General features: G+C 40.5%; 6 protein-coding genes across 7 annotated transcripts; 2 read left to right on the forward strand and 4 right to left on the reverse strand.

Annotated features, from left to right (window-relative positions):
* Nucleotides 1–29,623: 29,623 nt before the first annotated feature.
* On the reverse strand, nt 29,624–34,292 carry caly (calcyon neuron-specific vesicular protein; the record flags this gene model as incomplete). Its single annotated transcript, XM_079159876.1, has 4 exons — nt 29,624–29,863; nt 32,475–32,588; nt 33,379–33,495; nt 34,164–34,292. 4 exons carry the CDS (start codon nt 34,290–34,292, stop codon nt 29,624–29,626), a joined length of 600 nt encoding a protein of 199 aa, XP_079016002.1.
* Nucleotides 34,293–47,407: 13,115 nt separating this feature from the next.
* LOC306696537 (trace amine-associated receptor 13c-like) lies at nt 47,408–48,397 on the forward strand (the record flags this gene model as incomplete). The annotated part of the gene is made up of 1 exon (XM_079160190.1): nt 47,408–48,397. The coding sequence occupies one exon, from the start codon at nt 47,408–47,410 to the stop codon at nt 48,395–48,397; it is 990 nt and encodes a 329-aa protein (XP_079016316.1).
* An 855-nt stretch (nt 48,398–49,252) lies between these two features.
* On the reverse strand, nt 49,253–53,836 carry nsmce1 (NSE1 homolog, SMC5-SMC6 complex component). Its single transcript, XM_079158821.1, has 8 exons — nt 53,700–53,836; nt 53,064–53,190; nt 52,416–52,537; nt 51,466–51,543; nt 51,016–51,162; nt 50,394–50,510; nt 49,663–49,789; nt 49,253–49,360 (listed from the first exon to the last, which is right to left on the reverse strand). The coding sequence occupies exons 2-8, from the start codon at nt 53,179–53,181 to the stop codon at nt 49,326–49,328; spliced, it is 744 nt and encodes a 247-aa protein (XP_079014947.1). The 5' UTR covers nt 53,182–53,190; nt 53,700–53,836; the 3' UTR covers nt 49,253–49,325.
* A 777-nt stretch (nt 53,837–54,613) lies between these two features.
* Nucleotides 54,614–62,182, reverse strand: vps37a (VPS37A subunit of ESCRT-I). 2 transcript variants are annotated; one of them, XM_079159960.1, is made up of 12 exons: nt 61,723–62,182; nt 60,184–60,258; nt 59,404–59,521; nt 58,471–58,574; nt 57,812–58,031; nt 57,621–57,691; nt 57,347–57,477; nt 57,190–57,248; nt 57,009–57,077; nt 56,501–56,644; nt 56,284–56,372; nt 54,614–56,123 (listed from the first exon to the last, which is right to left on the reverse strand). In XM_079159960.1, the coding sequence occupies exons 1-11, from the start codon at nt 61,830–61,832 to the stop codon at nt 56,292–56,294; spliced, it is 1,182 nt and encodes a 393-aa protein (XP_079016086.1). In that variant the 5' UTR covers nt 61,833–62,182; the 3' UTR covers nt 54,614–56,123; nt 56,284–56,291. The 2 variants fall into 2 exon arrangements, with proteins under 2 accessions (XP_079016086.1, XP_079016085.1); XM_079159959.1 differs by having other exon boundaries at nt 57,812–58,034.
* A 13,947-nt stretch (nt 62,183–76,129) lies between these two features.
* On the reverse strand, nt 76,130–103,116 carry micu3a (mitochondrial calcium uptake family, member 3a; the record flags this gene model as incomplete). Its single annotated transcript, XM_079158796.1, has 14 exons — nt 102,838–103,116; nt 98,243–98,390; nt 96,922–96,953; nt 95,785–95,863; nt 92,750–92,797; nt 91,519–91,601; nt 90,596–90,667; nt 89,261–89,302; nt 85,715–85,810; nt 79,817–79,911; nt 79,533–79,704; nt 78,043–78,151; nt 77,735–77,892; nt 76,130–76,198 (listed from the first exon to the last, which is right to left on the reverse strand). Exons 1-14 carry the CDS (start codon nt 103,099–103,101, stop codon nt 76,130–76,132), a joined length of 1,467 nt encoding a protein of 488 aa, XP_079014922.1. The 5' UTR covers nt 103,102–103,116.
* A 4,229-nt stretch (nt 103,117–107,345) lies between these two features.
* On the forward strand, nt 107,346–109,064 carry LOC306695940 (fibroblast growth factor 20-like; the record flags this gene model as incomplete). Its single annotated transcript, XM_079159380.1, has 3 exons — nt 107,346–107,679; nt 108,564–108,667; nt 108,819–109,064. The coding sequence occupies 3 exons, from the start codon at nt 107,346–107,348 to the stop codon at nt 109,062–109,064; spliced, it is 684 nt and encodes a 227-aa protein (XP_079015506.1).
* Nucleotides 109,065–133,417: the final 24,353 nt, after the last annotated feature.

Genomic DNA, 133,417 nt, shown 5'->3' on the forward strand with positions numbered 1-133,417 from the left:
CCTTTTATATCAGTGCTTCATAAGATTTAATCGTTAAAAAAATCACTAAATAGTTTGGTTACATTGACATCTTAGCCAGCACTGCAGTCTCTGATCATTTCTGGGGTTAAATAGATGTTTCTCCATATTTGTTGCTTTTGACTCTGAGAACACAGGTACATTTAAATTTGCTCAGACCATAACTTCCTTTCATTTAGTTTTAAATGACAAAAAAAAGTGTGCGACTTGTTTCAGCCCTTACTTCATAATCTAACTCTCCATAAAAATATTCTAGCACAAAAGCTTTTGATTCAAAGTGGTTGAATGCAGTGTAGATCCAAATTGGCAATGCCTGTCTGATAGTAATAATGTTATTGCAGTCACCAAAGGTCAGAACAAATGTGTGTGTTTGAATATCCTGAGATTACAATTTCAAAGTCCTCCCCATGAGAAGTTGAACAATGGAGAGGGTGGGAAGTTTAAAAAGCGGGGTCTCTTTCAAATAAACAAGCATGGGTTGATCCTGAATAGGGCTGCTACCGAGCAGCCGGATTGGTTCTCAGAAGATCGAGAGGAGCGACTGCAGGCTCTCTTCCTCCTCCTCCTCCTCTTCCTCCTCCTCCGCATCCCCGGCTCCCAAACCAACAGATGTAGTAAACACAAACAACCTGATAGAGCTTCACAACTATAATTTAGCACTTTGCTCCATTTCTTTATCCCACCTTTTATCTGCTCTTCGCTCCCCCTTCTCTCTCCCGCTGAACAGAGCGTGGACGGGAAAGTAGATGGGGGGTAAGAGCTCCCCTTTTTTGTGCTATTGCTTAATGAGCCTGAAAATACAATTGCACTGTTCCGGTTGTGAAGGTAGCCTGCAGGCTAGTGTAAATTAGCAGCGCGAGGAAGCCCAGAGGGCTGAGTCTTGCTGAGCGGCCATAATAGAGGGATGTGGTGAGAGGGGGAAATCCTGTTAGGGCAGTGCATGTGGAAGAACCACGGTGCGTTTCAGACCCGAGTGGAGACGACCGGGCCACTTGTTGCAGCGATGAACCCACCTCCAGGTCCATGGCGATCTCTGTGAGATACACGGAGGCCCCACCACAGCCATGTGTAATGGCATCCATTATGTGAGATGTCAGTTGTTTGTCACATTTAAAACCCATAATTCCAGTTAGTTCCACACAATGGCTCTTTTGAGCCGCTGCTAAAATCATCATTCAATTCAATTTTCTATTCTTCTGTAGATTCCACGGCGAGAGTCGAGAGCCGGGAGTCTCCCACACTGCATATGTCCTCTCATGAGCTCGGGGTGCTCTTTTGACCGCTCCGCTAGGCATCTGCTGCCCGTTGCCTGCCCATATCTGCATTCTAATGCACATATCCTGCTGGGATGTTAACTTTAGGCCTTCAGTAATTGATGGCTTCCACACTTCAGCCGCGTCCCCCCTTTTTTCCCCTCTCCCTGCCGATTGTTGGTATATCTCTGTGGTTTGGGGGTCTTTCAGTCAACCATTGTTCTTTTATGGAGGAATTATAATAGACTAAAGGAGAGGGAGAAAAGAGAAAGAGAGAAGGGGGGGGGGGGGTCGAGGGGGGGAGGAGGGGAGGGGACAAAAAGAGAGTCGCTGCTGATATTTAGTGAACTCCGAAGGGGGAGTTTTCATTCTCATTCTGCAAGTTTGGCACATGCCTTCTGTTACTAAGTGGCAGTGCATTGAAAGAGTGCCTTGCATTTCCCATTCTGCGGCTCTGCTAGGTGCCTAGACTTACAACCCTGGCAGCTGTTGGGCCTTCTATGCGGCTATAGACTCCTCTCCACAGGTGAGCTCCCCTACCAAACTCCCAGTCTCCACTTCACTCAATAGGGCCTTTCTCAAGTCTTTTATCAGTGGGGAGAAGCTGACTTTATGTGTGCCACTCACAGGAGCAAAAATTCATGGTTCTCAAGATGGCAATTCATGTTATTTATTGTGTCACACATGCAGCTTATTAAATCAGCACGGGGATGATTTGTATCCGGTTTCAGCATCATCTTCTCAAGCTCAATGGGATGCAGGACGCACACATGCCTTTTTGAAGTTTGTGTACACAGTTTCCATCATCCACAAACAAACCTTTTCCGGGGCGTGTCTCAAGTAATCAACTATAAACAAAGTGGTGAAAATATAATCCCGCTGCACATTTGAAGATTAATAAAATTTCTGTCGTTCATTAATTCTCTCAAATTTGCTGTGATACAATGTGTGTCTATGTGATATCATCGCCAAAGTGGCCAGTGGTTGGGTCTGTGTTTCAATACGGCCACAATGACTTTAAAAGCTATCGGCTGGATTGGTAGACCGCTCTAAATGATGTTGTTGTTTTGGTTTGGCCAGGTTTCAGCACCTTTTTTCTTCTGAATCCAGTGGCAGAATATTCTGTTGTTTATTTTCTCCTTCTCTCTTTTTTTTTCCTCTCTCTGTGATGCGAGCTGTTACATATTACTCCTGAGGTGTGGTGCCTCTTCCCTCAAAGGCCTCCACTGTTTCCCCCAAACTGCTGCCAAGCTGGGCTATCTTTTCATTTGGTTACTTAAGTGTAATTGCTCCCCTTTGAAGCCTCAGAGAGGCAAATCATTTGCTTTGGCCCCGGGGCAGTAATGGTCACCGAGCCAGCGACCCCCTCCCGGTCCGAGAGCGTCGGAGAGACCGCGAGAGGCCAGCTCCCATACGGAGAAGAAATAATACGGCCAGGGCCGCTCAATTTCACCTCCCTTTTCATCCCATTCTTTGAAAACTTTTTATTAACAACAGCTTTCTCTCTCATACCGGGGCGCCAGGAGAGGGGAGGAGAGGAGGCCGAGAGGTGGGGAGGGAGGGAGGGAGGGGGGGGGGGGTAGGTGGTGGCATGAGAGGATATCGGCAGCGGGGGAGGAGGGTGAGCGGGGTGGCTGTCCCCCTGTAGATGTCTGCCCGGATTCTCACACACTCACATGCACACGCACACACACACACAGATCCGCGCACATACACACATCATCAATAGTGACAGGTCAAGGAGGCATTGAGAAAACAGCCTCCCCCTTCCCTCTCCCCCACGGTTCACACTGCTAAACAGGGACTCATGTTTCATATGCCACAGGCCTCAGCGCACGCGCACGCGCACACACACATGCGCGCGCACGCACACGCACGCACGCACGCACGCACGCACGCACGCACGCACGCACGCACACACACACACAGGGATTCCTGCTCCATGGCAGCTTGTCAGTGTGTTTGCTATTACAAATAGTAACTCATTCTGCATTCATATGGGAATAATGCTCCTACATATAACACACGTGCATCTCTATACCTGCTTGTTGAATATCTGAGAATGTATTGGTCTTGACGCCAGAATGCCCTCTCTCAACCTATGACAGGCCGCGGATATATACAGCAACATAGCCCACAAAGACCCCATTTAATGCCGAAAATTACTCCACCACTTACTGTAATTGTCACAATTCTGAGCACATTGACATTGTAATCTCATAATAAGGTAATGGGGGCTGAAACTGTGTACAGGAGGGCGATTAGAAGGGAGTAGCTCAGATAAAAAGGGGTTAAAATGTCAAGGGATAACATTTTCTTTTCTGTCCAGACAGAGAGAATGCGTATTGTACGCTTGTGTTTTTGGTAGGTTGCATCGATGAAACCAGGCAAACTTAAAACTGATATCTTTTCGTTTTCTTCCTTATCTCTATGATATGCCTTTTAGGACAAAAGTATCACATTGCACAACGAGCAACTCCTTTACGGCAGAAATCACCAGGCTTCAGACACAATACTGTATTCAGATGCCGTACATAGCGTCAGAGAGAAATGGTGAAACCCACTTCAAGAAGGAAAAAAAACGATTACTTCTAAATACCATGAGTTATCTTCAAGACACCGTGGAGCCAAATCAATGTGGACAGGCATCCATAAAAAGCCAACCTGGTTATGAACGCTGCGTTTTACTTGTATCATTTTGACTTTGAGGTTTTTTAAGAGAGAAGCATTCCCTGCAGTCAGGCCAGATGGTAACAATTCTTAGACATATTACGAGCTGCTCTCTGCCAAATAGCATACCTTTGGGCTATGTTTTCAGTGGGCTATAAAACCAATAATGTAATTTTGATCTATTTTATCAGATATCACCCCAGCCTCGGCTACATTTATATAAGACAACGTTTAAGACAGGACACGAATTCTTTCTGTTTTTCTTTTCACTTTATAAGTGCACACTTTTCAATATCTGACCCGCTGCGTGGCTTTGCTTGTTTGACTTCTGCGTTGGACTGAGAGGTGGCGTGAGCCAAAACGTCGAGGTTAGCCTCCATGTTGTCAGGCATATGGCCCTGGGTATATGTAAAAATACACTTTACTATAGGTGCGCGGTTGTCCACAAAATGATTTGTGCAGGCCAGTGCAGAGGGAAGAGGGGATCCTTTGTGGAAACACTTAAAAAGCCCGACCTTGACATCCCTTAATGTAACGATGACACAGTAGCAAACTATCCCAGCGCTGCACCACACTCCCTAGCGGTCTGCCATCAGCTCCATGACTCACCGCTGACCTTGCAATCACTTTCCAGCACTCCTCCAGACCCATTTAGGGAAATCTTATGGGACGGTCACACATTTCAGCAATGCATATGAGATGGTGTAACTTTAAACACGCCTGAAACACAGGGTGAGCTTGCACAAACACACACGCAGAGCAACAGAGCCGAGGGATTATGCCCCCATAACGGCTACAAAATGTAATGGCATCGGAGAGCAACCACAACAAGGTGGGACGATCGAAGACATTAGCTCAGGTTTTCCACTGTGAAGCCTGTTGTTTTCTTCTCGTCCGATCACATGCACAACTGGAGGCCTGCTGTGTGGAATTACTCGCGCTAATGGCGCTACACACTTTTGTTGCAGGAAATCGGACAGCCGCGCTGTAACTGCTAAAGCGGTGATTAAAAAACCCAAATTGCATCATGATGTTGGGCAATTTAGAAGATAGGGGAGAGGGAAAGGGCTCCAAATGAAGCGAATGGGATTATTGACCCATTCTGGGATGTGTAAACTTGTCTCGTGGAGCTTTGGCCTCGTCTGTTGAATTTCTACGGAAAAATAAGACTTTTAAATAACTTTTCCAAATCTGGAGCGGCTAGTAAAGTCTAATTAAAGATTGCAATATAAACTCTGTAATTTGCTCGTCTGTGGGGTCATTAAGTGTCCCCCTGGCTTGGTTTAATTGGATACAAACTGCAGTTAATGAGACAAATAGTTAGCTGTAGTTATGCCTGGCTGACTGCTGGCTGTGGACGCTGTGAAGACTTAGCAAGTCAATTTGAGATTTCTTTGTACTCTGTAGGGGAGAATCACTGGCTGGATGATGTGTATTAAGTGTGTTTTAGATTAGTTTCTTTAGCGAAGATTAAAAGGTGGAATACCTAAGTCGTGAGAAAGAAAGGATGATTTGCTTGATAAAACAAATGAGAAAAGAGCCAATATTGCAGTGCCACTGAACACAGGGGAAAACAGTTTGTGATCAAATAGCTGCACGCAGCAGCGTTTAATCATATCTGACCTTTTTAAAAAACGTGGTCTTAATTTAACATCAGAGGGAGAAAAGTACAGTGTACGTTTTTCTGAGGTTTTATCTCCTTAAAGTCATATCCCCTCCTTGCTTGTGGTGCTTGTTAAAAGCCATTGTCGATAACAAACACAATTTTCCCGTGATAAACTGAGTACGACAGGGCAGCCTTATTGAGCAGTCTGCACAAAACTGTCTTTGTCTCTCATCTCCAGCGGCCAGTTACAAAGCCGAGCTTCCCCGACGACTGAAGTCTAAGTTAACTAAACATTTTTTTTTCTCTTTATCCCCTTTTCTCTCTGTGAATTTGTGGTTGTGTGCAATCCTTTAACGAGCTCCATCTTTGACCTGGGTTGTATGTTTCCACAGATGTCATGTCTTGTAAGTCAAGGAAAGACTTTAATGTCCACATGATTTAACATTAAAGGGAGGGATTCCAAAAGCAGGGCTCGGTGCCAGAGAAGTAATAATATCCCCGTAAATGAGAAATTGTAAATGCTAAATACATCCTACGGATCCTGGGAATAGACTGGCAGCAATGCTGTGAAAACTGAGAATAGGGCAGCCTTCTTTTTCTTGTTTTCTTTCTTTACAATTACTCGAAAAGGCAAACTTTTATATGTGCATCCAAACACAGAAGATGATGTAATTGCCAAACAGGGATTTGACTTAGTCTTCCTAAAATGAAAACCACTATATGCAGCTTTTTTTGTTTACATTGCACACAATCAAGATTTATCTTTTTCCTCCAGCAGCTCAGCATTTTTTTTTTACTGTAAATTTGTTCTGCGTGTTTCCTGTTAAAACACATGACATGTCTTTATTCCTAACTTCAGATCATAAGGATGAAAAGAAAGAGAAGAGAAGGGGGAAAAACAGAGAAGGACTTTGGCTTGTGACTGTAAGTGACATGCTTGCCACGGCATTGTTTGAGGTTTTTGCAGACCTGTAATCAAATTTGGGAAGGTTTGGAAACCTATCGTCATGGTGCGCTCTCCAGAATGATGTCCAGTAAAAAAGAAAAGAAACACATTCACCATGCTTCGCTGGGCTGACTTTTTCAAAAAGAAATATGCCCCACGAAAGGCAATTTCCATGCACCATGAAAAATGTTCCTATTACAAATACAGTTGTTATGTGCTTAAATCTGTTTGTTTTGTCATATTGCTCCAGGGTTGTTTCTTTTTCAGGAAACCCTGCTTAAATTAAGTATGATAGAACACATGTGTCCCTTATCGGGGGCCAACATCTTCTATTATTGGCCTTTTTGAAACGACACCGGCTCCACGGGATAATTGGGCTTTAAAGGGGGATTCTCCCGGGGTGCCGCTTCTTGTGCCTGTTGGCGTGGATCAGCTGACGCCCGCCGTGTCTATAGACTTGTCATAAGTGATCATAAGTGGTTGTGCATGTAGTCGTAGCCGCGAGTGTGATAGCGATCCCGGGAACCAACTCTGTTTTATTTGAAGCCCCTGGCACACAGACAGACGCACTGCTCTAAAGTGTGTGACTGAATCTGATCAAATGATGTGGTTCACCTTTGAAGTTTGACACTTTCTGCAAAATGGATGATTGTGATGTTTGCACTTTGAACAAAAAGGCAACAACCAAATAAAAAGTTTGTCTTTAGCTGGAGGGTTCCATCAGGATGATGATGATGATGATCGCCAGAGCTCAGTGGTCATTTTTGTACTCTATCACACACACACACACACACACACACACACACACACACACACACACACACACACGTCAGCTTGTGACTTCGCTGACATCCCACAATGGATCAGTGTTTACGGTTGCGCTCCGTTTGCGTCACGTCATGAAAACAACAATTTGCAGCGAACAGAAGACTTCATAATAAAAACCTGTGACAGCGACCCGTGATTTCTTTGCTCAGAAGTAAAAGGAAAAAGATAAAAGTTCATCCTCCTCGTTGCAGAGGGCAGGTTTTCTCTTTGTGACGAAGACGGGCCGAGCAGAATGGAAAATTGATTCCCCGCAATCATCTACTGTCGTCCTTTGTCTACACTGCACCACTTTGGCCGACACTCCAATCATCCCTGAGCACTGACTGCTCCTTTGAACAGATGAACTCATTTTACCCTTTTTGATTTTGTTTACTTCCACATATGATGTGTTTATCTTTTTGCATACACTTTCCAGTGACTTAAAAGCAGAGAATAAGGAGCTCAATCACTGCGTTGCACCGAATAACCCTGCAAACACACATGGTTTGGCTTTTTTTTCAAAGTAATTTCGGTTAACTATGGAGATCTCCTAAAGCGCTCTCTTAATAGCAATGGACTTAGAAAAAGGTTTTACACCGGCGAGAGTGAGGAGCTGCCGGAGGCTCAGAATAACTGCGTGAGCCGTCAACAGGAAGAGTGTGCTTCGTGACTACAGGCCAAGAGCTTTAATTGGCTGTCTGCAGGAATTTCTCCTGTGGCAAACTAATTGACCCACAACTCCCTGGTGCTTTATCAACACGGGGAAATGCCACTGGGCTGATAACCAGCCAGCCTTGTAAACCAATCTATAACCAATGGCCAATTTGAAACACGTGTTATTGCCTATTTTACGACTGGTCCCCTCTTCTACTTGACTGAGAAGTTTTGGTGTGTAACAAGGACTTTCTCAGGTTGAGACAGCAACTTCTCCTGATTGACGGTTTGTCAAATGAGGAAACAGTGGTCACCGTACGGGTGGTTTGTTTTGTTTTTTTCAGTGTATTTTAACCGACATGAGTGTGGGAGAAAGATACCTGGAAAAAGAATAAACAGTTTTATCTTAAAGTTAAAGGACTGGTACAGCCGAATTATACCTCTAAAATATAGCTGTGCAGATAATTACACTCATAATTGGAGTGGAACTTTTCTTGTGGTGCTCACAGCTTTGAAATGTACTCTTAAAAGAACAGCAACATCTGTTTCCAGTGTCCCTGTTGCTTAATAACAATAAGCCATTTGCTTTCAACAAATACCATTTTGTCCGTAGAAAACAGTTCCAGTTGTAACTTGAAGTACAATGAAGTCTGTGTCGATTAGATGAGTCAGAAACTTGTAATTTGGGCTGAACCAACCTTTGAAATTTAAAGGTGCTAAATACGAGATTGGGAGCATTTCAATTGCCTCTCAAATGCTCTCAACATGGTGATGACTGGGCCGGCGGCTCGCAGCTAACGGTGCTAACTGCGCTAACAGTGCCAACTACGGCGAAAGTGCTGACGGAGCTAACAGTTTTTACCGGAGGGGGAACAGGAGGGTGGGTGCTACGCCCATGTTGTTGGCGACTGTTCAGCTGTGGATTACTACACATTTGGGTCTTTAGTGAATTTTTCCAACAGCAGGACGGCATATGTGGACCCAAAATAAACTACAGGTTGCCATCATAACGAGGAAAGATGTCTCCCAGTGTAACAGAGTGGCTCATTGACCTGTTTTTCATAGTTTTGGACAACAACACAGCACGGAGGAGTAAGATATATCAGGCTTTGTCAACAGGTGCCACTGGTAAGTAAGATCAACTCATGCGTTGTTAACTAATATGTACTAGAATTGCAAAACTAACACATTAAGTTAACAAAAACAGTAAATCGGCTACACCTGGCCCACTGATCCATGTAGCCTTTGCGTCAGTAGCGACACATTGGCACAACACGTGCTGTTAACATGACGTGATGAAAAGACACAACTGAAAGGTCCGGCGCTCACGCACAGACCTGGTATTCACTTTCCCAATTGACTACAAAAATTATGCCATAAAATCTCTGAGTGACTGTGACAGGTCCTGATCAAAACCAGCTGCCAATTAACTTAATGACTGAATCTATCACATTCAATTAGAGCGTGGCTATGAGCTGTCAATCCAGCCCTCGGCCCGCTCGTTAAACAAAAACACAGACGCAGAATGATCACTTTAGGAGGCACGTCTCTGTCTCTGTGATCCTTATCTGACGGGCCCTGCGTCCTATTTGAAGCAGTCGGCCCTGACAGGTCCCACGGATAAACTGCCGTATGAAAGGGGTCACCCCCAACCTCTGGAATCCATCGTCAGCTTTCTGTCTCTCGCAACTGACAAATGGTTTCAAACAGCGTTCAGGAAGCTTTACAGAGGTATTCCCTGATGTGCGTCTGCAGGGAGAACAAGAGAAAAGTGGAACGAAACAGAGAGAAAGTGGAAAAAAAGCCATAGAAGAAAGAGATCTAAGTGAGATAAATGAACCAAAACAAAACAAAGAATGAGCACCACTTTCCCTCAATTGCCTCCTTACTTTGGCAAAGGGCCTACTGTAATCCCCCAGAGGAGCGGCTATCTGGCAGGAGTTTGCTCCATGGTCAGTGTCTTTAACCCCAGATGATAACACTTAGCCCGGCCATAAAGTATAGGCCCCTTTAACTGATCCATTAGCGTCCGATCCCTTAGAGTGGACCCACTGGTGTCTCCTGAAACTTACCAGGAAGCCTTGAAGGAAAACAGCATGGCAGACATGCACTGAGATCAAAGACAACCCCCCCCCCCCCCCCACACACACACACACACACACACACCAACTCCTCCTCTCCTCCTCTCTGTCTCTCTATCTCTTTCTCTCCCTCTGTCTATATCTTAGACGACGCCTATACACTTTGATTTAGTTTTTGCCCACCATCCACACTAAAAAAAGAGCAATGTCTTTTTTTCTAAATGTGTGTTTATTAGCGAGTCGACAGAGATGGGGAATGACACACAACTAAGGTGTCTGAGTGGACTCTGATCGAGGACATTGTGGTTCATGGTCAGCACCTTAAATCCTGAGGAAACTAGACGACCCCAAAAGTGGATCAGTATTGATATTAACAAACAATATAGTCTGGTCGATACAGGCATCAGATCAGAAAACGCTCAGGTGTTTCATATTGGATGGCAATGATAAACAACAGGATTGTGTCCCCCCCCCCCCCCCCCCCCCCCCCCCCCCCCAAGAAAAACAACAGTTTCCCAAAAACGAACATTTTAACATTCTTGTGCCAGTAAAGCCTTCAAGCTGATCAGACCAGAAAACGCTTGTCCTGAAACGGTATTACAAACATTTGCTTTAGGTTAAAGGACTCTTTGTAAAGAGACAACAAGTTACTGCTTGTAATCTCCTTCTCCCTCTCTTTTACTCTGTTTCTCCTTGAACTTCCTCCACAGCAGCATTTCCTCCCTTTCTCTTATCATCATCCTATTAACCCCCTCTTCTCTCTCTCCTCCTCTTTCTCTATCATCAAAACCTCTTCCTCTCCCTCCCTCTGTCTGTCTCCTTCCGACATCCCCCTGCTCTCCGTCTCTCTCCTCCCCGTCTTTACTACCAACATCCCCCTGTCTTCCTCCCCTGGTGTTTTCAATTCAGCGCCACTATGAACCAGCGCAGATTGTAACGCTATCAATTAGTCAGCGACTCCAGCACATTTATTCAATGGGGCCGGCAGTGAGCTTTGGTGATTTACAGGCTGCGATGGAGATGTGAGGGAGGGATGTGCAGACGTGGGCTGATATGGGTTTTTGAGGTCTGTGGGAATGGAGCCTGTGTACCGTGTACCTTGAGGATTTGGTCCTGCGGTTTATGGTCCCTGTAGTAATGCGGTGAAAACCACCACAAGATGAAAAGGTTTGAAGCGGAAGAGAAGAAATGCTAAGGAAAGAGAAAATGTGAGAGATTTTCTGGAAAGCAAAATGCCTCTTTTCGCAGGTATTGGATTTCAAACACAGCTTTTTTTGGTGATATGCTATGGAGATGCTTTAAGATAAATAACAAAAACAAAACAGAAGGTATAAATACTGGATATTTATCTTGGATTTCGCTTTCAAAGTAAAATTGCAACTTAAATCACGAAATCTAAGACTGATATACTCTGTCTGGGGTATTTTTCCTAAACGGAGCAGATTTATGTCGATGATGCGATGACACACATGATGGTTCCGAGGCTGTTTGGCTATAGATCAGAGTTAACTTTTACTCTGTGTCCTCCTTTGTCCGCCAACTATTTATCGTCATCCAAAGAAAACCTTTTTTCTGTTGTTTCTAATTGTTTGACATGGTTTCCTGATATTTCCTTTCTTCGTGCTCATGTCTGACGACAGCATGACACTTTTATGTGTTCAGTGTGTTCGCACATCAGCATGCATTAATACGTACACACACACAGGATTCCTCCACATCCGCAGGTGTTACTTGTTGCCTTCTAACAGACGGTAATTGTTCCGACAACAACGAGTGAGCTTCTACACATGTCGCTGTCTTGCCTGGAGATAGGAGGTCTGGTAAAAAGATGGAGTGTATTTCATGTTAGTCTAACAGCACAGGGAGCACGTGACATCCTGTCATTTGATGTAGCCCATCAGTGCCTCCTCTGTCCTGCATACAGGCCCCTACAAAGAGAGACAGAGACAAAGAGAGACAGATTGTTCATTTGGGGAATTAGTCTTATTGTCTTACTCTTTAGAGAAAAATGCTTGTTAGTCTTCTTCACATTTTAGTCATTTTTATATGATGAAAAGTCATTTTAGTCAACTTTAAGTTTATATTACTTTAAGTTTAAAATGGTTTTCACTCTCAATTTTGTCAGCATTTTTTTGTCATTAGAAAAAGACACTATGACCCAGTTCAACATGATATACTACTACAGTTATGTACTCATATTCACAGTCCCCTGCAATGGGAGTTTTGGGGAGACAGAGCTACTCTCAAATGGGATGGACAACATAATAGAAACACCTCAGAGTTTAACACACAACACCGCAAACTAAATCCTCCAAAATGATTATGATGACCTAAAACAGTTTCAACCAAAACTCACCATTGTAACATTCACAAAGGTTAGATTAATTGCATTTTTGGACCACATTAATCCTGTGTACCTAATAAACTGACCGCTGAGGGTATTTTTCAAGATGCGAGTAGCTCCTTATTGAGCATTATATGTGATAATGTTTGTCAACACCACACAAAAAGTGGCATTTCGAAGTATACTCCCAGTTTATTGCAACTTGAGTCTTATTTCATTTCACTAATAAATAAATTGCACTCAAAGAGTTCACTGCTGAGATCTATGAAAGTGGCCACGCTAAAAGTTTTAAAGAAAGTACTAGGTACTACTTAAAAGAGAAAACAATGGAAAACTGGATTTTTGTTGTTTTTCCAAATAAAGCAATGTCACAGTGATGTGGTGTGTATACTCTTATAACTGATGGCCAAAGCTTTGTAAATAAGACCATCAATTGTGTTAAGCTGGAATTATCCATAAAACACATTGACCTTTTTCATTTTTCCTGAGTGAAAACACTGCCTACTCAAAACACAGTATCAGTATATGGTATGTAGTTGGGACAGCAGGGCAAGTGTGTGTGTGTGTGTGTGTGTGTGTGTGTGTGTGTGTGTGTGTGTGTGTGTGTGTGTGTGTGTGTGTGTGTGTGTGTGTGCGTGTGTGTGTGAGTGAAACAGAGCTGGGCAGCAGTCTGTTATGGGAGAACCAGAGAAGGGTTTGTTGGATGTCGGTACACACAGCCAATGGCCTGTCGCCTGTCACCGAGCCCCCGCCGTGTCTCTCAGTGTCTTCCTCTTAATTACCCATCATTCCTCTCGCGGCAAGGCCCCTCACAAATTACAGCGCATTGTCCCCCACCGATCGGCCTGTCATCACGCGGCTCCATGTTTCAGAGCACGGCTCATTGTGGACGGAGGGCAGAGCTGGGGGGCCGAGGAGGGACTCTCTCTCACACACACACACACATATATGCGTGCGCACACACACACACACAAGTGTATCAATGTGTATCTGCATGCACACACACACCGATTAATTTGAATAGACATGCATGCAACAAAACCATTAGTGCGTCTCCACACACACACACACACACAGGCCAGGCCCATTAGCTCTGGTGCCAGCTGACTCTGTGACCCAGACGGTTTTCTGCCATGTCAGCAGGGCCAAATGACAGTGCTATGGTAGTAATACCCCCACACACTCACACAAATACACAATAGTGCCGAGCAGAGTGTCGCTTTGGAGAATTAGACTTCTTCTCTGTCAATCAGCTGAATGACTGCGTCGCCCCCGGATTTGGGCAGAGAAAAAGTGCCCCCCCCCCCCCCGTTTGTACCGGTGACCAGGTTGCGACAGCAGCGGAAAAAGGTTCAGTGTTCACATCAGGACACTTCTCAACAGGATAAAATGTTCATACAATACATACAGGCTTAGTAATGATAAGCTGTAGATTTGGTTGACAATCAGCAGGATCCATCAAGTCCTATCTTTTGTGGATATTTTTCTGTCCAACTCTCAATACTTCCCAACTTCTCAAGCCCGTCTGTGACTCTCATCCCCAATCGAAGATGTAAATTGTTGAAAAGAAAAGTTAGAAATATATGTCTTTAGTTATTTTTTCTAAGGCTAAACAATTTCCTAAAACAGCTGGTCATTGTGGTTTGTAGCAAACATTACGTAAAAATGACAAATTAGTATATTTGTTGGAGTCATTTCAGTTGCGTATTTATACACATTTTATACATATTTGGTGGAACAGTGAGTGTTTATGACAATATGCTCTATGACAATAGAGCAGTAAAGCTATAGTTACACAGATAATATGTTAATGGCCTTTGTCTATCCAATGAGCCAATATTAACAATTTTAAAATATGAGTGTCAATATATAAATAATTTCCCGTTGAATGTTGAAAGGTTATTGCTTCAAACATGATCCAAATAATATCCACCCTTTGAAGTGCAACATTTCTTTATTATTTGAGATTCTGTTATCTCCAAACAAAACAGGTAGCAGGAACTTGAGCTCATAGTGCAACAGGACTTCATTCAACACATCATACATAAAACCATCCAATAACTAAAACATATACACAAAATACCACAAATACAGTATAAAATGCTGTTGTGGGGCACAGCTTTAACTTTTTAAAATCCCATACAAGTTTTTTTTTCTTTTTTGAGTACTGAAGTGGAAGTGTTTTTCGTTAAGTTAAGGAGATACTTTCATCAATAAACTGTCATTTCTGTCACTATTGTTCTCTCCTCTTGCTCACCTTGATGGTTGAGGAGGTCTTTCGCAGGGACTTCGTCCTTCAACCTTAATCTCCCTCATTCAGACTCGTTGCAGTTCTGTTTATCTCGCAGGAGGAACTCTAGCTGCTCTGAGCCTCCGTCTGCCAAGTTGTTGCATCAGCTGAACGTTAAAAGCCTATTGAAAAACAAACACATTGTAAACTTTAATTGTAAGCATTTGCCTTGGGTATGAGAACAATTTTACTGGTTCTTTCTCTTATTACCTAAAAATGCAGGCAAAACACTAATTAATAATCACTAGCATATGCTTGGTGAAGTGTGGAAATCTTTTACTGTGGCATTAGGTGCAAATGAGATTAAAAGTGCAGTAATAGCCTTCGATTTAACATGTTTACTTGAAATAGCACCTCTGACAACGTGTTTTTCCTGAAATGGGCAAAAATGTTGATAACAATTTGAGTTTTATTCTTAAATCACATTTAGATTTCATGATCACATTTGTACCTCCGAAGAAGACTATCTTTGGTCAACCCTTGAGCTTTATGTCTTCGTACTGCATTTGCTCTGCAGATTTTGTCCTACAGTGTTGCTAAGATGACAAAAAAAGTGGCATGTGTAAGAAGAACTTAGCACCCTGCAGCTCCCAAACAAATACCTCTTAATTATAAGCAATTGGCCCTCCTTCCCCACCGACCGCTGACTGGGACACATGAAAGCGTTGGTAATTGTAAGAGTTGCTGCGTTTATGTGTGTGGAGGGGGGCTCAATGTGACGCGTCTGTAAAAAATAAAAATGGAAGGCTCTCATTGAATACAATGACTTCCTTCCTCTCTCTCTCTTGCTGTATCGCCCAAGCTGGGGAAAAGAAGAAAAAAAAAACCTCTCCATTTGGCACTGATTAGGGAAGACGCAAATTTGAAGGAGGGGGCTTAGAGACCACAGGGGTTACACACATGTATCTGAAGCCACGACACTTCGGGCCCCCTCTAATTTAGATGTCTAAGAATTTGCTGTATGTGCTGCCTCATGCCAGTAAGTCTCAGGCTCACTGTAAATAAATGGCACAGGGCAGTGTGCAGTCACCCCCATTTGTAAGTCATTAAAATATTTTCTCTGTGACATATTAATTAGAGTGTTGTGTTCATGTCTTCTCGCCTGTGCATGAAGAGTGCTGAAGTTCTGCATGCTTCCTTGCAAATGTGTGAGTTTATGTGTGTGGTTTCATTCATGCTACATGATGTGCTGAACAGGGACAAGATAGCTGTACACGTGTTCTAACCATCTGCAACCGATCGTATTGAGAGACACAGTTTTAAGATGACTCACACTGGATGTTTTACTGTACTTTCTGTAGCAAACAAGACAGTAGCACATGCACATGATGCATTCCCAACATCCTCAGACAATGCTATCCAGAAACAAAAAAAGGAGGTTTGATGATTTAGAATTTCAAATAATTTGTCTATTTTTGACCACTTGGAGGCAGGGGAATTAGCTCTAAATCTGATGAATGTAAGTCCTATATTCACACTCCTTTTAGCTACACTATGTTCACTAGCTGGTCGCTAACTTTGTCTGTCTTCCGCTTTGTGAGGATTTTTCTGTTCTGTCTACAATAACATGTTTGGTATCGCGGGAAATTAGAAACTCCTAGCTTTGTAAAGCATCATGATTTGAAACATATTAACAAAGATGACAAAGCAGTCAAACTTCACATTTTATTGCCACATTGACATAAATCTATGTTCTTGCAAAACGATTTCACCAAAGCATATGTTATTTTTGCTAAAAACGGCTCTGCTATGAAGCTTGGGCCGAACATGGGGCCATAGTAGTCAAGTTTGAGTGACTTTCACTAGCGGAAGCTCTGGTTTCTTGGCCATCTGGTGGCTGTATCGAAGAACCTACACCAAGAAGCCTAACTTCATTCTCTTTCTGTTGCTGACACGAATTTATGGATATCTCATATAACAGTGATTTTCAAACTTCTTTTCAATAATGTAGCACCCTTTAAAATATTTTAAAAGTGCAAAACACAAGACTGAACAAAACGTGAATGTAATGCTGTTTGTTGAAAAGGTTGACCGTTTACAGGAGTTAACAATTGCATTGGCATTGGAATATTGAATTTGAAATGTGGTTTATCAAACTTTAATTTACATTGTAATGGAATTTATAATAGTACAATTATTTTAGGAATCAAGCATGACTTACATTTTGTCAAGTACCCCCTTCAATACTCCAAAGTATCCCTAGGGGTACTAGTAGCCTACCCCCATTAGAGAAACACATGCGTCATAGAGCACTGTGGGGCCCTGCATTACTCATTTATCCATCTTATAGCATGGAGCTCTTCAGTCGTGTATGAATATTTATCAATATTATATATTAATATATACACTGCCTGGCCAAAAAAAAAGTCGCCACCTGGATTTAACTAAGCAAATAGGTACGAGCCACCTATTGGATAATTACTGCATGGGCGAATATCTTTCAGTTGGCAACAAGTTATTTAACCCCAACTGGTGCAATGAGTTGCTTCTCATTTCTTAAACAACCATGTCGAAAGACACATATTCCAAGATGACAATGCCAGGATTCATCGGGCTCAAATTGTGAAAGAGTGTTTCAGGGAGCATGAGACATCATTTTCACACATGGATTGGCCACCACAGAGTCCAGACCTTAACCCCATTGAGAATCTTTGGGATGTCCTGGAGAAGGCTTTGCGCGGTCAGACTCTACCATCATCAATACAAGATCTTGGTGAGAAATTAATGCAACACTGGATGGAAATACATCTTGTGACATTGCAGAAGCTTATCGAAACAATGCCACAGCGAATGCGTGCCGTAATCAAAGCTAAAGGCGGTCCAACGAAATATTAGAGTGTGTGACCTTTTTTTTTGGCCAGTCACTGTATATATATTAATATATAATACATTCAGTTGCATCATTATCCGAGCTCTTGGTTCAAATGGAGATATTGCCTTTCAAATTTAGATTAAACACTATATCAGGATACCTTTATTAAATTTCAATTTATTTTGGAATGACAATATTAATAGGTGTATTACAATGGATTCATATTCCTTAAAGTTTCTTACCTTTCAAAGCTGACCAGAAACACCTGATTTATTTCAGGTATGTTATCTTAGGCATTACTTCCTAGGGCTAGGGCTGAAACAGAGTCTAAAAAAAGCCTACAGTAAAACAATCGTCTGATATCTTCACGTGTTTTAAATTGTTGATAAACGCAGACAAAAAGACAAATGTGCAAAAAAACACGGGAGATTAAATACCGCACACTAATTAGAAGAGCAAAGGCAAATCTATTTCAGCTTGAACCTAATTAAAATTGAATTAGTAAAACTCAGAATCTCTTTCTGTCACTGATACAAACATAGCATTGATTTCCCTCTAGTGTATCTTCTCGCTCTTCATGAGCATTATCTTGGTACCTCTTGGCCCGCTGGGAGAATTATGGCTGTAATAACTTTCATTCGAGGCCCCTCTAGCATCAGTAAAATGTTTACTACAAGAGCGCAAAGAGGACCTTTGGTGAAGCCATGCGTTCGTTACAGAGCCTTTGACTCAATTCAGTGTGTATAAATACATCCATTTCATTATGGAGGCGAGTCAAATATTTGTTTCAGCGGTTTTCCCCCCATATAATGTAAATTGCTGCAAGCTGTTGCTCTTGGAAAATGTTTTCTCATAATGCTTTTCTGCCTTCACATAAATCACAGCTAAATGTTGCATTCAAATGACTACAGACAGGCAATTTATTCTTGGCTTCCCTCGTCCTTCTCGAGAAAGGCTTGTGGCAAGAGGGTCGCTTTGGTTTTTATTAGCGACTGTCATTATTTGTTGACAGTTGTTCATCATCATTTTCAAATTCGTTGTGTTTTCCTGAACATATTTCTTTGTTTTCTCTGCAGTTATGACCACTGTCAAAAGAAGTAAGGGGTGACAAGAATTAGGTCACTGTGAGGCAATGACCACATGTTTTTCCTTTTTATCGTGAAGTTAAGTGCGAATTGTTATATTAACCATCCTAGTGTGTTACTAAGAACGTTGCTCAAGATATACTCTCATAAATATCATCAACCTATTCACAAGAGTTTCTTGACTTGGCTTCCATGCTACACCATGTAACCAGACCCGCAGACCTGGAATACCACCTCAAATTGATACTGACATTTTTATTCCCTTAATAAAAAAGAATAACTTTAATAATGTACCATGTGCAAGAAGATCCGGTGGTGAAATTACAGTTCCCTAATAACAGAAAACCGAAGTTGTTCTATGCAGAGTGAGGGATTGCGGCTGCTGAGCCGCTCTGTGTCAGTTTTAAATGAATCTCAGTGGGGTTTGCCGACAGTTGGCTCTGTGTTCGAGTGAGTCACCCCACTGAGGGATTCTGGTGAATATGTCAGCAGTGACAATCAGTGTTAATCCTGAAAAAGTCTGTGTCTTTGCTGCCTGTTAACTGAGGTCTTACATAATAACCTCACTGTAAAGCAGACTTGCAGCTGATGGTGTGTTGAAGAATGCCTCTGACACGTTATTATGTATCTCTTCTTGACAAGACCCGCCCTGAGCAGCATTCAAGCTGCTGGGATTGGCCGGGAGTCCATGCTTTCCAAGGTACTGGTAGCCTGATTTGTTCAGGTCATATGCCCTGACCGATGGGCTGTCCTGACCCTAACTATTTGAGGTCTATGCCTAACCTTAACCAATTGTCTCCGCTTAATACGCAGGGCGGGTCTTGCCGAGAAGATTAATGAGATTCATAATGGAGTCAAAACCCTAGTCCTGCCCTACTGTGATAGGCTAGTGCTACTGTGCTGGGATTGCCGTATTATCTGGAGATAGCAATGTACTTTCCTACCTGCGACAACAGTGTACACTATTAAAATGAACAATAGTCCTTGGTGTGGATGAAGTTGTTAAATTTTGCTCAATTAGCGGCTGGTTAGTTAGCTATCTTGCAAATTCCACTGTGCCTATCAAAGCACAGTAAAGGACTAGGTGGGAAAAAAAAAAACATGTTAGTAACACATTAGCTCCAGACAGCTAATGCAATGGCCAACCTGGGAAGGGTTAAGCTGATCATAAAAACAACTAAATTAAATGAAATCCACACTCACAAAACAGCTTGAATAAAAGGCATATCTAGTATTTGCTTGGACACAGATCTGACAAAAGGTAAGAATGTCAGTTAAACTTCTTAATAACTGTGTAAGAAGTGGTTACTACCAGCAACAAAACACCCAACTAAATACCCTGAAATCTACGCAGCTTGAAACTGTAACAGTCTCTTGGCACAGAACAGGTGAGAACATGACTCAAAACACACACAAGTAAAGTCCAATATTGAAAAGGTCCAAAAGGGTTATTCTAAGTTAGCAGGGATCAATGACCAGGGAAGTAAGATGAACAAGGCAAACTAACCAGGCAGGGAGTGGACAGGAATCAGAATCCGGGAGGTCAAACAGGATTCGGTAAACAGTATCAGGATCAGGATCAGAAACAGGATCAGGATCAGGATCAGGATCAGGATCGAGTTTAGATAACTAACAAACACTTTTGCTTTAGCAACTGACCGCTAAAGGTGGACCGGTATAAATACTACTGAGGCTATCAGTGAAAGGGGAAGCAGCTGTTAATTATGGGGGAGGAGCAGATCAGGTGGGAGGGGTGACCTGAGGACAGGTGAGTGTGGCTGGGTGTGAGATGACAACTAGGAAGGATAATGAGTGAATAATCCTGAGCGATCAGGGAGGCGTTGTAACGGAAACAATATTTTTCTCCCCTTGACGTCTCCTGATTTATTTTGTTTTACTGCAATGTAGAGATGCTGCTTATAGCAGTTACAACATTATCGGTGACTTACAAAAATGTCAGAGAAAATGAAATGGACATTTGGTTTTGGAGCATGTCGTCGTGGTTCTCTGGCTGTGACGCCCAGATGCTGGACGGGGTCCCTGGAAAATGTCAAAGATTAGAAACTGGTTGGGGGTTGTGAGCTGTTGTCAGGAGTCCCAGAACTTTCTAGCCACACCCCTGTTTACTGGTCTGGACTTGGCAGACTTGTCAGATGGCCACGAAGAAAAAGCAAGGGCAATTGGATTTGATTAATTTGGAAGATTATGAGAATGAGTCCTATAATTCAGCTTTCCTCCCTCATGGTTGGCTAACACTGACAGTTTGGGAGGTGCAATTAGACAAATAGCTCAATGGCACAATGCTTGAATTAATATTGGTGGGGGGGGGGGGGGACACAAATGTATTACTGCTATTGCAGTTCTGGAAATGGAAACTGAAATCGCTCCCTTATTCACTCACTCGTTTTTCCCATAACAATAAACAGTCAATGGATTACTCTATGGGCAGTAAATTGAGATTTCAGACACTCATGAAACATCATTTTGCGCCAGCACTAACAGGCTGCAAATTTTGACATTCAGTCAAAGAATTGCAGTATGCGACTTTAGGGACATGTGGTGTAGCTGTGAAGACTGCTTTTTCATTCCATTGTGGCTTTAATTTAGGGATGTGTATGGTGCATATATTTCACACAATGTGGACACTCAAATGGCATTACATAGCAAACAGGAAGTGAATTCAAACACAGCTTCTACTTTACGGAAGAGAGAGAGAGAAAAGAGAAAAGGAGGAGAATAACCAATCAGTGTTCTGTTTACAGTGAAGTCAAATTTGTAATCCAATATGATCTTTGTGTTCCTTTAGTTAACTGATGGAATTCCAAATATGCTTTGGGTGTCTACAATGACACTATCAGAGAGAGAGAGAGAGAGAGAGAGAGAGAGAGAGAGAGAGAGAGAGAGAGAGAGAGAGAGAGACGAAGACACTAAGAGGGAGAGAAAGACTGGTTGGTGAGGACATTCTGAAATGAAGACAGCCACATAGAGATACCCCAAACAGAGAGATCGACGCGCTCCATCACTGATGTTTTTAATGTTGATGTTTTAACACAGATTATACATCACAAATGGCAAGCAAGCTCTTAAATATATATACAGTATATAATGATAAGTTATGGAACTGAAGCGATTAGTTGATTAGTAGATCATCAGAAAAATATCAGGCAACTATTTTGATAATTCATCGTTGAAGTCATTTTTCAAGGAAAATTGCAGCTTCTCAATTGTGAGGATTTACTGACATACTATCTTATGTGATCGTAAAGAGCATATCTTGGTGAAATAAAACCAGACATCACCTTGGGAACAGGCAACTTACTATGATGTATTTGTCACTATGATCTGAAATGTTCTAAACCGAAATGAATCACCAATGATAATAATTATTGGTTCCAGCTCTCATGACTTATATCCACAATAATACAGTTACAAAAACAGGTGTGTCTTCAGTGGTTGATTTAAAGAGACAGTCCAGTTGTTTAGTATGGCACTTCCATTAAATGGAGGGACTCACAAGAGACATGTTTTTAAAAGTTTGGTCAAAATCAAAGCAGGAGAGGCTGCTCTCTGTCTGTAGAACGTCTCTCCAAAGTATCTTCCATCAGACGCCACCCCTTCAAACCCCACACTTCCACTGTGGGACTGTGGGGAGTGCCACACTTGGGATTTCTGATAAAAGAAATTCTGGGATTTCTGATAAAAAAAAAGACTTAAAGACAAAAAGTCTTAAGACCAAACTGAGACTCCCTTGACAACATAATCAATTACTTTTTTTATTCAGATTTTGGAGAGCTTGAAAAGAGAAGAGGAAAGATTTCACAGGCTCCTCGTGATGAGTAAACTGTAAAATCAGTGCCCCTTTTAAGGGAAATTTGGAAAACAAAATTCAAAACGTAACCTTTCCAACAAGTTCAGCACATGAACAGTTCAAAGTTGTAGAAATAAGATGTCACTCTGTTTTTCTTAAGTGCTCCTCTATGAACGGGGGGTAATTACCAGTTATTTTAATGAACAGTAGGCTCACAGACAGTATCTTCATCTTCATAAAACTACTGATACCACAGCGCTGGTATTACATGACACAGAAACCAGACCTCTTGTCTGGATACATTTAGGAACCATGTTGATTGATAAACAAATGTACTCATGGTAAACCCACTTGGGTTTTAGTAACAGTGTTTTATACTCAGATTTAAACTGCTTTTCTGCTGCGTCATGCTCTGCATTTTTCCTGAAGATTTTCTGATAACTCATCTCGTGTTACATCTTAGCTGACCGAGTCGTGGATTCAACAGATAACCATTAATCACACCGTGACCTTCCTCTCAACCAAGCCCATCTAAAGCTCATTCATCCCTATTTGCCATGCGGCTCTGCGGGTCGATAATTGGCAAAGCAAAACACAGATTAAACCCAATTTGGAGGGTTTCAACTTGAAGCTTAGCAGAGACAGCCGGGCTCAGGCTGAACCGGAGTTCACTGCGCTCTGGTCCTCTCTGCCTGTCTGAGGCTGCACCGGGAGGGGACCGCAAACCTAAATCAAACCAGTCTGTTCTCTGTGTTTGTGTGTGTGTGTGCATGTGTAGAGAGAGAGAGAGAGAGAAAGGGGGAAAGAAAACAGTGTGTGTGTGTGTGTGTGTGTGTGTGTGTGTGTGTGTGTGTGTGTGTGTGTGCGTGTGTAGAGCATGCAACAGTTCAATTCTCCCTGCATTACCATCCCTAATAGAAACCAACTTCCAGCGTTCAAACTCCATTTGTCTCATTAATCTATTAGCTTTAAGTTTAATTGCAGGATGTCGTAAAATGATTTGGTCTATGAGTAATGACAATATTTCAGCTCCGTAATGGCCAGAACAAAGCAAACCAAAGCTAAGCTAAGCAAAGCCGTTTGTTTTTCTTCCTCACGGCATGTCTGGGCTGCAGATTTGGGCCTTTACCTCGCCGTGTCGGTCGGATAATTGTTTACTGGCGAGGTTTTTGTAGCATGAGGGCAACATCACGGCAGGATAACAAACTAATGACTAATTTCATGGCCATTGAGTCATTTTAAAAAGACCATCACGAGGATCAACTTTAAAGAGCAACTGTGACTAATCCGACAGCAGGTACTCAAGGTATAGTCACCAGGGTATAATTACCTTGTAAAGTGAAACAAGACGGGTATTAAGATGTATCCACATCAGCTTTTTACTGACTTTAATGGCCTCTTAGAAAACATAATCCACTTAAATTCTGCTCATCGAACTGAGGTTGAAAATAAGCAGAGAAAGACCACATTCCTCTCGGCAACCGTGGGAGATGACCTCTAGGTGGCAGCGTACCTCATGAAACCTCCACCACTGTAACAACAACATCACTCCAATTACAAAACCTCCTCAATTGTCCTCCCTTTTATTTGCTCCGCAGGGCAACGAAACTGGATGACAGTGCGTCCGAACACACGATAAGTTATGATCAGCTGCCCCGGCTCTCGCTCCTGCCCTTTAAACAGCAGCTTGATAGGATCTGTGAGGCGCGCTGGGCATGTATAGTGTTACTCTCATCAAAGGGGACTGAATGGGGGTGAATGGAGGATGATGTGTGTACTGCCTCTGCTTAGTGGAGGCATTTCCAGCTGGCGCCAGGGCAGAGGAAACCCACTGAGACACACAACAACACACACAGACACAGGGGTCAGCCTGGATTCACCCTCCTCCTCCTCCACCACCTCCAGGCCTCTTGGCCTCCACCGCCTCCTCTTCTTCTACCCAAACCCTCACCCCCCGCCTTCTCTTCCCAGGCCTGGCCGCCTCTCATCTGCTCTTTCTCTCTTGTTCATCTTTTCTTCTGCTTTTCCTTCCATCTCTCTGCTGTCTCCTTTTCTCTTCTTTGCTTTCTCTCTTCCTATTTATCAAACTTAATTACATTTTAGTACACTTAAAAATGCAGTGTAAAGAACAAAAGTAAGTGTATGGAGTAACATTTATGAGCAACTCTTAAGTGATCACATGATTTACCACATGCAGGGCACACATCATTTTGAACCCCACTGCATTTCATGGCAACATGCGCCCTGTATAGCCGGTTGAGGCAGAGACTATTAATTTAAATTAGGCGTTAACTTTGTGTGTTTAGGGATAGCCCATTGGTCAGGGCATAGGACCTGAGCAAATCGGGTTACAGGTACCTTTGTGAGCATGGACGCCTGGCCAATTCTAGCGATTGAACGCTATGGAGAACGAGTTTTGCCAAGAAAAGCAGTGGGATTCCTAATAAGGTGTAAGGCATGGACAGACATGCGCGAATGCAGATGAATGAGGCAATACTTGTGCTGAATGGGGGCAGTGCGAAGTGGGGTCAACCACACACACTGCTTTTGGTTAAGGCTGCGACTTTGCCGGTCAAAGTTCACTGAAGTGAAACTCCACTCGATGCAGAAATACACATTTTGCAAACCAAATGAATATATTATTATTCTTTATAAAGAAAAGAAAAGAAGAAAAGGACTGTGTATCCTGTCAAATCGAATGCAAATGATAAAACGACCACAATTTATATATTGCTTCAGCTCACATATAGTTTATAACGTTTTTTTCACTCCAACATGTCTGACAACATGTCCTCTCACCTCAGTTTAAATACTGCATCCATCTATGAAGTATCTTGACAAACTTAAAACTTTTGGCAATACAATAAAATAAAGTAATTTCATAAATAGCTTAAACATTTTTTAACAACATTTCTACACTATGGGAAATATGCGTATTCACTTTCTTGCAGAGAGTTAGACAAGAAGACTGATGCCACTCTCCTATATGTGCAGTCAATATATCAAAAGTTTCAATTTTATGCTAAGCTAAGCTAACTAGCTGCCGGCTACAGGTTCATAATTAACATACAGACAAGAGAGTGGCAAGATTCTTCTCATCTAACTCTCCAACATTTGAGTGACATCGGGGCTCAGAGGGCTTTGATTCTAGTGGGATGTTATTAGCGGCTAAATGACTCTTGGCTCAGCCCTCCCTCGCAGTCTTCTAGGCGGAAAGGGGGACTCCGAACGGTCAGGACAAATTAAAAAGCCAACCTGCTATTTTACTGTTCAGATCTGTTGATGCTATAAAGCAGGAAAATGGGCCTTGGCGGCCTTTACGCGACTACTCGGCTGATTTTACGTGATTGTCCCCCGGCCCTGAATCTAAGCCTATTTTTTGGCACAACATGCTTTACTTTGACCAGGCATGGGATCTGTAAATGCCCTAATAAATATTTTTTAACAATTTATTCAGTTCCATGCCCTGGGCCAACAGCATCTAAAGTATGTCACCCAGTAAGAGTGGGGAGAAGAAAGAGCCTACAGGCTAAGCAGGGCGTAATGTAGATTTAATTAACAAGCTAAGCATGGGCTCACACACACACATACACACAGAAGCACGTGTGCAACACAAAGACACTTGAACAAAGACTTTAGCAAATACATACATGATTACATTTTCACTCATGCACACACACGCACACAAAAATGCAAGCCACACATCCCTGAGTTTGAGCGATGTTGTGAAAATATGTGAGTGTAAATGAGATACAGACAGGCTCACTGCAGTGAACCCAGCGGAGAGGGAGAGGGAGAGAGAGAGAGAGAGAGAGAGAGAGAGAGAGAGAGAGAGAGAGAGAGAGAGAGAGAGAGAGAGAGAAAGAGAGAGAGAGAGAGAGAGAGGATGTGGCTTGGCTTTGAATTGCTAAACCAAAGTTTGGGAAGGAGTCATATATTGAATTCTATGCATACTGATCATCTTTAAGCAACAGAGGGTACAAGAAGCTGTATATTTTGATTCTGCTGGTTATTTAGGAGCAAATGTTGTTAAAAAAAGTGTTGGAGAGTTGGAGAGTTGGAATGTTACACAGAGGTGAGACCTGCATTAATAATGTCATCAAAATTAAGTAGGCAAGGTTTATATTTAATAAAAATGTGCTTTACTGCAAGTCTCAAAAGTAAAATGTATCCCAGAACCACTCCTGTAATCGTCATGCAGGTAACAGTCAACAAAACGGTACACAAACGTTAGTAGAGAGCGACTGAGGGACAAATCATGAACTGACTAATGAATTTCAATTTGAATTAGCAGAAACAATGCAGAAGCCACTTGTTCATTTTTTACGATTATGGTTTATTTTTCTCGAGGCGGCGCAAAAAGTGTAAATGATGGAAAGATATTCATGAAGTAATAAAGGGTTACTTCTCAGTATGACGTGTCACTTTACTTGATGGGGCAGAAAACAGTCATTATTCATGTTAGTGAGTAGTTTTGTCAGCTTTAATTAATTGGTTTTGAGCAGCTCAGCAGTTGATTTGGGTCTAATGGGGAATGAATCCTTCAGGAAAGTTTTTAGGAGCTAATTTCAGTCACCCAATTTACAGATAACTCATTATTACATTATTTTTCATTAGGATAGTACCTTCTGGTCTGTTTTACAATAATTAATTTCTTCTATATTATAATCTGTATCTGTAAAGTACTGTAACTAGTAACTACAGGTGTCAAATAAATGTTGTGATGGTCAATAACTAAGTACAATTAACAGGTACTTGCACTTAAGTATTTCTAATTTAGCTACTTTATATTTCACCGCTACATTTTGGAGGGAAAGATGGCGCATTTTACTCCATTAAATATATTTGACAACTATTGGTTACTAGTTCATTCACTCAGTACTATTTACAGTACAGTAAACTCATCATCATATAATATAATGTTGAGATAGTTAATTTGATCTGTAGTTTGTGGTCCGACTGCAACATTAAAATACTAGTTAAAAGGAAAAAGCTTTAATGATAATAATCCAATAATAATAATAATATAATATGAACTCAGGTCAATTAATTGTAATGGACTACTTTCAAAGTGTGGCATTGGTTATACTTTAAAAAGTACAGCATTAAGTTACTTCTGAAACTAGAAAGTGGCATAAAATAGAATAACTCAATTAAAGTAGCTCAAAACTGCACTGGAGGACATACTTAAGTAATTGTATATTTTTGACCACTATATATATATCTAAAGTAATTTCACATATTGTGATTATATATACAAGCTTGCAGTGTGTCCTTAACGTCCTTCCATCACTGACTCCGCTCTAGGTAAAAAGCTCAGTTAGTTGCCGTTGGCTGAAAAACACATAATGAATGGTTTCTGTTAAATACAACCGCTAATATTTCATCAGTCTTATTAATTAAGGTCATTAGAGGCAATACATGTAAATCAACAGGGCCGGTTGTTGTGAATGAGAGAACTCAACACTTCAGTCATTTATTTCTGTTCAGTCAGTGACATCAGAGCAGATGGGTCTGATGTAAATGTTTGGCACTTAAACTCCAAAGGACAAGCTGTGCTGTGATCTCACATACTCACATGAAGAGTTTGGATCCAAAATAATAAAGTCGCCATTTTAAGAAGTGACAAAGGGGAAAAGGTAGGTCAAAATAATTGATGGCAGGTAATTAAGAATTGTGAGTTTTTTTTCTGATGACAGATGAAGAAAAACAATATTTGCGTCGTATAATTTTTCCCCTTTAAAAGTGGATTAGAAAAGAACTCTTCATCCTTAAAGATTTACAAACACAACTTTACCGTTGAAAAGACACCAAATAATACACACGTACATTTGTTAATGCAATAAATAGAAACATGTGAAGACAATAGAAGCTTTTAGGTAGTACATCATGAGCACTGATTACATCTACTGCATGATTAGAGCAGCTACTTCATACATTCATATATGAGTCAACCCTGCGGTTAAACTAACTGTACACGTTCATTTACAGTGGCATTACAGAATACTCAGCAACGTACATCAAAAACAAAATCTAGTAACAAAACTAATAATTTGCTAGTTTTTACAATCATCTTCCACACATGGAAATACAGCATTATTGAAATTTAGATATTGTTTTGTAGTAATACATTAACAGCTCTCCAGTTTTATTCATAATTACAGTACGTCGCTCACATCATCATGTAACATAATGAAGAGATGTATAGTGGCTTCAGAACATTTTCAGGTCCATTTACATGTTGCAAACTTTATTGCGTTATAGATTTAAGTTAAAATAGTGAAAATTGGCAATTTTTTGGCAATTCATTCTACGTACAATAACCCATAATGACAAAGAGGTTGTTGTTTTTTAGTAGATTTGTAATAGTCTGATGCTTTCCAAAGCCACTGTGCGAGTCTCTTTAAAACACTCTTTAACTAACAGAACTGCAATTTACCGTCTCCAGATAATTCCAATGCGAAATCTAATTTTCGACAAAAAATTAAAGTGGTCAATTATAGTTCCTTGTCTTAATGTTTAAAGTGTGCGCACATTTGCTGATGATTTCATACATTCCCTTCTGAAACTAAATGAATAGACAGCGAGATAACGAGGCGGAGTGATGAGGAGAAACTCGCAGTGATCTCATTAAAAACTTGTTATCTTCACTTCTAAGTCTGAGCTCTCGCTTCAGTTCTCTTCTCACACCTCCAACTCTCACAGACAAGTACACGAATCACACACACACACACACACACACAAACACACACACACACACACACACACACACACACACACAAACTGCAAACATGCATGCAATACATATGCGCTCATGTGCATGTGAGAATTTACAATGTACATACACACACTGACTGCAGATGGTGGCGATTACTCACGCCTCAGTAACACTGTAAAAGTCAGGCACATTCTCCAACACTTTAATAACATTCCTGCCTCTAACCACAACATCTCACCACACACACACACACACACACACACACACACGCACACAAAGTTGGGTAGAAAAATTAACGGAATATAAGTGGATTGAAGTTGAGTAAACATGAGGTTTACGGAGCTGATTTTAATTTTCAGTAGTTATACAGACACCTTTATGGTTTCGGAGCACCAGTATAAACCAGTGATTCGATGGACTGTACGAGGGGAAAGGAAAATAAATTCCTGAACAAATACAATCAAAAATGTATCTACTCTGCCTCCCCGTCATCACTTCCTCCCTTTCACACCTGCATTTCTGTCAGGCCCGTCACTCCTCTCCCTCAAGCACTCCTTTCATCTGCTCACTACCTTGTTTGGCCACTTCGGCTTCCTTCAGAGCGCTGATGACTGGTAACCATGGCGATGGCAGCTCAGGCCCAGTCCTCTTGACCTGGTTGAGGTGGCTGAGGGCGGCGTACAGCCCGGAGTTGGCCCCGCCGCGGACGCCCGCCTCCTGCTGCTGCTCTGTGTAGTACATCTCCAGAGCTGCCGGGGTGCAATGCTTCTGCTGTTACAGCAGAAAGACAAACACGTCTTGAACAACATAAGTCCGTTACAGCAGGTCAACAGTATGTTTGTTCCTGAAATTCATCACTTATTGGTTATTTTTACTACAGTAATAATGGTTAACACACTAGTCTAGGACATCTTTTATAAGTACATGAAGACATTTCAGGAGACTGAAAGCGTGCATTCATTTTTTGAGTCCTGGAAATCATCAATATGTTAATGATGACATGAATAAGTGTTAACATTTTACAAAAGGGAACACAACATTTTTGAGTAATTACCAGGGAATAAATGAGGAACTAACTGCTAGTAAACAATTAGTTAACCGACAGTTTTTAGGAGCTCCTAATCAAATTATAGAGAGTGGCTAATGATTAATTAGCCACTCCGTATTATTTGGGAAACAAATGTTAATGAACTAATATGTAAACATTGTTTGTTTATCTGTGAACACTTACAATGGTCCTTTGCTTAAAACATAGTTTGTGATTATTTCTCAATAATGCCCTAACAGCACTTAACCAACAACAGATCATTACTTCATTATTACCCATGGAGGTCTGGAGGATGACATATTTTTGTCGGCCAACAGAAGGTTAGCATTACACTGGTTCCCTCGACAAAAAACAAATGGGATATTTTCCATTAACTTTCAGTCAGTTCCCATTGGATTTTTCCCAAACGTGTAAGGTGATACTTACAGGTTTTGTTCAGCAAGATAATCTTCACAAATTAACTCCTCTTTTATAATTAATGATGTGTAAATGCAATCGTCAGAAGCGAAAAGCTAACTTAAGGCTATAAACAAACTACAACATGGTCACAAGAGCGCGAGAATACACAACAAGGCTGTGAAGGTGAACTACAGGCCTGTGGACGTTTTGTATTGTCATTTAGCTACTTGTTATCAACCGCCTTCTTTAAGACACTGAAAGCTTCAAAATTCACGAAAGAGGTATTTACTGATGTAAGAAAACGTTAAAATCCCCGAAGCTTGTGTTAACCACAGACCTTATTTCAGACAAAAAACCATCCATTGACTCTGAGACGAAGGAACCAGAAGTACAAAATGTATTTCCAGCTTTTAGCACTCATATCTGCAGCACTCTATTAGTTTCTATTTTTGTGTCTCCTCAAGTAAAGTGGTGCACCATACTTGAGTTGTTCGCACGGAATCATTACCTTGTTCCTTGTAGTAAAGTGTTACCGAATAAGTTCTCAGGAATTGTTTATTCATAGAGGTCTCTGTCTAACATCATGTTAGACTGTATTCAGGTCAAAGTAATTGGAAATGATCCCATGTTGTACGATACAGATTGTCTCAGGTTATGTTTTGTCTTTGCGTCCTTTGGGGAAAAGTTCCTAAAATTACATCTCAGCTGAAGAAGCTTTACGGAGGTGAAACTAAATCCAAGTTCTTTCAGATGGTGCTAGCAGTGTTGACAATCCCGATGTAGTTAAAGTTTACAGTAATAATGCACCACGGTCACCAAGGTCAATTTAGGACGAGCCTTCACTAAAGGAAAAACCACGATGTGCAACATCTTTAAACTCAAATTAACTTGTTTTTGAAGAGGGTGAGTGTGTTCGAGACAATGTGGGTGAATTAAATCAAACAAACTGGGCGTCCATCCTGTTAATGTTATGTTATGGAAAGAGCCCACTGAGTTGTGTTGACCTCACAAGCGTTTCTCTTCCGAGGATTCACTACCTGACCTTCCCTCTCAGTGAGGAGTCGAACCTCTGCAAAGCGCAGCAGTGATTTCGCCTCCCTCCATCCTCACTCCTCTTTTTATGTCTCCAACAACGCATTAGCAGGAAAAAATGCTGAAAGCAACTGTAACCGGCAAAAACTTCAAAAGCCTTGCCGGAAGGTCCCCCCCTCCCCCCTTCCCTTCCCTTCCATGCTTTCCCCCTCACTGTTAAGCCTTTAATCACAGTTTAGTCACGCTCAGCCCTAATTAAAGACCCCTCCGATTCACAGGCGGGCGTCCCAATCTCTGCCTGACCAGAAAGCGGGCTCTGTAGCTCCCTGCTTCTCTCTCTCGCTCTCCCATTTCTTATGTGAGACAGGCTCTTTAACTAACATGCGTGGCAGCGGTGGCTCGCTACACGATGCCTCCAAGGTGTCATTGGGAGATAATGAGTTTGAGTTTCCAGCTCCAGTTTTCAGAGAATCCTCCCAAAGTGACTGATGTGAGGGTGTGCCGAGAAACAAAGCACCAGCTGCGTAGTAGACTGTGTAAGTGCCCTTTGAGTGGGTGACGCACAGACTACTGCGGCCTGGATAATGAAATAAGAAGTCTGTGATATCGAAGGACGAGACTATTACATGAGTTGGTTCTGCTGTTCTCTGCTGTACTGCAGGAAGATTTTCTTTCTCTCCTTAAATCATGTGAATCCACGTTCATACATCTGTGTGTGGTGTGTGTCTGCAGACACACAGTTTATGCACATTCAATTTTCTGAAAGAATAGTGAAAATGAAAAATGCCATATGCAAAGCAGCGTTTTAGTGTATGTGAGTTCATCTATGTGTGTGTGTGTGTGTGTGTGGGTGTGTGTGTGTGTGTGTGTGTTTGCGTGTGTGTGTGTGTTCATGCTGCCTACCTTAAGGATGAAACCCTCTGGGCAGGTAAGCTGGTCGTACCACATGGCTTTGTACATGAGCAGGAGGAGCAAGCTGGTCAGGAAGGCCAAAGTGATGAGGATCAGGCCTGTGATCTGAGCAACAACACACACCCATGAACACACACACAGACTCATGAACACACACACACGTGTACACCACTTTAGCAACAAGTGCCTTCAATACTTAAGAAGAATAAGGCTGGCAATGTATTTTTGTTTTTGCAAACAAATTCTGTGAAAAGACCAAAACCAGCAATCCCTTAGTCGTCTCTTGATACTTTCTGGCTTCCCAACTCTGTCCGTGGCACACAGTGTTTATCAATGGGATTGATTACTACTGAAGACAGGTAAAACAATATCCAATTAGATATTTAAAAAATGGCTCAATATTTTTGTAAAACGGCTGGGCATCGTAGAATGTAGCAAACGCTACTCAAACAGACACATTAAGTGCATTTGTTGGGGACTATTTTAATTAGCAGATTAATACACATTCGAAGATCAAGTGAGCATTAATGGAAGCGCGGCACCGCATGTGGGATTGACAGAAAATAAACTACAGTGTGTGTGATCATGGTAATATGGCAAACATTAGCCAGTGTAATTGTTTGGCTTAATTTATTGTCTAGCTAAAATTAAATTGTACTGATAAAGCATATGCACTGTAATATAATTTCTCCTGTGTTCTGCTTTGAGAAAAAAATCTGAATCCTAAAGGGAGAAATTTGTACTGAATATTTTTTCGGCTCCTATTGGCGCCCGTAGTTTAGTACATCAGGCTTTGGATACACAGTTAATACTTGTAAGTGGGATCCATCCATTGTTGGTTTTGGTCTTTTGATTTGGAACATGAGCCCATTCAGACTTCGGGTTGTTGTTGTACCTTGGCTTTGTCTGAAACATCACTGTAGAAGTTGATATTCAGCTTCTTGATATTGGGCACGTACAGCTTGTTCTTCTTCTGCTGCAGCTGATATTGTGTCGACGTCTTCACAATGACCTGAAGCAGAAACAATGCACTGTTATTGTGACTCTTGTGGAGGAAAACTGAGACCTGCTAATTATCTGTGATTTGTTTTACGTTATGGTTGATGGATGATTTTATCCCCAGTGTTCGGCACAGGTTGTGACCCATTGAAAATACAATTTCCCACATCTAAAAATACACGAGCATCATTTGCAAGAGCGGACAGTTTTAATCGATGCCTTAAAAACACAGCTACAAAGGGTTTTTGTTATGTTAATGATTCAGCAACATCTAATCAGCCTGTAGAACATCCTGTGCTACTGAGTGCTTCATCCAACAAAAATAGGATTTGATATGATGAGAGCTTTCCTCTTGCATTATGCATTCAAAAGGTGCCCGCATTGCGTGGGCTGATGCTAAGGTTTTAACCTGGGACGATAGGTAACGGAAGGAGAATACAGCACTCTCACTGTTGGGGCTTTTGCTTGGAAGGTAAGTATGCCCAGGTGAATTTTAATGGTGTTTGTCCAGACGTGTTCTGCAGCGACTCGTAATCTGTTAGCTATTTCCGTAATGCATTAAAGCATGGTTTGTTGTGGTCTGCGAGCAACTAAGAATCACCGTATTTTAGAGAAAAACAAACATAAGTAGGGAGGCACATCAGCAGACTCACAAACACTGACCTAATAGGCCGCACTTACCTTGTCTGCGAACGGCTGCTGGAGCTGGTTGACCTCCAGGGGTGTGATGAGGGGGATATTGTCAAAACCGTCGTCCGCAGACGGCTGCTTCTCCAGTTTGTCAGACAGATTGCTGCCTAGCTTCACCATGGCTGCTTAGGTGCCCGAAAATGCCTGGACAGATCTGGAGAGCGGGACAGACAGCTCAGGTCAGGTCAGACTGACTCAAACTGTGTGCCTTGTAACCAAATATGACAGCGCTGCTTGTAGCTCAAAATCGAGGACACTGCCAGGGCACGAAAGAAGATGGAGAAGATGATAGTGTGATGAGGAAAAACAGGACCATAGACTGTATATAAGTAGGACAAGAGTAATACAAACCACAGAAACAGTAGAAGAGAATAAAAAAAGTATGTCTGATACCGCAAGAAATAAGACTGATATGCAATGACGGTTGGTTCATCTATTGGATGTATTAACGTGAAATCTTGTACAAAGATTCATGTCAACCTCAGGATGAATAGCATGACTTTGGTGAGACAATATTTTCATTTGTTCAATATCTATGTTCATGGCATTCCCCATCAGCCTCAATTGTACTTTGAGTTTAGCTTTAATTAGCAAATATTAGCATAGGCTACTAGCACACTAAACTAACACGATGAACGTGGTAAACTTTATACCTGCTAAACACCAGCATGTTTGCACTGTTGCAAGTATGTTGGCATGCTGATGTCAGCATTTGCTGTCGACTCTTTGACTTGGTTAAATCAAAGACTAGCAATACATAATGGTAAAAAAGTAACAATTCTGTGTTACGGTAGCTTATGATGGATTATTTTCTGTCCGACAGCAGTGACGTCCTGGAGTCTTTGCTGGTTGCAATTGCTCAGAGCCAATGATAACCTAACGTTAAACAAACTTGTGGTTCAATTTTGTATCAGAGGTGCTGGTAGGTGGATTTCGTTACATTTGGACAGAGCAAAGCTAGCGTGTTCCCCAGTTTCCAGTCTTAACGCTTAAATAAATGACTTGCAGTAGCTGCAAATAAGAGAAGGATATGAATCTTCTCGCAAGAAAGCAAGTATTTCCCAAAATGTCTGAGTATCCCGTTAATAATTGATTTATTAATAAGTAAGTGGAATTATATTTATATATCATAAAGTGGTGGCATATTTAAGTGACTTCAGACTTGCATCCTCATAGGGATGCTTTCCTCTTGTTTGTGCAATACAACAATCTAAAGTAAACATGTTTCATAACCACTGGGTATAGATAATATTGTATATATCAGCCCCATCTCTTCCTCCAAACTCTTATCTTTAATGTTTAGAATCAATGTGTAAATCCAACGCGCCACCAACACGGCGCCGGACGCCTCTCTGCTCTGATAATGATTCTATTTCCTCGCCTCGATCAAATGATCATCTAAATGTGGAGGAAAGAGGTGAGGATCCACTTATCTCATTCACACAGTGCAACACAACACCTTCCCTCAGCCAAGGACCCCACAGGCCCCAATGACGCCAGTGACTCACAAAGATGATACACTCACCAGGAGGCAAAGAGCTACAGTTGTTGTGCTGCAGGAGACATCCCTGATGCACAGGGAAAGTGTTTTTGATAAAGGAGATACAGATTGTTTACTAAGGCTGCTGCACACATCCATGATCTGATAAAGAAGGACGTATACTGTATATTGTTATTAAGTGGAAACCTTGAACCAAATAAAATTCTAGACATTTGAAATTTTGGACTCAGATTACAGGAGACCAAGCCTACAAACAGATAATACTGGTGCAAAAAAGATCACCTCTAAATTGGCATTTCCAAGCAGTTAAAGAGCAGTATTTGTCATCGGAGAAAAAAATAGATCTTAAGTGAGTATAATACTCAAGACCTACATAGACTACTTGTAGTCCTTGGTGAGTGGGTGGCTAAAGTGGTCATCTGTGCTGACGACCAATGTTTTTCCTCCCAACAGTTGGAGGGAAGTGTGGGTACGATGAATCATCCTGAATCTGCGATTAACAAATGAGCCGGGTGTTGCTGTCAAACACTCAGTGTTCCCACACTCTGACAGGAAATGAGTCCAGCAAAAGAAAGCCGCAAATGACATCTTTTAAATGCACATTTTACCTACAGTTAAAAAAAACGATGGCATGATTATAGTTTAATTCATCGCCCACAATCTGGCATATACTAATCAATTTAACAGGACAGGGAGGACACAGCTTTCTGAAGGTGAAGACGTGCTGTGTTATGAATAAGAGTGGGGCTGTTTATGCCTGTGCCTCTCAAGTTCTTCAGGGTTCACTGGTCATGCATATCTGAACTTGCTGCATTGGAGACTGCTGAGACAAGATATACAGGCTATGTAACCAGGAATCAGAGAGCAGGGATGCCACAGCAGCACATGACATAGAGAGAAGCCTGATTAAACTAATTTTTTGTCAAATTAGGCTGCAGATCAGAATATGTTATTCCATCCGGTGAAGCATGTTTTTGTGTACTTTTATTATCTTAAATGTACATGAGCTGCGGACCTAATGTATCCATAAGCCCTGAGGACAATCAATAGGCTCAATGCGTATTTAATTGCAGCCGTTTATGTAACGTGGCGGTAGCGCAAATTACAACGCAATCCAGCGTGCCACAGAGACAGCCCCATATTACAAGATGCGATGCTTGTCCATTTATTCACTGAAGCAGATGAAAAACCATGAATCACTGGCACTAAATCACTTCATCACGTCACGAGACGAAACACTCTCCTATGGGTAGAATTACGCAGCGGTACAGTCTCTCTCTACCCGCAAACACGTGTGTCTAATGCACAAAAATACCGGCTGCGCACTCGGAAACATAACAGTAGAAAAGAGAATATAAACTCACTGTGGTTTCTCTGTGCTCGCTGGTCGTCTGTGGACGGGATCGGACCTCACTGATGCTGCTGACGGGGACTCGGTGTGAACGCCGGTTGCCGTGGTGATGTGTGATTCACGGTAGCACTGCGCATGTAATTCAGCCCTGGAGCGGCTCGGTCCTCCGGAGGAAACTGGCTGCTCGGTGTGAATGCGCATCCCACCGCGGCTCGCGGGGGTTGTGGCTGATCAGGAAATTGCGTTTTGTCTGTGGGAAATAATCATATCTCGGTTTATCTGAATGTTTGTCCTCAATGCGGCAAGACAGGGCCTTGAGGTCGTGTTTGTCTCTGAGTGAATTAAAAGCCACATATAGCCTGTAATTTAATACCTGCACAGAATTGGAGTGCGCTTTATATTTATAATTCGACGTGTGCACAATGGTAACATGACATCAATAAAGTAGGACAATGACGCAATTGTTTAACGTAGCTACAAAACCAGATAAAATAGCCAGAATACCATATCCTAGTGTGCAAATGACTCAACCCAAAATAAAAATAATGATGCAACAGTAGTTCCCTTAAATGTCCTCTTAATTTGCCTGTACGTTAGACAATTTTAGGACAGCAGCATGTGTTTATGTGCCTGCTGACCTCATGGTGGAAAGTAAAGTCAGCTACATTTACAGAGTTACTTAAGTTCAGTTTGGAGGGACTTGTACTCGACTTGAGTATTTCCATTTACTTTTACATAAACTACACTCCGTTTGAGAGCGAAATGTTGTGCTTTTTAATACTCTACATGTTTTTAATAGCTTTAGTTGCTGGGGACATGTAAGACCCCCTATTTTAGCATGTATAATTAGCATTAAAACATGTAATACATGGTCTATATCACACTATAAAAAATTAGCGGATATAGGGATGTTTTATCAGTGTGTTTATTAACACACACACACTATATTTGTCACCAATTGAACTTTTCCTATGAAGACATATAATATTATAACAACAGTGTTTACTGTCTTTCATTATCTGTTTATTTGTTTATACAACAGAATCCACACCAGCCTAACATTCATATATATATGCTTACAACTACAATATAGTGTTGTTTAAACCAAATATTGCATGCTCATATACTACTTATGAATGCTAACTAGGGGGACTTGAAGTAAAGTGTTGCTACTTTACAAATTCAGATTTTACATACAAAAGTGATTAACTTGTAAAAAAAAGACATTTTAACTTTCCAATAGTGTAAATAAAATAGTTTTATGTAAACTAACATTAATATTCTGCTTACATATTCATGCGTCAGTAAAAATATTCCAATAATATGATATAACTCTCTCCATGCATAATAAGCACGTTTACTGTTGATTCTTTCGGAACATTTTGCTATTGAAACCTCTCTACTTTCTAGCATTATGAATTTACTTTCACTTGAGTGTTTGAGGTATTGCTTCTTTAACTTAAGTGACAGATTAAATAGTTCTTCTAATTTAAAATAAAGCTACAGAACATGAGTTTATACATCAAAGGCCAGCAGACAAGGCACAGCTCAGTTGCCTTTGACCTACCAACAGATATCTCGTGACCCAGGTGACCTGAGGAATCTTCAAAGACATATTCAAGCATTTGTGTATTTCTGGGTTATTGACTCTTGAAACAAAGGTTTCTTGCTGTGAGGAAGAGTTAGGAGGAGCATCTCAAGGGGAGGTTTTTGTTCTGTGGTGATGCGGTTCCCCTCTCTCAAGTGAAGGTGAGAAGGAAGTGATGCATATGCAGAGGTGTGTTTCAAAGAGAAGAGTATTTTTGAGTATATATTAATACGTGTGTGTGTGTATGTGAGTGTGAGACAAGCCTATGCTGAGAGAGAGCGAGAGAGAGGGGGAGAGAGAGAGAGAGAGAGAGAGAGAGAGGAGAGTGATGTGTGTGGAGAATGAGTGGGAAGAAGGAGCCAGGCTCGTCTGCAGATTTAGATCAACCTTTTCATGGAAAGAGGACCCATGCTGTTTTCCTCTTTGGCCGTGGCTGACTGTATGAATTCATTATGCCTTTAGGGGAGCACTCGTCCAAAAATCAGCACTGAAACCCCCGCGCCCCCCTGCCAACCCATCAATTGGGCCTACATTTATTATTTTGACCTTTCCTTTGCGGGGGTGTGACATCAAAGTGGATCCTCGGCTAGTTCCTCTGTAAGGAGACGGAGGTGTCATCCTCACAGTGTGAGAGGCAGACTGCCGGCCTGCGCTGGTTTTGTTGTCAGTGAAGAAGAGAGACGGAGTCTGGGTCAACATAATTAAAATGAGAATCACTTTGGTTGCGGTGCGTGGAAGGAAAACTGGGTGAAACCAGGCGTGTTAATGTTTGGGCTTGTTTGTTTGTGAACCTTTGAAACATTCAGATGATTCGATGATTTCGCAAATTCAAATTTGGTATTTGAAATAAATATTAGTCTTACAACCTTACATAATCATAATCAATTAATCAAACCTATGGTTATATGTGTTTGTATATGTTTGATTTATATCAAAATATTCCTTATAACAATAATAATATTAGCATTTGTCACATTTGTTCCATATAAAGCATTAAAAACAAATTCACCTATAATCGAAAAACAAATCATTGATGTTGAGTCAGACAATGTCATTAACAATAATTTAAAGACCGTTTAGTAACTTAGAGGTCTAAAAGTTTTCCTAGGACGTCCGATAAGAGAAAAAGCTCTCCTGCTGTAGATACCCAAGAGCACCAGAACTATTTTGCAGTAAATTGGTTCAAATTGGCAAAGTACGTTTTGACATTTGAAGTTGAAAATATCAAATGAAAAGAACAATTTAAACTGGTGAAATCATTTAAATGAATTCCTTTAATCAGATGTTATACCATCACCAACATAAACAGACAGTTGTTTCTAAAAGTTGTTTAATTTAACAAACCCCAAGTACCAACATTTTAACTCACTGTAGATTTGAGGGTTTTGTGTTGTTTTATTTGAGGCAGAGCGGTGATGATCTGGTTAAAGGAAGAAGAAGAACAGACATGTTAGTGTTCACCATAAACAATGAAAGCACAGTGCTTCCTTGTGTCTCCAGTGTTTTCTTATAACCATTATCTTTCGTTGATATAAAGTGTATGAAGACCACAATATTTAATTTAATCCAAAAAAGACAACTATTTTTTTAACTTAAACTAACAATTTAGATTTGAACTCTAAATAACACAAATACACATTTTGTAATGTTTTAGTTCAGTTAGATGATGTTCAAATACGGTATTTTGTTTAAAGGTTTGGGGGGAAGTTTTGTTTTTCCTACTTACTTTATTTAACTGCACGTAAAAAAAAAAAAAAAAGCTTTGAGACTGTAAAGAATATGTATGTAGTTCTAGAGCACATCTAAAGACCATTATACAGTAAATGAAGAAACCTACGGTACAAAGTCTCCAACCTTGACATAGGGAGACACACGACTGTAGCTCAAAGAGATCTGCAGCAGGACTGGCTCTGTACTGGCTGCTTGGCTTTCCAGAAAACTCATGCATTAAACAACATGTTTCCCTCCTCACACTGCATAATGTAGCATGCTCTCTAAATATATCTTAAGTTTAATTCTGTTTCTTTCTCACTCCTTGTTCAGACAGTATGGTCACACCACTATTAAAAGAAAACCAAGGTGGCTATTGCCGTCATTATTTTCGGTACGTCGCTTATTTTGTAGCACTCAAAACTCCAAATGCCAGAAAGAACATCAGTGAAATGCCTGAAGACGCGTGATCATAAAAATAGTACAACACATATGTAAAGTGTGAAGTGGCTTCTATAGACTATTACGACAGAGTTCCTAAACCCCCCTCACAATATGATTTATTACTGTCTTTTATTTTCTTATCAAGAACAAAACAAAAAGAGTATTTATACTTTATCAATGAATCCTAATTGGTTTGCATTCATTTTATGTTTTTTGAGTACGACATTTACATTTTCACACTTTGAAAGGAGACTATATTTCCATTTAATAAAACTAATAGTTCCGATTGATTTGCTCTCCACTTTCTGTCTGCTGTATATTTTGTAATTCACCTCATCATGTGAGCAGCAGTCACTGACTTTATTCTATTAATTGTAACCTGGACAGTCAGATGTCAAAATGTACTGTACCGAGTACAATGTTTCGGTTAGTCTGTGACATAAAACCTGGATAGGGAGGTTAAAATCAAAATGTTAAATAAAGGATCCAAACATAAAAGTGATACGTTAAATATGAGATGACTGCAAATCTTCACATATTGTGCTCATACAACATAAATACTGTTTCGTACTTTGCTACTGCAGTTTGTTTTTAATCAATGTCAAATGCTTTACCAACAGGGCCATCTAGTGTCTGACTAGCCACATAACCACTGCAGTAGAGGCTGAGCCCAACAACAGAGATTGAGTTTCTGTCTCCTGACTTGTAAGAACTGTCGCTGCAGGTTTTACTATCAGATGGATGAGCTGCAACAGATCTCACTAAAAGATTATAGTTCAACTACTGAACATGTTCAGTGTGACGCAATTCTGGATCAGTTGGTAAATCTATTCCTCACCAACAGATGGCAACACCACATCAGTGACAAGAATGATGTAACGTGGGACTGTGTTTTCTTCATTAGATAATTGGACATTTGACAATGAAGAAATTATAGTTTGTTGATGTGAAAATTCAACTATACATTAATAAATGTTTAGTGAATGTTGAATGATGTAAAAGATTTGTAATGACAACAAATAAATTAGAATTAAGATGTCAATAATCTTGATTATTGACATCTTGATGGGCACTGATCCAGACCCGCATGCGACATTGAAGAGGCGTGTCAGCCAAGACAGCCCAACAGTGTCCAGCGCCTTCAGCATCTCAGGTCGGATCTCATCCACCCCCGGCGCCTTGCCACCAAGGAGCTTTTTGACTACCTTAGCGGCCTCCGCCAGGGATATGGGTGCGCCCCCCAGGTCTTCAGGCGCTGCCTCCTCTCCAGAGAACATGTTGGTCGGGTTTAGGAGTTCCTCAAAATGCTCTTTCCACCGCCCGACGATGTACCCCGTCCGGGTCAGCAGGTCCCCCCCCCGCTGAGAACATCCTGGGGTAGGCCCTGCTTTCCAACCAAAAGTCCTTCTCCATGGCCTCCCCAAACCCCTCCCATGCCCGAGTTTTAGCATCCGCGACCACCGCAGCTGCAGCCCTTCTGGCCTGCCGGTACCTCTCAGCTGCTTCAGGAGAGCCCTGGGCCAGACAGGCCCTAAAGGCCTCCTTCTTCAGCTTGACGGCTTCCCACCCCTCTGGTGTCCACCACCGGGTTCTCGGGTTGCCGCCACGACAGGCACCGATGACCTTCCGGCCACAGCTCCTAGAGGCCGCGTCCACAATAGAGGCTTTGAACATGGTCCATTCGGATTCCATGTCCCCAACCTCCCTCGGGATGTGTGAGAAGTTCTTCCGGAGGTGGGTCCTTCGCCAGACGTTTCCAGTTCACCCTCACTATACGTTTGGGCTTGCCGGGTCTTTACAGCCGGTTCCCCCGCCATCTGATCCAACTCACCACCAGGTGGTGATCAGTTAACAGCTCTGCTCCTCTCTTCACCCGAGTGTCCAAGACATACGGCCGGAGATCAGATGATACGATTACAAAGTCGATCATAGATCTCCGGCCTAAGGTGTTCTGGTACCAGGTAGTGCTGGGCTGTATGACCATAAATGTGTATCACGGTATTTTTTAAGATTCTGCCGGTTTTACGGTATATCACGGTGTTTTTTTTTTTCCTTGACTATGTTTTTAAATAGGTTTATAGTGGCTTACTCTACTGTCAGAAGTACATAGAATATAAAAACATTTTAATGTCATGTATAAAGGCTTTGATTACTATGGGGTGTGCTCGTTTGTTCGTATAATGTTGGGATAGCAGTTTGGCTGAAGTATTTTCAACCCGGTCAGACATACCTTGAATCCAGTGTTTTAATTCATTGCTCTAAACCCGTCTTTCTCGACTGTCTGTAGCAGGACCATGTCTTTGCATAGCTGGATCGTTATTGCGTTCGTAATGTCGCTCCACCGCTTGCTTTTCTTGTCGAGCAAATGCTTCTTCAAGGCATGGCTGGAGGACTGCGATCTACCCAGTGGAGGTTGGATGCCATGGATTCATGGGGCTGTCAACCACACTGCTGCTGAGGAATGCAGGAGTGACAGGAGGAAAGCTGAAGAAGGCAACGACAAAACTGGCAGAGGAGGCGGAAAAGGGCAGCATTTGGCTGGACAAGTGTTGGGGAAAGAACACCTTACCCAGACGCCAGCTGCAGGGGGTGCAGGTGCTCTGCTACCGAGAGACGTCCACATTTAAAGGAGTGAAACATTCAGGAATGGTGGCTCACGGCCCAGCAGCTGGCCCTGGGGGCACTGGAGAAGGGGCGACATTTACTAACAAACTTACAATGGTTTTAGTTTTGAGAATCCTCCTGATGCCACTTCTCACTGGACTTTGAAACAGTCAAATGCGGCAGATTTGTGATCTTTAAAGACAAATTGTGTAGGATTTTCCTGAAAATGGGCGTTTAGACTCGTACAAAAATAAATATCACTCATGACCCGCTAGAAGTGTAAGGGGTTGTCTGTATCTGCAGACTCCCTGCCCTCTACCTGCGCTTGCTTATTTTGTTGGCTTCGGGAAGTTTCTGGGACTCAACCTCTATAAAAACTTAGCGACAAGGTGGCAGAACGTAGGCACGCTTACAAGAGGAAGACAGAAATGGAGAACACAGCGCCAAAAAACGCAAATATAGCGAGAAGAAAGTGAATCTGAGGTTGTTTCACCCACTGATGAGCCCCCTAACTCTGGACAACGCTTAGCTCTCAACTTAATGAGCTGAGTACTAAGACAAAACGCTAGACAAAAGGTGCATTGAACTGAATTTGCTGCATTTTGTGGCAAAAACTAAAGATAAAATATTCATGAATTGATTAATAAAATGTGTATTCAATCATAAAAACAAACTCTGTTAACTAATTAAATACAGTAATGGAAACACAATCCATCACAAATTAAGGTTCTGCTTAAGCATGTAGCAGTAAATATACTTCTGTCTGAAGAACATTCACAGTTTTAAAGAGCGATGAGTTTGCGGTAATGTCCCATTTACATTTGGTTGGTTTAATGTAATTTAACCATTTAGAATATTTAATATTTTACAACCATCAGCGAAATGTAGAGTGGTGACAAATATACAAAATTGCCTTCTGTTATATATGTGAGTAAAAGTAGTTGTAAATCTGACTTTTCACATCTGGAAAAACACAAGACAAAAAATGATTGGTAAAACCAAATTATTCCATATAGTTCAGAATGATTTAGGTTTTGTGTAGATATTACACAAACAAATGAACAGTGAACATCAGTACCTCAGAGGATAAATTAGTCTCAACATACAAAAACAAATGTCACGGTTGAGAGCTGTGTTTTATACCAGAGGGACATGTTCACACTTTGTAATAATGTCTGATAACACGTTAGACCACAGGTGAATTCCAGTCAAAGGTGTTAATAAACACATTTTAACATCAACACATGATGCAACCATGTGAGCAATAACCTCAGCTGGGGCAGAAAGACAAATGTACTTGTTTGTGAAAATTGTCAATGAATGACAATGCACATTACCAAGGCCCTGAAACTGAAGAAACCAAATGGAATTCAGCCTTTATTCATTTTATTTACACTGTTGCTTTTCCTACTGTGACATGTTAAAATGCATTCTGTTAAAAGGGCCTATATTATAATCATTAAAAACCAGCGTTACAATCACAAAGTATAGGGCTGAAACGAATCCTCACAAAACCTTTTTAGATTTTAAGAAATGGTTAAACCCCCCCCACCTGGACGCAGGTGTGCAGGGCTGCTAATTAATGGTGAACAGATCGAATTGAACAACAAATACGTGTGGAAACCGGCATGAGGAGAGCTAGCTAAACTGATGGCAGCAGGTGGGCAGCACAGTCCTACCTGGCTAATTAACAGAGCTAACAGCTAACGTTAACGGAGCTTCCATTTAGTTACATCATGACGCGTTCAAGTTCTTTTCAGTGAAAATAAGTATTGGGCAAAGGTAAAACATAACGTTACCATAATGTGTTCAAATGTAATCTTGTCAAATTTAGTTTTTGGCAAGAAACTTAAATAAACAAAGTTGTTTGAAGGAGATGTTTCAACAGCAGCATAACATAGATATTAGAGAGGGAATTATAACCTGTTAAAGTTCATAACAGGAGCTCTAAGCATCGTATAATAAACAATTACAACTACTAATGCCAACATTTTTTTTTAATCAAAGCAAATACTTAATGATAGACAGATATCTGACATTGCCTCCACTCTATCTGATCTCCATGGGGGCGGGAGTTCGATTTTCTCGATCCAATCACTAGAGACCAACATATCGGCCAGAAGCTAAAGTAATTTGAAGTCGACAGGTGATGTGTTTTAAGATTGGAGTGGAGCAAGTTAAAAGAGAAATGAAAAGAACAGAATTAGCCTACAATGTTGGGTGTTATTGAGAAGACATGCCGCATATCCAATTCAAAACTATTATTCAGCAGAAAGAGAGGCCACTGAGTGAAGTAATTCTCCCGTATAGACCCGGCGTCTATTCTGGGAGGATTTGTGTAAATGTTTTAGATTACTACGGTCTCCATTTTTGTTATTGTCACTCCACTTTCAGCACACAACAGCAGCTTGCCCACAGCGTTAATCTCGCCTCAGAGCTGATTGGCTAATTGTTAGTCCCTCTTTTGCACCTTTTTGTCAATGATTCTTTTTAAATCGAGAAACCGCTGTTTCACTTCACGATACCAGACGCATCAGTCGAACTCAGTGGAGCAAATACTGTATTAAAATAATAGTTTAAAAAATGTATTATCTCATTTGAACTGTGTGATTTCATACAAATATCCGCTGTAGATGACAATAACAAAGTAAAAGGATAACATTTTGAATTCTTTACGGTTGGTGATGAAAAAAGATTTGTCTGAAGCCTTGAAACCTAGAAAGTAATGACACTTAAATGCACTAAATGGGTTTAGTCATATGATATTACGTATGCAATTTAGGTTGACTTTTCTCCAAATTAAACCAATTAGTAGTTCCATCTTATTTTCTCTTTTGAATATTTACTATTGCTTCTTACTAAAGCAAAAATATGTTTTTATCCAATTACTCTATGGAATATTTGGTAGAATACTCGATTACTAAAATACTCGATAGCTGCAGCCTTACAACAACCACAACAATAAAATACACAATGTTTGTAATAACACGGCTAGCATAAGGAACAGACTTAAAAACAATAGATTACTTGACTCAATTTGTTTCAGTGTGCATTTATTGTCTGTATATAGTGGGCACACTTTTTACACTTGATATTTACCATGTTTAGGGTGTATGCATTTATTTATTGTTAACTTTTAAATGCTGCTATTTTAATTTATCTTATTCCTCTAAAACTGACTCAGTGAGCATTGCTCAAATAATTTCAATGTACTTTTTGAGGTGCAAATGGAAAATACATCTCTTGAATCTTGAATCACACTGTGCTTCTGCAACTATAAAATACTGAACTGAACTCCACATCCTAATCAAACTGTGCTATTGCTGCGTAGTCACAATGAGACCAAACCATCTGCTTTCCGATAAACAGAAATCTGTCCTGATCACTAATTAATTGCAGCGGAGACTGGTCAAAGTAATCGTTTACCAGGCAGCAGAGGTAACTGTTGCTGCAGAGCTGATGATACAATCACAAAGTCGGTCATCAATCTTTGTCCTAAGGTGTTCTTGTACCAAATAAAAATATATATCACTATATAACACCACTCGGGTTCAGATCGGGCAGGACTTTCCTCCCAATCAACCCCTTCCAGGTTGCTCCAACGTTTCTCATGTGAGAGTTGAAGTCTCCAGTAGAACTAGAGGCCAGAGGCAGTATCTTCCCAGGACCCCAACCAGAGACTCTAAGATGGCCGGATTCAGCCGGGGGGGGCTTGAGTCCCCTTTTTAATTTGACTTTTGGAAACCAAGCTACTGCTATTGAAAGGGCTTGATGTGACTTTAACAAAACTTAGACAAAGCCTTGCAGTTTCGAGAAAAGCGTTCCATCAGTAACTAATGTGCTGCTTCATGTCACGTGGGATAAAAAGAGAGATGGGAGGAATAGACTGACAAAAGCAGAGGAGGATGAGGAGGATAACTGGGGAGTTGAGGAAGGGTGGAGTGGCATCAGAGATAAGTGAGCTGCACTGTGTCTCGTAGGTTCAGAGAGCTGCTTGAGCTCAGCAGGTTCAGGTCATCCCCTCCTCTGAGCACTGCATGATGGACGGCCTGGAGGGAGCAGAGCTCTGCTACCCTCAGCTCCTCAACTCGTCCTGCAGGGGTTTAATGCGTCCTCGCACTGAGAGCGTCCTCCTGTACACACTGCTCTTCTTCATCACTGTGCTCACTGTCGCTCTCAACCTGCTGGTTGTCATCTCGATCTCCCACTTCAGACAGCTTCACACCCCCACCAACCTGCTCCTGCTCTCCTTGGCCATCTCAGACCTCCTCGTCGGGCTGCTGGTGATGCCGGTGGAAACGGTGCGATTCATAGAAACCTGCTGGTTGCTGGGCGACCTCATGTGCGCCCTGTCTTACATTGTCGGCTTCAGTCTCACCTCTGCCTCTGTGGGGAACATGGTGCTCATATCGATCGATCGCTTTGTAGCCATTTGTTATCCTCTGCAGTACCCCATCCAAATCACTCGCAGCAGAATTGAGCTGTCTGTGTGTCTGTGCTGGGCCGGCTCGTTCCTCTACAACGGGCTGATTTTAAAGGACCATCTCAGGCAGCCAGACAGACAAAACTCCTGCTATGGGGAGTGTATGGTGGTGATTAGCTATGTCTCTGGCACCATCGACCTTGTGTTCACGTTTATCGGCCCCTGCTCAGTCATCCTGATTTTGTACATGAGAGTGTTTTTGGTGGCTGTGTCTCAGGCGCGTGCCATGCAGTCTCATATTACAGCAGTCGGTGCAGTTACAGTCACTGCAAAGAAATCAGAGAGAAAAGCAGCCAGGACTCTGGGTATTGTCATACTGGTGTTTTTGATGAGTTTCTGTCCGTACTACTACCCCTCTCTAGCAGGACAGGACATCTCAAACAATGCTTCATCTTGGGCCATTGTGTCCTGGCTGTTGTTTTTTAACTCTTGTTTGAACCCACTCATATATGCTTTTTTCTATCCATGGTTTAGAAAAGCTATAAAGTCAATTGTTACTCTGAAGATACTTAAGCAGAACTCCTCTCAGGAAAATATAATTTAAAGTCACTCCACACTTTTTTTTTTTTATGACCTACATCCCCTTATAAGTGAAATTGTGAAAAAAACATGCATTCTAATGTATGTCAGCAGGTTGTATAGCCTGTAAGGATCTTAAAACACTGAACCTGATGGGCTCCCAAAAGGTGAACTTTTCCAGCGTGGTTTGGGCTCGGTTCATGCACAAGGACTTTGTATAAAATACTGCCATTAGAAGATAATAGAAGGCACAATTTGGAATTTAGCAACAGAGAGTTTGAAACTTGTTATTTTTCCCGAGATAGTTGAGTATTGAGGATATATATATATACTGTATATTAAAAAAAAAAAAAGATTCTAGCTCTGACTGTTGAGTGAAAATGTATATTATTGTCTCAGACACAGAATTATTGAGGTACTGTGTGAATCATGAATGTCAGGATTCAGCAGCAATGCAAAACTAATGTCCAAACCATAACCACTTTATGAGAGAAATGTTTAACAGCAGACTGATATTTATCTCCCCTGGTTTAGTAAAACTGTTAATGCTCTTGTGATAGTAAAGCCTGTTTTCTATCAGATTAAGAATCTAGACTTAAATTGGATGACACAAGCTGCATGTTCTGTAGAGATCAAGAACAATAAATGTGTTAACATTACATCTTGAGAAGCTTCAGTATGTTCTTTAAGTCTCTTATAGAAGGGAGGAAAATTACTCTACAGGGAAAGAACAAAAACAAACATATATTGTGTATATAAATAGCACAATAAGAAATTGCTTTATATTTAGTTTTTGATGATGGTGTTTAAACATAATGAAGACATTTCAGTGAAAATATATTCATTTATTTGTGTAAATATAACTATAAAGAAATGTATATTTACAGTTTGGTTTAGAACAAAGTTAAATTGAAGACAAAACAAGTTTAAAAAAAAGAAGACATTTGAAGTCCTCATCTTCTGGACTGAGACTGGGGTCGTCTGACTTCTGTAATGTACAGAACAATCAATATATGAAACATACAAGCAGACAGCATTTCTGGTTTTAGTCACTTGCCATTCATACATCTATTCATTTTCATTCTACGTATTAATACGCGTCACTCTAATATAATTTACTTACACTTATAAAAATATAAATATATAAAATGTGATCTTTGAAAAGCAAAACATCCTGGGAACACATCTGGAAGATGGCAGTTTTTAGGAAGCATGTAGTAATTGCATGTAGGACATTTAAACGTGCATCTATGTAATGATGGTAGGTCTAATATGTGTGTAAATAAGTACCGGGGATTTCATGTGGCCAGAAGTCCTCACAAGCTGGACACCGCGGCTCTGCTCTTCCTTTGAAGTATCTGGCCACACATGGGTTGTGTATTTTTATTCCACAAGTAGGATTCTCACAAATTTGGCACTGAAAAAAAAAAATTATTCAGATAAATACGGTGTACTCATTTTGTTAAGATCAGGCTTGTCACACATTAGCTGAACCAATGCAAAAGGGACTGTTTACAAAAAGCAACCAACGTCAATGCAAGGAAAAAAAAACTCTAACGCAACAGGAAATACAAACTTGATAGAACTTAAACTGACAGGAAAAACCACAAAGACAGATAGCCATTACATATGAATGTGTTTGCACTGCAAAAACACATAAAAATCACATCATTAAATTATAAAATGTATTATTGATCATTCATATTTATGTTACTCAAGAGCAAGTCTGTGTGACTTCCCTATTAAACTATAATCATATCTTTTATTCCTCAGATTCTTATTTCCAGACAGCTTAAAATAGTACAATTATCTAATTGTATTTATTAATTTAATTAAAACATTTGATTTCATACTTTTATCAACACATTGAGGAAAAAGCAGATATCTGTAAAGCCACTGCCTTTAAAGTTTAAATTATAAAATTGAGAGTTTCTAAATGACAGAACTTAACCCGATTCATTTCATTCAGGTATTTATCACAGGGCACAAAGTATATAATAAATAACAGAGGGAACATTTACCTTGAAGGCGATGTAGTGACAGATGTGGCACACTTTGATTTGCTCCTGATACATTGAACGAATGTATGGCTCCATCTCTATAATACATCTGGTGGACAAAGTGTATTCACCCCGTTTCTACATAAATGAACAGAAATCAATTACACACCGAATAAAATAAACAAACAAAGAGCAAGAAGTGTTTCAATACGACGATTTGAAAAATAAATCCACATTACAAATGATGAAAACAAACATATATGAACAAGTGTGTCAAAGCTACAATCATGATAGCCTAGCTTAAGACGGTATTGTTTATTTCTATTAATACTTTTTAGGCAGCAATCGTATTTAATATTTGACAACTTTCAACCCACTGAATCGCAAAACCCTCCCTCAGTAACCTTATTTCCCAACAGGGATCAGAAACACAGCCGGTTCACTTACAGCGGGTCGATAATAGACATCCCCAATATCAATCTTATTGAAAATGGCTGACTGAAATAAAGCCAGATTAAGTTGAAGTCCTTTATGAAAGTGTCCCCAACTGGCGTGAAATGTGAGTAAAATGCTAAATCGATGTTAAATACATCCTAAGTCCTAAATTGTATTTTGACATCCTGTTGGAAAAACCGTGTTTTACCTCACTGAGCCATTTGTCGTGCACGAGTCGGTTCAAGAGGTGCTCTGTCTCGCTCTTCTTCAGCTTTTTGGTGGTCAGGGTGTCGGCGCTGTTCAGAATGTCAGTGGAAGAGGCTGAGCCATTGTCAGAGACCACGATCAGGTCCATCTGAATCAGAGCAGCTCAAGTTAGCCACGACACACTTCACACACTGAAGAAGGCAGAGCCCAAACATCTGTGCTAAAATCAGAGACGTATACTACTACAAATGTAGTATTTTATTACAAGGCTGTTTCACAGGTTTGCATTGCATCCATCTATAGTCATCTGATTTTTCAATTATTTTACTATTTTTTCATTATAGCCCAATGTTTTAAAATATATGTCAGAACTGTGCTGAAAAAGAAGCTTTGGACGTAAGTGATTGCAAAACGTTGATAAGCAGGATTTCCTTCTGTAAATGTAACTCACCGTTTTCCTGAAGAGCTCCAGCTCATTGTCGGCATAATCTGACGACATTCTGGTGACAGCAGTCTCGGTCATGTTCACCTGGACAGGAATTAAGGAAAACAGGGATTAACAATGCCTCCTAGTGGTGGGCAGCAGAGCACCATCAGGTGGGCTGCGGAGGTACTGCCAAATGCATAGATTAAATAAAGAATCTATATTTATTTGGAAATTTACAAAGATAGTTATTTCAATGACCAGTTACATCTGAATATCACCTCAACAATCACATCATCAGGTAGAGACGAACGCATTTTTACTGTTTGCTAGCTAACAGTCCCTTGGATGCAGCGACACAAAATGGATCGGTATCAAAATGAAAAAGTTATGTGGGAGACGACCCTGCGCCAGCAAAAGCGCCAAAGTGTCTGGTGAGGAAATATGACCCTGATCCATAATGACCGGCAGTGATAGTTGAGAGTACGCAGAATATTTATTGTGGTCATTACAGCCGACAGTGGCACAACACATATTTACAACCACGTTTTTGGAAAAGTGGTCCTCATCTTTTTTTTGTAACAATCAGAAGATGGCCTTAAATTACAAGCGATTGACAACAGACATTACAGGTTTACAAATCAATTCAATGTACAACTATTTTCAAATTGATTATATATATATATATATACATATATATATATATATATATATATATGTCATCCCCCAATGAGCAACTACTCAAACTAATAGATACAAAAAATGTGTCGATGTATTTTGTGGCCATTAAAGCTGAATTAAGTGACCATTCATGATAAATTATCACAACATAATGTGGTTCTCAAACAGTCCCAATCAATCCCACCGCCTTTGCAGAACATGCAGGCAAAGCAACGTTTCAGTTGTGCTTCACATCCCTAGTTCTGTGTATTCAGGAAACAGAGCAGTCCCAGTAGAAGACTTAAACACAAACTTACCAAGGCGTAGAACTGGTGACCGTTGTCTTCAGACATCCCTTTTCTAATCTGCATGAACATAGGCTGCAGATTTGAGTTGATGGCATCAATGAAATCATCCAGCTTGTCGGGGGCGTGCTGTGCTGCAAAAAAAGAAAGAAACTTTGTGAGAATCAACTCCTCTAATTATTTCTTGTGCTTTTCAACCCATATTGTATTGTCCACCTTAGTGGAAATTTGTCTTTGGCTTCTACCAAGCACAGCAAAGGTACACACAATATAAATAACAAGACACACCATTAAAAACATAAACATAAAGTATACAATGGTGCAAATGAGCAGCAAAGAAGTTCTTCATTATGGAAATTAATTTCTGTCTAAATTAACATTTTCCTAATCAATTGTATGGTTAAGTATTTGCCCAAAAGCTAACATATTCCCAGAAAGTTGTGTTCATGAAGTTTATAAACAGTGTCAGTATAAAAGGCAGTGGAAACATTGAGTTCAACTTCAAAAAGGTGAAACAGTTAAGCAAATGTGAAGCAGACAAAAGTGCGTATACTTAGGCGCATACTTCTATTGTTGCTGTAAATCCTATGTCCTGATACAGAGGTGAACTCGACTTATTCTGGATCGATCACATTACAAACTGCATATAAAATGACTCACCGTTGTGGGTTTCACAACAATACTGATAGAGCGTCCTCGCGCCTTGATCATCAACGATGCCGTTGGCCATCATGGTCTGTAGGAACCGTCGATGGCTGTCTCCCATCTGTCTCGACATGTCTCTGGACTGATGTAGACAAAACAGAGCGCAGATGCTTGCAGTGTTATACTAACAATATAGTGATAACTGGATATTAAGGTAAAGTAGTGTTAAACACAAGCAACCACACTATCCAATGCACATAAAGACAACAGACGCCCAAGGACTCACCATTTTTAGTGACGGGTATTTAGCAAAAAACAATCCAACGGGTCACATTTCAGTATAGATAAAAACTGCAACTATGCTTCAATGTTAGCCGTCCCTATGTATATTATCGGACAGCTAACGTTAACAACCAAACAGAAACGTAACTTTACATGGTCATGATACATGTTTTCACAATGAAGACCATGGCCCAATAACTTACATCGGTGGCTAACTAAAGTACACAGTATGACGTTTGTGACTTCGTCTCGAGCTTTAACAGTTATATGTAATTTAGCAAGCTGACGTTAACGTTACATCAATTGCTTCAACAACCGCGCAGTAACGTTAGCTAAATTAAGCTAACCTAACCGTTAACAGTTGCTTACCTGTGCCAAGATTGTATCGATTAATGGTTGATCAAGGATATTTGCGGTTTATCTTTCCAGCGAATTAAAGTTTGAATAATTAGCAGAAACGAGCTTCTAAAGTCAAAATAACTCGCGGGCAGGTTTACGAACTACCCTCCTGTAATCCACGCTTCCTGTTATTTTTCTTTCTTCTTCTTCTCCTCCGTGACGACTTCCGGTAGTTGGCGTGGTGGATTACCGCCACCTGTGCACCATTGTGCCGCAAAAAAACAAAACAAACTTGCCAAACACTGAACATAATGTTGTTATATTCTCACCCATGCTTGTATTCATAGCAATGTAAACTCAACATCTTCACAATTCTCTCACTTGATGCTTTAGTGCTAAGGGGGAAATTAACAGAAAAATACAGAAAACAATATTTTAATTTATTAATTTTTAAATATATATATATATATATATATATATATATTTCCCATTCGTAAATTAATGCAAAAAAGAAGAAGATGGATGTCAATGAGTAATGGTGACAATGTTATGTTAATGTCTCCGGCAGAAGACTGGCTTGCAGACATATTGTGACTTGTGACACACACCAGCAAGTCAGTTTGGAAAGATATATATACTTACAGTAGATAATAAATTGCTGATGAAGTCAACTGTATATTTCTTAGTATTGCAATCTACATGAACTTAATTTTTCAAAGTGACTATTGTGCTTTAGTGCTGCTGAGAAACTGTGATTGTCATATGGTAGAGTCACGAGCTTAAGCTGTGAAATGTCCATATCCTGAACTTAATGAATTACTATTATAATAAGACAATGCATCAAGTGTTACAGTATTAGTGCTATGATCTAAATAAATCGTTCAACGTTGCCCAACATGGTTAGAGTGCTAATAGTGATTGTCAAACAGCAAACAAGATTTATTCTAAATGCTTTATTACACTAACAAATTAAATAAGAACATATAATACAAGGTGTCTGAGTCTTTGATTACAATATAGCCTATTATTAACATTATTTAAATACAGTATCCAATGTCATCATGTTTTACTGCAACATTATCCCAAATCTTCTCAGGCTCTTCAGTTAAGAGTCAGTCAACTATTTCAAGTTCACAAGGTGTCAGAAAATAGACGGGTTATTATAATGGTATTCATCATTATCAGCATGTTTACATGTGCCCCAATACCTTGATTCATGTGAAAGGCAAACCGTTTATATGGATATCCCAATAACCTCAGTTTACATAACCTGTTTGTTAAACTGGTCAATGTCTGAAAAGGTTTATGATAAACCTCCAGGAAACATTGTATTATCCCCCCACGAACCTAAACCAAAAAATGTATAAAAAAAACAAAACTGACCAGTAACCAGGCTTGTTATTTGGATTATGTTGACTCTTCTTTCTGAGGTACAGTGGATAAAAACGATTATGATGTTAAAAACACTATGAGAATTAGAGTACTGCCTGATTGAATCAAATGACTAATGTTTGTGCAAACACACTGATGTCGAGGTTGTGTTCAAGTCATTACTGAAGGGGCAAACACACCAACTTGATAAACTCGACCACTGTCATTTGCAGAGTTTAAATTTCAAACTCCCCTGACAACACTGCCCCGTCCTTGCTTCTATTTTTTTTTGGAGAAATTTGAATTTGAGTTGTTTAATTACAAATCAGGAATGCCTTGGAGAGATTACGTTGACTTGTTGATGTGATTATGCTGAGTTTCATCTCAACATCTAGAACAATCAAATCAAGTTAACAGCAGATTTGCAAGGCAAAGGTTGTTCTTCTATCCGTCCTTCAGGACCTTTCTGGAATAAGAAAGCAAGGTCTTGACAATGATCTCAGAGATGGAAGTATAGACACCGACATTAGCATTTAAACAATTATTCTATAGGGACATTTACTTGCTCACCGCAAAAAAAAAAAAAAAGTAAAATTGGGAGTCCTGTCGTAAAACAATTTGTATTTTTTTCCAGATGAGTTCACCTCAGCAACCTCTCTGATCCGGTGCAGGGGTTGCTCTTATTTAGCATTGTGGTATAAACTCAGGAAAGAAACAAAACTCATCATTACTGTTAAGTCAAAACTGAACAAACAGCATGTGCAATAGAAATTATCCACGGTGTGATCAATCCTTAATAATGTGGTTGGAAAAGCTAGGCATGTGTCACTTATTCTCCCAGTGTTGGCCTCTTGTGGTGACTCAATGGATTCTCCGTCTTGCTTTCGCACAATCCAACTTCAACAGTATTTGTAGTCCAGATCCGAGGACAGTGGGCTTCGTTTTTTTTTTTTTTGCCCACAATTGCTATCACTGTCTTCCTATTTCTCCAAAGTGCCCATTGTTGACTCAGTGTGCTTTTTTTGTCCCATCAAATGTCTTTATTCTTTAAGTTGGCAGCAGTTGGCTGAGAAAACACCACACCTGAGGACCAAATGTAAGAAGTAAGAAGGAGAATGAAGAGATGACAACAACAAAGCGGTTTTGGAGGCAACCACAAGGGCTGCCTGTTGTGAAACAGTCAGCTAAGAACCACCAGTGTCCCTCCACAAAGAGAACAATGACAGTCATGTGTGGTTTCTACCTTGTGTTTTAGTGGCTGGGAGGAAACTGTCCATGTGTGTTGATGGACTGTTGCAATTTTTCCTCTTTGGCCCTTCTGCTGTGGCAAAGCTGTGGATTAACACACAAACAGTCATAGCATCTTTCATCCTAAAATGTAACTATAAGTTCGGATCACATTCAGACTCAAAACAGAAAATGTATCACGGTTATTTTTACACAAATACAGCACTTCTCACCGTTCTCTTCTCCATGAAGCTGGTCAGGAATTCGTCAATGTCTGCGCGTCCCTCCAGGAAGTTTTCAGCCGTCTCCTCCGACTCCTCCTCAGCCTGGTGGGCTGCAACTTTTAACCGAGCCTGTAGAGTACTAAGGCTGCAACTCTAGTGGGGATTAAAAACACAAAAGTAAGAAACAGAAAGACACACATTTTTTTAGTGGCGCGTGTCAAGACAAGTTTAGCTGCTTGACACGGTAAAACAATGTGGTCATTTGGTTGACTGAGAGGGAGAGCATAATGTGGAGTAGGAGACCGATGCTGGACTGAAGTTTATATTCAGCGGTTGCTTGATGTGTCAGGCACCATTTTTTTTTTATGAACAAGCTCTATTCGTCTATTTTGTACATTTTGAATGCACTCTGGCACCTTTTTTACATTAAAACTACAACACATATCCCATTATGAATCAAATAATTTTCATTGTGAATTAAAAAAAACGGTTGAGTATCACTGGTGTAGCCTCTCACCTCACTGAGATCATGCTGTCTCTGCAGCCTTGTTTCAAAGGCCAACTTCATCTGAGTCAGCTGTTCATACTGTCAACGGACAAAAACAGGCATCACAAGCTGCTAGACAATAGCGTGCATGAGTTCATAGTGTGTGTGTGTGTTTGAAAGAGAGCACAAGCGACTGGATGTAATATCTGACCTTGTAGAGCATTTCTTGTCGTTTTCCTTCCAGCTGTGGCTCCATCTGAAGATTTTTCTCTGTAAGTGACAAACAGGGACGCACAAATCTTTATAAAGCTCAACTAAATGTACACGTCCCTTTCATGATTGACTATCAAGACCTTGGAGGAACTTACTAGCCATGTCCACTATATTGGTGACCAGCTCTTCTTTATCACTGGTGATCTGTTTCAGTTGTGGCAAACTCACAAAGAACTCCAGCAACACATCCTCGTTATCAGTTGTCATTTCCGACAACTGGGTCAGACTATGAGGGGGTAGACAAAGACATAGAGAACAAAGACATTAACGGGTACAACAGAATGTTCCACCTGACATTATAACATGCTTACACAATGTCTCATGAAATATAAAAGATGTTTAAGTTGGCAATATTTGGGAACACATTACTTCAAGTCACAGAGTTCAGGAAAAGTCTCAGGAATCTCCGGCATCTTGTACATGTGTCCGTTCAGTCCAGCCTGAAATGGACAGCAGTAGTATCAGCACGTCATATTCTTCAAGGAATTTATGCCAACACTAGATTTGTCTGAGCCCGAGCAATCAGCTGCAGTTGTGTACAATGTCCATTATCATTTTACCTGGGAGTCTCCAGTAGGAACCGGCAGCGGCAGGTCAGAAATCAGGCCGTATGGGGCTGGAGCTCGAGGGGGCCCATGGGAACCATCGATCCCTGGGTGAGGCATGAGAGCTGGAGCTGGGCCTGGACCAGGAGGTGGCGTGTGACTGGGGCCCACATGACGAGGACCGTAGTGATAAGCCTGAGTGGGGTAAGGCGCCATGCCTGACTGCTTGTACATACTGCTGGGTAAACGCCGGAGGAAATAGGATTATTTGATGCAAGCATTACAAATGTATTTCTAGAGGAAATTGTAGCAGGAAAAAAATATTTTTACAAGCTGGGGTCTTACTTTATTAGTTTTATTTACCATGATTAGTTCATTTACCAGCTTCATTGTGAGGAACTTGGGACACGAGGTAATCAATGGACAGAACTTTTCAATTGTGACACAGGCCAAACAAAGTCACCTGGTATTGTCCCAAATTTACATTCTAATGATCAACTGCTTTGTAGGGCTACTTTCTTAATGCATAGACCCAATAAAAAATAAAAAATCATGGCAAAATTATTTAAACGAGACCCAGTTTGCAGAACACCTGGACTTCCTGTTGTAATGAAGCATGATGAGAAAGTACTGAGAGACAACTGAAGTGTCCTTGAATGTAAGGGGAAGCTCACTATGGGAAGCCAGCCGAGCCAGTGGACATCAAGGCAGGAGGACTCTTCCAGAACTCGTCCAGCAGACTCTGAATGACCTTACCCAGATCCGAGTGCATCCCAAACTGCAACATACACAACAAGGAAAACGTTTCAAGGAAAGTGAGAATAACACTATGCAACTTAAGCATGAGCTAGCTAAAAAATGAAGGTCAGGTTGCTACAGGCTATCAGGGACATTTAGGAGAAGGCTGGAAAACCCACACAGTGAGAGAACAGGCTCTATGTTGCGAGCACACTGACTTTCTTTATTTCCACATGTGTCTGAATCTTGCAAAGACCTACTGGTCGGCTGTGGAAACTACCTTACTTTGAATCACTCATCTCAGTTTTAGTCAGATTTCAACATTTTAGTTTCAGCTATGAGTAACAACCTTCCTTTTCATCCTAACACACTGCTGCCACAGTAATACTGTCCGTGAGCTGTGTTTTATTACTGGGTTTCTATTAACATAGCTCTCTATGAAATAGGGGTGACCCCCTAATAGTCGACTATTTGATCCAACGAGTCTGATTTGGCTGCTGTTTTAAAGTAAAGGATCATTCCATTTGGGATTGATGGGGGTGCTGAAAGTCTGATTTTACATATTATTATTTACATATTATATAAATGTACTGAATTGTTATTAATTAAAATATGCTATCCGATAGCCAATCCAGCTATTTGAGTCAGTATCAGACCGATATCCTTCGTTAATATCGGTGCATCTCTGTAAAGCAGACATCTGTTTTAGTGTGCATACACCACTGCCATCTACTCAGCGTACTAATGTGCCAATGGTGGCTTTCATGAGTCAATTACATTGCAGATCTGGAATAACCCAACCACTTGATCCAACTGAACTCCTTGAACATTCCTGGAAGCTCCTCAAGAAACCCTAGAAAACGACTTACATTAGTGATGAGGGGGCTAGTGATCATGGTGCCATTATTGCCGTCGACTAGATGATGACCAACAGGGGGGTAGACACTAACCACCGGCTTCTCCTGGGGGAACTGAGGAGGCAGCAGTCTAGAGGAAAGAGAAGAGATTCAGCTTTCAGGAATCACAGTAACGATACAATAGTAATGATACATAAGTTACAACATATGTGAGCAATATTGTAATACAGTATTGTGGTAGTGTCATGTCCATATGTCCCTGTAAAGTACAGCCCCAATGTTCTTACAATTGGCAGCCTTAGAGCCACTGGATGGAAGATGGTGAAGTCTTTCACGAACAGCTCTAAGGAGCATACAGAATATGACTAGTTCCTGCTGTGGGGACTGAAGCCGGTGAGACATGTTGTTTTGATTGCTAAGTGGCCTTTCCTGCGTTTCTTCTCTAACTATCTTGTGAATATATGGAATGATGCTGTTGCCTCCTCTTCTTCAACTCCACACTGGCATAGAAATGTGTTGTTACTACAACATATTGAAATCATTGTGTTGTTATACGCAGTAGTTGGGATTAATGCATTTCTATATGTTTGGTTGGAAATGGAGATAAAAAATTATTAAAAGGGAATACAACTTTTAACCCTCAAAATAATAATAGTGGTTCAACCTTATGTGAAATGTTTTTTAGTTTTTTAACTGTTATGTTTTTGTAATTTCAACTATACAAGTTTATTGATTAAAAAACGTTTGATGAGAAGTCAGTCACTCCGACTGTACGGGCAAAGTTGTACTCACATGTTAACACTAATGGTGGAGTTGTTGACTGTGAATGGTATTCTGTACTCCACATCCTTCTGGATCTCTGCGAGACTGTGTGGGAAACAGAAACACATAATCAGAACTCTTGCATCTGTAGTCATGATCAGCACATTAAGAAAACATATTGCACGTCTACCATCCATGTTTATGAACATTCTGCTGGTTTGGAAAGAGACATAAGAGTAATAAAGAGAGGCCTTAAAATGCGTATCATCACACAATACCTCTAATTCCCCACAAAACAACATAACAAAGATATTTAAAGTGAGGCCTTTAATGCCTATCCACAACCATTACCTCTACTTCTTAGCAAAATAACATTACAAAGTGTATCAGCAAATATATTGTAATGCTGATAATTGTCTCATTTTATTACCTCTGCATGGCAATGACCCACCAGTGACATAACTGTTTGCTTGACTGCATTCATCAATTCAAAGAGTTTTCGTCAACCGCAAAGAAATTCAATGAGTAGTAATGCTGGTATTGGTACCAATATTAACATCAGTTTTTAAAACAATCTATACCTTACACAACATACCCAGCAAAAAAACATTTACCCCTACAAAAGAGAGTTGCATGTCAAGAAGCCCTCGCTTTACACGCACAGTACAGTGTTATATTTAAAACTAGTAATAATCTTCTCTCATCTGTGTATTCCTTTAGCACTGCCATGTCACGAGCAGCAGTCACCACAACACATTAGCCTTTTCACTCCCATCAACTTCACATCCGTATCAAACGCAGTGTGTAATCCCATTACTTTGTCACACACATACTTCACATCAGGAGGGAGATCACTGAGTTTAATGCATCTGGTTGACAAGACATGTACTCATAGAACAGCCTGTCGTGTCGGCAGTACACGACAGTAAGACAAACCAAAGTGTCACCGAGATGACAGCGCTCCTTAGTAGACAAAGGCTAATACTTTAATCGCCACGTCGAATTAGCAAGCTCCTCTTAAACCCAAATGCGTGACACGTTGTCGTGGTAAACACTAGCATGGCCACAGGACAGCAGCAGCCAGCTCCAACTCGTGTCATCGTCCCTATACGAACAGACATTGCACACAGTGACGGGCTGACTTGATTAGCTAGCCAGCTAACACAGCGCCCCGACGTGTGTTAGCAAGGAGAGACTAGCAACAATTAGGCTTTCGGCGATCACACGAGGACATGTCAAAGCAGTGGTCGTCGGTTAATGTAAAATATCACGTGTATTGTTTTGACACAGCATTGCAGGGAACAATGTTCACGAAACACTAGGTTATAACCTGTATAAGCCTGACGTTGTTCCCCTGACTCAGCTGAGAGCCTGGCGGCTAGCTATGCTAGGTAAACATTAGCTGTGTGTGTAAACCCAGTCAACATCTTTGCTTGATTTACGTGAGTTAAGTGGTCAGGAGATATTGTAGTGACCATAGTCTGAGTTTCAACAAAAATAGCGCTGTGTTAAGCTAACCAGCAGCCCCAGGGGGTAGTTTGATGTGACCCGGGTAGCCGTTCACTTTACCTTGGGTGAGCGGCTTTCAGTGACTCGATCTGCCGCTGTCTTTGTTGCTGTAGGCTGTTCAGAGGAGGGAGAGGTCCGGAGCCTTTGGACAGGGGGAAAAGCCAGTTCATCCTCTCCTGGCGAAACCACGGACTGAACTTGGTGACAGAATGTAAAGGCCGACAACAGAGGAAAACGAAATGGACGATAAAGTGAGAATGAACAGCACACGGTGTGGAGATGTGTGGTGCTAACTTCCCCCTGTTAGCTGGTTGACGAACGACTCGGCTTGTTGTCCACACGGGGCTTACTTTGTAGTTACGTTACAAAGTCAGATGGCATGTCCTAATGTTTCCACTAAAATGTCACTTCCGTTTTATCCCCAAGAGTTTGTATGTCGTTTTAGCATTGTCATTAATATTACCGAGGCGAGAGATAATTATAGCTCAAGGAAGACAACAAGAAAACAACCTTCCGAGCAGGCAGCAGAAGCTTGAGCAACTTATTTACGTATTACGTCACGCAGCAGTCTACGCAAAAATCAACTTCCTGTTTTTATACTGTTTCATAATAAAAAATCCTTAAAGCTAAACTAAAATGGTTTATTTTTTTAATTTATAAGTTATTGCATGTGATCGATCAAATCAAAAAGAACACCATTACAAAAATGTTTTGATGATTCATTTCCATTTAACCCTACCTTTCTAAACCCCCAAGAGACAATGGACAGTACATTATATTATGTTTAGTACATTTATATTATGATTGTAGTAGACCCTTTTGCGGCTTAATTAATTTATATTATTTTCCATATTGCCTGTATTTTTATCGTATACATATTGTTTAATTTATATATTTTTCTTACCATGGATGTATTAAAATAACTCTCATACTACATTCATGTTTGTTTGTTTTTCAAACAAAAGTTTAAATAATTAATAATAATAATAATAATAATAATAATAATAATAACAATTATAATAATAATAATAATAATACATTTTATTTTTAGAGCGCTTTTCAGAATTCTCAAAGACACTTTACATTAAAATCATCATATAAAAAAAATGCTATACACTAAAGACATGACATAAAGATAATATTTTGGGAAAGTCAGACAAATTATAACGTTGGATAGATTCCATATTTAGTTTGTAAAGTCACTGAGCATAATGGCTAAAACAAAAGGATATTAATTTAAATTTTGGATTATTCAGTCGACAAAGACAGGGATCCTTCTGTGGGTACAGTGTTGGGTTGAATGGGAGACTTGAAACCCCACAAAGAGGTCTGATTACAGTAATCTTCTGCACTAATATCTCAAATATATTGTCATTGTTGTTGTTCTTTATGTTCATATACTTTTGGATATATATTTATATTGAACATAGTAGTTAAATGTTTAAATGTTTATGCTTACCTCTGTTCTTCTTTGTTGTCTTTGTTGTCTTCTTTGTTGTCTTTATTATCTGTGTTTTTATTTTGTATATTTTTTTTGTTTATTTGTATATTCTATGTATGTAAGTTGAGAGCAACTCGAAAACCGTAGTCAAATTCCTTGTATGCGTCAGGTACAAAGCTGATTCTGATTCTGAAACAGCTGTGTGAGTGTAACATGGACGTGTAGGTGGGGGGCTTTCATTTTGACATGGCACCGTAAGAAAAGTACTGGTGTAAATAATTATGGCTGAATTCTCTTTGGATGCATCCATTTCAAGGTCCTGATATTACTCTTGCTGGCTCACTGTCACAGCGTCATGGCTTAATGGGACAATTGAACAGAACAGAGCAATCAGTAATATTATCAGTAACACCTGTGATTCTCCTACTATGGCATGTCAGAATTTGCTATTGCCATCTCTCTAGGTTTAAGATTAGCAATGTTAGAAGACACAGTACATTTAGAATATATTGGATTTCTGTTTGTGTGACATGCAGTAAGAAGACAAAACACCAGGCAAAGTTTGAGAAACCCTAATTGGACAGTCAAAGTTACTTCAAATGGACACGTCAATGAAGTAGTGAAAGTGACGCCCTGTTTTCTTTCATGACTGTATTCAGATTTCCATTCTCATAAAACATTTGCAAAGCCGATATTTTAAGACTTGCATATTTGGTATAAACTGAATTATTATTTATGTCTGCTTTGGATGGAAACATAATAACTCATCATTGTGGTAAACAGACTATACATCAGACACCTTCAACCTTGGACACACCTCCAACAAGTATTTTTTATTTCTTAATTAATTATTGTTAGAAAGTTATTCATTTACATTAGACAGTGTACAACGTCAACTTTGAATGACAGTAACATGGCATCATATTACACCATAAAAGAAACTCAATGCTTATATTGATAAAAGTCAACACTGTTATCTCCACTCTGATCATATTCTCTTCAGCAGAGCGCCACATGGAGCAATGAACAGTCATCAATTGCAGAGAACATATGAAGTAAATCATTAATCTCTGTCAGCCTCATGCACAGAGATGAGATAACATCTCATCATCATGGTCAGAGACCAAACACTTTAGAATCACATTTCTCAATTGAAAAAATATAGACATGATCCCTGATAGTATTGTTTTGGTGCGGGTAAAAACTGAATCTCATTCACTGGAAACGTAATATCACTGAGGGTTGATCCCTTTTTGCCACTAACAAACGTGTCCAGTTGCTGTACTGAGAGTACAGCTGTGATACAGAGAGCTCACAAAGAGCCGACTAACAGCTGATCAGTGGCCGCTATCATCAGAAACAGACGTCGCTTCACGAGACACTTCAGAGGAAAGGATGTCTCATTTCTTTAAAAAAATGTTTGCTCAAATCCTCTCTCCTCACAAAGACGCATATGAGGGAAACAAGGACGCAATTAAAAGATTTGAGATGCACCCTATGAGACTAATACCACAGAAATCAGTGTTGTAGTTTTTCATGTCCAATCAAGGGCTGCCATTCGTTTTAAAAATCACAAGATGTCACTGTGGTTGACCTATATGAAGACCCAAAGCTTCAAATCCATTTTCAGCACCAATAGAAAATAAGCCCCAATGCTTCAATCGTTTGTCATCACTTTGTCTTAAAGTGTGATAACTAATTTTAAGTTTCAATTGTATTTCAAAGTTTCAAGGTTTACATATTATATGATTTTTACATAATCTTATTACCACTCTGTCCATATTCCTCAAGCAGGTAGGCTACTTCCTGTTAGATCCGATCTGTGGGCTACTTGTAGTTTACAGACCTCGTTTGGATTTTGGATTTAGGTGAAAACTTGCATTAATTCTGTCTGTCAAACACTTTGATGCTTGTTTTGATATGTTTTACAAAAATAAGCTTCATTATTATCAACCGCACAAGATACGTTTTTAGATGAAACCTTTGTTGCACAACATGGGACTAATAGCCAACAATCTAGCGTTAAATATTACAATTACACAGAAAATAGGATTTTCTATAAAACGTGGTGGGTTTTGTCAAATATAAGAGCTAATCAGCTCTTTGATCTCTGGACAGCCAGGCATTTCCCATCATGCCCTGGGTCATGCAGTCGGGAGCAACTGCGGCGCCTGGCTCTAAAATCTGCAGCCATTATTGATCTCGTGAGGTTATCGTTGACCACTTGTTTGTGACGTCAGAGCAAGTCGGGATCAAGTCGGACACAAATCTAACCGGTATGCATTGTGCGCCAATCGCCGGTGATCAATTCTGCACAGGACTCTCCATCTCCAACCAGCCTAATGAACAGTATTGCACATCCAATCACTACATAACTCTGACAGCAACAAATAAAGGAAGGAAATAAAAGTTACAATAGACTACATTTAATACAGGTTCCAAAAAATGGAAACAAAGCCAAATTCACCCATTAACAGGTACAAGTCTCACAGGCTATATAAAAGCTCCAACTACACTCTAAGAATGTTAGTCTTCTCCTCATGCTGATTCACTCTCAAAATACATTTACATGTACTGGCATAATTACATAATAAGGATTTAAATTATTATGCAACATTTACTTATTCTGATAACCACTCTGTCGATATTCCTCAACTCTTTTGTTCAGTGTTCTGCTGTATGTTTACATGTATTGGCAGAACAACTGGGTACGATTCGTATTTGTTTTATATTTACTCATTCTGATTACCACTCTGTCCATATTCCCCACCTCTTAACTCCACAAGGAAGTAAAGAACGGTCATCAATGGCAGAAAGTGTGTGAACTGAATCACTTCTCTGTGCCCGCTTCACGCTCAGTGGGAAATATTGCATCTCATCATCGTGGTTAGCGAGACCAAACAATTTAGAAACACATTTCCCAAGTCAAACACTATAGAAATGATCCCTGAAAGTATAGTCTTAACAATCTTATGGCTGAAAACAGTAAGTCATTCACAGGACAATAATTCCCTCTGAGGGTTCCTCTCTGCCATCAACAAGCTCCTCCTCATCCTGCATCTCATCCAGTCATGTGTGTTTATGTAAATTACACAATATTTCACAGCTAATCTCTGCATGACTCTGACAGCACAGCGGTGATACAAAGAGATATCAGATACAATAAAAAAAAGACATAAAGGTCTATGGTAACAAAGTGAGAAAATAAAAGTTACAACTGACTGCATTTGATAAAGGTTCCAAAAAATAGAAACACACAAGGCTAATTTCACCCTTTAACAGGAAGCAGTCTCACAGGCCATATGAATGTTGATCCCATTCGAAGCATGCTAACTCCACTTTTGTTTAGAGCTCTGCTGTATGTTAACATGTATTGGCGAAACAATCGTGTTTTTTTGAAATTTACAAATTCTGAAAACCACTCTGTCCATGTTCCCCACCTCTTAACTCCACAAGGAAGTAAAGAACGGTCATCAATGGCAGAAAGTGTGTGAACTGAATCACTTCTCTGTGCCCACTTCACGCTCAGTGGGAAATATTGCATCTCATCATCGTGGTTAGCGAGACCAAACAATTTAGAAACACATTTCTCAAGTCAAACACTATAGAAATGATCCCTGAAAGTATAGTCTTAACAATCTTATGGTTGAAAACAGTAAGTCATTCACAGGACAATAATTCCCTCTGAGGGTTCCTCTCTGCCATCAACAAGCTCCTCCTCGTCTTGCATCTCATCCAGTCATGTGTGCGTATGTAAATTACACAATATTTCACATCTAATCTCTGACAGCTAATCTCTGACTCTGACTCGAACATGTATTGCCGAAATAATTGTTTTTTTTTTTTAAATTTACAAATTTTGAAAACCACTCTGTCGATATTCCCCACCTCTTAACTCCACAAGGAAGTAAAGAACGGTCATCAATGGCAGAAAGTGTGTGAACTGAATCACTTCTCTGTGCCCGCTTCACGCTCAGTGGGAAATATTGCATCTCATCATCGTGGTTAGCGAGACCAAACAATTTAGAAACACATTTCTCAAGTCAAACACTATAGAAATGATCCCTGAAAGTATAGTCTTAACAATCTTATGGCTGAAAACAGTAAGTCATTCACAGGACAATAATTCCCTCTGAGGGTTCATCTCTGCCATCAACAAGCTCCTCCTCGTCCTGCATCTCATCCAGTCATGTGTGTTTATGTAAATTACACAATATTTCACAGCTAATCTCTGCATGACTCTGACAGCACAGCGGTGATACAAAGAGATATCAGATACAATAAAAAAAAGACATAAAGGTCTATGGTAACAAAGTGAGAAAATAAAAGTTACAACTGACTGCATTTGATAAATGTTCCAAAAATAGAAACACACAAGGCTAATTTCACCCTTTAACAGGAAGCAGTCTCACAGGCCATATGAATGTTGATCCCATTCGAAGCATGCTAACTCCACTTTTGTTTAGAGCTCTGCTGTATGTTAACATGTATTGGCGAAACAATCGTGTTTTTTTGAAATTTACAAATTCTGAAAACCACTCTGTCCATATTCCCCACCTCTTAACTCCACAAGGAAGTAAAGAACAGTCATCAATGGCAGAAAGTGTGTGAACTGAATCACTTCTCTGTGCCCGCTTCACGCTCAGTGGGAAATATTGCATCTCATCATCGTGGTTAGCGAGACCAAACAATTTAGAAACACATTTCTCAAGTCAAACACAATAGAAATGATCCCTGAAAGTATAGTCTTAACAATCTTATGGCTGAAAACAGTAAGTCATTCACAGGACAATAATTCCCTCTGAGGGTTCCTCTCTGCCATCAACAAGCTCCTCCTCATCTTGCATCTCATCCAGTCATGTGTGCGTATGTAAATTACACAATATTTCACATCTAATCTCTGACTCTGACTCAAACATGTATTGGCGAAACAATCGCGTTTTTTTTTAATTTACAATTTCTGAAAACCACTCTGTCCATATTCCCCACCTCTTAACTCCACAAGGAAGTAAAGAACGGTCATCAATGACAGAAAGTGTGTGAACTGAATCACTTCTCTGTGCCCGCTTCACGCTCAGTGGGAAATATTGCATCTCATCATCGTGGTTAGCGAGACCAAACAATTTAGAAACACATTTCTCAAGTCAAACACTATAGAAATGATCCCTGAAAGTATAGTCTTAACAATCTTATGGCTGAAAACAGTAAGTCATTCACAGGACAATAATTCCCTCTGAGGGTTCCTCTCTGCCATCAACAAGCTCCTCCTCGTCCTGCATCTCATCCAGTCATGTGTGTTTATGTAAATTACACAATATTTCACAGCTAATCTCTGCATGACTCTGACAGCACAGCGGTGATACAAAGAGATATCAGATACAATAAAAAAAAGACATAAATGTCTATGGTAACAAAGTGAGAAAATAAAAGTTACAACTGACTGCATTTGATAAAGGTTCCAAAAAATAGAAACACACAAGGCTAATTTCACCCTTTAACAGGAAGCAGTCTCACAGGCCATATGAATGTTGATCCCATTCGTAGCATGCCAACTTCGCTTTTGTTTCAGAAAGCACAGCGGTGATACGAAGAGATCACAGTACTGTTGTTCTCATACTGCACGCTCACTAAGATAGCAAGCCTGCAGTTTAAGTACTTCAGAGATCCTACAGCATCGTCCTTCTTTACTGGGACCCCCAAAAGAGGAATTTTAGAAAGCTTTCAATTAAAAATGAATATTTATACTAAGATGAGATTCCACAATACCTTTTACATTTTTAATATTAAGCAGAACATCCTTTGTCGCAAAATAATATGGACCACGTCAAATAAAAGCCACATTTCAGTATGTCTAAAAAGTTGAAGTATTGTATATTGAAAAAAGTCATATAAAGCATGTCCAACAAGTTTTTGCCAAATCCATGCAGCATAGCTAAATTACAGCTAGCTGGCTAACCTTAGCTTGCTTGCTCGATAACATTGTAGCTAGCAAAATATGAATTACTTCACAAGCTAAAAAAGTCATAGTTTAGCTTTAGCATGTCGAATAAAGTAATAAATAAGTCACAGTATAGCATATTAAATAAAGTCATAGTAGGCCTATATTATGTCAAAAAAAGTCATAGTAGTAAAATGTAAATTGGGTAATCTTTTCTTCCAATCAGAGCGGTGAAACGTGCCACGCAAACAAACAATAATTAATAGAAAGACTTATTATTATTATTTGTCTTAATAACTATTAACCACCAAATACTTCAGTTCAAAACAGTTTTAAGGACTTAAATCCATCAACTGACTAATTCCCAAACTCAGGAGCAGGTGAGATTGGATGTTGCTATAGTTACCATCAAGTATACGGGATGCAATATATTAGCATTTGAATATGAATTTGCAAACATAGACAGCTTAACAATGTTAAAAGGAGAATTTATTGAGTTACTTGCAACAGCTTAAACTTTTGTTCTGACTTGTGACTCTGCAAAGCAATACACAAATTTTATTTGTAATATACAGTGTTATTTCATTACTGCTAACTGGTCATAATGTGTGGAGTTTTGTGAAAACTGTGCCATGGAAAACATAGTGAACGCTGGACTAGCAAATAGTGAATCCCTAAAAGAAGACATTATCTGCCCTTGAGAATAGAATAGAATGCTGGATGGAACACGCACTGTTCTCTGACTCGAATAAATTAGAATGTTGACGTGTCATCTTATGTATGAAGCCAGGTGCTTATGCAAATTAAACTCAGTATCTTCCAAAACTTTACAGAGGACAGCCGGACAGCTCTGAGGCTCTGAGGTAGGCCGTGGGAAAACAACTGCTCATAATTTATAGTAGTTTTATTTTATTTGACTGTGGTCAGGCTTCCTGGGGGGCTCCCTGTTGACGTGAAGGTCTATCATCCGGCTCGTTGGCTGAGGCTTTTCAACCTATTACAGTCGGGTGTTGCCCTTTCATGTAAGCAGATTCATGCTCACTGTGTTGAGCTGTTTGGAGAGTGTCCTGCAGTATATGTTAACAACTACATTCTGGTTAGTAGCCCATGGCTTCTCGGAACCAAAGGTGACGGTGAGCGTTCGAACTGTGGGGAAGACTCAGTAGCGCTCTGCCAACTGCAGTTGTAGAAATGTTGTATAGTATGGAAAAAAAACAACACCACAGAGGACAGCTGGACAGCTCTGAGGTAGGCCGCAGCATATTTTCAGAACTGCCCCCAGGTAGTAGCTGGCTTCTCGGAGCCATGCTGACGGTGAGTGTTTGAACTGGGGGGAAGACTCAGTCGCGCTCTTGAGTCCTGCCAGTGATAGGTCACTGTGTGGCTTAGTTCGCTGTGTGGGGCAAGCCGCAGGCTGCCGTCAGCAGAGTGTAAAGATGGTCGGCCAGTTTTCAGTGCTACCTGGGGACAGGAAGTCTTTGTGCCAGTCTGCCTCAGAGCTCACTTCAAGCTTCCCGTGGGTCTGATGTAGGATGCTGTGGTAAGATACTTGCACCAAACTCCTGTCGTGTAAACCAGTAGCATATCTGACCTGTAACTTTGGATTCAGAATAGACTTTGACTGCTACCACTTTTTGTTATTTGGCTAAGGATGTTTGGTGCCACCATACTGATTTTAGGATTACCAAATCCCTCCTTGAATATCAAATTGTTCACATTGATTATTTACTTAGTAGAATAAAAAACAGCTTAGCTTACAGGACAGAAAGGGAAATGTAGACATCTTTATTTAAAAAATATAATGAAATTAAATGAATTATAGTCGTCATTATATACATATGAAATTCAAGCTCTGCATTGAACCAATCCCTAGCATATTGGGAGCAGTGGGCTGGGTTTAGTGTCTTGCTCAGGTATACTTCAGCACAGGACATGTAGCAGCCAAGGATGAAACCGCCGGCCTTGCGGTTACCGGACGACCCTCTCTACCCAATGAGCCACGGTATTTATAATCACACAGTTGTAGAAATGTTGTATAGTATGGAAAAAAAACAACTCCACAGAGGACAGCTGGACAGCTCTGAGGTAGGCCGCAGCATATTTTCAGAACTGCCCCCAGGTAGTAGCTGGCTTCTCGGAGCCATGCTGACGGTGAGTGTTTGAACTGGGGGGAAGACTCAGTCGCGCTCTTGAGTCCTGCCAGTGATAGGTCACTGTGTGGCTTAGTTCGCTGTGTGGGGCAAGCCGCAGGCTGCCGTCAGCAGAGTGTAAAGATGGTCGGCCAGTTTTCAGTGCTACCTGGGGGCAGGAAGTCTTTGTGCCAGTCTGCCTCAGAGCTCACTTCAAGCTTCCCGTGGGTCTGATGTAGGATGCTGTGGTAAGATACTTGCACCAAACTCCTGTCGTGCTACCACTTTTTGTTATTTGGCTCAGGATGCCTTGATTTTTGTACAATTACACTTGTTTTAACTTATATTCAGGAGGTTTTCATGTCACATAAACATGAGCAGCCTCCCCTCTCCAACCCAAACACATTAACCAACGTACCTGTAGTGTTATCTCAACAATTATGGATATAAGATAATAAAAATAAATACAATGAAATAAATGAAAGGAAATAAAGGAAAAAAGAGAGTTCTGTCATCGCCTGTATTAATAGAGAGCTGGCCAACCAGACTTTAACTTGAGTTTTGTTCAAAAGGCAAATTATTATTTCACTTTTGTTATGACTGCGAGTCATAATATAGGATTTTATATGCTGTGTGCCTCCCTGCCTGAGGGTGGGGCTGTGTAGTGTGACAGCTTTCTGTGTATCCTGTAGGTGACCGGTGATTGGACGGGGGACTCATGAGGCGGGACTTCTTCTTCTCTCCGACTCCCAACCGGACCGTGCTGCATCGGATACAGATCGGGGCGACCGCCCTAGTACATTCTATAAACAGTCCCTGTAGTGGTAGGGGTGAGCCGCTCTTTTGTTTACTCTGTTTTCTCCTGTTTTGGGTAGGGAGTTAGGGAAGCTGCCTGTCTTTTCTTTTGTTCAGTTTGGGTAGGTTAGATAGTTGATTAACGAAGCTTGTTTTGTTTATTATTTTGGGCCAGGCTCACCCTGACGTATATCGCTACCAATGGCGTCACTAATAAATATCATGGACTGAACATTTGGATAACTGGTCGTTCTTGGGAGTGGGAGAGAGAGAGGAAGACCTTATACTGTGTTGCGTCCAGGTTCCCCTAGACCGGGCGTAACACTTTTTAAAAGTCAGTGTAGTATGTAGGAAAAAAATCGTAGTAGAGTATTTTGAATAAAGTCATGGTATAGCATGTCGAAAAAAGACACGGAATAGTATGTCGAAAAATGTCGGTATAATATGATGAAAGAAGTCACAAAAAAGTCACAATATAGTATGTATAAAAAGTCATAGTATAGTATGTTCAACAAAGTCATAGTATAGTATGTCAAATTAAAAGTCATAAAAGACAAGAGTATTAGTATAGTGTGTTAAAAAGTCATAACAATGTCAAAGTAATATATTATATCATGTCAAAAATTACTTTAAAATGTCATAGTTTAGTACGTTGATAAAAGTCATTTAAAAGCGGTAGTATATTATGTCAAAAAGGTCATAAAAAATGTACAGTAGTTTGGTTAAAAAAAAAGTCTGTAGGATACAAAAAACTAATGAAGACGTCACAGTGTGTGTATATATATATATATATATATATATATATATATATATATATATATATATATATATATAGTATACCATAAAGAAATCGCCCCAAAAATATCAGATACAATAAAAAAAAGACATAAAGGTCTATGGTACCAAAGTGAGAAAATAAAAGTTACAACTGACTGCATTTAATACAGGTTCCATAAAATAGAAACACACAAGGCTAATTTCACCCTTTAACAGGAAGCAGTCTCACAGGCAATATAAACGACGATCCCATTTGACTCCACTTTTGTTTAGAGCTCAGCTGTATGTTAACGTGTATTAGGGTATCGCGTCTGTTTGACATTTACAAGTTCCAAAAACCACTCTGTCCATATTCTCCACCTCTTAACTCCACAAGGGAGTAAAGAACGGTCATCAATGGCAGAGAGCGTGTGAACTGAATCACTTCTCTCTGCCCGCTTCACGCTCAGTGGGGAATATCTTATCTCATCATCGTGGTTAGCGAGACCAAACAATTTAGAAACACATTTCTCAAGTCAAAAACTATAGAAATGATCCCTGAAAGTATAGTCTTAACAATTTAACGGGTGAGAAAAGTAAGTCATTCACAGGACAACCATTCTCAGTCATGGTCCTTGCCCTTACAAATGCCCAAAACAACCGGTTCAAGAGTATTAAACAAAGCATAACCGTAACAAAACTATGACAACACAACTTTAATCCAAACTGTCATTTAAGATATCTGTTTACTGATAAAGTCCGCTATATGACCCACAATGCTTTGCGAATTGAGTCGTATACGCCCATTCTTTCATTTCTGAAGATATTAAAGAACTGAACAAGTCAAAATCTTTACAAGTGACCGGGCTGTTTGAACGTCTACAGTCCTAAATTAACAGGATAACAGAGGCAATGCCTAACGTGTTTTAAGTTACGTCAGTTAAGTTTGAATTTTTCTCGATACGCTGAATAGTGCGTCGTCTGTAATGTTCCCAGCAGAAACCTGGCAAAGACATTAGTTCCGTTTACAACTCAAACGCCAGATCCACCTATAAGTAAGCTCATTAAGGGTTTCTGGAGGCGTCGACATATAAAATGTAAAACGTTGCAACTCAAATTAAGCTAAATGGTCTGCGACATCGAACGGCGACATCATGTCGAAGACCTGCATTCGTTTTCACCGTAAAGTACTGCTCTTGTCATCGGTATTGCTGTTAAACCAGCAGTTGGTTTCCCACTATGGGCTCCCACGACACGAGGGCAGCATTTCACTAACCGACGAGAGCACCACCAAGGTGGATATTACGTCGTATAGGAGTTAAACTTTAACCATTAACCTTTTGTTGATGCTTAATTAATACACACGTGTGTGACAACAAACTTACCAATACAGTTTGCAGCTGTGGAACAGCGGCACAGTCTATATCTCCGAAGAATGTTTAATTTGTAACGCCAAATAAAGGGGTAACATGTCCGCCTTATCAATAGAAAATTAGTTTCGTAACATGGTTTCGTTGCGCATAACTCAGTCAACACTCCGGCTTTGGCATGTCTTCTTAAAATAGTTTATTAATGCATGGAAGTAAATTCACCAGGTCCACTGACATGACAAATACATACATTATTGCAGACATGATGAGAATAATTTACATTATGAGAAATAACTTTCCATTTCCTACTCTTTCCTTCATTTCAAAATATTCAAAATATTCCACATTTCACACCAAGACATTACAGAATGATATTCAATGGTTGATAATATATTACAACATTAAAGATTGCGTGATAAATCGCAGATAGTATTTACGTAATCAATGTACATGTTTTATACTTCTGTTACTGTTAAAATATTCCTACAAGACATCCCCAGTCTTGTAGTAATATTAGGATCATAAAGCATCCCACCTGTAGAAATAGTGTTTATATACACTCTTAATGCATTAAAAAGCAACAACTATACTGGCTAGATGAGATCAATAAGTAAAAAAATGTACTGAGATGAATAAAAAGACTCTACATGCAAAGATATTTTGTTATTAAATTACTGTTGTGCTCTTTCAGTTGTTACAGTTGGAAGTGCAGCTAAGTATTCTTACATAAAAAGGCATATATTATACTGTATACGTCATTTAAAACGTCATGAAATATCATTTGGTTGATAGAACTTAGACAATATTGTAACTTGCTTTGTTATATCTATACAATATTGTTGTAAAGTCCATACCTTGCATTTATTGGCTGTTTATAATAAGTAAGCTCATTCAAACCTTTTATAGCTTCATTTTTTTTTTTAAATCATAGCTTTAACCAAAAAATAAATAATAGTTAGCTGTAGTTCTACTGACTCAAGAAGAGGTGCCATGCTTGGAGAGTTAAGTCTAATTGTTGTTATACACTGTAAATCATACTTGGCATTAATGAAGATGAAAACAAGGAGTGATGTTGCTTGTTATCATCATACAGAACATCTGTGTGCGGGCATGCTTGTAGTTATTATCTGCTTTGGAGGACCAATGGCGATCTGCCCTTGAAAACGCAACGTCGCTAACTCAGAACACTGACATCAGTTTGATTTATTCCATCAGCAGACTTCGTCCTTCATATCTTTTCTGCCTTCTTTCTCTCTTCTCCACTACAGCTTCTCTTTGTACCTCCTCCAGAGCTGGTGCACTTGTCGTCTGGCCCCAGAGCGAACACAGCCGGAGAAGGAGGTGTGGCGTCGGGCCTTCACCTGGTAAACACCGAGCAAAGGGAGGCACAGTCATGCAGGGAGTCAGAAGTCAGTTATTTTAACTGTTATACTGTAGCTACAAATATTCCAGTCACAACCGAATAGAAACTCAGAGGTGTTTCCTTTATCTCATCCTGTTTGTTGGACGAAAGTGCTAAAGGGAGGGACAATGATTTAACAAGTTCAAAAATACTTAGATAATTTTGAGCTGTCCACACATTCAGGAATCTCCAAAACGAAGACATTGAGGAACCCACTGTTGCAACTCTGTACACCTACTGGCACGCTGTGTAGTGACCTTAGCAATTTGCCAGTTTAAAAGTAATAGCTATCTTGACTGGAAAGTGTGATGAACAAATCTAAACATGGCATCTATTGCTAAAGGAGGTGTATGCTATTAAAGAGAGACTAGCAAAGTGAAAACGTCACTTAGCATGTCACAGGTCATTTTACTAAAATTAGGTGGTTGTCACTTGATGTAGCCTAAATATACCCATGCTGGTAATGCACTGCAGTAAGACAAGTCAAAGAGGAAAAGGTGAGGAGTAGGATTTTGGCTGATGCTGTTGTCACGTCCCAATAAGTGATTAACGTGTTTTACAAAAAAATGTACATACACTCCAGATATAAAAATAAAATGATGAAAACAGTGTCTGACTTTCTGTTATAGGTGTTACTTATCTGCTTGCCAGCTCCTTCTTCAGACAGGATTTAAAAGAGGTGGCGCGCTCCACAGATTTATAGCCCTGAGAGGTCAGTAGTTAGAGGAAAGGTGCAATTTGGGAAGAAGGGAAAACACAGGGAGAAGAGGTAGGGAAGACAAAAGATGGTGTGTTGTAACACAGGAGAGGTTGGAACCATGGCAGAACAGATGAGTGTGTCCAAAAGAGAGGAGATTGAGGATGAAAGCAAAGCAAAGAGAGAGGGAGAGAAAGAGAGATCACTGTTAATAAGCCGAGACTGTGAGGCCAAGAAAGCATCCAAAGGAGCCAATAGGGTCATAAATCGGGCTCACTGCTGTGCAATGTTAGTGACGTTTGTGACATATCAGGCAAACTTGTAACAACCTGACTACTCGTGTGTCTCACTTCTGTTGGAAATGATGCTCTGGAATGTAGTATTGTATCACAATACACCACTAGAGGGCAGTATCCATCCTTGGGAACAACACTATGAAGTGGCTCAAGGTGATTTCAAATTTGTTATCACTTCAAGTAATTCACTGATGTTGTTACCAGATTCTTCCTGAAAAGCTTTCTACCTGCCTGGCCTTGACAAAACCCAACCGTGTCTATATTAAGACGTCTTTGCATCCCTGTTTGATTCAAATTGACCTAAGGTCTTTTATCAGCTTGTTATTCTATTCAGTGTAGTCTTTGCAGATGCCAGTGCACATGAGCCCTTTTTCTTGTTTCTTGCTTGAGTTTGTTTGCAATGGCAGAACGGCCATTGCTGTTTTAAAATCCCAATGTATATTGTAATCCTCACAATGAATGGAAAGAACCTTTTAAACAGCCGGCGGTCTAGCTGTTACAGAGACTCATCTTCAACTGCACACCTGGGTTCGAACCGACAAAGCCCCTTTATTGCGAGTAAAACAGTATTGTGACCTTTTGCATGCATGACCAGGAAATATGCTTTTTGCTTATGCTTCACAAAATAATCCTTCACCGTAAATTGAACCACAGCGTGAGAGGTGATATTATTGGATCATCTTTATCAGAATAAAACCGTATACGCTCTTTTTCAAACATGAACTTAAAAGAGATGTAAGGTTTCTAGGTAATGCTCCGTGTTTTGGCATTTTGACTGCTTACTGTAATTAAGTATGTATGACTTCTGCAGCAGATGTTGACCTCTGAGGAGAGAGAAGTACATTTCTCCAATCAATCAATGCAATTCTCATTCTTCGTCATGTACTCCTTGCTGTGATTCTGTCTCCTCTTAGTCTTTTTACGTACTGTTATTTGGATCACAGATGGTGAATGGTATATAGCACCGTTAGTCTTCCGACCCGTCAAACACTACACTTACAACATTTACCCCATTTGCACACACAAGGTGCCACCTTCTCATCAGGCTGTAAACTAATGCTTATTCACAGTCTTCAGGAGCAATTTGGGGTTCAGTATCTTGCCGATATGCTGCTTCGTGGATGACCCGCTTTGTCTCCTGGGCCACAGCTCTCTATTTATTGTTTTGAGTCAAACAGTTTGAAGCCTAAGAGTGCTTTTTCTAAACTGGCAACAATCCTTCTGTTTCTTTCACACACAGTTCCTCACCCTTCCTCCCCTGTGCAGCCGGTCCTTCATTATGCCGATGAACTCCTTGTAGGAGAGCTGGTCATCGTGATCCACGTCAAAGATCTTGAAGATGGTGTTTACAAGGTGCCGTGTCAGCTTCAGCCCAGTGGCCACATACACCGCTCTTGCAAACTCATCTGGTAGGAGAGAGAGTAAAAACAGTTTCGATCATTTCGGCCACTTGTTGTGCACCAAGCTAGAGGGAAAGAACACACCAGCCGTGTGTGTGTGTGTGTACGCTCAGACCCTCGGTGCCTGTAGCCGCTGTGCCCCCGCTCTCTTCCTACCTTGTCCAATGGAGCGAGAGGCAAAATTGTACATCTGCATGGCAATGGCAAAGTCCTCGAGGTTGTTGAGAAACTGGAAGAATGATCTGAACTCATCAAAGGTGATTCCCTGAAATAGCAGGAAAAAAAACATGCGTGAACAATATACTTTAGGGAGAAGTATTGAGAAAAAGTAGCTTTAAAATGAACGTAATGAGTGTTTGAGCACAGACTGCCATCCAAAGGGACATCGACCGACGGGTATATAGCATTCAAGGCACATCCACTGAAATATTAACGAACCATAACAAACAAAAAATAACGGCTGACCATAACTCATACTATCAATCAATAACTGAGAGATTCCATGAAATAGTCCTATTAATGACGTGAAAGGTCATTAATTACAGGATTGAGTGTGCATGATATGGAACATTTCAAACCTTCTTGCAGTGTTTCATAACCCAGTTGCATACATTAATAATGCTGAAGCCATTCAACAAGTAGCCGTAACCGCCCCATGCTCTCTGCGGTGACTCAAGATACAACTGATAACGGCTAGTTTAATAACAAACAGTAGATCATTAAAAATAAATCCATAAATTGAAACAAATAAGGAAATGCAGTTTTTACAGGTTCACATGAAAAGATGCAGATTAAAGTACAGAGTCAAATAGAAAAATAAGTCTTCCCTTAAATCTAGAAACAAAGAACTAAATAGCAGATTAGACTGACAGATTGTAACTGCAGGTTGCGTATTGTACGAAGCCGAGACCAACCTCCTGCTTCTCCCACAGCATGAAAAGGAAAAAAGGAAGGGACAGAAATAGAGTTGGGTTGCATAAGGACTACACGCCAATGTGTAAATAGATAGATAGATAGATAGATAAGACATTCACATGTAGCTGGAAGTGCAGTCAAGTGTATGTGTGTGTGTGTGTGTGTGTGGTCGTGTGAGGCGGTGAAGCGTTGAAGTGTGGAGAGCCACAACAGCTTCAGGCATAGATAGTGGTGGGAAATTATGGAGGCTCTAGATGGCTGGAGGGCGGGGGGGGCATCCATAAAGCAAGGAGAAGAAATTAAACCGGTAAGGGATTAGGAAAGACCTGGTGTTATCTAAAGAAGATAACGACGATCCAAAATCCTGGTCAAAACCCTTTTTGTATTTCTTCTCCACATTTCTGCTTTGAGTTACTGAAGCTGAAGTCCACATTACACGGAGGGTCATTATGGGAGCCATTGATTTATAAAAGGCAGTAACGGTGCGATGGAGGGTTTTCATTGTTATCATAAAAAATGTTTTAAACTACAGCATACACTATAGTGTTAATGTACCTTTATCCAACATTATCCAAACATAAATGACTTTACATTGAGCTGATCCATTCACACACAAGTAGTCAACATGAACTCAAATTCAGATTTTGTGTATTTTCAATCTTTTGCACAGCTGTCGATTCGCCTGTTGCTCGTCCCCCGTTTAAAGAACACTGTGCATGTTTGTACCGTACCTTCTCATCAGGTATACAATGGCGGACATTCTCCAGGTAGGCGCTGATGTTTTCCACATTGGTGAAGCGAAGCAGGATTTTGGCAAAGTCTTCTTCGCTGATGGTGGTCATCCCTTTAGAGTAGGTGAGAAACTCAATTTCTAACACCTCTGTTTGAAGGTTATCCATAAACCTGAAAAACCGCAAGGAAGGGGAAGGAGAAGATCAACATGTTACTATGTTGTGATTTGATTAATATTGTTTACAGCATTGGCCTGTATTTTAAGCTGTATGTTGTTTAGTACCTGTAGAAGTCATCAAATGTAAGCTCTGCCTTCCCTTTCTTCCCAAAGAAATGGACCAAAAGGGTGGTGTCAATCGTGATGCTCTCATCTGCTCGCTAAGAATCATCAGAGAAGCAATAGCAAGAGAGAGAGGATCAATGAGTGACTAATCAATAAACACCAAGTATTGTGTTCTGAGGAGAAGCAGGGGGCGGGACGAGTCCATCATCAATCCAAACATGGCAACCGTGGTGCCAGGCTAGCAGGAAGCAGGTTTCTGCTGCAGAACGTGCGCCAGAGGAGCAACAACAAGCTGTCAATCAAACGAATCAGCTCAGACAAACAGTCAGCGGCCACCGTGACGTCAAACATGCCAGTCTAGGCAGCAACAATGTTTAAGTTTAACCTCTTAAATGGGATGGGTATCACTTTGATAAATAACAGGCGGGTTCAGCTCATTGAACATGGTGGAAACGTGCCACTATCAAAGCTTTCAGTACAATAAAGTATAGACATGAGCAGGTAAAATGGGGAAACGAGGTAAAATGGACATAAAATAAAACAGTCATGATAGTCTTTATCATTGATTTTTGAAAATAATGGAAGGAAATGAAATGAGAGGTATTCTTTTCCATGCTGCCTAGACCGACGAGGAGTATTGCCGTAGCAGCATGAAACACAGACCACTACTGGTCTGGTGAAGCAAGACCAGTGCTGAGGGCAGCAGAACACAAGAAGATACAGGGACACAATGAAAAACAGAGTCATGCAAATGTTCAACCAAGTGGGGGAGTGTTGTCGACAGAGAGAAACACAAGAGGTGAGAGAAACAGAGAAGAGGCCAAGAACACATGTGGAAGAACAACTAAGGGGGAGACAGACACAAACACTTAACACTAAGCTGCCAAACATACACAGACACAATAAAGCCACCACAGCCCGTGCACTTCTCTGCGAATGCCACATTGACACACCCGTACACAACCTTTAAATCACAAACAACAGCAGCACGGAACGAAACCCACACAAGCACAAATGCAGAGAACGGGAGCCGATTCCACCTTTTTCCGTCAACGGACGAGAATTATAGTGTCGTATTTGCAACTTTGCAATGTTTATTTCGTTTTTTTGTTCTGCCGTTTTATATATTTACTCTGTTTACATGTTCTTCAAGCTTAGTCTTCCCTTCACGGTTTCTCAAAGTGTGTGTTTACTGAATGATCCTGGTCATTTGAAACATATTCAACAAGTTTGTTGTCATGCTATAAGCTGTTGCTTGACATTTCTGTGAGCCTTTTAGAAACAGATATTTATATCAGTGTTTTCCTTTATGCTCCCTGACATATGTATCTCAGAAAAAGGTGACTGTGCTTTTGAGCAGTTCCAGAAAAGACTCAGCCAGCGTCGGTGCAGAAAGAGAGGACGTCAAACGGCCATCTTGTTTTCTCCCTCCCTGCCATGCCCCACCCAGCCACCCCCCCCCTCTCTGTCCAATCCACTGCCATGCTGAGGTATATGCAGACATAAGATTGGCTGGAATCTCATGTCTCATGTAAAGAGGAAAAACATTTATGCCATTTCCATCATCAACATAATTATCATCATCACTGCCACGATGCCATTCGTGGTTCTACCTCAAGAGTATAATCCTAAAAGCCGAGGTGGGACAAGAGGAAAATGTCAAAGAAGAGTAGTTGTCGGTTGTGTTCATTCTTTCAAAAAATAGCAAATTACTATAACTGAGGTGCAGGGATAATTAATGGAGACAAAACTTTACTGTTCAAGTTACGTTCCAAAGACAAGTCTCAAGGAAATCAGGAGAATATTTTTCTATTATTATGGTGAAACTGGTATCAAAAGTTTCTGGCTGTGTTAAGCTGCCAAAACCTCCATTATTTTCTAAAATGTAGAGCATTTGATAGATCAGTTCTTCCTCTTTTTTTGTATTGAAACCCTTAAGATTAATACACATACACACAACCCAGGATCGCCCATCAAAGGTTACATATTTCTATGCCTTGTGAGGACTTACTGCCAACAGTGATATTTAATAAAAACAATGTAATGGGGCAGACTAAATGTTTTTCTTCTTCTTTCTTAACTTGTCGGTCATGTTTTTCCAGGTAAGGAATTCTCGACAGTGAGATGTAATAGATTAAGGCACGAACCAAATTCCAAACAAAAAGCCTCGTAGAAAATCCCACTGTAAATGATACAGGTTGGTAACTCACTGGATAAAAATGTCTACTGGGAAACAAGCAGTAAAAGTAAACCCTGTTTTAGGACCACAAACATTAGTGTAAAATTCTGATTCACGTTGCAGTCTGGTCTTTCAGTCTTTGATTAGGAAGACTTCTTTTAGATAAACACAGACAAAGTGAAACAGTTACAGACGTATCATTTCAGTGTCTTCTTTTCGGTGTCTCACTTATTTGAGGGTCTTTTCATTAAGCCTCTGATTACGGACAAACAGGACGCATTACTGATGTCTTTATGACACATGAGCTGTTCATGCATCTAGACAGCATCCAGGTGCTGTTTCTCTGCCTCTCTTCCTTCCTTTCACCATATCCTTCCTATTCTTTCCATAATCTTAAACAGTTTGTTTTGCTCTTTCAATGATAGAGAGGCACTTAGACTACTGCCAATCCCCTTGTCCATCTTTTGAACATGGATACATGTAATAAAGGCATTCCTAATCCCTGTTGCAGTGATTTAGTTATCCACAAGAGGTTTAATTAAGTGTAAATCCAGTTGGTCGGGTGATTTAAGATTACATGGGTTCACGTAGTAAAACAATATATTGAGTGAAGAGCACTTTAGTTGTAGTATTTGATTTCAGTTGAATTGAGCGAACTAACAAGAGACGTTATTGATATTTGGATGCCGTGCACCATGGGAAATCTATAAAATCAATGAAATCAAATCTTTTTTAGAAAGAACGATTTTTAAATTGTTCTGCCATTTGGTGGCAGCAGAACAAGCTGTTAACACAACATGGACATATTATCGCCTAATAAAGTTGTCAAGGAGAACTGGAGTTAGTGTGTCTGAACGCCAATATTGTTCCCCAGCAACTTGTGAGTGAAATGTCCGTCTCTTTAGCTGGTAAATGCTCCACTATGTTCACCAGCGAGTCCCTGTGCCTGCTGTTTGGTGCCTGGCAGCTAGTGTACAGTCGCCGTATCTGAGCTTTTTCACTGTAAACAGCTGCCTGCAGCTGCTGAAAGCAAGGCTGATGAGACCAAAACAGTAAAGCTGTGGACCATCAAGCCAAAACAATGAGCTGAATGACGCTAAAGCACTTTGTGGAGCTAAGGGAAACTGCAGAGTCGAGTGCTAAACCCCTATGGGTTCATCACCGAGTGAAACCTTTCACATTATGATTTGATCCATTGTTAATACAAACATTTTTTGATTAGTGACCCAAAAAAGCTTCTCAGGCAGGATTTCTCTGTCACTGAACAGAATTTGTGAGAATTTTTCTCCCCTTTTTGCAAAATTGTATAATTGGTTCTATCTTTGGTAGAACGAACGTCAGCCTCACAAAAAGCCTAAAAAAAGACGTAATGCCAAACGGATCATAACAAGCTTATCATTCCTGGAAGTGTGGCAGCACCAGTGTGAGCTCATCATCCCCATGAAGACGTAATGGTTACTCCGCCCACAAGGCACGACACCTGGTGTATGCATGTGTCTCTTTGTCCATCTGTGTGAGTGTGAGCCTCACCAGACTTTGATCATGAAGCTGAAGGTAAAAACAGTAATTACTGTTGTAAACACTAAACGGTCTTCCTCACCCTCCCTATCTGTGAGTAATATACCTGGGAGGAAGAGCTCATTGTCGGACTTTAGTAGTCAGTCAGTCAGACTTTGCAGGGTAAAAACAACGACATATTCCTCTTTTTCCCCGCAAACCCTGTTTGTTTTTATTTCACACCTTCTCGCATTCTTTTTGTTTCCTTCTTCTGTCACTTCTTTCCCTCTTATCCTGCTCTGATTTCCTTTCTTTCCTCCCTCCTTCTCAGCCTGTCAGTCAGTCCCTCCTTCTCCAGACAAAAGCAAAGAGGTATAATGGTGACTAATCTGTTGAGTAAACACATCTTTCTCTAAATACAACCTGCTTCTTTCTTTTCCCCTAAATGCGTTTCCCGTACTTCTTCTCTCCCCACCCACTTTGTTCCTCAACATTTGTTCTCCCCGCTGACCTGTGTCATCTTCTTTTGGCCTCTCTCACCTGTTTGTTGTCTCTCTGATTTTATCTCTTCCCTTTTTTTTCTTCGCCCTCAGGTTTTCAACTCATCTGATCTGGTCTGCTACAATTCTCTCTAATTTATCCCCTTTTCTTTTATTTGTGTACCCAAGTCTTACTTTTTGTTACATTTATTTATATGTTTTAATCGCTCACATTTTTCATGTCCCTGTTTGTCTTCCTATTATTGCCCTCCTCCCATCCTCCCCCCTCTGTCTGATTCGTCTGTTCTGTCCGTCTGACATCCCGGAAGATGAAAGGCTGCTCGGTGTAAATACAAGGTCAGTCCCATTACGCGCCACTGTCATTATCTCCACCTCAGCTTCCGCTGCCACCACAGCACATAGCCTGTCATTAGTCACTTAGCTTGCTAGCGCTGTTATCTGTTAGTAATCATTACCAGCAACTTGACCTTGTGTCGGACATATCGGAAAGACAATTTACATTGTGCATGAACAAGCCAAAATGTGACATTTTGCCAAAATGTTTTGTTTTGATTCCGGTTTGTTTTTTTACCAGATTTGTAGCCATGCTAGCCGCAGGTATATTTTAGGTCATCATTTGGTTTTAATTTCTGAACTACTATACTACTACTATACTCCAAATGACTCATATTAAAATTAAACTGTGTGGTGCTATAATGATCAGGGCATTTGTATGTGCTCGGCAGTCAGCCTTCCTATCATTACACCAGTTTCATTAAACATGTTAAGGTGTAAAGTAAGAATGATTTGACACCAAACCTGCGACACTAGCCACAACACAGCACAGATGACAAGGCACAGACACACATACAAAAGCATAACAAAGAGACTAAATGACAGAAGGCAGGTGAGAAAAAGAACAGGTTATCAGAATACGCACATTACAGTATCTGTCATCTACAGTTATTTGATCAATACCGACACATCAATATAGTGGATTAAATTATTTAGAAATCAGAATCAACAACAACAAATATAAACAAGTTCTTGTAGTATTTTTTGATACGGAAATGGGGAAGAACTTTGGAGGAGTCTCAAGTTTTCCCAAGAGAGAAATATTTTCTCATAATCTTCTTTCAGTTTTAGAATAGAGCAATTAGATTAACATATTGTGTTTAGTGGAAGGAAGTCTTTTAGAGCTCATCCAAACAGAAATGATCTCACATGGGGAAAGGGAATGGAGGAATGACAGTAGTTTCTGTACACTACTAAGTTCTGTAAAACAGTGAGATGGCAGATGGTAATCTATGTAATGTTTGGGAAAGAAAGGAAGAAATAAAGATGAAAAGGCCAGTCTATGTAAATGATCAGTATCGAGCCAAACCAGAATAAAAGTGTTGATCAAATGGTGTTCAAACTTTCAAACAAGCCCATAAACTATTTTTGGTTCCTTCTTGTCTTTTAGCCATGACAAAAATTAAAGCATTTAAAGAAATAATCTGTCGGTCCACATTAATATGAGCAGTTAGGATGATTGCTGCAGAATTCAAAGATTAGGCCTTCAAAGCTTTTATTTTGAAGGTACACATTGTTGGTTTTATTCTGGCCAAGCTTGATGCGGATACATTATTCTGCTTCTATGGGGCTGGTTAGAGGAGCAACATTTACTACAAGGAACTAAAGAGGAAGAGCGAAGGAGGAAGAACGGAGGGATGTAGTGACAGAGGACAGATGGATGTGTACCTCCGCCAGGTCAGAAAAGAGGACTTGACTGGCGCTTCGCCTCAGAACGTCCCAGTAACTCCGCGCCACAAACTCCTGACTGTCTTTTTTTAGCACCTGTAGGAGCGGTCAAGCAGGACCAGGGTCAGTTCACCTACAACTTTACCACTTCAGGAAGTAAACTTCAGCTTCCAATATTCACGTTATCATATCTCAATATACACAAACAGATTCATGAAGGGGACTTCCTGAAGATTTTTTAAATCCCTACATTACATAAACAGTAGAAATACTGCATATTCATTAACTGTCACATTCAGCATTATTAGATAGTTAATACAAGATCAAGATAAGTCTGATGTGGCATCTGGACTCATTGAAGTACATATTGTGGTATTATGGTTAGAACAAATAGCAAACTACAAGCACTGCAAATTATTTCTTAACACTACATTGATGAAAAGCTGTTTATTAGAAAATGGCTAATAGAACAGAATCAATTAATTCTGTTTAGAATTCATGTTCTGTCGTCAATTCAATTTACTGAAGTAATATCCATTTATAATGTTTGATCCAACTATAAATTCCCCCCATCCACTGTAATCCAAGCATTAAAAAATCCCATCAGTAAACTAAACAGGAAGGAAGGGAGGAAGAGTCAAACTTAGTCAAACACCCTCAGTTATCTTTGAGGACTCTGCTGCAAGCAAGACCATTACATCTAAATGACTAAAACTACTATTCGTTACTTTGCCTTTGTGTTGAATCAACAATGAACACAAGCAAAGTTTGCAAAAAAAACGTTCACATCTAATTGATCTTTGACGCAAATGCACAATTCTTCCTCCCAAAAGCAAGTTTTCCTCTAGAACATGATATATAATATATATTTATTCGCTGTCATGCTGCTTCTGTTCAGAGTGTGTCCGGCCTTTACAAAAGACAACCACTCTGCTGGGCTCCTGACCACCCACCTCGTCTGTCTCTCCAGGGAGAACGCAGGAGCAGCCATTTTAAAATGACCCTGCACCGCTCCTAACTTCACAGTGACAATGTAGCTATCCATCACAACACTGACAGGACGAGGACTGTGTGTATGTGTGTGTGTGTGTGTGTGAAATAGAGAGAAAGAAAGAATGCTAATAGTCCTTATAGAGACTGGACAGTAATCATCTCCCTGCCGTTTCTTTGCTGCACTGTATTCCATCTCCTTTAGTAAATATCCATTACCACTTAGGCCGGAAAGCCTTCTACAGTGGTTATATTGTATCTTCAGGAGACTATAAGACATTTGAGTATTGCAATGTCCAAATTCCATTATTATCATTGTGTTGATTTTGGTTTCCAGCTTTATATGTGTATCAATAAGTGTGACCGATAAGGGAATATGTCTTTCATAAATTAAACTTTTAACACATTTTTTTTTTAATTAAACAAGATAGTCTTAATTGTATGTAAAAAAAATGTTCCACATTTTATTAAAGGAACAGTGTGTAGCATTTAGGGGGATCTATTGGCAGAAATGGAAAATAAGATCAATGAGTATGTTATGAGTGTATAATCACCCTAAAATAAGAATAGTTCTTGTTAGCTTAGAATGAGCCATTTTTTAAAATCTATCTAAGAAGCGAGCCCTCTTCTAAGATCCGGTCACCATGTTTCTACAGTAGCCAAGAACGGACAAACCAAACACTGGCTTTAGATAGGGCCATTCGCTATTTTTGGCATGTGGGAGAAGTTTCAGTTGGTTGCAATCTGCAACCTCACCACTAGATGCCGCCAAATCCGACACTCATTTTACATTTTGGATGCCATACAACTCAGCAGACAAATGCAACCTGTTTGCTTTCTTCCTGTAAGTCAGACTGTGTACACACAATAGAAGCAATATTCTGTCTATAGACAAGACCTACCATAGTAAAAAAATCTCCTGCTCTCTCCTGTGCAATACCAAAACCCCCAACAGGAACACACACACACTGCCAAACAAACAGCACGCGTCCTAAAACTGTTTGAAATGGTCAGTGTCTGATTGTGTTTGGAGCTTGAGAGTGCCTCAAGTCATTCTAAATCACATCACTCTCTTTTTGTAAGAGTTCATCTCTCCTGACCCCTTGAATCTATTACTCCTCTGCTGCGTCCCTCTCTCCATTCATCCAACCCTCTGCCATCCTGCCTCGATCAATCACCCAGCTGACCTGACAGATGGACAGCCTGTCTTGAAGGAAGCCTCTCTCTATCCCACTTATTCTTTCTATCCATTTATCCCTTTAAGAAGTCTACAGTGTATGTTTTACTGACAACAAAGGATCATGTGGACTGGGTCAGGGTTAAGGCTTTTTCAAAGACCAGGTCAGGACACAAAGGTGGCTGACAGAGCCATTAAACAGGACCGTAAGTATCCCAATATAATTGACATTTGCACCCACCAAACCCCAAGAGTCCCCAGAATGAGAAACAATATCCCCAACAAAACAGGGTGAATTTGACTTGATTATCCAGATGCCCAGCAGGTATTGAAACTGGTGTTGGGTTATGAGATTCATTATGAGAATCTGTCAGTGACACTTGCCTCTAGCATGAACCTATTATATGCCTAATAATCCCCCCATACATTGCTGTATCAATTTATATACCATACGACTCTAATTTGACAGATGCAGCAATATATATTTGTGTGCGAATTGCAATATTTAAAAGGTTGAGGGGAAATTAAAGGAACAGTTCAACATTTTCATAAATAGATGAGAAGGTTGATTCCACTTGTGTGTCTGTACAGTAAATATTAAGCAAGAACCAGGTGACGGTTAGCTTAGCATAAAGACTGGAAGACAGCGGGAAACAGCTAGCCTAACTCTCTCTAAAGTAAATAAAATAACCATAATATCAGGCACAGTTACTTCCTGGAGTCTTGTCGTCACCATGAGGTTGCAACCAGGAAAACACCAGAGACCTCAGCAAGTCACTGCACCCAACAATGAAATAGTCCAACGCACATCTGCAATTAAAACCACAACTTGTTGTCTTTACACTTATAGCACGGATTAAACAGACCAGATACAGCGTGTTAATTAGCAAGCTTTAGAGGTTCTGGCAGGCTGATTTCAGGTTTAGCGGTTTCCATCCGCTTCCAGTCTTTATGCTAAGCTAAGCTAACCGGCTACTGGTTGTGAACGTATATCTAAAACACAGATATGAGAGTGGTATTGATCCTGTCATCAGAACAGGAAGTAAACAAGTATTCCTTTAATCTAAAATATAATAATATAATAATAATGAGAGGTCAGTCGACTTCAGAGATCAGAGGAGGTTCTAAATATTCTGCTGTACTGTTCATAAAATATCTGTCTACCATAACTTCTTTGCCTTTTATCACCACCATGCTAAAGTTCCCATTGTGGTTTCATTATTATCTTACAAAATTGTCAACTAAACTGCTTTCTTTTTTAAAAGAAACCATGAAGCATGTAGAAACAGCTAGCTCTCTGTTCATCCTTCCATCAATTTCTTTAACCGTCTAAAGATGAACCGAAAGTAGACTAAAGGTTTGCGGTTTTGGATACATACGCTGTTCATGGGGGCAACCTGATATCCATAGAGCTGCATACTCTAACACACAGAGAGAGAGAGACACGTGGTAGAGGAGGACAGAGCATGCAGTCACAGAGGAGGAGGGAGGAAGAGAGAAGGTAAAAGACATGTTAGTACATGCAGAGAGGCCGTGGATACGCTCTGCAGAGGGACGAGTCATTTTCAACACATCTGTGATCACATTTTACAACAACACACACTTTGCATTACAACACTGTGCACTGCCCTTCACACAGATGGTTTGTAAAACTTTACATTTTTCTTTATGCAGATTATTATTTGAAATTGACTTAATAAATGTTATTGATATGACTTATTGTGAGCTCAGAGCTTTACACGATTCATAACTGACTAATTCAAAACTGTGAATTGAAAAACACAGCCTATAATGGCTTTAAAAGAAAAAGTTATAAAATTATATATAAACCCATATTCATATTTTACATTAACACATAACACAAACTAACATTCTTGACAAGGCTCCCATAAATTTGTTTTTTAAAGAATTTTCCCTTCTTCCAAGATTTCTCATGCAAGAGCCACTTTGTAATTTACCTCAACAAATCTGAATTTCTGCAATGGCATGTCTTGATATTACCCAATACATATGCCAGTATTGATGTTTGTAAAAAGCTAATATTGACCTGGTCTGACCAATTCTTCTTTTTGACATTAATTCATGCAGCCTTTTAAAACTACACGTCACAGTCAGCCAACAAATCGGCAGATATAAACATAAAAAACATAATTCAGTGTAGTAAAGCAATGTGATCCGTGTTGCTCCAAAACTTGAATCCCAGAAGTGAACAAATTCTTTCAAGAGTGTATCCAATCTAACAAGTACGCAGTAAAAACAGAGGAGGTACCACATTGTCAAAAACAGTTTCTTGAAGGCAGCATGCAATCAAACACGGTTACATGAAGGGTTTAGCGAACTGTAATACCTGTATAAACACAGATGATGGTGTCATTTTCAATACATCCACATGGACAGTTTGACACAGGAATCATGTCAGAGGTGTTGTTCTACACTCATGGATGTATTGAAATGCCATTTTAAGAGGGAAGTAACTTTAAAGTGCTGTTTACTTTTTACTGTTATATTAACCTGCAGGACATGTTGGATCTTTTTGTTCCAAGTTTACCCCACTGATGATAGCGGCATTACTAAAGTCCATGTCCACAAATACTTTCTTTTATAGTGTTGGCAGCACTAAGAGTGATCAGTGACAGAATTGTATCTCCTTACAAATGAACCTCCCCTTTTACACACAAACACACCCCCTCGTCCTGCGTTACCAACTTTCTTACCAACTGTGCAGACTTGTCAATATCTCCTTTCCTCCCTTTCTTCTCATTTTTCTTCCGGAAGATCTCCTGAAGCTGGAATGTAAAAGACAATGAGGGTCTTCGTGACAATTCAAAGCCAGATTCAAATCCCTGTATGAAGCTTAAATGTTCATAAACATTTACTGAGTTTACTTTTCTTAGTTTGGAGAGAAAGTTGTTGTTTCTTTGTATTTCACTTTCAATGCACTGGCCCAGGAAAGCAGCATCAACTATATTTTCATTAATTTGTATTATTCATTTGAATTAATAGTGACAGTTGTTACATACAGCACTAAACCAAACATTGTAGTATGATTTATAAAGAGATATCTCCAGGAATACTTATGAGGTGTGATCGCAAAAGTTCCTGACGTTGTTCATTTTGAGGTATATTAAGATTAATATTCCCTTCATTTGACTACAGATGTTGTTTTTTGGCAAAGTCTGAATTAAACTTGCCAAACCCTCAATGTGGGAATGTTTTTTTTCGGTCCGGCATCTGCCCACTCCCACAGGATCATCAACCATTACCACCCACTCCCACCAGCCCCCACAGGGATTCTGATAACTTCCTGCCTGCAGCAGTGTTTCCATTTGAAAATCTGCAGGTTTTAATCAAAAGAAATGCTACAGTTAGGCTACTCAGAACATTTAAACACTGTCCTCAGAGAAAGGGAACTGAAAATCAAGAGGTTCCTTCCAAAAAGCAGCTTCCGCTATGTCAGTGGGGATTGAAGATACATAAAAACATGAATCCCTGTTTCACCAATAGTCACTTCACACTTATTGTCGATATCTTTAATATCCTAATTTTGTCCTTTTTGCCATTTGAGCGAAACGTGATGTTATTAATAACAAATGAATTCAGTCATGGGATGGATTTTCTCTCAGTGTCAGAGACTCACCACCAAGAACTCCCTCTTGTCCACCATCTGGTTGCCGTCTGCATCAAACATATTGAAAGCAATCTTGAAGCCAGCATGGGGTTCTGGAGAACAGAGAGGAGAGCACATAGGGTGAGTGTGTGTGTATGTGTGTGTGTGTGTGTGTATGTGTGTGTGTGTGTGGGGGTGTGTGTGTGTGTGTATTAAAGGCAATTCTAAATCTAGAAATAGCATGGAAAGAATGGCATATAGGCTAGACAGGAGGGAGATGGGGCAGGTGGTTAAATCTATATGGACTATGAGCTACATTTAAATTGTTCTATACCAGCCTACCTGTATTTTTTAGATATCAGGTATAGATGTTGATCTACTAAATCAAATAAAGCTTGGGTAAGTTTATGTCTTTATTCTAGAAATACCACAACGCATTTTTGCTACATACAATAAACACAGAGAACTGAAGACATTTTTGAACAAACCCAAGAAAGAAAGTCCAACGACATATTCATTTGATTTTGTTTTTGAAGCTCAAGCAGGTACAAAGCGCACATGACTAGTTTGCAACTGAATTTCAGTTATCACAAACAGTTTCTATAAGTTTTTGTGAGAAAATAAGCAAGGCTTTTTGTTATCTTCCCAACAGAATCTCAAATTAACATTAATTAAATTAAATCCAAAAGCAATAACACAAATCCTTTCCTGATTAATGACCAATGGTTGCTCTCAGTGTGCAAAACATGATGAATTGAAACATTGAAAGTTTGGTTTCTAGATCATTTACAAAGGAGAAAAATACTTAAATTCCTGATTTTGAGGGGAAGAAGAATAGAAATATTCAACAATTTTGAATGTGTAATGGGGACATATCAAAATGCAACACAGTATCAGTGTTCAGTGCAGTAAACTGATGTTCTCAGAGAGTAATGAGTGCAGTTTTTCTTTTTAGAAATAAGCCTCACATTCCTGTCTATATTCAAGTTTTGAAAGGTTATAGCTATAGGTATTCTTTTCCTCTTCTCTCTCACAATTTCTTGCTCACCCCAAGGGGAAGGGGAAAACCACCGGATTTCTGTCATAATTGCCTCTTATTAAGTCCTGGGTGGGCCTGAGTATAGTTCATATCATATAGCTTAGCTAAAAAAGTTCCCCAAAAAGCACAGCATACTGCTACAATAACGTGAGAGAAAGATAGAAGGATGTAGAAGATGAGATGAAGTGAAGGAGGATGTGTAGAGAGACTGAATTGACTCACTTGTCAGGATGCAGAGCAGGAACAGGTACTCTGTGTATGAGATGATGCCTAGCAATGAGACCAAGACAGAGGGAGTTAAAGAAAAGGTCAACACACACACGCACACACACACACAATGTTTACAGACCGTAGCCCTCCTCACACACACACACACATGCACACACATAATCCTTCCTTTCAAGAAGATAGCATCTTAAAATGTGTCTTCTGGAGCTCAGCTGCCAACAGCCATTTGGCCACACACCGTTTCTTTTTCTACACCTCAAGTGTCCGAAGTAAAGACACAGGTTGGTAGGGGTGTGTGTGCATGTGTATGTGTCTGTGTTTGGATAAGCAAGTGAAAAATGGTTTAGGAGGTGATCCTTTCTTGCCTCAGGCCCATTTAGGAATCTTTGTAGCTCCATCTCATCTCTCGCTCCCTCTTTTTCGCTTTCTGTCTGATCGTTCAGATAGTTCAGGGTGACTCGCTTGAGTGTTACGGGAGACTGCTTTCCTATGTATGTGTGTATATGTGTGTGTGTGTGTGTGTGTGTGTGTGTGTGTGTGTGTGTGTGTGTGTGTGTGTGTGTGTGTGTGTGTGTGTGTGTGTGTGTGTGTGTAATGCATGTCGGTGAACATGACACCAGTTAAACCACCAGTGTGCGCCTTGTGTTTTCCTGATGCCCGGCTGCTTTGTGTGGAGCAGCTGGTTTGGAACTGAATTCTCGTTTCCCTGTGTACCCTGAGAGCAGGAGATAAACTCTGAAACTACTCAGGTTTCTAAAATTCATTCTGCGTGTTTATCCTCGCATAGTATTGGTGACATGCTGCTGGATAAAAAGATGGGTCAACAGGTAGTAATTATCATCTAAGGTAAATGATCAGTCTAAATACAATTGAATTTAGCTTGGTACTACTATGTTTATTTATGAGTTGTACATTTTAAAATGTTATGTTAGTCTAAAAAGGTTCTAATGAATCAGATGCACAGTGAAATAAAAGGTTGATGTTGACATCTGATCCCACTGAGAACCCACACCACAGTCTCCTAATCAACTCGCACCCTCTCCCCACATACAGCAGACTTTCCTAGCTTGCAAATTCACTCAAGTTCACAATGAACTACCTGCCCAATGTGAAATGCCACAAAGTTAAAACAATAGCTGGTGAAGAGAGTTCGGGATCAAGCAAGTAAAAAAGGAACTACCAGATATTTTTCTCAAGAGTTGGTGGACCAAACAAGAGCTAAAATGCAAATAGATTTTGGATTTGCATTTTGTGAACACATTAGCCACAACTTGATAAGAAGATAGTGAGACCACAGAAAAGTCAGGTTTATTTGTACAATACAAGCCAATATCACAATGGCATTGAGGCCCATATCAATAACTGTTGCTGACTGAGATAAAGGTCTTTAAGAAGATAAAATGGGATTGTTCTAGTTATGAATAATGCTCTAACCACGGGTACACATAAACTATTTATACTATTCCCTGAATACAATAGATGTTTCTAAATCAAAGTACTGTGCCAGGTCACTGTGTAACACATGGCCAACCAACACTGACATATTTTACAGCACGCACGCACACACATAAACAACAGCATTCCTTTGTCTGACGCATAGCTCTGTCATTCTCTGAAATCCAAAGCCATCCCAAGGATTTTAACTGTCCTCGCTCATCATGGCATGAAGAGGAGAGCATGTCCTGACATCACACACACACACACACACACACACACACACAGAAATATATCATATAAACACACACTTATATACAGCTTATACGAGGGACGGCATTGTAAGAAAGTTGAATTGAATAAAAGTGTGAATGAACAAACAAGTTGTTTAGCAGTAATAAAAACAAATATGTAAAGATAGTTATCGTTGAATGCTGATGGAGTGTGTGTGTGTGTGTGTGTGTGTGTGGTCTTGGCAGTATGCCACTAGCAATTTGAATAGACATGCACTGTATATAACTGTCTTCCTCTTGCCATGAAGACCTAGGATAGGTTTACAGACTTTCTCTCTTTCCTAATGTTCTATGTGCTCTTTCATTCATCCCTCTACATTGTACAACTGCTTCAGTTTCTCTTCGTCTCCCGACTTCTTGTTTATTTATGTCTAATTTTCACTCTCTCGCTCCTCGTGTCTCTTTTTTGTCGTCTTCCTTTTTCCTGCTCCCTTTTCTAATTCTCTCCATCTCTCTTTTTTTTCAATTTCCCCTCAGTTATTTGACTCTGTGTTTTCTCTCTCCATTTCACTGAATTAAACAAAAAAGCATAAGGGCAATGGACCTAGTTACTAGTCACTGACGTGTAAATGTAAGACACACTCATACACATTAGCTGGAAGGTGTAAAACACTATCATGGTAGAGGAATAGAGGGAATGTTATATTTAGCATCTCCCGGTGTGAGTGTGTTATATTATCTCTATGGGGATTCACTCACAGACTGTGTGGTTCCTCTGTTACGCGCTGATGCAAAGGCATTAATTAGGGGGAGCTTCTCTCCCTCTCTCTCTCTCTGTCTTTGGTGCTGTATTATTTGTTCTTTTCCAATATGCAATCAGGAGGAGAGGCGAGGAGAGGAGAGGAGGTTTATTTTTAGTTTTTTCAGCATGTTGTTTGGCTGTAAGAAAGGACAGCATGGCTCCAACCTCGGATTAGAGACACCTACAGTGACACACACACACACACACACACAAGCTCACGAGCACTATTTAGTCACACATCGGCAGGTAAAACCTGGTGTCCGTGCACTTAAAAGCTGCAAGAATGCTGTAGAATTTGAAGACCTGGTCGTCACTTAACTCCTCATATCAACAGACAATTTGAACCGTTCACAAGTTATACTGAAATAAGTATTTTCTATATTATATTGGAGCTATTATATATCTACCAAGCAGATTAAACTGTAATAGTCAAATCCACCGACATTCACTGACCTTGTTATTATCCGACTACTCTGATAACTATTGCATCAGTGTTATTTAGGTGTATATGTGTGTGTGTGTGTGTGTGTGTGTGTGTGTGCGTGTGTGCTCTCTCCGACCTCGTTCTCTCAGGTTGCGAAACAGTTTGGAGGATCCTCTCCATACTGGGGGAGTTTCTGACAAAATCTTCTCCAGCTCCTGGTTCAAAAACACACAATTTACAAGTGAGTTGCCTGACATACATCAAACAACCACAGACCTTCATACTTCAAACCATGAGATTCACAAAGACAGAAACAAAGAGAGTGAGGGTGTCATGCCATGAAAAGAGGGAAAGGATTCACAACAAAACCATCCATCTTGATATGTATTCTAGTATTGTATCGATTGAGTTATTTTTCTTGCCATCAAGTGAAAAGTGTAAAAGTGTATTGAAAATATATGAAGTTGTAGGTGGAGTGCCATTTTCTATTTCTTTTTTTTTAACACAACATGAGCTGTGCACTTCCATTGCTTGTAAATTGGTAACCTCTGTAGTACTGCAGAGAGCAGTAATGTAAATGTGTACTGCATGCATGAACACACTTTCCACTGATAACGTGGTGGAGGTAACGCTCGGAGAAGGTGGGGAATAAGAAGACTGCTGGTTGAGTATGCGGGATTTAAAATATGTAACAATGTTTTTCTGTTTGCTGCACCTCATCGTGTGATAAACACGATACCTTTGGTAAAAAATGTACACTGATAAATAGTGATAACGCTGATTTCCTGTATTCATACAGCCAATGGCAACACCTTAACATACCATTAATAAATTAGACTACAGTCAGCACCACTGACAAACAAACAAAGTTGCGTTATTATGAAATAAAAGCACCTGATTTGTGCCAAATGAATGGTTCAGAGGTTGTACTTTCATATAAAAGTAAATTTTATTAATTTCAAATCAAAATTCTAACAAAATAAAGTGTTTAAAGAGGATCTACCTCTACATACTGTCTTCTCTATTTATCAGTCTTAAGTTATTTGCAGTGTGGAGGCCACTAAAATTCACCTGTTTTTTTCTTTACATATAGTGACAATGAAACTGATAATAATGTGCAATCGTGCATTAATGCTACTGTACACGTAGACCCTTCCACATTTACATTGAAAGAACAATCGGGATTTTAACTTTGCGAAGTCTGCAACAGATGTAACATGCAACAGATGCCTGCAACAGCAGAGGAAAGAAGCATTAAGAGTGTGTCTCCCACCTGTTTGGCCAGGGACCTCCAGGGCTTCTTGTCTGCCAGGGAACCAGACAAAAGAGGAGAGAAGAAGAAGGGAAAGAGGAGAAGAGAGTTTGGGTGGGCTTGGTCAGATAACATCTGTATGATCTAGAAATGGGTCTTAATGTGCCGAGTACAGTCACAAAACACACACACCAACACACACAGACACACTCACTGTATATACACTGTCATCATCACAGGCCCATTTGTACCGTCTAAAGTGCCCCGTGCTTGTCTTTGTAGTATGTGGAATGTCCCCGTAAAAGCACATGCTACTTTTGTTTTGTTTTATACAACAAAGTTCATCTAATTCAACTTCAAAGGGGGCATTAGAGGATGTCGGCTGCTGAGAGGGTATGCGCGGCTGTATCGTATGTCAGTGAGCCAGGGCTGATGTAAACACACACATACAGGTGCACAGTTTGCACGCAATACAATCGCATACCAGCTGAAGAACGGAATCGCTATTTTGGTGTTCGTGATAACCTCAACTTGTAGGGGGCCTTTGGAAACCAGTTGTCATAAAGTAAAAAATAAGTTAAGTGTCTGGTTTAGATATTTACTGGTTAAGAGAAAAGGTAAATACGAGCAACTGGAATGCTGAGAAGTCGAGTGTGTCTGTGTATGTGTGTGTGTGTCTGACTAACATTAACCACAGACTAAACAATAGCTGTAAAGCCATCTGCTTTGAGGCTGTCTGGCCGGGACTAATCTGTTACGACTGGCAGCAGGCTGCCAGAAACAGCAAAGACATGCTTAAAACACAGTTAAGTGTTTTAAAACTTGGATTCAATAAAAAAAAGCAATACTTGGACACTGAGATCCATATTGGGATATCAATTTTAGATCAGAGATGGCCATCTACAAACTCATAACACGTATAATTTAGTTGGTTATCAAAAGCACATTTAAAACAAAATAAAGCCTTCTACAAATACTAAAAAATAACCCAAATTGTATATTTGGAGCCAACCAACACAAATGCTCAGTAAAATGGATGTTGTAAGATGGTGAATGGAGTCTGTGCTTTTAGGTAAAGGGAAATTGAATGCATGATGTCAGATGTAAATGTAATCAAAATCTTGATACAGTCCAGATATAAGGCACATGTTAGGGTACAGGTGAAAATGGGACAAGGTCATAAAAATAACTGTATAACTACGTCAACGTGAAATGGCTCGGGTGCAATTAGAGACTGTAATTTATCTTAAAGTAACACTCGAGACGTTTTCTGACTGAAGTTTAAAGAGACTTTGGGCCAGGAGAGCGTGGTGTCTACACAGTATACGAACAGCGAACATACTTCTGGGTTCGCTCATGGTGACCGACTCGATGAAGTTCTGTGGAGTCATGTAGAGCTGCCCGTCATACTCCACCGAGCTGAACATGCGGAAGCGATGCTCATGGGACGACATGTACACGTCTCCCTCCTCAAAGTCAAACGGGCGTTCCTGCTGACATAAAAGCAAAAGGCAAAACAAAATATTACTGTTGTCAAATAATAGGTGTTGATGTGCCCCAATGATTATAGTTTGAAAGTGACTTCCCATCTGTGAAGAGAAAAGTCTCTGGTCTCTCACACAGACAGCAGAATACAAACTGTACGTGCCTCTTCACTGCTTTTGAACCTCTATAATGAGGAGATCCATCTATTCTTGGCATCGACTCTCTCCATTTAGCTCTCTGAGATTATAAACAGTCAGCACCTCTGGCGCAGTACAATAACACACACACACACACACAAATACTTTGTCACTACTTTCTACTTGATTAGCATCTCGCTCACTCTCTCTCTGTGAGGAGCCAGAGCTTCAACTTGATTAGCTGCAGTGTAGGAGAGCTGCTATGCCAACAGATTGTGCTGCAGGAAGCTGCGTAATTAGCAGAGAGGTTTCCAAAATTAAACCTGTTTGGCCGCAGGGCCCAGCACTCCCAGGTTCCTGCTCAGCTCAGCTAACATGCTAATGAGCGCACAGATTCATTCATAAAGCTTTGATGCTCCCTTCACCGAGGGGGCTTTTGAAGGCATGAATAGGAGATGAGCGCTCGGCTTCATAGGAATGCAGTGTAATCAAGTGCATGAGCCCAGACGCCCATGGCCCTGGCTCTCACTAATGAACGAAGTTTATAAAGTTCTGTAAAGGCAGCTAGGTTCACATGCCATGCTGCACAACATGATGTTAAAAGTAATGCAAAAGAAAAATGTATTGGGGGGAAAGATTTAAAAAACAATTATTAAATGGCAGTTATTTTAAATGACAGTGTGGTACACTGTGTTATTGTGTAGTTATTATGTCATGTAGCCACAACTAAACCTGTTCCTGTCGCCTAGTTTTGTTCTCCAGACTGCATAGCAGATGCTCCAGGTGTTTCTCCCTCAGGCAACCCAGTGTCCTCCATTCACAGCAGCAGCTTTTAGCGAATTTCCTCTTTTTCTCAGAGCTAAACTGTCCTAACCCTCCTCGTTTAATTGTTTAATTTCAGTCAAATCACAGTACAATCTAGCCAGCTAAGGTCCCAGCTCTTGAGTCTGACGTGTCAGAAATCCTTAACACTGTTTGTCAGCTCCGTTTCTTAAACAGTAGGCATCATACAAATACAATTAGCAAGTAGTTCTCTTTTGCGATACAACAGGTCTGATGCTGAACTGAGTGTAGATCAATGCCACGAGATTTTCCAGCAGTGTGTTGCTGTTTCTTCAACTCCTGGTTCACTCTAAGTCTGTGCCTCTGAGACTAATAGTACCCAAGCTACGTGGCTTTTCCATATGTTGAGATTCTCAACATGTACTATACATATGTCCATCTGAGCCAGGCAGCAGCATCCGGGTCTGAAAAGTGAAGCCAATGCAGAAGTGCCTTAAACTTGCATTCTCTCTCATGGCCACCAGGGCGCGAGTTCTCTGGTCGCAAAAAGAAGTCTGATCGTAAAGAAGTCTATGAGGAAATGGCTCTACTTCTCCCTTGATTTATTACCTCAGTAAAAATTGTAAACATGACTTTAAGGTCTCAGTCGCTAGTTTCAAGTCTTCTTCAAAACAGCATGATGTTCATTTGGTAAATGATGGTCCATTTAGAGTAAAATCGATCATAAAGTAGGGTACGCTTCAGTGCGTGGCTACCTTGTGATTGACAGGTTGTTACCATGGCATTGTCTGTTCTGGGAGTTGTCCGTGTTTTCGTCCTTTAACTTTAACACAGTGTGAAAGATCATTGTACCATTATGGTCTCCTAAGAATGTCTTATTCTGTGTTCAGTTGTATTTAACTCCACCCTCTCAAGTCACTGCTGGTTGCAAAAATACAAGCTGGCAACGGCCAAAATGCCAAACTAAAGGCTTCAAAATGGCAGTCCACATACCAATGGATGACGTCAAGGTGACTATGTTTACTTCTTATATAAATATTTTTTTTTCCTGGCCCACTGGCAGGTCACTGAACATTACAACTGGCAACTTTATTTTGTTTCTTTACCACTTCTGAAATCTATGTAGATCACATAAGAATTGTAAAAACTGAGTCAGTGGTTCCAGAAATATGGAATATATCATGTAACATTAACCCCTGACTATATTTGATTTAGAAAGTGATTTTTGAAAATAGTATTTCTTAATATAAGGAAAACCTATCTTCAATGGGGGCGGGGGGCCTGAATTTGTACATGCCAAAGCCAACAGTTACCCTGCAGATGGCAAGTGTGAATCTTGAGCCATTGTCTCCTCATACGATTCTCTAGTGTCCAGACTGCCTAAAGTCAACAACCAGCCACAAGTCACCGTATGCCAATGATTCAAAATCCAGACATGATTCTTTTCTGAGGAAGTTTGGTCGTGTCCATCTCGGGCTTCTGCTCCCCAGAGCAAGCAGATCTTGCTCGTAAGTCGCCCAATTGCAGGTCTCTGGAGACTCAACTGACCCACTCTTGTTTGCTGGCAGATGGTTTTTCTTGTTTCCTTACAGAATTGGTTTCAAGCATGTAAGAACTTGTGATTCCCTGAAGCTTTGTTCTCCTTCCCTGCAGGTGAGTTCTCACAATTTCTTTCAGCCTTATCCTTCAGACTCCACGTAGGCTACCTTTACTTACTGAGCAACAGAAGGCTGCGTTTCCCTTTTCCCACAGGAGCTATCCTGTTCCCAAGTTGGATGGCTATCAAGACACCATAATCTCCAGTCAGGTATCCTGTCTGCCTTATAGTCTCTCCTACTTCTAAACTGCCTACCCCTCTTTTATCCCAGTGTCGTTACAGGCAACTCTTTTATCCCTGGTAGTTTAGAAGACCTAACCTTATAATCTATACTTTACATTATTGATTTAACTTACCATACGTTCTAGATTGATTTACTACCCTCAAATAAACCACTGGTGTCTGTTTATTTCAATAGGCCTACAGAAAGAAGCTGTTATTTTAATGTGTGAGATAAAAATGTAATTAACATTGCATATCTTCTAAAATTAAGTTATGTGGTATCAAATTAATCAGCTTGTAGCTTGTATGGGCTCATACAGGTAAATACAGGCATCAGATCACACTTTGTATTGGCAGACACCAAATATCAGAGGACTTGGATCACGACTGGCCCCAAAAGATCTTGATCCGGACATCAGATCATAAAGCAGCTGATGCATACATCAACAAATAGCATCTGGTGTCACAGTTAAGATAGTCTTTAAGACATATATGTATTCGATCAGTGATGTAAATGTGCTCTGAATATAATGAGTATTTTGTTGTCTCTCTGATGTTTCAATTACAAACTACTAGGATTCCCTTCCAGCTAAATATGATGCACCAATCATTTTATTGTGTCACAATTATATCATCTTTAACTGGAAATAACTAATGACAAAAACTGAAATTTACCTCAGTGAATTATAAGCCCAAAAAATAGTGAATAAACAGTGTCCCAAAATATAGGCCGAAGATGTAGCTCATTGATCCTACCGTCTAGCCTAAATTTACAGTATTTTATTCTATATTTTATACGTGGTATATTTGATCCCTATATATTAACTGCACTTGCACTATTTTATGTCTTAGATTCTCATATTTATTTAAAAACATGTTTACATGTTATGTGATTAGTTATTGTAACATCAATAACACAATAATATAGTAAACAAACTTCTGAAAAGCTTGTAATTTGAACATGTATTTTGCTGCTAAAAGTAGTCAATTTAACACGAAACTTGTAACGGGGTCTTTTCAATTTGTGTTATTGATACTTAAAGGATCTAATGGATCAAAGTACATTTTTTCACCACTGGAAACTTGTTGATTTTATAGTATCCAGCTGTCTGTTCAAGCAACTTAGCATTTAACATTAAACTACAGTAACTACTAAATTAAGCTATTGAATAATTAGGCCTTGCGGGAAGTATACCTACTCAGGGATTTCTTTTGCCTTTTTTTTAAAGTGTTACTCTTGAATTTAAAATGTTGCTGTGATCAGTCCATTCACTCAGCTGCCTATCTGACAGTAACATCCTCAACCTGCTGTCATTTCAGCACCAGCCCTAACGGAGAGCGCCATTCCTGCATCTATCTGCGCGCGCACATCGTCCTGTAGCCAAACAGTGAGTAAACTGTTTCCACTGGGCGTGCTGGGAATGAATGACACAGTTTATCCACCCGAGAGGAAAACATATAAACTGCCAGCCACACCATGGCTACAAAACACAAGGAGGCCCGTCTAACTGGGCTGATGTGGGTCTAGGTTTAGCGGAAGGAGATGTGAAAACACGAAGCGCTCTTTACCTTTTCTCCCAGTGGTCGTTTTTACTCCATAGTTCTCCAGACCGAGGCCTCTATGTCAACACCGAGGACAACACATATATACTGATAAACGACCTTTCACGTGCCTTATTGTCAGCCTTACAAATCTCAGCGCAAAAGTCCTACCTTCTCCTTGGCTACGACAGTCGGGATGGCTGGTAGCAGACCGTTGATGCTGTGACTCCCCATCCTCTTCCTGCCTCTGCAGCTCGACATATCGTTGTAGAAGTAAAGCGCCACGGCGCCTCCCGTTGCCAAACACATCCCGACAGCCAGACACCTCCGTGTCCTTCCTCCTCTGGCCGTCTGACCACCGACTAGCTCGTGTCTCGCCGCCGACCAGAGGTTTAGCTTACTGGCCAGCGCTGCCACTCTGCGGAAAGCGGCCATTGCTGCTGTTGTTGCTGCTGCTGCTGCCTGCCGCTGTGCTGGTGAACGGTTATAAGTTTGCGGGCAGCCGAAAACTATCGCGTTTCCTCGCTTTCATCGCGAGATGTGCGGGCGCTGTAGATGCTGTGCAAAGTCCCACACAGAGTGGAGAGGATTTGATGCTTCACTAAGTGAGAGTGAGTGATTCTTCTGAACCGTGGTCAATTATAAACCAGTCGAAGGTAAACAGTGAACTGAAGAGTAATTCATCAACTGGAGATCATATTTCAACAATGCTTTTATTCACTACCAGTGGCGGAGGAAATAGTCTAATTAAACCTATAGGAATTGATTATCACTTTTAAATGAGTCTAATCTTTTATAAATGGCCTATAAAAGTCATGCATTCAATGTTCAGGTGTTTTGCATATAAAGCAAAAAACATTAGGCTACAGCATTTCTATCTCAGATGGGGTATAGCATATAAAGTATCATACATTTGAAATACTCAAGAACCAAAACTTGTATTTGTGTAAATGTACTTTACACCACTTGTAAGGCACTCCGCCAAACTGACTGCATGCTATGACATACATATAAAATGTAGCAAATCACATAAAAAAACGTCAGAAAAGCACATTTGTTAGCTAAAAATACCTGTGACATCCTGTGATAACAAGTGAGTCTTCGAATAAACTTGAAAGACATCTTGGTTTACACAGGGGAAACTGTAAGTGACCAACAATATCCACATTTGTCAATGTTCATTTTTAAATATATATATATATTTGTAATATATTTTTAGTATATCCGATTTCCAGTGGGAAGTTCAGGATCAAAGGAGCCAAAAGAGCAGATATCAAACGAATATCAAAGATGAACTCTTCATTTAAGTCTTTACATGTGAGACTAATTTTAACCTGATGGGGCTTTTCTCATGTCTTTGATGCCGAGAGAATAAAGGAGAGAAGTCGAACACATGGGCCTGTCACCTGTTCACACATGAAGCATGGATCACTATGAGCACAATTTAGCCAAAAGTTGAAAACAGATCAAACAATGACTATCAAAACCTGTTTGTACAAATAAACCCTTTAAAGGGTGGAATATGTATCAAGCCCTGAATTTGTTCCTTTGATTTACTTTGGTCGTAATTTAAACAAGATTAGCCTATTATGGTAACTAATAGGCTCCCTAATTGATTAAAAATATTTAATAATGATTGCAAAATTACAACCGACCAGTAAGAAAAATGCTAAGTTGAATGCCCACGATTTTTACCTGTACACAATTGACAAAGATTGTATAAAATATTGACTGTGGTATAACATCTGTCAATCTCGAGTATAACAGAGCTCCGAGCAGAAATACATTAGCGCGTGCACCCTCATTTGATAATGTTTGCACAATAAAGGACAAAGCCTTTGTTGTGGTTGATTTTTGAACCCGCAGGCCTGTCAGGGGACATAAAAGTGGTGAGATCTCAAATGATCATGCATGTTCTGTGCATGTAGAATAAATAAAGAGTCTATACGTTTTGGGACCTTCTGAATCTGTCTCTCAAGGACCCCTGGAGTTCACTAGACCCATGTTTGGACCACTTGCATTAATAACCTCAAGGCTACTTATTCAGTTATTTCATTATCCAGGCATTCGATTAGGTTGTAATTTATTTGTGTGTGTGTGTGTGTGTGTGTGTGTGTGTGTGTGTGTGTGTGTGTGTGTGTGTGTGTGTGTGTGTGTGTGTGTGTGTGTTAGTGTGTGGGTGAGGGGGGATAACCCTGGGGGCCTCCTCCTCCTCTATGCTGGCTATGGTTGGCTTCACTCTCTGTCCAAAGCATGCCACAAACCAACAGGACCGTAAACCAACATAAAATATATTCTAAAGCAAGTTACCCTGGGAACTGTTTATGCACCTTGTAAGCATGGGTGGAAATGTGGCACTGTAGTTGACACCTTCATCGTGGCCAGGTCGATATCCACTGCATCAGGATCTGATCAGCCTGCGGCGATTCCGATCGATCTTGTCCCCTATGAAAAAAAAGAAGTTCCCTTTTCTACTGATCATAAATAATAATGAAGCGAGGGAAAGAGGGAGGAGGAAGCACGCCACACGCATAGATGCCCACTCAGTTTAGCCGTCTGTCTTACACACATGCACACAACCACATCCACAACATAATATACTGTAAATAAAAAAATGAACAGTAAAAACATTAAAAAAGGGTGCCACAATCCCTCTTTCTTCCTGTCATGAATGGAAAAATCGACACACAAAATGACCGGCGTATAGCGCGCACACAAAACACCTCTGCACCTTCAACTCATTTATCAACGCAATTCCCAACGGAGGGGGCAGCTGTGTGTGCGTGTGGGTTTTGTGTGCACAAGCGCGTGTCTGTATAGCTGCCAAAATCAATGCCATATAGGCAGGAACATGGGCCCCTGTGCCACTGCTTTGGTTTGACCCCGAGCAAAATCCCACATTTGATTAATACAAATGTATCTTCAGATTATACATTAGTCTGATTCAAAGTACGCAATCTTAAAATTCATGAATGTGTGCAATCTGTTTTTGTTCTGCACAAAAAGACGTTGAATTGAAGATCTTTTGCAATGATTTCCAGTGGAGGTGACCAGTAGTATGACAGTTTGTTACACAAATATATGGCCAATGGAATGAGTTCAAAGTTATGATTAATAAAAAGATGTATATGCATACAAAAATCGTTCATTTACATAACGAATTAACTGCTCCTGAAGCTCTTCAAGTGTCAAGTGTCGAGGTATTATCTAAGCTCGCAGTTCAAACAGGTATTCCCCTCTTCTGGTTGTTATTGCCTGATCCCCTTACAAGATCCCTGCACTTTGAAGCCTCTGTGTCTTTGATTCGTCTTTTAAGACCACAATTAAGGATATATGGGCTCCTGCGCTGTTCAAAGCCCATGTGGAAAGATCAATGAAGGGATTGACAGTCAAGTGATGTCGTTTGCACAGGTGTGTGTGGGTGCGTGTGTATGTTTGTATCTGTGCGGGCGCTGTTAACGTGAGGCTGGGTTACATAAAACGAAGAGGGCAATAAATCAACAGCCGAGTGCGAAAATTACGCAAATGGGGGCTTTCCTCTCTCTCTAGCCGCACCTGAGTCATTTCGTTAAGGAGGCGTGGGGCTGTAAAGCGTTTAGGGTAATGGAAATATCACTTTCATGCTGTTTGACACACACACACACACACACACACACACACACACACACACACACACACACACACACACACACACACACACACACACACACACATACTCCTCCTCTATGTCCATTTCACACAAGTCGCTGCTGAGATGCGCACTCCCCTCTCACTGGCCACTGCTGAAGTGCCCATCAGCAATTTGACATAGCGTCTAAATGAGCTTCAGTGAAGTCGTTGTGTTGCTGCAAGGGGAAGCGAGGGGGGGGGGGGGGGCATGCTATGCTCCTCTCCAAGTCCCTGCGCTCTCTGCAACGAAACTGAACATCAAATGTGAGACAGGAGAACGACGTGCAGAGCGATGATGGGGCACCGTTTCAAACGGGAACATATTGAGCCATAAAGGGAGGAGATCGGGGCGCATTTGCATGTAAAGGCAACTCGGGGTGAATTTCTCAAGGGAGAACTGCGTGATATGCTGTAGATGTTGAGTGCAGCGTGCTGGTCTCACTGCGCAACATGCTGCCGCTGGAGGAGAGAGCGGAGGGTACCGCAGAAATAAAGGGCTGAAGTGGATAGAGAGAGAGAGAGAGAGAGAGCGAGAGAGAGAGAGAGAAAGAAAGAGAGAGAGAGAGCGAGAGAGAGAGAGAGAGAGAGAGAGAGAGAGAGAGAGAGAGAAAACCCTGAAGTGCTCTGGAGCAAAGGGGAGTATCCCGAGGTGAGGAGGATAGAGAGGGAGCGGACAGAGGACTGGAGAGAGGGATAAATAGCAGTTGAAGAGGGGAGAAGAGGGGACACTGACTGCTGCAACCGGCGATATCTGCATACATCAAGATATAGCGCGGGACTTAAATCTTAATTTGATGACTAATTAACGGTTCTGTTGAATGCGCCAAAACGCACACTCATTTCGCACTCATTGGGTATTTTCTCAGCCAGCACGTCCAACTTTTCTTTTTCTTCTCATCACGGGCTGACCCTCGTTCGCTGGTTCGTACCGAGGCTCTCCTCTCAGCTCATCACTTGGATCTCGACTTGGACCCCTCCTGCTGTGATCCGGATCGGCTGTCTTATCTGTGATGGGGGCAGCGGCGGAGGTTGGGAGCTTCGTCAACGGATTTGTGGACAGCTTTGGCCCCGCGGGCGCCGCTCCGGCTCCCGTTGGCTCTCATTTCGTTCTCACGCCAGCTGGGGCGGTGGACTACAACTCGGTGACCGGACTGATGATGGGGGGACAGGGCCAGCAGCAGGAGCACCTGGTGTCCGCGGAAAGGCTGTCCCGGAGCCTGGCGGACCTTAGCCATCTGAAGGGGATTCTGAGGCGGCGGCAGCTCTACTGCAGGACCGGCTTCCACCTGGAGATCCGTTCCGACGGAACCGTGCAGGGCACCAGGAAGGACCACAGCAGATTCGGTACACAGCCATTCACAAAAAAAAACTATTATTATTATGATTACTATGATTATTTGTAGTGATAGTATAGTCTGATGTAGAATTTCTGCTTCTTTTGTAAGATGCAGCAGACTGACAGATACCGTTATAGTGGAGGCACTGGAAAACAGAGAGAGAGAGAGAGAGAGAGAGAGAGAGAGAGAGAGAGAGAGAGAGAGAGAGAGAGAAATAAAACAGCCAAACAGGTTATAATCAAATGCTGATAGGACATGAAGTAGCCCACTGTGATGGCAGCTGCTGCTGCTATAACCCTGAACTGTAGTTTATGCTAACAGTTGATGTTATAATGCACCCAGAGAAACATAATTCATTTCAAGATGAATAAGCTTTCCAGATGGGATATTGCTTTGAGTATTTCATGTTTGCACTTTTTTTTTTTTACCACATTTCCTTCTCGAGATTAGATTGGTTTATCTTCAGTCATCAAGATAAACGTCTGCAGCTTACTGCAGATCAGAAGTAGACCTCTGAGAGATTTATTTTAGTGCTGCAGACTGTAGCACTTCTGGCACTTGATTTATTCCATTTGAGACTTGGTCGAACTTCGTGCCAGAGGCCGTTCCAGACGCCCGGCCTTGCTTGTCAGAGTCAGCTGGTGTGGATATACATAGAGCTATTTACTGTAATTTTTCTGTACTGAGCGCAGTTGAGTCGTAGTCTCACAGTCAATCCATCTTCAGATTTATTAAATTTAGCTTATGCCTCTTACTGGAATTATGTCACAAATACAGATATTGCACAAGCAGCAGTGGAGCAAACCTTTGCAGGATTAAAGTCATATTATTGTGCTCATTGTAATAACGGTCTGACAAGTTAATTTAATGTAAAGTAATGTTTGTGTGCAGGTATTTTGGAGTTCATCAGTCTAGCTGTGGGACTGGTTAGCATCAGAGGGGTGGACAGTAGCCTCTACCTCTCCATGAACAGCAAAGGAGAACTGTATGGATCGGTGAGTACACCCACTATTGACTACGCACTGAACACCAAAGGACTTTACTGGGCCAATTCTCAACATATCCGATTTGTAACCAATTGCCAACAGGTGACATATTTAGCATTGCTATACTCAGATTTCCTTCTGCTTGTCTTTCTTTCTGCAGGAGAAGCTCACTGCAGAATCCGTTTTTAGGGAGCAATTTGAAGAAAACTGGTACAACACCTACTCATCCAACCTCTACCGGCATGGAGAAAAAGGTGCATTTTACTTTGTTGCTTTGAACAAAGATGGGACGTCCCGGGATGGAACGAGGTCAAGGCGACATCAGAGGTTCACTCACTTTCTACCAAGGCCTGTAGACCCGGATAGAGTACCGGAGCTATACAGGGACATACTGGGCCAGAGCTGAGACTGACGGGGCATCACCATGACCCTGTCAGAGCCAGTCTGAGCTGAAAGGCAACCCAAGTGCACCTAATCCTAAACCCCTTCTTGAGGGACATGGAAAATCCTGTTGATCTGGGGATCATAAAAAGTGCTCCAAATCAACACTCTCCACCAATGGCATGGAGGAAGAAAAGAGACCTTCTATGAACCACACTAGCCGGGGAGTTTGACTTAACAGCACTAGGGATCTTCTGTGGAAGATGCGAAGGCCCCTTGACAGACGCAGGCATCTGGGCCCTTAATATTGCCCCTTTATTGGCCTATGCAGAGGCTCCAGTGGCAAAACAGATGTCTTTTGGATTTGTTTAAGTTTCCCTGCAAGTCCAAAAATGCATGTTCAAGAGGACAAAAGTGTGGGAACTAATACGTGAGATTAACAACTGGCTGCTAGTACATTGCTTTTTATTGCTGTGGCTGATGAGTCTTGTCAATTCCACTGTTTTCAGTTAATTTTATTCAAAACACTACTGTGGCTGCTAAGTAAATGATTTATTAAAATGCTTAATCCACTGGCTGGTTTACACTAAAAGGTAGTTTCATGCACTGGAAATCAGCCATGTCTGTTGTGGGAAACAAATCTGAGAGTTGGGGGAATCACTATTAACGGACAGTCTTCTGGGATGGCTCGGAAGGATTCTCCTTTGAAACTGCTCCAAAGAGAGATGCTGCTCAGAACATATGACTTTTTTACAAAGCCACGAGGAACAAGCAAAGAAGTGCTGATCCAATGGAGTTTTATAAGGACTTGTTCTGTGGTGTACTGTGGCGAACTACTGCGTGTTCTGTTGGAACTCTAGAGATGCTTTCTAGAACCCAGTGAAGGATTTCTGTTGTTCTTCCACTGACTGCGGTCAAACAACGAGCACAGGACCGACAAAGACACCTTTACATACCTGTTGACAGATTGTATTCTTATTTATAAGTTTTTGTTTCCTAGGACACACATATATTTATTTCAATATATTTATTTATTTTGAGAATATATTTTTACAGGTATGAGATAAAATAAAAAAAGATATTGAGAACAAGCCATGAAATTGTTATTATTTGTTGTGTCATCAAAGTATGAACTGCTGCTTTCCATTCTCACAGTGCTATTGAATAGGTATATCCATATCAGTTTTCAGACTTTGTGTTGACAGTGTCCAAAGACGTCGTGTCATATGGGTCAGTGATGAGGTAATCTCTTTACAGTCCAAAATGGGGCACTGTTGCAATATGTCCATTTTTCATGTGGACATCTGGACGTATTATTTGATCTGCTTGTCTGCTTATCTGGAGCTGTTGTTGGACCAACAAGTCCTGGATCTTAAAGCTGGTGTCCAAAATAATTAGAAAATAAAGAGAATGGTCCAAGTCGATGCTGCAGAGATGGAGATTTTCTGACTTTAGCCAAGCGTCAAAGACACTGGATCTTAAAAATGTCCATAATGCAGCTCTTTTTTTAACCCCTCCTTACCTGGTAAACACCCACAAGTTTCAAACTCCACAACCCCAGTTTGTGTTTAATATCTGTAGTCTCTAGACCCATACTCACTTGGGTAACTTTCTCAGACTTGACAAGGCTCCTCCAGCTCCTCCAGAGCCACAAACGACATAATACGGTTCTATACCAGCTCAGTAAACATGCACTACCACTGTAGAACCCCTTTATTATGCAGTATATATATCCATATAGTATACACAGAATGAACCTGCACATTGCAGACTCTCCATATAATGTTACTGAGATAGGATTGCCATACTAGCATTTCACGTTTGTACTGCAACAGCCTGGATTCATGAATAAATAAAGAATGGGTCTGAACATTTCTGTCCAATTCTGGTGACATATGGCTCACTCCTACATGTATTGAGTCGAGTAACTTTCCTTAGCTGTTGCTGCCAAGGACTGTGGACCACCAATATCCCTTGATAAAGTTAGATGTTGCTACAACGTTACGGCAGCATCTTGTAACTCACAGCTCCTATAATAATAACCAATACGAATGGAGGGCCAGGGTAGCATACTTTGCCTTTTCTCACCATGCAATAGCACCAATACCTGAAATACCACCCTTTTGCTACTGTGATCTCATCCTTGTAGTAAAGTTTGTTTACGAACCACCATACTGAATGAACAAAAAAAACATTAGCCTTCAAATTCCTTCATGATCAGGAATTCAAAGTTATGTGACAATAAAACTTTGAATTCTAGATCAAACTGTCAATAATTTTAGTGAGAGACAAAAAAACAACTAAAGCCTGGTTTTACTGAATTATTTCAAGAATTAAAAAAAAAGTTGGTTTAATGCATTTTTGCTTTTCTAAATTGTTCTTGTGACCATGTTTTCAGTGTTATCATTGGGAATCTTTAGATCTATGTTTTAACTGACTGACTGTAAGAATGCCTCACACAAACACAGGAAGGAGAAAGAGAGACTTTGGAAAATAAAGATTGAGGGAGAGGTGACACATAGTAACGAGTATGCTCCAACTGAAAGAGATATGATGGCAGTAATGGGAAAGGTGGAGAAAAAAAACATGAAGTCATCAATGTAAAGAGACAGCATGCGCTTCCTCTGACAGACACTGCAATTAGACAAGTGACTGGCAGGCCGAGTGCACTACACTCTTTCATCCTCCCCTTCACCATCCCTTTATCTCTCTCTTAACCCGCCTGTCCCCGGTGAGTCACCCCTTCTTCTTATGACACCCGAGACTGAATTGACCAGATGTCACTCTAGCATAGGTGAGAGTAAGACAGCTATGGAGACAGAAAGAGGGGTGCTAGAGTTAGGAAATGATTAAGGCAGAACAAAATACTACAGTATGAGAAACAAGAGGGATAATTGTTTTTCAGCCTGCTGAAGGCAGCTCTGTGTTTAGTAGAAAAACAAAAGTTGAAAACAACCTTACCTCAAGGTCCAGTTAGCAGCTTTTGATAATTTGATGATAATTTGATGATAATTCAGTCATGTCTAGATGGCAGCCTCCGATTTGCTAAACTCTGGGGAGATGGTTGAGGTTAGACATTGACCTTGAATGGTTGAGGTTAGGAAGATCGTCAGCTGCGGTTACCATCTAGACGCAACAGATAAAATGGAAAGAAACATCCAGAATTCACTAAACCTTCCCCCTTACAGTGATAGTCCAATCACGGCTTAGCAACTGCAACTAGGCCTGTCACGCTTTGGATTTCTCCATGTTGAAGTATGCATGGGTTTGTTGTAAGAGCAATAGCAATATGTTGACTTCCAAAACCGAGAAGAATATTATTAGTTAAGTACATTGTCTTACAAGTTACATTAGTAAAAGCCCCATTCAGGAATGGGACTGTGTATTGTTTACTCAATAGTATTAAGTTTGCCAAACACATGCTGTCATTCTCATTCTCAAAGCCCTTACTACTGCAACGCTGAGCGTGACTCTTTACTTCTTTAAACTTAGCATGCAAACAAGGCTATGTCAGATACGCCACCGTATGGGCCAACAAGCCCTTTGTTGTAGATAAACAATGCTGCTACTACTAATGTGGGGAATTAAGAACCCATTGTTTGAAAAAACAACTAAGAATTTAGAGGGATATATCTGTCTCACGCGTCACTGTAAACTCTACACGTGCTTTGCGAGAACTGAAAGCTGTAGTTAAGGCGTTAAATCCTTAACTACATGGAAAAGACAATTCTCTGACAACTGTGCAAACTCCATCTGCTGATGATAATCTTGTGGTATGATCAAAAGTTGCAGAACTAAAGCTATACTAAATGGGGCTTGTTTTGTCAATGTCTGTGTGTGTGTGTGTGTGTGTGTCTATTTGTCAGTGCGTTCATTTGTAGGAATTCTGATAATTCAAGTGTAATCAGATTAAGGTAAAGCGGAGTGAAACTGGAGTCAGCATAACTTAGTTACCAGAGCTCAGTAACTTGTCAACCTTTCGTATTACCTTGGCGCACTAGAATTACCTGGGGACCATGCGTGATGTAGGAATCTACCCCCACGAAATGTGAAGTAACCTTTGTTCTACTTTGCACAGGCTAAGTGCTCTAACAGGCTTTATGGGGTTATGTGAGTGAAGTACAATGCTTGGACCCCCTACTGTGACACCCAAAGGACCCCTGCGTACTGAGGATCGGAGCGAAACAAAGACTGACCTCACAGAGTACTGAAGCAGATCTCGGTGTTACCTGTCAGCCTGTACCCTTCAACATCTGGCCTGTGTTTGCCTGACACTGGGGAAACACCAGCTCTGTCAGATATGTCTCAAATTGTTTTATGTCTCCAGCTGCATTTCACATCAAGGAGATATTGCCAGGTCGGTGCCAGCATATAGGCTCATCAGCTCGGCAACATGGTTCAGATAAGATTACAGGGTGCTGCGGTTTACATCTGCCCAGTTGTGCAGGCAGGAGCATGGCTACATTGTGTCTAGTTAAGACACGGGTCAGCGTGTGTATAATCCTCTGATAAGGGCATACAGTGTAGGATGAGCCGGGGAGAACATCAGACAGACAGACCCTGAATACCAGCATGCGTAGACTGACTGAGAGTGTATGTCAGACACACACACACACACACACACACACACACACACACACACACACACACACACACAAACACAGAGATCTTAAACCAGGCAAGAGAGTAAGAGAGGTATGACTTGAAAGTGTGTAAGAAACAGGTGGGTTTCTAAGAGGAAGAATTAGAAAAAAAAGCTGCATGTGGGTTCTTAGTGTTGCCGGCCTGTCAGGTCACAATCTTCCTTTGAAGTGTGTGTGTGTGTGTGTGTGTATGTGTGTGTGTGTGTGTGTGTGTGTGTGTGTGTGTTTGCAGGGAGGGGGAGGCATGTTTATATGAGTCAAAGTGACTGCGGAGATTCATGTCAGTACAACTTCTATGTGTGTGTGTGTGTGTGTGTGTGTGTGTGTGTGTGTGTGTGTGTGTGTGTGATCTGTGAATCTGTGTGAAGGTGAGCCAGGGGTTCTCCTGACTAGAGGGCTGTCTGACTGATGTGTGAAGACTTGTGTATGCGTGTGTGCGTGTGTTGCTGTATCTCCACCATCCACCCCCTCTCTTCCCTCTCTGTCTGTCCTCTGTGGGGTTTTCCATCGACTGGTTAGATCTCCACTTTTGGATCCAGCAAGTAATGGTCCATGCAGAGATAACCAGAGCAAAAAAAAAAGTAGACGAGGGAAAAATATCATCTTCTCTTTTAATCATTTCACCTCTTCGTTGTATCTTGCCTGTTCATTTGATGTCCATTAAAAGGTCCATAAAAACTATAAATGTCTCCCGAGATGCAAGAAAATTCTCTCATCTTTAAAGCCTAAATAGTTGCTGTATAAAACCAACAGCAAATGCCCCTTTACATTCACTAATCTATTCATTGTTGTAAAATGTCATGTCCATTTAAAAACTATTCAAACTATTTGTAGCCACTGTCCCTTTTATGTTCCATAAAGTGTGTGAGTGTTTTTCTCAAATGGCAGGTGTAGAAGTTAGTGATCTCTGCTGGTACCTATCTACGTCCACACAGGTGTTCTTCCTGCAGTCGTCAACACACACACACACACACACACTCACACACTCACACACACTTAAGACATGCGCGCACAATCTGTCATTACCTCTCTGTGCGTGAGATTAATGGTGCTGTGTGAATGACTCAGCTGTGGTGAATTCAGACAAAAAGAAGAAAAAAAAAAAATGTGTCCTTTCCAAATTCTTAGACGTATTGACAGCTATGAACTCGTCCAACTTTGGACTAACAAATGACTTAACCTCCTAAACTCTGACGTATCCACCTGTGGCTTCATCTTAAAAACAAATTCACGTTATGCAGCGACACTCTGTTCCAACACACAAAACTGAAACTTCTCTTGAATCGCCTAAAATTTCAACATACAGATTCTCAAAGTTGCACACGACAATATAAATGCACAGAGTTCAAATGTGTTAATCGAAACATATCTACAGTACGCGCCCAACACTTTTGAAGATGATCCATGTGTGTTTTGTTTTAAGAAAGCTCGTGGTCATGAGCGCACTTGAACTTGAAGGGAAGGATCAACTTTAAAAAAAAACAATGTTGACTGTTGGCACCACATGAACCACAGTCTCTTAGTCACATGCTTATACTCCAAAACCATCCAACTCGTTTTGGCACACACGCTTTGCAGCACTATAATGTCACATGACTGTACTTCCAATTTTGCTGCTGAAAAAGTGAAAAAAAAGATTATTTTTAAAGCTGTGCCAAACAATATTTTATGTCAACAATGGATCAAATGACATGTGTAGCATGACATATGTCGCTTGTTGTGATGTACCACAGAGTATTATCAGCAACTCTGCAGTTCCTGTCAGCTCTACAGAGGTTCTTAGTCCCTTTCAGCTCATCGTTTCAGTTTTACAGTCAGCAACTTTACTGTGTTACACTTTGTCGCACCCTTCGGTATCTGAGGGCACCGGACTTTCAAGTAACTACAGTGTAAACCTGTCTGCGTCATTGTTAGATGCTCAGAGAAAATGCTGGAAACTGATGACTTAGTATAAGGAACACAAAGATGAGGGCAGGTTGATCGGTAAAACAAACTATCAACCAGAAGGTCGGTATTTGAGACTGGGTTAGAGTTATTTTGAAGTTAGTGATCTTTCTGATGTGTTTTCTATACTTGTGTTACATGGGTAGTTTTAATTTGTTCACATAGTGGTTTTAAGCCCAAACACTATGTTTTTCCTAAACCATAAAAAAAAACAGCCGTTGCAGGTTGAAGATATTCTCAAAAGCCGGATAGATGTTCTGTATTTACTGCACTGAATTAAAATGTTGAAGACTATTACTCTGAATAGCAAAAGCATTGTTTATTAAGGAAAGGGAATACATTTAGAAAAATAGAAAGTACAGCCTAAACAGGGTGAAGAAGTTGGTGAAAACAGTGTTAAATTATCCCAGAGGACACAACAAATACACAGTCAAACCACATCAGAGGCTAAAGTAAACCAAGTGCACCTCCAAACCCTCCTGCTGTTTTCTCTCGGTCTGTTTCCAATGAAAGAGTGTTACCTGACCTATTGCAGATGAAAGATTCACACCGGTGCACATATTTTCAACCCTATTATCATCGACAGTTCAGAAGCCGCTGTATGACATGTTGTTGAGCAGAACGCACCGTGCAGATTCCATGTCAAATACCCATCTAACCACTGTCTTCAGCTCATATCCACTAACCACAAATTACAAACAACATGGAATAATATTGGGCAGAGAACGAAAGTTAGTTCTTTCATATCCCTGGATAATGTTGTATTTTATAAACAACTAAGTTTGTTTCTTAGATAATCATGAAAGTCACATTACTTTTTCTGTTAGTTTACAATGTGTGTTGCAATTAAGATTTTCATTGGCCCTACGGTCACAAAACAGTGCCAGCGCATACAAAATTATTCTGTTTTAAGTCATGTAACAATATCAACAGGCCATAATTGGTGGTGCAAGGGTTTCACATGAAATAAGTGTTTGTCTGTAACTGCAAACTGTTTCCATCTTATAACTTTAATTAATTTAGCTGACTGAATTATGCTTCTGGGTGCAACAACAAACTCAGTTGAACCTGCAGGTGTTCAGATTGTTTAAAAAAAAAAACGTGATCAGGAAATGCTCTTTGTGACGTTGAACTCAAGCAGAATAACCACTTAAGCTGGCATATGCTGGATGGAGAGCGACTTTAAGTTAATTTCCTCTATTTAGTTGTACTGTGTGAAATCTCTGGCCTCTCATTCCTGAATGTCAAATGATTGAGGGAAGAAAAGACATCAAGTAAGAAACACAGCAGCCACACAAGTGTTCTGTATAAGTTATTAAAAATGTAGGAGAATGAGTTCCCACTATAATTGATTACACCTGTTTATATCAAAACAATACTAAGAATCTACAGACATGCTTGCAGCTTTCTGAGGCTCCTCTTTGGCATTGCAGTGAATTGATCTATATGCTAACATCAGCATGCTAACATCAGCATGCTAACATGCTCACGGTGACAATGTCAACATGTACCTCAGGTAATGTGTTCACCATATTCACGATTTTAGTGTAGTGTGTTAGTATGCTAATATCAATTGTGAAACTTGAACAAAGTGTTAAAAAGTGATAATTTGATGTCTACTGCTAACATTTCTGCATTGAACTGTTTTTGATGATTTTTCTTTTCAAACTTCTCACTGGAAGTGAAACTGCAACTTGAGAGTGAGTGGAAGTGCAGAGAAAGAGGTACTGGGAACTGCTGGGAGTGCAGAGAAGGGTTTAGAGATGCGACAGCGGACACTTATTCCCCGGTGGTTCACCACCCTCGTAGTGAAAAAATCATTTGTGCGGCTTCACAGCAGACATGTTCGCTCAATGCTATGGATTCAGGGACAAATTCACTCTTAAATTCTTAATAGGAGCAGAAACATCCATAAACATGCCAGATGAGGAGGGGTACAGGGAAGGAGAGGGAGATCTGGGAGTGGTCAAATCTGCCGCAGTTTGAAAGATACAGTGAGAGGTACAATCAAGTTATGTGTTATATTGTATTTAATGTGTTCAACAAACGTTAGGTCACACAACACTTGGAGCATGCCTTGATTTGTTTCTGTAGTAAATGATTTGTGACTAAATGATATTTCACCTTTGAAATGATGATAGCAACACAGATTATAACAAATGAAAGTTATACAAATTCAATGCATTTGCCTTTGTAAACTTGGAGTATGCACTACACTTATTTGCTTTCTTGCAAAAAATGTAATGGGAAGATCGATACCACTCTTTATTTGTTAAGTGTGATGGTTAGCCTAGCTTAGCGTAAAGACTGGAAGCAGGGAGGACCAGCTAGTCTGACTCTGTCTAAAGGTCACTAATTAAGTCAATACATCATATTTATTTAACAGAAGCAGAAATGTTAAAGACATAATTGATGATTTTATAGGGAGTTCCGTCTACACCAGTGGTGGGCCGTCAGGGCCAGCAAAGCCTTCTCTGCTGGCCTAAACTGAATCACAAAGTTATAGCTATTTCATAATTTAATAATTTTTCTTAAATACACTACATGTACTATAATTTATTAAAAAAATGTCCCCATTATCTTATTTTCTCATTGCACAGCTACTGTCTTCCTCAGTTGCTCTGCTTCCAGTGCAGCTTGTTTTAAGAAGAGCTTTTATCCAATCAGATTTCACCTCTGTGTCTCTAGGTAAGAAGAGAGGCCCCAGGCCTGCAGACTCACAAGCGAATCCCGTTGTCTCCTACGTGAGCGCAGTCCAACAAAAACATTATATTTCCCACAGTTTAAGCTTCTGCATTTTCCAAATGCACTAGTATTATTCAAACGTATTGTTCGGTTCGTAAGCCTCGCACCAAACGGTTTAATATGAACACGTGTATTGTTACTCCCCTAGAAACAAATAACTGTATCTTGCGCGTCATGATGAGGTTATTAGGTGGTGTTTCAGCTGCAGGACAGCACTGAAGGCCCAGGTATAAAATGCACGGCCCGCCACTGGTGTACAGTCTCTGCTGGTTGCCCACCAGAAAGCTTTAGACGTGCTGGGAGGTGCAATTTTGAACTTTTTCTTAGATGGTTGACCCGCCCTACCAACTGCTACAGCCACCCAGACTCCCAGTCTATGAAGCTGTGGGGCAATGTAAAAACTTCACACTACTTCTGTATTTGTGTCTGAGACACAAAGGTCATAGTCTGCTTAGCCGAAACAGTTTAGTCATTTTAGCCAACTGGAAAAAAAAACACTGTAAACCCATGAGGACACGTGCCCATCTGTTGATGGACTTGATCACAATGCCTTTACCACTTGGCCTCCTGTCATAACCCAGCATTTCATATATCATAATAAAGCCAGTGAGATTAGTGTGTCCTTCAGGACTCATCAACAGCATGAAAGCTGCCATATATTTAGGCCTGTTTTTGATCACTGGAGGAAATCGCAGCCACAAAAAAAGGTATCACAAACAGTATGAAATGGACATATATGATTTAGAAATTACCATATTCTTCAAATAAATTCACACCTTGAAGGGTCACAACCCCCAGGATGCTCCTAAATACTCAGCAGACCCTGAATTCAATAATGACCAAAGCTGTATTTTTATTATCAGCCGTCACGGGTAGTCTAACACCACTCAGCCTCTGGGGGTACACACACACACACTCACATACATACGCACGTACACACATACACACACACACACACACACACCTACACACACACACACTCACACACACACACACACACACGCACACACAGGGTGGAAGTAATTAAAGCAAGTGGAGCTAAATTGAAGTATATTGAACTCATCTCTCACACGCTCCCGCTCTGTCGATAGATCACTCGCCAAGTGCTATCGACCGCTGCAAAGACTTCCCTCTAACACACCTCTTTGCAGTGTGTGCTTCAGTGTGTGTGTGTGTGTGTGTGTGTGTGTGTGTGTGTGTGTGTGTGTGTGTGTGAGATGTGAGCTAGGAATGAGAGAAACGGACAGAGGACAGCAGAATTTAGTTAGAGGGAGAGACATAAAGTGATGCTCTGTCCAGCAGAATTGGCAAAAGCTCATTTTAGGAATGCCCGTCATGATATAACTCTTCATCCCTCATTTCCCCTTCTCTCTCTCTCTTTTTGTCATATTTTCCTGTCACCTAATCTGCCCTATCCTCTTTTCCCACCTCACTGTTTTATTCCTTCTCTCTAAATCCCTTCATCTCTATCCATCTTGTGGGAGGGGTAATGATTTTAACTAAATGAGAGTCTTGCACTTCCCCTCCCCACTAGATTAGCGGATCAATGGAACAGCGCTTGTGTGTCCATCATGGGGGAGATGCCTATGTGTGTGTGTGTGTGTGTGTGTTTATTTGTTAAGTCCACCATAGACTGTATAGTCATCATAAATACCCGATGGTGACTCCGCACTGCACCGAGGACAAAGCCCTGCAGATGAGAAACGACAAGTAAAAAAATGACGGCAGAGATTTTCCAGAAGCGGCAGGGGAGCAGAAAGCTATGGATTTTTACTGAATAATCGGTTGGAATTCTCCACAAGGTCTTGACATGACAAATGTGTGTCAAACACACCATCAATGGTGGAGGAGAAGAATGCCTCTGCTGCTCTGTTGAAATGCCTTTCCCCTCTGCTTGATGTGAATTAAATTGGAGTTGAATTGATTATCTCCTATTTGTGATCAATCCTAAGTGGGTTTGCATCCAGTGGCTCAGTCCTTCCACTGTGTGTCTGAGCTGCACCTCCTCTCAATGCTTTTGTCTTCCATTTATTCTGTTTGCCCGCCTTCCCCACCCATCTCTCTCTATGTGACGCTCGTGATGTGTTTGATATGATTTGAAAGGCTGAATTATATTGATAATCCAATTTTGGTGGGAGTTGATTTTGATTTAATTCATTTATTCAATGAACAGGTAAATAACCAAATAAAAAAATACAACTAAAATGTTTGGTTAAATAAATCTAAGTCAGCTATAAAAATTAAATGAGATGACATAAGAAGGTTGCTCTGGAAGGATGCATCACTCAGAAAATGGTGCTGAAATGGGGCGCATTTGCCATAAAGTTTCTCAGGTTTCTTTTGTGCTTTTCAGTTACATTTAGTTTCCTAACCCTATAACCATCCCATAGTTATTGTAGAAAGAATTCATTGTAAAAACATTAGTGTTAAACATGATCATATAATATTTGAAACCTGCAGCCTGATTTATGTGTGTACAATCAGTTTTGTGGTTAAACCCTGCATACACTTATTTCTATGCATAAAACATGATTTATCCATTTCTTTTAGTGCTTGAAAATATGATCACAATTAGAACCGTGTCTGACCAGGCGCACCAACAAACTCTTAGTGGTTGACAGGTTTAATTATGGGCAAAGCTATTCCTAAATTACAGATACACAACCCCCAGCTCCATTCTCCAATTCTCTACTGCACCACTGAGCACCTGTTGCTTAATATAAGAGATCCAGATGATCTGTTAATAACATTCAGTTGTTATCAAACAGTGACACATTATAAAGCAAATCTTAAAGTGGTCCTGTGCCTCGCCTCTCCCCATTCTGCAGCATACTGAACAGGCCACTTGAGGAAGTGTCATATGAGTGTATTTTAGGCGCCACACCATTTCATTAAAACAGCATAATATTGCACAGCAGGGAAATCTTCAGAAGAAGTGCACACCACATCACTTGCGGTCTAACCTCCTTCGCGCGTAATAACCACTGGTATGGCAACCGCTGAACTATGGAAATCGCGGAAATGATGTAGAACATGATTTGAAATGCAACACCGTCAGTAACAATCCAGGAACACATCATGTATAATGTCCATTGGGACTACCCCAGCAGAGAAACCTTCCCACATGAATGCTGCTGGGATGCTTAAGGATCTTTCCTTTAAAGGGTATACAGCATCTAACCTCATTGTCTGTGATGCTTTATTTGTTTTGTTTGCTGCTCTGCATTAAAGGTCCAGTATGTGTAGATCTATTGGTAGAAATGTAAATGTAAAAATGATAAATATCTAGAAATTGTATGCATGCTTTGATAAATGAGGCCCCTGCACTGTGTACATCAGCTAGCATCCTTTTGCTGGTGCATTTCTACATTTCGTATTGCTGTCAGTGGAATTGATTGGAAGTGATTTGTTTGCCCATTTGCATTACCACACTCTGCAAGTACCTAGTGTATCAGGTCACTTGCATTCGTGCGTGTTAGTAGAGCACAACACAACAGCAAACCGCTCAATTAAACATTGCTCAAAGACCCACTAAAACTAAAAAACTCACAGGGTGCCTATAAACTCTCAAAATCATTGCAGTTTTAGGGAATGACTCATTAGACTATTAGTGTTTATTAGAATGGTGTTCATAGCAAACTGATATGCAATTTGATACAATGATCCATAGCGTCCTGCAGAGTTCCAACAATGAGTCGGTGCTGTTTAGACGGCACCACTATTTAATATAGATATCAAGCGGCCTTATTGAGCAATGAAACCTGAGAGTATTTGGCACGCAAACACAAACACACACACACACACACACACACACACACACACACACACACACACACACACACACACCCACATACACCAACACACGTCCATGCATGCTGTGTGCAGATTTCCGTTCCATATGGACGGCCTATCAAAGCATGGTGGTTTCCTCCTGTTAGTGTGACAGCTCTTAAGCCTCACACATGAAAGACTGACAGGGAAGTTTTATTACACCTTTTCTCAAAGCAAGAAGTGTATGAATGTGTGTGTGTGTGTGTGTGTGTGTGGTACTGTGTTCTTAGCTAGTGTAGACAACAGTCAGGCAGAAGAGTTGCCAGATTTTCAGAACAAAACATGGCTTCATAACAACACAGCCTTCCTCGATGCTTTTATCTGTTGCTCTTTTATGAAACATGTAGCTGTCGGTACAAACACGGAGGACTAATCCTTACATACACACACAGACAAGGCTCAGCTGGTCTGTTTTTTTAATATTAAAGCCTCTAAGAGAGTACAGTACATCATATGCTGATGCAACAATGTCATGCCAAAAATATAGAAGTCAAACAATTGACTCGGTGGAGATCCTTGAGTAGAATATTTAAAGGGATCATCTCAAGAGATTTTCATAGTGGAGGTGAGAGTCGAATATCAGTTTATCCCACTTTTTGTCTGTGATGAAGTCCTTGGAGCATAAAGGTGATCGTGGTAGAACCCCCTCGGTTGGATCTATTTGAAAATAGAAATGGGTTCTCAATAGAATATATGGTTATAATCAGCACCTTTACTTCTAAGAGTGTACAAACAACATTTCATGAGACAAGATGCATCAGGATCTCGCTTCTCAATTTATCAAATTTATCAATTAACAATTTCTTTGGGGAAAGAAATCATGAAAAGGTGGATTAATACAAAAAAAACAGCCGAAAAAGGCTGTGAACCCAACTCATATGACATATTTTCATCTAAACAGAGCAACTTCATCATGAATTTGGAAACATGTAAACATGTAAGTCTGATAGTCACTCTCAGTCTGTTAGCTCTGTGTTTGGTCTCTACCAACTCCTGAGGGAAATGCTCAACTATATGTTCAACACCGCCTTGCCAACAGTATCTGTCTTCATGTTTGGTACTGAGCCGGTAGTGTATAATGTTTGTTTTCAAAGCATTTCAATGAAAACAATGCTGAGGTCAACAGAGTTAATAAACCATTAAAGTTCACTACACATATTCACCCGATCCCTTGTTAATGTGGAAAAATATGAATTAAAGCATCAGCAAAGAGTTTGAGTAATTGAATAGCGTACTTTGCATGTCACCTTAATGTAAGTACGATAACTTACACAACAATTAACAACAACAAAAGGAGGATTGCCCTATTAAAACTATAGCGTGCATGTACAATGAAGTCACTGGATACACAAGTGAACTATAATGATTATGTTATCACTCGGTGGGCTTGTTCTTACCAGTCACAGCTGCTGTGCGAACACAGACACAAACACGCACACAGGTAGAAGGTATCTGATCGTGTCTTATTTTGTGGTTGTGTCACCTCTGCCTCACCGATAATTTCTCTTTAAATGGAGAGAGAGACCTCAACAAAGAAATATATATAGAGAGAGAGGTGCTGCGATGACAGTACCCATACCTGAGTCATTACGACATCTGGAGGTGACGGACAATATTTTGAAAAGCATCCGTCCTTGTGTGTGTGCAAAATAAATGTCAGCAGAGCTATGGAATGCTTGTCTTATACGTAGGCTACCTCATGAACAAATACAGACAGTAACTATGGCAATAAAGACCTAAGAGCACTGTAAGAATCATGCAAATGCACACACACTAACACACACACACACACACACACACACAAAACCACACACATGTTGTTATCAGAAGATCAGGATATGAGTGATCACTGCCTTTCTAAGCCAGGGAGTTTCCTTTCCCGACTGCGGCTCTATTGAAACAGTGTGTGTGTCGGTGTGTGTGTGTGTGTGTGTGTACTCTTTACCACTTCCAAGCGGCTTTGACCTGCCAGGAGATAAACAACCTCGGCACCTCAGGTTGTTCTTAGATATACACACTCATGAGCGCAGGTAAGCACATGCACTCACACACTCACTCTCTTTCTCTCCAGGGAAGCAGTGTATCATATGTTTGCTCTTCATTGGCGAACCTTGGAAGTGAAAGAAAGCAGTGTGTTTGCTCATCAAGAGCCCCATTCAGTAATTCTGTCACTTGTCATATCACAATACAAAGCTGTAAATGACACCGTAGATCACATGCTTCAACACTACGACTAAGATGTATGAGGCCAAAGCCTCTGACCTGCCGGCAGCCGAGGCAAAGAGAGTGACAGTTAACAAGCGAACAGTATTATTGAGAAGAAACTTGGTGCGCTACTGGGTACCGGAATCAATGACATGTAATTATAATGCTAAGCCCATATTCAGGGTATATGAAATGAGTTGTGTATTTTAAGTCATTGAAAGCATAGAAGGGTTTCCAGCTCTGCAAATGGGGGTTTCTTTGATGTAAACGAGGTTGAAGGCCCCTGACAAACACTTTTATTCAAAGATATTAGCTAAGGAGAACGTACATGTGATTTTGGGCTGTGTAAAATAAATTGACTTGACCTCATAGACTCAAGTCTCAACAACAAGGACTTGAGACTTGACTTACGTGAAACTCCCAAGGCTTGAGACTGAAAGACTTGTGTTATTGAGAGGTGAAATCCTAGCACACAACTTGTATATTTAATATTTCATTAATTAGATGTGACTTAGACATGCTTCTCCAATAGACAAAGCGGTTCTGACTTGAATTACTAGAAACTTGGACTTAAATGTTGTAAAGAAGGTAAAACAAAGTTTCCCATTCATTTCCTCTAAAAAAAAGTGAAGCTCTTCTAGCTACAGTGCAGACACTATGTACAGCATTGGCCACATCGGTTTGCTCCTCTTTCTACTATCTTGCTCCAGTCTGGTTCTCTCCTCCAAAGAGGCTGAATCCAGGCCAATCCTGCCCAGCTGTGGAGCGTTGAGTCTGGACATGTCAGGACGTGCACAGCCCTGAACATCCACGGAACTGGTGATTTATCTGTGTGGGACTTTAGTGTGTTAATCGCTGACAAGATACACACACACACACACACACACACACACACATGCAGGCACATGCACACAGTGACAGGTGAGGTTTGTATATACAGTGTGTATGTGAGAGAGTAGAGTTCAGTCACTGTGTGCACTTTGTGTCTGTGTGTGTTTATTCCAGAGTATGTGTGTGTTTGTGAGTTTGCAAGAGTGTATGCATAAGTGTATGTGTCCCTATACCGATGCTTGAAGTCAGGTGGGCTGGCACATCTAGGGTCCCCTTTGAAGGTGTGTTCATGTACACACACACATGCAATACACACACACACACACACACACACACACACACACTGACCAGCTGTTTCTCTCTTCCATTGCTCTTTGATGTCTTTCTTTTTCCATCCTACCCACAGTGCAGTTCTCTCTCTCTCTCACACACACACACAAAAACGCACACACACTTTTAAAAACTAATGATAATTGACCTTTTCGCCATATAATTCTGCTTAGATAGAGAATTAAATAGAATATGTGGCCAAGAATCTGACATCCAAATAACATAAACGAACAACGTACATTATTCTATTATAACAACACTGCAAAAACAGCCCTATCTTAATAAATCATTGAGTCTATTATTGAACGTTAAAATCTGCCATTGGGAACAAAAATGATTTGACGTGAGGGTCACTTGTTACAATGGAAGCGTGTGGAAGTATCACTTTTAGAAATAAGGGTTCCAAACAAGTTATTCCTGAAGGGCTGAGGTTCTACCCAGAACCATTTGCTTCTGGAGAACCCTTTTTTGAAGAAAGGGTTTTCAAGGGTTCTTTGTGATTCCAGTAAGAACCCTTTTCTTCCACAGAACCCTTTTTGGTAAGCATGGCTGTTAAGCAATACAGCCCACACTCCCCCAAAAACTGTGAACTATTATTGTTGTGGATTTGCGGGTAGAATGGTTTTAAGGGGCTTCTTTGTTTCTATGAGAGTTTTGTCAGTTTTTGTTTGTCAGAATTTTATCTTGCCGAAATATTATTGTTTAAAATAAAGCCAAATTACTTGAGCTCCCCACTCTTCCTGCTGTGCAAATTAAAATAAAATAAATACAATACAAAAGATGTTTTTTGTAGTGAATCTAAATATATATACTATAATCAGTGTACTTTGGTGTATTACTTTTGTCTCAGCGCCATTTTGCAATTCTAAAAAAGTCTTTAGCAAACAAGAAGAATTATTTGTACACACACACACACACACACACACACACACACACACACACACGCACGCACGCACACATCTCTCTGTCTGTATGTCAGTCAGGTATGGTAATTACTGTTTGGATTCAGCCCTCTGCAGTAGGTATGTGTCTGCAGTAAAATGTACAGAACAATGCAGAAATCAACACGCCTTTTCTTTCATAAATGTCACTGCTGTTTTTGCACGGGGACACACTGGCGCTAAAAGAGGGATCAGTTTCACAATCACTCGTACACAATCTATTATGATAAGCACACACACATGGACTTTTATGTTCACTCTTTCAATAAGGACTTTGTTGTACATTTCAACACAATACTGGCATTGTGTTTAGCACTGCTGATTTATTCACTCTGATTTCCACGTTGTTGTTTGTTAAACAAATGAATACAGAATATTCTGTACCAACAATACCATGTAGGTTCTGTGAAGCATTGCATTTAAACCCCGGCTGCATGGGGAAAAGGTGACTGTGTTGATGGTGGAGCCTCAGATCACCAAAAAGCTCAGTTTTTAACCAAACATTTTCCCATGTAATCTTCTTCTAACCATCTTCCCTTCACCTTGGAGCCATTAAGACCTTCTAGTGTTACCTGGCTGTGGCCCAGCGGAGCCCCAGAGCCCCGGCCTTTGTCCAGGCTCGGGCAGCAGGTGAATAGGATGCCAATGCGAGGGGCCTCTCAGCCCAGTAACACCCGATACCTGGCTCACACCCCCACAACAACACCCACCCAAACCTCTAAAGTCCTCACTGGACCCCTAAAACCTCCAACTCCTCCTCCTTTTGTCTGCCTGCCAGCTGGCTTCTTCACTCACAGACACACACCGAGAATGAAGGATGTTATTGTGGACAGTATTGCCAGCTTTGCCCCCCACTGAGAGTATGTTATGTGTATGTTCTCAGTTCTGCCCTGATTCTTTTTTTTTTAGTCTGTGAGGGCTCTGCCCTGTTGTCTGAGCCTCATATCTGTATGAACTCTGTGTTCACCTTTGAAGTTCTCTATGCATCTCCTCGCCCCATCCGCCCCTCCCCATCTCTCCTCCACTGCTTTGATTCCCTTTCTTGTTTCTGGGAGTTGGCCGATCCACAGATAATGCCACTCAGTCTCTTCCAGGCTACATGTTTCTGAGAAAATCAGCATACATGTGAAGAGCGCACGGAAAATGTTCACCTTTTGTTATTTTTTTTTATTTGTGCATTTACATATGTGAGTATGTAGATAAAGTAACAAATACATGCAGGCAAACATTTGGGATGAGTGTTTGAAAACTCTTGCACACGATAGGTGTGTACAACAATGGATGGTAGTTTAAAAAATGTCAGTGTCTTTGTTTGGACTGGATCGCTGGTTTGCTTTCTACACAAACTGTCCATTGCTCTCACTTTTTACAGCATGTCACCAGTGTGGTGAAATAGCACAGTTACTTTGAAGGCCCGCAGGTGGATTAAAGGAAGCCTCACATTTACATGCTGACGATAGTTTGACTGGGCTTGCTTAAGGACAATACAGTGAAACCTTTTCATTGCCTTTTACTGCCTTTCACAAACAGTCTTAACCATCACCCTTCGGTTACCCACAATGCATCTGTCTTATAGTGCGTCTCCATCCTGTTTATTTTTTCAGGACATTCTTGTTGTGTTGCCTGGACACTGTGCAGATTAGAGGCCATCCTGTGTGAATCTGTAAAGTTGTTGAAATTGAACAGGATTGCAAAATATCATCACAGTATGAACTGTGTAATTCTTTAACTATATATAAAAAGAAAAATTAAAAAACACCACTTCTGTTTTGATGGAATGATCTTATAAGTAGATTCCAGTTGTCATGAAATTGTAGATGTTCAAATGTCCATGTCTGTTCACTTTAAAGGTTTCTCAGCCATGTTTGCTTGACCTTGGAACAAAGAAAACTCTCAACAAGATCCAGCTACCTGTTCTGGCGCTTGTTTTCTGAAGTTTTGTTGTGGTGCATCCTGCAATGTTTTAAATCAGCGGGTGGCAATATCCAGGCAAAAAAAGAAATACATAAAATATCCCTCATAATAATAAAAATACTACTATTACAACTACTATTGAATGTGTTGTAACTCTTTTATGCTGTTCATTCTGTACACTTGACATCTATTGCACTTCTGTCCATCCTGATAGAGGGATCCCTCCTCTGTTGCTCTCCCACAGGTCTCTCCCTCTTTTCTCCCTGTTAAGGGTTTTTTTGGGGGAGTAATTTGTGATTTTGGGCTATACAAAAATAAATGTAATGTAATGTAATTGAACTACTACTACAACAACTAATAATAATAATAATAACAATTGTGTTTTAATTAATTTCCTGTATTTTGTATTTACTACAATAATTTAGAAGATCCCCACACTAATGACAAAATGCTGAGTTGCATAGTAAAGGTTCTGCAAACTTTAGTTAACTCGTTTAATGACATCAGACAGATCACATCTGAACTTTTATCAAGCAAGAACACATAAAGGTAGTTTCCAAGGTACAAATACATATAAAACACCACAATTGTAACACCATGAAGTCTTGGTACTATAATTGTGATGCATTACTGTGTATAATTCATCAAAATGCATGCACAAAATCGCACACATCCTACTTGTAAGTGATATAATGTTAACAGCAAATAACAAACAAGTGACGTAAACCTGGTGTTATGGTGACACGCTACGCTAGAAACTGAACACAAGAGATACTAAAAAGACGTGGTGTGATTGGGAGAGTTGGAATCACTTTACATGTTCAATATGAAGGAAGGTGGAACAGTTTTGTACATTTTATATGACAAAACATCCACAAAGAGGCTTTTTAATCAGTTTGCACGTTTTATTAATGAGGCATTTTGTGAACTTAATATTATTCAACTTTGTTTCCTGCGTCTACGTCATGTAAACGTTTCTATTTTTTGACCGATCATCAGAGAAAATTTGTATTGATCCGTCAACCCTGTCTGCCAATAAACATCTGTGAGTGTGTGAGTGTATGTGCACATGTGAGTGTGTGAATGCCCGTGTCTGTGGGAAATGATAAATGGCTTATTTCGATCTCTCAGCCATTGAGCCCTCAGCCTGTTTATGCAAACCAACAGCGAGGGCTTTGTCAGCAGAAACAAATGATCTATCAACACACACACACACACACACACACACACACACACACAATTTAGCAGCCTGGTCCATTGTGAGTATGATGGATTGGACCTGAGGTGTGTCTTATCCCGGTTATTGACAGGCAGGTATTGGAGTGGCAGCATGAAATATTAATAGAGTGGAGCTGAACGCCAGTGTGTCTAAGAATGTGAAGGAGAAAGAGAAGGCCAGAGAGAAAGAATGAGAGAGATGTTTGAAATGCTGCATTGACAGTAGTCATACCTGAGGCATGACAGCATGAAGACTGGTGAGTAGTATTAGAAAAGCAAGCACTCACATACCGCACGTGTGTCTGTGAATTCAAAATGATATCAGTGTGAAATTCTTTGTTTTCTCAATGGAAATTCCCTCCATCTTTGATTTCATGTGCACAAACACGCACTTAAATTTCTCTCTCCCTCTCTCTCCCTCTCGCTCCGTTACAACCCACATCCTGTTGTGGTTCTTTTTCTCTCCTCCGCTTTGATATCTAAGAACCGCTGACTTACGTGGACAGACAAAGCACACCTTTGTCTTTACAACACTGTATGAATGTTTGTCATCATTATTCGCAATCTCTTGTGCATGTGTGTTTGACTTCCTACCATAATGATAGTAACACACACTCACACACACACACACACAACAGTAATCCTTTGCCAAGGATTTGTCCTCGGTATTACACTTTACAGTAAAAAGCTAAGAAGGTTGAAACATCCCTCCACTATTAAATGCAGGGAGGCATATTATGCACAGGTTTGTGTGTGTGTGTGTGTGTGTGTGTGTGTGTGTGTGTGTGTGTGTGTGTGTGTGTGTGTGTGTGTGTGTGTGTGTGTGTGTATTGACGCAGCACTGCAGAACAATCTATACTAATGATTTCCCATAGACGCCTCAAGTTGATCTGGGAACCAGGGAGAATGAGAGGGAGAAAAGTCAAAAGACACGAACGAAGGGATGGAAGGAATATAAAAAGGAACAAAGGAAACAGGCAGCACCGGGATGGAAGGAGAGTATGGAAGGATAAATACCAGTGATGTGAATCCATGATTTACAACTGAAACTCTGTCAGAACGGTGCAGACTAAATGATGTGCTCACTTTTGTCCTTTTTAGGGAGGAACTTTTGGGCTGCCAGGTTGCTAAAAGTCTCTCTTGCTGGTGACTCATTAATAATCCCGTCAATGACAAGATGCTAATGAGTTTCTCACTTAACCAATAAGTTAGTAATTATTCTGCTATTGTAAATGTTAATAAATCATAAGTCTGTCGCAAATATAATAAATAATTTGTGATGAATGGATTCTGGCTCTGCTGCTTGAATTGCAACTGAAAAGACAAAGCACGAAAAATGAATTATTTATCGTTTATACAGCCATAGACACACATTAGAAAGTGATACATGCTGTGACTTGAAGCTGTAGCTTTTTTTGTACGTTTTTAATAATAGTAATTATCCACTATAACTGATGAGGAGTCTCTGCATGTTTTTGAATAAGGGATCATGTAATAGCGAATGCTTCTGCATACAGTGATTTGGGTTTGCGTAAATGTGTTTGTGTGTGTATGTGTGTGTGTCTGTGTGTGTGTGTGTCTGTGTGTGTGTGTGTGTGTGTGTGTGAGTGTGAGTGTTTGAGTGGCCCTGAACCTGCACAGTGGAATTTCCTCCATTCACCTCACATTGTTCAGACTAACAAGGAGTCAAAGACAACAGGGCATGAACACTCCACACCCTGCAGGGTGTCTCTGAGGAACCATAAGCACTTCCAGGTCAAAAGGCCAGCAGGATGATCTCACGGGCAACGAGACCAGGTCTCCCACACACATCCACACCCACCGCAAAGAAACTCCACATCAACAGGTCATTATGCCACAAATTATGTCTAGAAGTTCTGTCTTTTGTGAAACAAGTGAATCTTTTTAGAGACATAAGAGTGGAGTAATGGGGCAACCTGAATTCCCTGAAGATGTACTTTGCAGATTTCTTTCTGTCTCTCACCGTCGACTGAAGCAGACATTCTATATGTATTAATACCTCTGGCCAAAGCTCACAGTCATCCTCTAAAGGACATTCCGACCTCTACGCTAATGATAATATGAATGTAGCCAGAGAGCATGAGAACAAATGAAATCATCTATGTCTGTTTGTTCTCTCATGTGTTCCCACGCCTGACAGAGGGAAATCACTGACAGAGAAGCAGGGAGAAGAAAACAGAGCAGAGGTAGAGGAAATGTCAGACAAGGGGAATAACCTTTTGTCTTTTTTCCTAATTATTTCATTGTCCCCCTGTGAGGTAAATCATGCTCATCGCTTTTAAATGATCCTGGACTGGCAGCAAAAATCAGACTTAATCACACGTTCAACCCTAAACCAAAAAAACTCAACTGGAGCACTCTTCAGTGGATAAATCAATGTGCAGCCCCCGTTTCGCTTTACTAGCCTATTTTTAACCAATCCCATGTGTTCTCAAACATTTGTAGATCTCTATGAAAAATGTATAACAAGCTGACAGACACACTGCTAACATCATCATATCACCGTTTTAAATGGCTGTTGTGCTGATGTATCACCAACATTAATGTTCATCTGTCTCTCCATGACCGTGGCATCTGACTTATGCAAGTTAAACATTCACACTTGCTCTGGATTGGTCTTCTGGCTTTTTAGTTTGCCAAATGTTCGACTATTTTCTACATGTTGGGCAGGTAATTAACTGTTTTTATCAGGGCTTTGTGGACTAATGTGAACAGCAAGACTAACCAAGGAGAAAATGTGCAGCCCTTAAACCCGAACAATGAACTGAACAAGGCTAAAAAGCAGAACTGCACACTTGAATAATTAATTATTTGTGGGTTTTACCGCAACGGGCCGACATACCCAACCAAGTCTGTATAGGTTGACAGCAATGTGTTAGTGTTTTCCCACAGTATACAAGTGAACCTTTATGGGTCCAGAACGCTATGTATCGTCAATAATGTGGACATGTGCTTGGGTGTGAGACAGCAGGGTGTCAGAAAGAAGGTTTAAGGTGCTGCATTAGACGAAAAACCATGACGAGGGTTGTGACCTACACTCTGGGTGGTGGTGAGGTTGCAGAAAGAAAGAGTGTGTTTATAGTCTGAGCGCTTACAGCCACATGACCCTTGTGTGCATGTGTGTGTGTACATGTGTTATAAAGAGGAAGTCATTATCACTTGGTCAGGGGGAAACCTTCACTTCAGCTGCTATTGTTCAGCCCTTCCTGGTTATTCCAGAGGAAGACGAGACTCCATCACTGTCACACTCTTTCTCTGCCTCACTTTCCCCTTTTTCGCTTATTTGATCGATTTATGTTCATCTTTACCTTTTTTTTCCTACAGAGATAAAGTTAAAATACAATTAATTCATAATGTTTAAGCAATACATTGGATTTAAAAAAGATCACATTTACACACTCAAACGTAGGCTTGATGAAAGTGGTTTTATGCTGCCATCTATTGTCTAGGAACGGCCATAACTGGTTACTACTACGAAAAAATATATACACTGTGGAATTCCAAGGCTTATTGTTGCTTATTTTACAATTATTAGTATTACTCCAACATCAGACATGTCTGTAGGTACTAAACAAAGTAAAGTCAAGAGTTTATCTTGTTCTTTTATCTTCTGTATGACACAAACTGATCAAACGTGCACACATTTTTTTTTCATAAAGACTTTATTAACAAAGGCTAACAAGCAGTTCATCATCGTACAGCTTCAGGTATATAAGACACATTAACAAAATAAACGTCCTCCCACCTTGTATAAT

The sequence above is a fragment of the Pholis gunnellus genome (genome assembly GCF_910591455.1).
Source record: "Pholis gunnellus genome assembly, chromosome: 5".
In the NCBI taxonomy this organism is placed as follows: Eukaryota; Metazoa; Chordata; class Actinopteri; order Perciformes; family Pholidae; genus Pholis; species Pholis gunnellus.

Coding starts and splice junctions, on each gene's coding strand:
- nsmce1 (XM_079158821.1), bottom strand. CDS start 53,181: ATGTCGAGACAGATGGGAGACAGCCATCGACGGTTCCTACAGACCATG. Junction 51,544..52,415: donor GTCACCAGTTCTACGCCTTG/GTAAGTTTGTGT, acceptor ATTCCTGTCCAG/GTGAACATGACCGAGACTGC. Junction 49,361..49,662: donor CTGGCCACATGAAATCCCCG/GTACTTATTTAC, acceptor TGTACATTACAG/AAGTCAGACGACCCCAGTCT.
- vps37a (XM_079159959.1), bottom strand. CDS start 61,832: ATGAACTGGCTTTTCCCCCTGTCCAAAGGCTCCGGACCTCTCCCTCCT. Junction 58,575..59,403: donor CTAGCCCCCTCATCACTAAT/GTAAGTCGTTTT, acceptor TGTATGTTGCAG/TTTGGGATGCACTCGGATCT. Junction 57,478..57,620: donor CCTGAACTCTGTGACTTGAA/GTAATGTGTTCC, acceptor ACCCCCTCATAG/TCTGACCCAGTTGTCGGAAA.